Source organism: Dysidea avara, chromosome 4 (genome assembly GCF_963678975.1).
Source record: "Dysidea avara chromosome 4, odDysAvar1.4, whole genome shotgun sequence".
In the NCBI taxonomy this organism is placed as follows: domain Eukaryota; kingdom Metazoa; phylum Porifera; class Demospongiae; order Dictyoceratida; family Dysideidae; genus Dysidea; species Dysidea avara.
Window position 1 is genome coordinate 46,148,518 of NC_089275.1, and position 144,179 is coordinate 46,292,696.

Below are 144,179 nucleotides of genomic sequence, written 5' to 3' on the forward strand. Positions count from 1 at the left end.
GTAAAAGAAGCATGCTCAACCTCACGAATTCTCTGACCATAAGCTTGACGCTTGATATTCTCATGCTTCTTAAAGGTAGAAGAAAGTGATGAAGAACTGTTAGATGGGGCAAGTGGATTAAAAACACGAACATCAATAAAACATCTCTCAGAACGACTACCCCAAAAACCATTCATGGCAATGTCCAAGCGAGCCCCTTCTTGAGTATTTGAGGTGGAAAGATGGAACTCATCAGGATTGTGGACGGGCTGCAGTTCTGGTTCAGTACACACCTGGGAGCACACCTCTGTCAAAAGGGTAGCAGTGAGGTCCCTTATCTCATTGTGGCGAAGAGAAGGTAGTCCCCCCTTCGGACAAGAGAGCACATGATCCACAGAGAATGAAGCCCCACAAGCACAAAGAGTTGGAGTACGGAGGGGAGGCCAACTGTAACGCAAAGCCAGGGCATCCTGAAAGGCGGACTTATGTAGAGCAAAACCATGCTCATTCAAGGGGAGAGTTGTAAGCCAATTTGAAGCCCCCTTCACAGATGCTAGCTTCACTGCACGCTGCATAGATAATATCTATGGAGTACGTAATATAGCTAGCTCTGAGCGTATATCTTATTTAGTCTGGCGCGGCCGCCCCTTCGCAAATAGGAAGGGTCTGGAGGCTCTAGCATAGTGTACTTGTGCGAATGGAATGTAATTAGTGGGAGAGACCGTCGGCGTGGTTTTCCGTAATTAGATTGCACCATTATCGTTGGTCATTGTGATATTCATATCCAGTGGAACGCTAAAAAAAACTCACCGCTTCTAACTTACAAGACTACTTAACGTACTCTTTGTACTTTTTTAATATGCCATCCTTATCCTTCACGATAAGTTCTAATTGAACAAGACTCTAGGTAAGCAAAACAGAAGCCATAGTTTGCCGCCTATCAAGTTAGCCAAAACGGATATCCACGTCACTAAATGAACATGCAAGCGATTTGATTGGACGCACCAGTTTTCAGTAAGTTCGCACAAGTACACAATGCTAGAGTCCCCAGACCCTTCCTATTTGCGAAGGGGCGGCCGCGTCAGACTAAGTATATCCGTAGTGTGCAACAACCGACATCGACACCCTTGAAAAGGTTCAGAGACGTGCAACTAAACACCTTCGCGGATTAGCCCACTTGACTTATGAAAGTCGTCTTGAAATTCTGGATCTCTATTCTCTGTATTGCAGACGTCAAAGGGGTGATATGATTGAAACATGTAAGATACTTAAACGACATTATGACTTGGACCCATCTACATTTTTTACTTTAAATACTGCTACCACCAGGGGCCACTCTCTTAAGCTTTTTAAAGAAAGATCAAGATTACTTGTTAGGCAGAACTTTTTTTACAAATAGAATAGTCAATCTATGGAACTCCTTACCTGACTTTATCATTTCAGCACCAACAGTTGCAACCTTCATGCTGCGCTTGGATAATTTTTGGAAGCAATCTAGATATGGGCACCTTCAAAGGCCTGCGGCCTAGCCTGGCAAGTTAGCTTGCCTTGGCATCTACAAGCCCATTAAATAATAATAATAAAGTCTATTACATTTTTTATGTTTTGTACTTGTACTGTTCACTTGGGTCTACAAGATGAATCTTTGATACATACACTTTAAATTATAGCTAGAAATCAAAACTAAGTCACTGATGTGGGTGGGAGGTGATTATCGACTATTAATTATACATGCACATGACTCTAGTTATTTCAGTCTCTGCATGACTGTTCTATTATAGACTATGTTGATCTTGAAGGCTGTCAGGATGCACCCTGCATGTTGAACAAGAGTGGTATAGACTTTCAACCTTCTGTTATGTTTATATACACAGCTAATGCATTTACCTTTAAACTTGGTCACTCTGTGCCTCCTTCTATCAGTGCATTCACATGATCTATAATCAAATAATTAAAATTTGTTGTGACTACCTAAAAAATGATGTGGGGAGTGACAGGAAACAAGGAATTTAATAATGATGACCCAATTGTGTTAACTTTTCCTGTATGTGTACTTCGTATAATATTATTGTTAACCATATGTTATTGTTGTACTGTAGTAATGCTGTGTAATTTGTTTTCATATAGGGCACTGCCCTATTACCTAACCCTATTATTCAACTATACCCTATTAGAATAGTTACTATACTCAAACAGAGCAGCCATTTCGATAAGTATGGTCTGTATATAACTGAGATTCCACTGTATTTTTAAGATAAATTCATTCAACTCAGTTGTATTACCACTGTAGACAGTTTCTTTCAAAAATGCACTATTGACCTTCTATAACTACGTATAAGTGTAGTGAGGATGTGTCTTGTACACCCAAGTGTATGATAATAAACTAGTGTCCATTTGGTTCTACTTTGGGTACTTAGAGATAATGAGTTACTCTCTAGAATTCCTATGGATATAATTACATGAAAATAACAAGGAGAAAACATCCTGACCACCTGGTAGACTCCTGTAAGCATTTGAGCGTAAATCGGATGGCTGCAGGTTCGAGGCCACCTAGGTCCAGTCATGGATTTTTTCTCCCTTCTCCAACTTTTCAAACACACCTAATGTAGCTAAAGTCTTTGAGCAGGCTGTAGGACCAGGTGTCCTACAGACCTTCAGCACTTGTGCTGTAAAGCATTAATAAAAATAAATGTATATACGAGGTCTATCTATTCCCATGCATGCATGACTAAAAAGCTGCAGACTATATAGCACTAGAAGTGCTTATAGTCAGCTGCATCACCCACTGTTGTAGAAATGTACAAAACACTAGCACTTTACCGTAAGTTCCTTCTCACAATCTGATTAATACTTTCATATTTGCAAGAATGTTCTATTAGAGTATACTTGATTTATTAGAGATCTCAATATATAAAATTATCAAGAGGATTAAAATACCCTCTGTAGATCCTTTCCTGGATTTACAATTTCCCCAGGATCTGGATCCTTCTCTAGCTTTCCAAGAACTACAATGGTAGTGGTCTGATGTCCTGCCATTTCCTTTACAGAAAACATTGCGGTAATTATAATATTGCAATAATATCATTTCCAAGAATTTTTGAAGATTTATCACAGTAGTCTTTATTTGGGGGAAGGGCAGACAACAAAGTTAATTTCAAGTTATAAGTGCTGTGCAATCAAGTCTGAAAATGTAGCTAAAGTGTTCAGTTCAATTAATTGTGGTGGCAGTGAATTCCATTCCCATGCAGATGGTTCTTGGAAAGTAACTTGTCATGTAGGTGGTGTTTGTTGGTGTCAAGTTAAATGGATATATGATGATGTCTAGTGTGTCTGGTGGAGTGGTGGTGAAATGAACATATTTTCAGGTAAAGTAGAACAAATTAAGCCTCTGTTGCTTCCTTCTCTTCACTAGGGATAACCAGTTGAGCTGTTCCAGCATAGCACTAACACTGACCACTTAATTATAACTTACCAAGCGAGACTCCAGGCTTTAGACCTCTCATCAATGCATAGTATATCTTTCTTTACCATATTACTCACTAGCTATAGTGATGCCATGATATGAAAATTTTAATATCACAATATCATGGGACTTATATCACGATAGTCATGATATATTGAATATGTTAATGTTTCACAGGACAAGGTAATCTATTATACTTATAACAATGATGTGACAAAGTTGACACTGGTTTTTCATGCTTCACCACATGTTGCCAGAAAATATCCTCATATTTTAAGCCACTTTTCACTAAATAATTTGTGAACGATATAGCTTTTTTCTCTATCACAATTATCATGATATATCGTGGCATCACTTTTACTCACTAGTATACTCTGTTCAAACTGTTTATTCCATCACCTGTTAGTAATACTATAAAGGACATAATTTCAAGTTTTTCCACATCATAGCTCTCAATTGCAACATCTAGAATTTTTTTTTCTCTCGCTATCAGTGTGAAATTGCAGCTTACCTCTTACAGGTCTAACATCATCAATTAGCACCTTCAAATATTTATTATACAATCACCAGTGTTGGGCAAGTTACTTTTTAAATGTAACTGGTTACATATTACATATTACTTGCAGCTGAACTATTCAGTTACAGTTACATATTACCCATAAAAATAAAGTAACTGTAATAATATTACATATTATATTACTTTGTGTCCCCAGCCTTAAGCTGTCACGTGTGAAACTACCACCTTATCACGTGACAGGATTGTGTCGTTGGACAATGTGTAGAGTAGTGGTGGTAGTTATGAGACACTTAACTTCAAAGCATTGAAGTCACCTAAAACTGTAACCCTGGTATTTCACACTAATACTATGGAAAAGTGTACCCATAAACTACATTAACCTAAAAATTCAAAAAATTTCCTGCTTTGTGGTGGTCTGTATGATAATTTTTCTGGAACACTGTAGATGTGTGTATTATGAGACATATGGGGGTATTATGAGACACTGTGCTTGAAAGTTGAATAGTTCATATTTAATTACGGTAGATTTCATATGTAAAGGGTAGCAGGGACACTGTAGACAGTCGAAAAAGATTAGTTGACTTCATATGTCTACTTTACATCTTTGTACTCTTCACTACATAGTGAGTGGTACAAAGAGAATCATCAACAGTATGCCAATATGATGTAGTAAATTTAAGGAGCTATATCATCCCATAATTAGCTTTGTGGTTGACTTCTAATCACTATCTGTGATGATCTGAATAGGTACTATCTCTTTACTCCTAAATCTGCAGGATTTAACCTGCTCAACTGGTTTTAAGCTATGCGACCCATATTACCCCCTATCCCACAATACCAGCCTCTACTCTAAATCTTGATTATAAGTAAGAAGCTGGTGAATAAGCCTCATTCAGTAGGCTTCATTACTTCGTTGTGGCTAGGCGTTACTCAGTGGATTACAAACGAGATTAGTAACTTCGTTACTTGTAGTAATAATATTACGTAATATTAGATTCGTTACAGTAACTATATTACTTAGGTAACGCGTTACATTTGTAAGTGAAGTAACTTGAGTTATATTACAGTCGATTGCAGAATTGTTGAAATTCCTCTTCCCGTGCCGTAAACATTCCGTGGGCTGGAAAACTAGCTATTTGTAGTGACGCCGGATCGAGGAAAAAGATTAATGTGGTTCAGTTGCTGTTGAATCCGTGGCAAGAACAATAAAATTTACTCACAGGGAGCCTTACGGAAGCACTCACGGTACGGCATACTTTTTTCAAGAATTCTGCAATTGACTGTACTTGTTTTTATAGCATATTTCGTTATATTACTTAGTCACCACAAAAGTAATAATATTACGTAACGCGTTACTCCCAACACTTACAATCACTTAACTGTACCTTATATTATGTGATACATGTTGTAGATCAGGCATGTACAGGCTTCTATTCCATATTTTAATTAATACTAATTTAGTGATCATGTGATCGATTGGTTGTTGCATGCATCTCCCAATTAATTACCCTTAGCAACAACTGAATGATTAACCAATTATTCCATAACCAATTCACAGCCCTAGTATATTGACGGGTTGGGCAAAGAACATTAGCAACACCTGTAGTAATTTCAATTTGAGATGTCCAAATGTTTAGTGAGGTACATTAGATAATCTGCTGAATTCATCGTAGCACTGGAATACATAGCATTTCGAACCCTGGATATGAATTGTGGTACTGTGACCGCAGTGCTCAAAAGGTATGCACTGCAGTGACTACAGATCAAAACAAAATTTGCCCTGCAGTCGTTGACTATTGATCTACAGTGCTAAATTTTCAACTGTGTGTATTGAGGGATGTAGCCAGGGATGGCATACAACCAGTGTGCGTAGATACCAAACTACACAATCTTGAGACATGCCGCCATGACCCTTTGAAATTGAATCTGAGAGTGATTTCAGCAGAATACTGTGAATAATGTTCGATTGACACTTTTATGATATATAAACACACTGCTAAGTTATTATTTCACATGTTAGGCAGTAACTGCCTACCATAGCAAATATTGCTTGGTTGTAGGAGGGATTTGAACGGAAAACTGCAGACTGCCAACTGTTATTATGAGCTCTGTGACCATATGTTGATTTGGTGCCAGGTAACATTACGCATTTATTATGGTGTTTAAAATATGCAAAGAAAGGTGTTAAACACATTACAGAGCACCATTACATGATACAAAAGTTACAAATAGTCTACGTAAATCTGTAGATGTTAAACTTCCTTAGGTAAGAAATCATTTTCATTTTACTTAAGAGCTGCCCTATCCTGTAGTGAAGAAAAGTAATGTTACTGAACTAATGTAGCTATTTTTATAACAATAATACATACAATGTTTACACTGCAAACAAGACATTTTACTATTGCTATTGATCATTTTAACCCTTAAACCACATAGGCCAGAAAACTGGCCCAAACACGTGTGCCTTGCACAAAATACTATAACTTTCAAAGCAGCCATCCTATGGCAACACAATTCATGTCATTCTACTTGTGATGTAACAAGGATGAAAATGATACCAAGGGTTTTTCCCTAATGCTAAACAGTGAGGCCAAAACTGGCCAAGTAAATCACTCTTTGGCAAAGAAACACACAAACCCTTTACGTATCTTTATAAAATGATCCATAACTTAATGGTGGTTGTGCTCCTATCAACTTGCAACAAGTTCCGTTCACTTCGCTGTTAAATTTTCTATCAGGCCATATATGACTCACATGAGTAAACCCACCATTGAAACTAAAGACATGGCAGGAATTTTGAAACACAGAGATGCAACTCGCTGTTGTTCATTGCTTCATAATAAGTAAGCCACTGTAGTTACAGTGTTCATTTAACCTTCTCCAAGTAGCCCAGTGAAGAGACTTCTAGTCAATGTGTTGTTGTACATAAGCTATAAGAATTAAGCCCCACCTAGTGTTGCCGTGCTGCCCATACTGTGTAAACACACATTCCCCAAAAGTTCTTTGCGGGTGTAAGGGCTTTGGAGACATTATCATGAATCATAAGTATAACAGGTTTAGAAAAAAATTAAAAAATTTAAGGAGTCATAAAAAAATGGAAACAAAGGAGGTCACCTACACCTGCAGATATACTAGTAGACACATTTAATCACTGATTGTATAGGGTTTAAATGTCCACTAGTATATCTGCAGACGTATAGGCAACCTCCCTTGTTTCCCTAAGTTTTTTTCTATGATCTTTTATACTTATTTGTTTACCGTTTTGTAACATTATTATGACTGGTGAGCCCAGAGGTGATATTTTCAACTGAGCACATGCCCCAACTAACTCAAAAGTGACGTGGCCATTGTGCTGTGTTTTCAGTTATGTTCAGCCTGTTTCACAGCCAATCATCACAGAAAATATGAGCGATTTTCATCTACAAACATAGGGAAGCCATTGCACTAGCACAAATTGACACCTTGAGCTGTCAGCAAAAAGAAATTGGACATAAAGGAGGACAAAGGTAAGTCCATGATACTTGCATTGTATGTGTTGTGCTACGACAAAAGGCACCTGTTGGTCTGAAGCAATGAACAGTGAAAAACCAAGCCTGTAGCCTTTGTTATTATTGAGTTACACTTGTCTGAAGGTAAGCAGGTAGTTAGTCAATCAGTAGAAAATTGCATTGAATAATTTTTATTTTTATTTCGCAGCAGCATTTAGGGTCATACTGAAGGTACTTTTGGGCTTTGTTATACGTAACCAATACTGTCAAGGCACCAGGATTATATTGTGAAGCTGACTTTTGGGTGATATTTTTGGCCAAAAAAACCCAAACCTCTATGATGCCTAATATATAGTACTACCATACTGTAAAATTGTTAAGTATGTTACTAACTAAAATGTGGCCTAGTCTGGGAAAACTGGTTTTATTGCCTATTTAGAAATTCTGGCTTTAAGTATTTAGTGTGTTGAAGTTCACGAATGGTTGAAGCTACATGTGTATACCAAAGTTTTACAACTTTTACACCAATTCCTTACCTTCCAGAGCATCCACTGTACAAGTAGCCAACAACTATTATGCTATGTACAAGTTGAGCTGAACCCTGAGAAAACAACTGAAAAAGAAAGTGTCTCAAGAGAAATAACATTTCAACCAGCTATATGATTAGTGATGACAGTAAAACCTCCAATACAAGCTCAGAAATGGAGCGCAATAATTGATGCACTTAAATGGCTTTCCATTTAAAAATGTAGGCTTTGATTGGATAATTATTCAAATTGTGCCAGACATTTGAATGAAAAAATTTTTAATGGGTTAAATAGTACTAAAATGAGGCAAATTTCAAAAAAGAAGAGTTTTTGAGGGTTCAGCTCGGTGCATACATACTATAGTTTAAATAGTTTTTAACTTGATGTTGACTGTATCAGGTGAACTCCAATAGCTAGGAACGGTGGAAGGGGAGGGCAAGTGGTTGTTTATAGAAACGAATTATAGACCAAATTATGGATCATAAACTGGCTAAAATAAAACGAATGTTACAGCACAAGTCTTTATTCAATACCATGCACAGAACTGTACAACCACAATGCAGTTATCTCCAGGCTGGCCAGAGCTCTATTAAAGCCCTAGATTGCTTATATGGATTGCTTGGGAAAAAGCAGACCACTCAAATATATTTATTGTGAAATTTGATAGTTTATTTGTGTAGCTTTGTGTTCTTGGTGAAAAATCCAGTCATGGGTGATAAGACCAGTTTTCCCAAATCCAGTCACAAATAAGTCAAATAATATACATTGGTTTTTGTATATACAGCTTCTTGTACTGTGTTCATGAAATCATTAAATAATCCCATTTACAAAAATTTACAAGAATTAAATATAACGTTGGTATTCAGAATAGGCTAACCAATACTAAGGTATGCAGATTTTCTAGGTCAGTTATACATATACACTATTAGATACTTTGAGAAAAAAAAGTCTAGATTCTATGGTTTTCCTCACTTAAAAGAATATTTGTAAAAACGTATGCAAACATATGCCCTATCCTAATTTTTCACTTACATTTTCATTATCGTCATCTTGCTTCCAACAAGGTGTACTTATCTGGTTTTGGGACAAAGTTGTGTCTGTTCTCCCATTTGTTATTTGTCTTCTCTGAGAACCTCTTCTTGAATTCCTTAGTAGGATCATCCAAACATGGCCAGGGGCCCTTCATGTGGTTTGTACCTGGCACCCCCTGTAGGGGTAGAACTCATAGTGGTACATACATGTGTCAAGTTAGCTACATAGGATTAAGGACGCTTACATGTACACCAATTTTGCCAACATGTCAGTCTCTTCAGATGACTACTACTACTGTGATGTATTGGAAATTAATTGTAAGTTTACACTTTTTTTTCCAAAACTTTTTGAACCGGGACAATTGTTACATGCTCAGTAAAAGTGGAGTGGAATATATTAGCCTATGGGAATGGTAGACCAAATTACGTATTAAGCACAAACTCTTTAAAACATATGTATTTTACAGTATGCATATGTACGTATTGGTGATAACTGGTCAGAGAGACTACCTTAAACTAGAAGATGTAGTGTTATGTAGGCCACTGCCAAATAGTATGAACATTATACAGTGTATATATGTACTTATACCACTGATGTGTACCACTTACCTTACTACCCCACCTACTCCTGGACCAGAGATAGTAGTCACTTTTACGAGACTTTAATATCTGCATAATACAGAACTTATCCTTATTATCAGTACTAGTTTGGTTGAGTATGCAGTTCCAGTCATCAACAACTTTGTATAAGTGAGCAAAAGGAACATGCTCATCAACCTGTAAGCAATTGCAAGGTCACTGTGACATTCCATACATACATACATACATACAGACAGCTAATTTTGACAATCCATGAAATTAAAACTCATTGCATTTATTATATTGAATAACTTTTTCTAACCACATTCCCAAAGGTTAATTAGTAGTTACTGTTTGTGAATGAGTAGTCCATGACATCCCATAATAATTTTACTATAATATCATGTTTCTGCGTGAAAGATACATGGCCTAAACAAAATTATACGCATAGCAAAAATTAAAATCGGTAAAATTTAAACATGGCTTTCACGAAGGTTATTCATAGTTACTTATTGTCTGTCAAAAGTAATGTCCATGTTTCCAGCTGGTACACAGAACACCACATGCATTTTCCTGGATACCTGATGAGGTTGGAAACAGGTTCAACCTTATACGTACATAACTACAGCCACAATGTTACTATAGCTACATGTAGCTATACATTTGCACAGTTCTATTTGCTAATATTGTGATAGATGATATACAAATATTTTATATCGCACAACACTAGCATTTAGTGATACCGAGGTATTTTTTCCTATTACCGTATATACCATTAGAATGTGATGTTGCATTAAATCTTACATGTTTATAATGATCAACTCTTAACTTTCAAGATTCAACATATTGTAATTAATTGTTGTAGCTATACCTTGTGTTTCTTTCCCTTTCCTTTATTCTTCTGAGCAGTCACAGCTTTCCCTAAATCAGACAGCCCGGTAGCCTTGCTGTCCGCAGCCTTCTTGCCTTTACCCTTCCCACTGGCAGCAGCTGTAAAAGCATGTAGTTCTAGCACTGTCAGTGCTTGCATGGTACATAGTTACTACACACATCCAGAAAAATTTTATTCCATTTTGAGTTTATAGATATAGGTTCTCCTAGACTACTGATAGAAACTAGTTAGCTTTGGAGAACTTTAACATACCAGGCCAGACTTTAATAAACAGGGGTTCCACCCTGGAACATGGTAATTGTCGGTAACTTCAGTCTAGCTAGCTATAGCTACCTCAGTACCGTAAGACAGGAGAATAAAAATTTGATGAATTGGCTGCATAGCAGTCAAATTTTAATTTGTAATAAGCATCTCAAAAGTCAGATCTGTGATTTCTTGCTTTTTGTAAAATCTTACTTTGTCAAAGCCAATTAATTGTGAATTCTGGCATCAAATTTTCCTTTTGTCAATATTAATTTTTCTGTTGTACAGTAGTAGCTAGCTAGCTAGTAATATTTCATACCAAAAAATACGTAATCACTCTCCAGCACTGTTCTTACCATAATCATACTAAGCCTTTAGAAAATACGAGTGAAAATACGTATTACCAGCAATCAGCTTTAAACCATTAAAACGATAATTATTATAGAGGTGCTTATTGCGTATGAAGGGCCTGCCTTCTGACCCCTGATAGCGGGATGGCATCAAATGATTAACCAGGTCATTAGCTATTATTCTAGTGATAGTGAATTGTGCACTTGGCTGCTGGTCGACAAACTAGGTAGTTTCACCCACCTGTGCCCACTCCGTAAACTGATTTCGGGCATGCGCCTTATTTTTGGAGGGTATTTCAGATGAAACCATTGCAAACCCTCCTGTATCCGCTACTGATGTGAGTAGCACAAAAAGAAAATTCACAGCTACATGCATGAATTACTGTATGCAATTTACAAGGGGGTGGATCCACCCTACAAAATTTTGAAATATTATGGCTTAAACTACTCTACACGCAGATACATTTACTGTAACATTGCAATAAAGATATTGAAACACGATAAAATATGTCTGCAAGACAAGAGAAATTAAATAGTACAACTGCACATGTTTCAAATTAAATATGGCCTATTAAAACAACAGTTGTCATGTGGAAAATATTACTTATGCAGCCTTTAGTTCTATAACTATTGTGTTTCTCAAGGGTTGCTATGCAAAATAGAGATAGGTCATGCATTGCAGTCAAGTTGGTAAGGTAGATATGTATGTAGTGTTCTATTAAAGTCCTGTATGATCTACTAGAGTATCTCAATCAGGAAGTACAGTGCTAAGGATATTTATATATACTGTACATTGTTAATGGGAATTCATACTGTAAAATGTCATACATAATACATACTGTACCTGGACTGGAATTTTGTTTAAGAGGATTAGGAGATTCACCACCATCAAGGTTACCTTTTGAACTTGCAGCTCCTACCAAACGAACCACTTGTTTCATCTTCATTACACTTGCATTTAATCCTTGGTCCTGTAAGACTTTATTTGCTATCATTTTTGTTGAACCTTTACTCGTCACACTTTGTGTAGCAACAGCATTAGTGCCACCTTCCTTTTCTCTCGTTTTTATTACTGGTATTTTCTCTGCACTCACTAGATGATAAAAGTTTCTTTATACTATACCATTTCTCTTTAACCACATTCTACATACAAATGTTTAGGTAATTGCATGCATATGGCTGGTAAAAGGTTAGCTATCTATACATTAGCAGAGCAAGTACAGTAGCATATGCCAATCTACATAGAAAGAGTGTGGCTGTATTGATGCTAAGATGCCAATCTCGATCTACTCTCCACATAAGTAGAAACTTTAGTATTAGTTAAGTTATAAGTACATAGTTGTAATCAATTTTTGATTGTATGTGTAGCTAAGTACTGTAGTGGTTGTATGTGTACCCAGGCTGTGGACAGCTTGCCCAAAAACAGTCTTGCTGCATTAAAAAGCCTTAATTTACAATAAATAAATAAATAAATAAATACCTGAACTAGATTTTTGCTTCTTAGCACTTGGGGGTCCGTCAGTAGCATCAGTATTCTTCATGACACCTTTTTTTTTCAAATTCACCTTTGGATCTTTTGCATGCTCTCTTTGCGCAGCACAATCATCAGAGCTGCTTTCCTGTTTTCTCTTTTGTCCTGTGTGGTGGTGACATGGTGAATTAGCCTTCTGTTCTTTTTAAGTTAATATATTAATGTATTATGCTAGTACCATACTTATATTCATTATTACAACAAACAGTAAACCTCCACTTGTACACATACACACATACATACATTACAACTCTTAAACAAGACATCAGTCTACGTACATATGTTTGTTATTGAGCTGAGGCAAGTTATAAAAGTGTATTTTCTGCATTGCTCCACACTTCAAAAGGATACAGAGGGTTACTGCATTCATGATTTTATTACCAATGAAACACTCGCGTAGTTAGGGCTAATGTGCCAGTTTTAAAAGTACAAGCATTAAGCCTATGGGGGTAGAAACTCAGTAAAATTATTTTGCAAGGGAAAAGATACACGCGCACGCTTATGCCACAAAACCAGTTGTCAGTGTAATGAAAGCAAGTGACTGCATTGATTTCTATATCCCATTTTATGTTAACTTTTCCCTCCTCTCACTGCACATTTTCATCCAGTCATTATCTCCACAACATTTCCACCCCCAATGTTTACCCTTCCAGTCATTACCACTAGACAATAGATGTCACCATTCTAAGGATACCATCATGCAGGTAGGAGTAATGCATGCCCTGTGGCAGTTATCATAGTGTATACGCTTCCCCTCACTCTATATGAATTAGCATACAAACATCGCTGATATACCTGTGATGAACTTTAGCTTCTCATCACCTGAATGTCCAGTGATACCAATACTGTCTGTGCTGTTATTTGAGCTGTCGGCCTGTTTCAAACGTTCTATTAGCTCTGGTTTTGTCCCACTTATTTTCAAGTGTCGCTCCTTCAGCTTCTTTTGTAATTCTTCCACTGTTATCTTTGTGATATCTTTGTTTGGTGCACTTCGTGTAACATCAGCATGAATGGTGTCTTCCTGTTTCCTCTTTTTTCCTGGTACACTTGCATCCTTAGTTGAGCTCTCACCAGTCACATTAGGTTTTACTTTATTTTTTGGACCCTTATCTGTATGATACATAACATTTTATACGGCTAGAATTAAAACATAAACTACAGGAAAATGGTGTAACTATAATTTATAATTTACACTGTACTAGTTTTAATTTTAAAATGAAGTAGGGTTCCAGTGATAAAAAGTAGTGAAACAAGAGATGACGGATTGATGGTAGCTATGAGGGAAAATCTCTACTTAGCAGTGTAACAATGTGGGAAATCCCTACTTTGGCATTGAAGCAAATGCCAAAGTAGGGATTTTCCCACACTGCTACTATGCCAAGTAGAAATTTTCCCTCATATGTAGCTACCACCATTAAGCTTGTGGTTATCTAAATTTTCTCCAAAAAAGTTATCATTATGTTTTATTATTCCCAAAACGCATTATTCTTAAAATTATTCCCAATTTTATTGTACTTTAATAATTAAATTTTGCAGCAGACTCTGAAGCAGTAAAAACTGCTAAATCTAGCTGTATCAATCAATGTCAGAAAACCATTTTTGCTAGCAAGATGTTTAGTGATTAGTACAATATAGTAATGAACTATTCTGTGCCAACAAGAGTATATAATAGTAACCAAGAGTATCTAACGGGTGTATTAGCCCGTGATTAATGATTGCGTAAAGAAACACAGAAATTTCAGTAATTGTTCATTTATATTGCCATTAAGGGTTGCCGTATTAACCCTTATGGAAATTTTTTGTGCAACTTGTATGCAGTTTGCAATTACACGCATGCAGTGCTCTTAAGATGGTCGCAAAACAATAACACAACTTTGCATATTCTCTACATGCATACAGTTCAGTAGCAAAAAACTAGTCCAGTGAGTTCTTTTGCTATCATATTGCACATATGTAATTTGCTTTCATACAATAGCATATTCATGCTATCCTTTTACTTGTATATTGCAAGTGTGCATTTTGTTCTCATACAATAGCAATGCATTGTGCTCTTTTTGCTTGCATACTGCATGCTTGCAGTTTGCTTTCATAAGTTTAGCTGTATTAGGGGGTTGGTTTGATCACAAATTACACATGTGTAGTCCACTCTCTTTTTAATAGCCAATCAGATGAAAACAAACAAATGTTTAAAAATTGCACCCAAACTGTTTGCTACTATTGACAACCTGTACAAAGAAAACAAGAAGTACTCTCTATTAGTGGGATGTGGTGTTCTACAAGAAAACTTGTTGTAGCAGTATATGGCATTACAAGTACAGCTGAGGTTGGCATCTTGAGTTGCTGAGGTTGGCGTCTTGAGTCTCCTTGAAAGTTGTGCATCACAGGTGGAGAAACATTTCTAAACATAAATATAATACTACCTCTACTGTTCATTATGGCTTCTTTGTTCTCTGTAACAAGGTGAGGGAGTGTGATTTTTAACCTTTGATTTAAATACTATAGAAATGTACAATTGAAAGCAGACAAGAAGCAGGAGAGTATTTGGACCTGTATCAATTTCTACATTTTGCTTTTGGACAAAGCTCAACTAAAGATCATCTTTGTGAAAAAATTGTGTGTAGTGAGGCCAAACAGTCTGTGGCTTGTAACTGACTTGTAGTTTTGAATTGCATGCATTTCTTGTAGATGTGAATTACAAATTTAAAAGAAATACAAATATGAAATAAATAACCTGAGTTTGCAAGCTGCATGCATGCAGTCGCTCAGCCGCTAAACTGCTCACAATTTGCACACATGCGATGGCACAAATGCAAGTGTTTACATGTAAAAGCTATGAAAATGCACATGTGCAATTGGGCCAAATACTAACATGCACACACATGCATTTGATTACATGCAAATATATGTGTGTTTATGTGTGCAAATCTTCATAAGGGAAGCCAAATTCAGCCACTAAACCAAGTGAAAATATGATAGCCTATGGCTAATGTGTAAGTTCTGGCACTGCCAAGCAGATCCCTGAAGGCGTGGCAACACGCTCATTTGTGCAACCGTTGTTTTAGCAAGCTGGGATTATCTTAGGTCCTTACCGGGGGTTAATCTTGGGGGGAATGGGGGGCACAGCCCCCCCCCCAAGTTTATACCTAAAGCCTTGAGAAATGGGTATATTTACGCCTAAATTTTCAAAAATTTCCTGGGGAAGCATTCCCCCAGACCCCCCTAGAATCCAAAGCAGCTTACTTTGCCCCCCCCCAAGCTTAATATTCTGAGTTTAGCCCTGCTTACTACACTTTGTACAATATTAACTGTTGATACTTGGTTGAATAACACAGAAAACTGGCCAACAAAGACCCATTACTATGTACGCATTTCAAATTACCATTTCGCATAAATGAACAATTACTGAAATATCTGTGTTATTTTATATGCAATCATTAATCATGGGCTAATACACTGCTCAACATTCTCACTGTTTTTATTATATACTCTTGGTGCCGATCATTCTATTGAAGTAAATGACTGCTCTATTAGAGTACCTTGATCTTGATATAATTTTATGCTCTAAAACTGCACCAAAATGCTTTCATCCCATCATTATTCCCAAAATTATTCAGGCATAATTTTTACATCTCTAACCATCATCTCTTGTTTCACTAGTTTGAATCACTTCGTTTTAAAATTTTTATTACACTAGTACTAGTTTATTAACTTTATGTTACAGCATATGTAGCTATCAAATGGTACGGTAGTACTGTTTAAGTAGGGATTCCCTCAAAAATCTCATACGCTGCCCAAAACTTCGCCTTCAAAAATCACCCTAGAGACATTTTACGTGACGAAAATTACCTTTATGGAATAGTACTAGTCCATATATGTAATACATAATACAGCATTAAATATAACAAACCACTTACAGGTGGCTGGATGTGTCTTGTCTTTTCTTTTATCTTCAATCAGGTTGCTTGTCTTCTTCATCCAATGAAACCATATCGAGGCATTAATTTTCTGTAACAACGCTTTCTTTCAGCACCATATGATGCCACAGAATTATTTCAGAGCTGAATTCCAGAAGCACTTCAATTCTGATACTGCTATAAGAGGTACACTTGCTAGATATCTGCAACTTCACGATTGGGATTCGGTTCGCGATAAGTTTACGACCACGCCCACAAAATAAAGATCTTGGTGGACTAATAACGAAAGAGTATGGAAACTCCACCTCTTAACAATCTAGCTATTTATTTAACAGTAAACAAGATCACCTTACTCCTTATTGGTCTAGCTAGCTGAACACCCCTTGGCTGGTCAACTTGAGATATACTCTAATACAACAGTCATGTATGATAGAACAGTTACAAGTTACATTGGTCTGGTAGACATAGCTATTTTTATAAGAAAAAGAAGCAAGCACAATATAAAATCAGTATATTACATTATTGTTCTAAAGGAGACAGGTACCCCTCAAGGTTGATGGCTGGAGGCACACAGAGACACTTGGATCTAGAATGCGATCCCCTGATACACATGAAGAGCGCAGCAAGGAGAACCCACATGGTACAATACCTTATTGTCAATGAAGCTCAGCTAGATCATTGAGGGGCATGGCCACAGCACTGATTATAGAGGCAGGCAGGCAGATAGTCAGTAGAAAATTCCATTGAATATATATATAATTATTTTAAAAATTTCATAACAATTTATTGGAAGCCTTTAGAATCATACTGAAGGCACTTTTGGGCTTGGTTATACCTAACCAATACTGCCAAGGTGCCAGGATGGAGTTGTGAAGCTGGTTTTTGGGTGAATTCTTTGGCTGGGAAAGCCAAAATCTCTATGATCTCTAATATACGGTTCTACCGTACTGTATGAAACAGTTTCATAAGTAACAGCTTCAGTTGTGAAACTTCATTGCTTTCGTCGTGCCATACAACATGTCGTGACATAAACCTCTATGGCATGTGGCATAAAAATTTCAATGTCATGGCATCCCTAATTTAGGAGAGGATATACTATGTTTACTTAGTGTGGCATTTATTATAGTTGATAGTTAATAAAAATCAATGTGGGTATTATTCAAACTCAACCATTATAGCTACTTGTTGTTTGAAAACAATGTTTAAACCATTGATGGTGACACTACTCAAGTGCAGCTATATATTATTGAAGGTGTAACATTTAACCAAGGAAACATATATGTACAATAATAGTGTGTATACTGTGTATATTCCTTCCCCTTATCCTCCCAATTATACCACCACACAATACAAGATGATAAAACTACACCTGGATCATTCTTTGGTTTCTTGACATTTGGAGGTCTGGTGGTATCAGTACTCTCTGTGTAGCTATTTGAGCTGTCGGCCTGTTTCAAACGTTCTATTAGCTCTGGTTTTGTCCCACTTATTTTCAAGTGTCGCTCCTTCAGTTTCTTTTGTAATTCTTCCACTGTTATCTTAGTGCTACCTTTCTTTGGTGCACTTCGTGTAACATCAGCATGAATGGTGTCTTCCTGTTTCCTCTTTTTTCCTGGTACACTTGCCTTCTTAGTTGAACTCTCAGGTTGATGGCCAGTTGCATTAGCCTGTCTTGTGCCTACATGTAAACATTCAGTAAGTAGTTACATGTATACACAGTGACAAAATATTGGGTTGCCAAATGAACAATTTTTTTTACAATCACTTTTTTAGCATTTCTCGACATTATATAAGCTTTGTGAGATTTCAGTGCCAATACCTGTGGAATTTCCAACCAATTTAACCAAAACTAAAAGCCACTATATTGGCAATCATTTGACAATCTATAATAAAGTCAACACATATGACTAATGGATATAACCAAACCTACGTATACTTGGCATAATATTTACACACCAAATATTAAAACACGTATATTTCTGAGATATAACATGTACAAGATTTCACCATTCAAAAATCTATTGATGCCAACGGACAACCAACTATCTCGCAGTACACACTCACCTTGTTGTAACAGTTGTTTGACATTGTTAGCCAGACTGTTCAGTCCAATAACTGTAAGAGCTTCTATCACTTTATCCCAACTAGCTAGCTTATCAGTGTTCAGCCATTTACTAAACATTTTCCTACAACATGTTTTGACATCATTCTTTGCGTCTCCTTCAATGATGTTCAGTTCATTTTCATATTTTGGTTCCAGTAACTGTAGTCCCAGGTAATACCATTGGTCAGTGACTACATTATTTACTAAATCTCTCAACACAGGACGATCATGACCTACACAACACATAGACAAAGTTAATTCACTATCATTTTATTATATCAACATCAGCATGGCATTTTAAGGTTATAATAAAACTAGTACCGTCATATTAACAACTTCTTACACTTTTACTCATCCAGACAAATTTGCAGGCTACTATAGTCTCATATTGTCAGACCAATACATGCCAGGAATTTGAGCATTTGTATTTGATAAGTGTTTGGTGCTTATATTGTACTGGCAGCGTGACTCTATAACTGACTCTGATAAATACAAACGTTCTGTTTGTTTCTACATGTGTGTGATCCAGATTGATTGTTGAGTGGCATTTTTACTATGAAGGCTGGGCTCACTCCAATCAGCAAAAAACTTGAACTCACAATAATAATTTTCATCAAAGTAGAGGTTGTTGATGGAGTTAAGGATTTCTGCTGTCTATTATCATCAGGTTAGTAGGCATGGTAAAGTCTTAAGTGCTGACGACAACCTCTTGCCATTATGTTGTTCTTGAGGCTTTCCTTCTCTAAATACTTTATTGTTGCTTCATTTCATCCTTACAGTTACCATTTTAGCTGTAGTTCTCCGAACGTTTATTCTGTTTATTAAAGCCAAATCGAACTGCAGGATTGTAATTATTTATATGGGGTAAGTGGAGCGGACCAGACTCACATCCCTAGCAGGTCCATTTCAGAGTGGTTTGATATGGTTGAGTTCGATATGGTACGTGTTTACACTAACTTGGAAATCGCTCTGATTTGAGATGGTTCAAACTAGGGCTGTAGGTCAATTATTGCTAACTGGCACCATGACAAGATGAAACATAACTATATATGTTTCATCTTGTCACAGAGTACATGCATTAAGTGAACAAACTTATTTAGATCAGGATCTCCTGTATAGCTACTAGCTAAATTGTAGCCACATAAGTAGGCTATTCAGTATCTGAGATTTAGTGATTTAGTTACAATATATGTAACTTCTAAGTTTAAAGTTGGAGCTTCAAAATTATTTTCTGAAGAAGCTGGAAACAAACTGTCAGATAAAGGTACTTTTATGTGAAGGTAATAAACACCACAGCATAACGGCAGTATGTTTTGGAACCACTTTTGGCAACTTTCAATATGTCTAAAAATTGCTACTTTGTTTGGCAAATATGGAATCAAATGATTACCATGATTGGTAACTAAGTTACTGCAACCATCAGAAGTCATCAGATCAACTCAATACCTGAAATACGGTATGTAACATTTTGTTTACTATGTACGTAGGTATACAATATTCAACAAATCTCAAAAACAATTTGCCGATATACAGTATGCGATCCTTTAACCTTTTTCCCCTTGTAGCTAGTGGTTCATTAATTTCTTTGTAACATAGTTTATGACTGCTAAACCACAACAATAGGGAAAGAAAGGCAACAGACATACGTATCACAAATCTGAATTGCCTTAACAATCAATAAAACCAACACAGCAATTCACTTCATTTTTCAATATTCTGAATAGCAGTACAAGAAGTCCCTCTACATGAATTATTTCAAATGCAATGGATGAGGTACTAACATTACCATTGATAGATTTTTCAGTCAACTAAGGCCATTAAGTGTTTGCAGGATACATTACAATAAATAAACATCCATTCAACATAACTACAAAACACACTGTAGAAAGTACAATACGTACATGACAACAAATACTAGCTACTAGCAAGTTCACCAATCAGAAGATGTTTATAACCAGGCAGGCAGCCATACAGGCTGAAGACTGGCCGTGGGTGTGCCTGTTTTACTAAAATTGTTTTCTGAAAAGTGTAGGTGTGTGTGTGTGTGTGTGTGTGTATGTGTGTGTGTGTGTGTGTGTGTGTGTGTGTGTGTGTGTGTGTACTACGGTACCTATGTTTTTGTCCATACGCACCCATGTGAGCAAAACCACTAAATTGCAAAAGCAGCCTGCATGCAATAATTAAGTGAAGTCTATAGTAAACTTCCGCACAAGTACACTTTGCTTTGAGGTGGTTTCTTTTTGGCAGTCTGAAATATGGATGGGTGTGGCTACTCTGCTCAGACTTGTAAACTATCTTCACTTTGGGTTAGAACTGTACGGATTATCGGATCGGTTAAAATATCAGCCATTGACATGGAAATTTTTACCCAAACATACAGGGTTGTACTATAACTGCCTCATTTTGATATACTGTTCAGCAAAAGAACACTAGAACACAGGTATCAATATGGCATCTCATAGTACAGCAATTGTTCAAAGAGAACAATGAGCCACTGGCGCCAAACAGCTGCACAGATAACATACAATACTGATGTATAATCTGTTTATGTACAAACTATTGCTACTGTATAAATATCGGTCATGATGTCAGTCCTCGTACTGATTTGTACCAATTCCAATAATGAAGATCCACCATAGTCACACACGACCTGTGGTGTTTATTGATATAAGTGTCCCTTAGTTTGCTTGAAGTGTTTCTGCAATCAGTCCAGTCACTAGGGCTGGAATGAATATTGAAATTGAACATTCACTAATAAAGTGTTCGAACATTCAAAGCTTCAGTGTTAGCTTTCAAGTCACAGATTTTCTTGTATTTATGCACATCCTTCATAAGTTTTATCTTACTAATCCTATTTAATAAGTTTATAAGTACTAAATAATGTGATTGATTATTGCAAATGGGCATGTCCGCTATACTGCACTCATGCATAGGTAAACACCAACTAATGGCTAAAAGTACAATTGCCATGCATTATCATCTATCATTTTATAAGGTGTTTTAGGCTACAACTATGGTAGCAAGCTATGGTTTAAAAGTGGGCATGAAACACGAAGATCGATTACAAAGAGACGAACATTGATCACACAAGATGAATAAGCAGCTGCAATAAAAATAATGACGCTTATTTGTAATTCTTTTGTAGACTATGCATGAGTGCATTACGAAGCTTCAAAGAATCCTTTATAATTACTTAACGTTTGAATCCACGAAACATTAGAAACTTCGTCCCAGCCCTCGGAAGATTTGTGCACCCCAATTATCAATTACTGACTCAAAAGTGAAGTGGCCTTTATGCTTTGTTTTCAGCTATGTCCAGCCCGTTACACAGCAATATAAAGAATAAGAGAAACACTTCTTCAATTAATCCAGTCTCCACAGAAAACATGGACCAATTCCCATTTAATTTAGGGAAACTATAGTCTGGCAGCATCCCTTCGCATAGAGTAGGGGCAGGTGCTGCCCTTTGCATAGTCTGGCAGCGCCCGCCCCTTACTCTGAAAGCAATGGACGGTTGCAGCCAGACTAAGGAAGTTATTGTGCTAGATACCGCGAATTGACACCTTGAGTTGAAGAACTGGGACACAAAGGAGGATATAGGTAAGTCCATGATGTGTGCAGTGGCAGGCAGGCAGTAGAAAATTCCATTGAATAATAAGTTTTGTAGCAATCTATTGGAAGCATTTAGGGTTGTACTGAAGGTACTTTTGAGCTTGGAACTAACCAATACTACCAAGGCATCAGGATGGTATTGTAAATCTGGTTTTTGGGTGATATTTTTGGACAAACCTCCATGATCCCTAATATACAGTACTATCATACTGCATAATAATTAGGCCACTCCAAATAAATTCTGTTTCTTGTCCACCACCCACACCTGTTTACAGTCAGCACTAAACATTCCATTGTATTTGTCTGCTTGTTTTTCTTGCATATATACTCAGTACAATAATTGATCTTGTAGGGGTGACATGTGGTTACAGCCAGGCAAGATGAAAATGAATATAACTTTTCTGGGGCTTGCTGTTCATCAAATGGAGCTGCACCTTTGTAACTAATGCATTGGAGTATAATGATATGTGTCACACAACATACCTGATTCCATGCAAACACTATATGTTTGCACTAATAACTGTATCACACAGAGGTGGCATTATGTAACCGCATGTTGTGTTACATCTGCACGCATGGGATAATGTGAGAGTGAAACTATAAGTACATGTACCATTTGGACTGGACATGATGTTGGACACGAGTTACAATGCACCAAACCTTATGTGCTGATACACGTTTCATTACTGGTGCAGCATATGCGCTGTGTTGGTATGTGCTGGACAACTGCTAGAAAAAGTATAGCGACAGGCTGGACTCGGTAGTCCCTGTGCCCATGAAAGCTAACCCACATGGAGAGATATCAGCAGATGAACCTGCTATCACAAGTAGTACGCAGAGGGCAGCAGAGAGAAAGACAGTGTGCACCTTATCCAGGTCAGCTGCAGAGTCCCCTGGGCACAATCAGCCTGCCCAGTATAATAATAATACGCAAGGGAGAGATACCCAAAATAGAAAACGGAGCTAGTGCGTCACGGCGATCTTGACCCATGCATGTTCCTTGTAGTAAAACCTCGAGTAAACATAGCTATTAAGGGGCTTATTATACCTCCCTAAGAGCAGCCATGATAGCTACGCACTTGAATCGGCCAAGAACGTAACGGCAGTAAACTGAATGGACCAGAATCCAGGGAGTTCACAAAATGCGCAGCTCTTACGATAGTTCACAAATTGCACAACAATTTATAAATTGTTGCGCATTTTATGAATTCACAAAATGCGCAGCGCAATTTATAAACTGCGCAAATTCACAACTTAGGGAGCAAGGCATTCCATCTGACCGATCTCGTCCTGGCGACATATACCACCCTGACTTTCATCTTGGTCGTCCTGCCTATTTTGATCTCTCCGTCAGGAGTACCACTCAGTCTGCTGTCATATCTTCTGCTTCTTCTCAGGCTGGGGTGGCCGCTGCTGTTGGTGAGATAGCTAAGGACAACCAATACCAGGACATTGTAAATGATAATGGAGGAGATTTTATCCCTCTTGTATGTGAGACCTTTGGTGTTTGGTCACCATATGCCCTATCAATTTTAGGATCCATAGCTGACAGAACAACTGTTAGAAACGGTTTACCACGAAAGTTTGCTAGGCGCCAACTTCTCCAGCAACTGTCGGTGACTTTGTGGAGGTACAATGCAAAAATGATACTCCACCAGTATTCGCTTACTGCTGAGGACGAACTGATTTCCTGACTTTGACATTGGTTAAGTTAAGTACATATAGGTAGTAATAAGTATATAGTTAGGTAATAAGTAGTAGTATGTTGTAGTTTCCAGTATGTAATATTATGGCTTTTAAGATATGAGCTCAAACATACCGGAATTCACAGAGCCTAACAATGGCAACGGCAACGGTTATGCACCTATCAATGTTAATCCCCACCCCCCCCTCCCGGGAATCATAGGGGATTTAGTGGGGATTTAGTGCACATTTGATTCAGAACAATGCCCCAAAGGTGGGGGATTTGATCGCAACAGACATGCTTCAGTGTACCTTTAAAAAGTGCACGTGAGTAACTTCCGCAATAGATGACTGCATGTGAAAAATTAGTTTTATCTTGTCTCAATCGTCGTTGGTGCTTTTAAGCGATTCTTCTTAATGGAAACGAAAAGGGAGAGAACAGTATTAGTTTTGATGGGAGACCACACAAGAACAGTGAAGTATTTCGTGTATGACCGTGAACAGCCGGCTGAAACAGACGTGGAAGCAGAAGTTCAACTATTAATTGACGCTATCAAGGAGCAGTTTAATGATGTGCTGTTAGGCTACGACTTTTTCATCCAAGTGAAGAGGGAGACTAAGGATTGGGGAAGCGTGTTTATTGATTATGATGGTAGCGAAATAAGCGACAAATCTGTGATAAGAATAGTCCACAAGGCCAAACCTGTGGCACAAGTAAGGTTTCATGTAGCCACTGATGTGTGTAGGTATGATAGCCTGTGCTATACATGAGGCAGCTACAGCTATGAAAATGCATTTAAGGTTGTGCGTGGCTGTGTTGTGAAGTAGTTGTGCATTTAAACACTTGGAAAATAAACTTACCTGACTGGGGACCAGTTTGGCAAGGGTTATGCAGCTGAGAGCTGTTTATACATGAAGTTAGCTTTCATATTGGCAGACAGGTGGGACATGAATTATAGCTAATGCTTTGTTTTGGTTGAGATGCAGGCTTTGCTGCTCACTATTAATGTTTGCCATCATGTGCTTAAGGGGGATATTGCTCTTCTGTATGTTGTCCTGTAACTGCTAGCATTGATCTGGCTTGTTCAGAGCAAGGGCATCTCATCTGTATTCCAGGGGAAAAATCACAAGGGGGGTTGTTGTGTAGTCTGGCAGTTTCATTGTTCAGTTTCCAAGAATTTCAGAACCCACCCATGAACCACACCTACAAAGTCTTTGTGGACCACATGTAATAAGCTCATGACAAATACATTTTGTTTGTTGTAGTTCCCATGGCTTGTTTTTGAGGTAACACATATAGCTGTGTCTGCATGATCTCCTGTATTATTGAACTCCAGTGTTTCAATTGCTGTACATGTTCTTGTTGGAACATTTGTAGACTGTTCCAGTGCAGGACCCATCCCTCATGCAAGGAAGTGAACAGGGTTGTACACAGACTACTCAACAGGGTAGATCCATGGTTCGATTATGCTTATCAAGGAATATGCAACTTAGTTCACCAATGGTATGCATAGTTTGTAACTTTATGTTTTGTATTCATGTGTTATACTTTGAATATAGGAATTTCGTAGTGCTGTGAGTGAGGAGTACATTAAAGAAAACTCTAAAATATATGGCCGCCTGGGAAATAGAAGATTATCTAAATATGAAAATGAAATTAATCGCTGTAGTATGAATCTTTGTCTTGAAACTCCTAGCCTTTTATCAGACCGCAAAACTCTGCTGGAAAAAGCTAAGCAAGCAATTGATGCTAATGGATATGTGTACAAAAAAGGAAAATCTCGCTCACATAAATTAAATCCAAGCCCAGATTCAGATGCCAAACGTATTAAACTTAACAAAGAGGTCCGTCTGTCAAGAATTGAAGAAATCAATGAAAAAGTTAAAGACATAACAGACCAGATTGGATTCAAAGAAAAACATAGAGAATCAGCTAACAACCTGCATCATTATAAAGAGTGTGATAAACTTACTGAACAAATATCTTCCTTGAAATCAGAAAAACGAAAATTAGATCTTGAACTTAAATGTCTACATAAAAAGCAACAACAGTCTAGGTGGTATCATAGCCATAAGAAAAAAAGTACATCATCATTATCGTCATCTGGCTATGAATGTAGTGTCTCCAGCAGCCAAGGTTCAATAGAATGCTCTGAAGCTGAAAATCAGAGCTCAAAAACCATGCATCTTGATTCTGATTCTACTGCAACTTGTTCTGAAGGGGCACATGAAAACAGATTGGTGAGTTCTGAATCCATTATAATAAATTCTGATGAGGATATAGGTGATGGAAAGGAGCAAACAGAGAATACACCAGATAATATTGAATCCCCACAGAGTACAGATGATGACACGGAAAGCAGTCAGTATTTTTAGTAGGGCCTCCCCATCGTGATATGGGGAGGCCGTTAAATGAATTGTTACTCTGTTACTCATCTGAGAAAAAAAAGAGTCTTTCTACTTCCATACAGGAATTTAAAAATGTATATGTATCTGGAATATGTGGTCTTAGTTTGTGCGAGTATGTTTCTGCTTGTACTGCTAATTGTGTTCGGTTTCATATGACCCCTTGTAAGAAATGTAATGGAATGCTAACAGTGGCACAAATTGTACTTGATAATGGATATTGTATGCTTTCAGAGGCATTTAAGACAGTATCTCCTGGAGTTAAATATACAGCTGAACATGCAAGACGAAAACTGCTCCAAATGCCACTGGTTTCCATTAATATAGGTGAGCAGAACTCAGGAAAGTCTTTTGCCATACTTATGGAAAAATATCCAGACACTGACTACTTAAAAATTAGCAGGATTTTTAATGGGCTTGTTCTTCAGCAGTCCTCTGACAACAGCACTCCACTTGAAAAATCTGTTGTTAAATTGTTGCTTAATATTGCAAAATCTGATAGTGAGCGTAAATGTTTACGGTTTGCAATTTATCGGGCTTCTGGTATGAGTGCCACTCAAGCCCGTAAAAGATATGGATTTGAAAATATGTCAGAAATAGAAGAAGCAATAAAAAACACCCAAACCGTTCATGAAGCTATTACAGACTTAGCAAACATTGAAGAAAAGGCATTACTTCTTTCATGTGGAGTTGAAGTAATAAATTCTTCCTCATCTGAGTCGGAAACAAGTAGTGATGAACTGCAAACAGTTGAAGAGAATTTAGATATCTTAAAATCTATTGATGATGTGCCAAAATTATTGCAGTCCTGCCAATATAATTGGTTCAAAATAATACAAAAAATTGAAGACTCCACAGGAACTGAGATAAATTACTCATTATCAGAATCACCATATGAAGTTTATTCCAAAAAAAATCACATTTCTGAAGATAACAATAAATTGTTAAGGCAGTCATTTTTTGCATATTGCTCAACAGAAATAGATTTTCATGAGAGTGATCGTATTGCTAGATCTATTAATGGAGAAGTAATCTCAGAATCAGAAGCTGACAATGCAGAAGATATTGTAACTGTATCAGAACCTTTAAGTGCTGAAGGGAAGGTTTTAATCCAGAAAAAAAGGAGGGCAATTCAAAGGACCAAAAAACGAAAAATAGAAAAGGCTATAGCAGAGAAAAGATTATTGTGTCGACGTGAATCAAAAAGAGCCAGTAAGATATTAGAGCAATGTCCAGATATTGGAGATAAAATTGAAACTTTTGTTCAGCAGCACAATGTTGGTGCTGATGCTTGGAGACGCACTGGCGTACTCACTTTTGATGGCAATGTCAAACTTAAAGAAAACGTGACATATGAAAAAATTCGTCAGTATTTACAAAATGTTTATAAAAGAAAATTTTCATATGGAACAGTGATACAACTTTGTGTACCCAGAAATAAGAGAAGACGTTCAGCTACATGATACAAAGGAATAGCAAAGGTGACAAACAGGAGAGCTAGAAAGGGATTTAATCTAAAGTTTAATCCTGATGAGCATTGGAGCTGTGCATTTTACAAAGGATTAAATAAATTACAATACACTGATGGAAGAAATATAGTGAACATTAATCGGGACGATGCAGCAGGATTTCGGTTAGACACTTTAACTACCTGTAAACAGTATTCCACACCAACTGTGGAAAATCAACCTATTCTTACTACTAGAACAGACTTCGTTAACAAGCACCCTTCCGTGTTGCAGACTACATCATACAACTTTACGCACACTTCTACGACTGATGAAATTTGTGTTGGGGTAGTGAAAGCGGCCAGGCTTCACCAAAAGAACCCTACTCAGCACATGGCAGATTTATGCATGTTGGAGTCTAAGCCTGAACTGTCTTTGGCTTTTATCAATCCCTTGAGTGGTGCACACAAACAAATTGAATGTATAAGGGTTGATGGAGCAACAGATGAAGGCCCAAACCATGAAGAGGTCCAGTTCCTTTGGACACAGCATCATATTGCTAAAGAAAAAATAGTTACTTTAGTGACAACTAGGAGTAGTGGATCATCCTTTCTTAACAGAGTGGAATTGCAAAATGGCTGTCTTAGTTTGGGTCACGCCAATACATTTATTCCTTCCACTATAGGTGGAAGCTGCATGGATGAGACTACAGGAGAAATTGATCCGGAAAAGTTGAAAAGAAATTTGAATTTGGCTATTGATGCATATATTAATAGGGTCAATGGATGTCCGTGTGGTGCAACTACTATACAATTGTACAAAGGTGAGTGCAGTTCTGAGTACACAGTAGACCGGAAAACATTAATCATTTTCCTGAAAGGCTCTAAAAAAGAAAAATTAGCTTTACAAAAAACATATCCAGACATTTATAAAGAGTTTCAGACCATTTGGAATATTCATAATAGCCATATGATTGGTCATTTACCATCACAATACATATTTATGTTAACATGTTGCTATAAGCCAGGGTGTACGCATCCAGTGTGCAAAAAAGGAGAGCCCACTGAGCCTGTGAATTGGTATGTAGGCGGACCACCAATTGCAACACTTCCTTTTCCTGCTAAGGATGACGAGAGACCAGGGCATTACAAGACTTCATATATCAATGTTAATAATTCTGAATGTGTTAAATCGATAATGCAGCCACCTTCTACAATCATCAAGCAAGAATTTTCTAAGCTGATTAACTACCCTCCTTCAGATACATTTATACAACGACTGTCAAAGAAAGTCATGCTTACATCAGATAGTGTAATGTTTTGGTTAGACCATCTTCATACAGTGTTGTTAAATCGCAAGCGAGGAGCTGCAAAGGCAGCTGTTACAAGGCGAGCTAAAAAATTGAATTCTGTAGCTGTTACCTTACCGTCTGACCCATCATCACCAGTTAGTTTACCATCTGACCAGACTGACAATGAAAATATGGTGAATGTTGACACATGCTGTGGACAGTGTGAAAAGAAGTATGACGATGTTACAGAAGAAGAGTTATGGATTATGTGTGATATGTGTGATTCCTGGTATTGTGGAGATTGTGAAGGTGTTCTTGAACCTCCTAGTACTGATCTTTATATTTGTTTAAAATGTAGGGACAGTAAGTAATTGTTGTTGTTTTGACTATTACATATTGTAACAAAGTGCTTTCAAGTTGTAAAAAAAAAAATCAATAGCTATGTTATAAACGATTTGCACGTTACTGATTGGTTGTATAGCTTGGTTTTTCAAGCACTACGTTTACTTTTGAAATCTACCTTGGAATCAGTCATCAGTCTTGTGAGCTGCAGTCTAAAAATTGTAGCAAGTCAAATCCCCATATGATCCCCTATGTGGAGCCCGTGTGTGTAGTTGGGGATTTGATCATAAATCATGCCCCATGGGAAGGGAATTTGATTTTTTAAAAGGTCAAATCCCCTACTAATCCCTTGTAATTCCCGGGAGGGGGTGGGTGGGGATTAACATTGATAGGTGCATTAGCGAAACGCGTCATTCGCACCCACAAACAATCCGGAAACTTCGTAGTAGAATCCCCACAATCTCGGGATAGGCCAACGACGATGCTATACTATGTTCACCAGAGCCCCGCCCTCACACAAAAGAAAGAAAAGGGCCTGGCTACGCGAGAATAAACCAAAAATGATCAGGCCGGACAAATATTTTGCCCTGGACCAAATTATAGTTTCTCGTTAAAAGCCATGGCCATCATATAAATTGTCTAAAGGCAACAGTCACTCAGCACCCCTCAGTAAATTTATAGGTGGTTGATATTTTTGGCGGGAAATTCAAACCTTACGGTATTTTTCCATTGTGTATATCAATTAGTAACCTTACGGTACTACCTCATTTGTCTATGACCCGGTCTGATGGCTGGTGTCACACTTACTTACCACTGGCATTGATCCTCACTTCGGACATTCTAGTAGTAGTAGCACGGTTAGTCTCGTCCTCGCCTGCGTCCTCTCCGGGATGGCGCTTATCGATTAGAGATTAAAAGCGCCCCCTCCGAGTGGCGCTTATAATGGATGAATTTCATAATAACAAAAGTTGCCCCTAGCAACCTGAATTTTGCAATATCTGTATAGGTAAATGTCTATATAGTGCAGTACATAATCGTTCACTTTTTGATAAAAGCACCAATTTTTTTACAAGGTATATGGAGCGTGCACTAAGTGTTTTAAGAAGGGGAGGCACGTGAAAAGTCCTCAGGAACACCCCTATTTGCACCCTGACAAGAAAACCATTTGTTACTATTAAAAATCAATCATGTTTCTATCAAGTTAACTGCTGGGCCTAGTATCATAGTAGTACAAAGCATACAGCTGGAGCATAATAGCCTATTAGTAATCTATAAAAAAACAAATAGTTTTCCCACCTAGGCAGTAAACAAAATCACTAAAATTTCCATTTGCAGGGATTCTGTTAAAGTTTTGGACCTTCAATGCTGACGATTGTGTAGTACTATGTACAAGGATCATCCTGATGTGTATCATTTCTTTATTAAAGGGGTATAACAAAAGTTATTTAATGCTAAAGTCACAGGTGGATAGCTCAACAAAAAACCATGAACTACAGCAGTTCAATTATCAAGCACAGAGCTTGAACAAAAGGTCTCTTGTCCTTATACTGGGCACCATATGAAAGGTAATTAAATTTATAATTTAATGAAGGCAGTTGCAAGTTGTTTCAACATCTTGTTCTCAAGTTACAGCGCTTTCAATTCAGTGTAATATAGTATAAGCAAGAAAAGCACACAGATGAGTATTAAGGTATTTCTTAGTGCTGTGATAATGCTCAAAATAAGCATAAAGGAGCTAGGTTCCAATGAAGTGAGATTTTGAGCACTAAGAAGTACCTTATGACACATCCATGTATTTTTCTTGCTTATACTATATTACACTGAATTGAAACCGCTGTAACTTGAGAACAAGATGTTGAAACAACTTGCAACTGCCTTCATTAAACTATAAATTTAATTACCTTTCATATGGTGCACAGTATAAGGACAAGGGACCTTTTGTTCAAGCTCTGTACTTGATAATTGAACTGCTGCAGTTCATGGTTTTTTGTGTGAGCTATCCACCTGTGACTTTAGCATTAAATAACTTCTGTTATACCCCTTTAATAAAGAAATGATACACATCAGGATGATCCTTGTACATAGTACTACACAATTGTCAGCATTGAAGGTCCAAAACTTTAACAGAATCCCTGCAAATGGAAATTTTAGTGATTTTGTTTACTGCCTAGGTGAGAAAACTATTTGTTTTTTTATAGATTACTAATAGGCTATTATGTTCCAGCTGTATGCTTTGTACTACTATGATACTAGGCCCAGCAGTTAACTTGATAGAAACATGATTGATTTTTAATAGTAACAAATAGTTTTCTTGTCAGGGTGCAAAAAGGGGTGTTCCTGAGGACTTTTTACGTGCCTCCCCTTCTTAAAACACTTAGTGCACGCTCCATATACTCTGTAAAAAAAATTGGTGCTTTTATCAAAAAGTGAACGAATATTTGGCTTAGGCGCTGGACTAATAGTAACATCTCCAAATTTTAAAAGGATAACATATATAGATCATGAGATATAACATTTTAAAGTTTGTCATTTTACCCGCATACCCATTATCTATGAGAGGGGGCAACAGTTGCCCCTTCTGGGCAATCACATAAATAATGTGTGGGAAAACAACAAATTCAATTAATATCATTTCTCAATTTACATTATTTGTAGGTGTGAATCCAACAATTAACCTCTCCAAATTTTAAAACGATAGAGTAGAGCTATATATAGATCATGAGATATGACATTTTGAAATTTGTGGTTTTCCCATACATTATCTATGTGATTGCCCAGAAGGGGCAACTGTTACCCCCTACCATAGATAATGTATGGGAAAATTGCAAACTCTAAAATGTCATTTCTCACTCATGATGACCTGTAATTATATTCTATCCTTTTAAAGATTGGAGACGTTACTTTTGACATTCAAACCTACAAAATAATGTAAAATTCAGGTTGATAGGGGCAGCAGTTTAAAATTCCTCATTATGAAATTCATCTATCGATAAGCAGATAGGACCTCGGATATAGGACCAGGACTACTGTATAGCCAAAATATTTCAAGGGGAAAATGTTTTGAGGTTGAACAATGTGCCTTTCGTGATCGTGGTGCCTTTCGTGATGCCTTGTGCCTTTGATATGGCTGGCGACCACCATGCACTGTTTCCCTTGTTGTTCCCTCCAATGGATAAATTTCATAATAACAAAAGTTGTCCCTAGCAACCTGAATTTTACAATATTTGTAGGGGTAAATGTCTATAGTAACATCTCCAAATTCTAAAAGGATAGCATTAGCTATAGGTCATGAGATATAACATTTTAAAGTTTGTCGTTTTTCCATACATTGTCTATGAGAGGGGGAAACAGTTGCCCCTTCTGGGCAAACACATAAATAATGTGTGGGAAAACAACAAATTCAATTAATGTCATTTCTCAATTTAACTTTATTTGTAGGTGTGGATCTCACAATTAACCTCCCCAAATTTTAAATTGATAGAGTATAAATAGATCATGAGATATAAAATGGTAGAGTATAGAATAACTTTAGTTTTGAAAATGAGAACACTGTAAAAACAAGCATCATATACTAGCCAGCTGGCTGCCTCAGTGAAGAGAAATGAACCATCTGTACATGTAGGCCTGCAAAATGATTGGCCTTGCTTGTTAAATAATCATTATTTGTGTGTTTAGATATGCTAACTTCATAGACAAATCCTGGAGGCACACAAATTACAAACAATTTCCATATTTCAGTTTAATTATTTATAAATGCCAATTACAATAATAATAATAATAATAATTACCAATGCGGGTAACAAAACTAGATGAAGGCGGGTGACAGGAAACAAGGTATTAATTGTTGGCCGTGTCATAGTGTTGAAGTTGAACCATCTCTACAAACCTTTATCAGGGGAATCTTTTTCAGCATAGATCGGCTAATGTTAAAAGATGGGGCCTGTCTTGATGTTGTTGCCAATGGTTTTTGGGAACGTGGTGTCGTGGTCAGAATTTTATGTCAAAGTGTTTAATCCTTTTGCTCCCACACACTGTTCAGTATCTTTACCCTAGTGTTACAGGTGTGCGGAGCCAGAGAAGAAGAGAAAATATGAAGATGAAGAGACAATCCATGAAATAGAACATGGGACATTTTCTCCTTCAGTCTTTTCATGCACTGGAGGCATGGGTCCTTTGGCCGCATTAGTGGTGTACAAGAGAATAGCCGCTCTACTAGCGTCAGAAAAAAATGGACAGTCTTACAGCCAGACCCTGTACTGGCTCAGATGTAAACTAAGTCTTTTCCCTAATCTGTGCAGCCATCACTAGCTTGTTTGAGAGATTCTAGATCTACCTACCACTGCTTTGGCCTCAGAGTCTGCAGCTATTGACCTTGTGTGTGCAGAGGGTAGAATTAGTTCATTTAACTGAATCACTTCATTGTTATGTACATTCTCTTGTGTGTGTTGTTATTAGTGATTTTACTCATGCATATCTTCCCTACATTAAAGGCAATGTAATTTTTTGATGATTTGCAAACACTTCCAAAATGTATTAGGCTATATGGAGATCTAGGACAAAGGTTTTGTTGGTACCTCCACAACTGCAAATTAAAATCAGCAGAAAATTTTCCCCTTTGAAATATTTTGGCTATACAGTAGAATAGGCTTCCACTTTACTATAATTATCGTGGCGTGGTCACACCCTTCTTTGATTTGATTATTTGATTTATTGTTTTAACTCCTGCAATCGGCTAAACCGTGCTTCCTTGCAGGAGTGATAACAACTCATAGCTAGTCACAAAATAGAAAAAAAAAACTAAGTAAGTAAAATTAATGCAAAAACAAAATTAATAACTATTACAACCCAAATCATCAATCATTAAGTCAATAAGAATGGTAATCATGATGGAATTGTTGGTAGCTATTGGATGATCAGATGAAAAGTGGATGGTATAGCATTCCACCAATGGGAAACTCTTGCACAGAAGTATTTTTGAGAGAAAGTGAGGTGAATCTTTCAGGGTTAATGAAATAATCTTTGACTCTAGATCTTATTGAGAATGACAATGACCAAATTTAATTGGAGATGACAATGGTGGGAATGCATTTACAGTGGTGGTATTGACAATACATAGCTTCCTAAATGGCAACCAATTGAGTTCAGAAAAATACGGTGACAAATTATCTAACTTTCATAGCTGTTCCGTACAGCCCTTTTCTGCATATATTCCAGCCAATTTTTAAATTCCAATTAAAGGCACATAGATACGTGCATGCACTTAAACGCACGTGCAACTGCATACACTGTGCACACAGCCTGGCTGGCCTTGCTTACAATGGAGGATTCTATTAGGTTATTCCTTTGTAGAATTAATGCTGGATTCAATGGATACACTGTGGTAACTATGCCAGAAGCTAGTAAATACTTTATTGTTATTAGCGTTCAATTAATCTTTACAAAGCAAGTAAATGGCCTAATAATAATTATTGTACAATCATGTGTATTATTCTACTGCAAGTGCTGTGACATGCAGGGAAAAAACGAGATCTACCAATATATTTTGTGCAATATTCAGCCTATATATAAATGAATGGTTGGCAGATTTCAACCCAACTGTGACTCTTTATGTATTTATGAATAAGACAAATCGTAAGACTGTGGACACCATAAGCCAAACTAGAGGCTTGTTCACCAACAATCATTATGTCTTACAGTGACTGTTTATCATTCACTTTTAGGATGGTTCTACTGATGAAATTTCATACCACATTCCTATACAAAAGTCAGAGTAATAGCTAGTCAGTTACTTAATTATAATGATAGCTATATAAACTATAATTCTAACCATGATTACAACTTTCTTTCTGCCTTGCAAGCTTTCACAAATTAATAATACACTATATTTTTCTCATGTTTACAATGTGAGAGCTACTGTCTTGAATACCATAGCCAGCTGTCCTAATCTGACAACACTTAATCATTGCCTAACCAGATTTTGTTACGCCGAAGCATATCACTATGGCTGCCAAATCAGATGCACTGGTATATGCTTCCAATAGAATCACACCATACCATTTTAGCCAATAAAATTAGTATTACAGATCTGAGGGGCCTTGACATACAAGAGTGATACTAATTCTGTTGGCTTATTGCATTACATCAAAGTGCTATATTGTAACACATTCATTTGTCAGATTAATTGTATATACTCTATAACTGCATAAAACTAAACACACTTTATATTTCAAAATAAAATGGTCAATATAATATTGCTAAAAATTTCCTAAGGCAGTGGATAAATCTGAAAAAAGAAAAACAAAATGTCAAATACTCTAATAGAACACACATACCTGTTGTTAGTTAGTAACCAAACTTCAACTTCAACATGTAGCGTATCCTACACTGACTCTCCTTGTATACCAGGTACTCGCTCTGAGAGAAGCTGCTGTTGCTATGTGATGTACTGATTGGTTTACCCTGAGGAACAGCCACCGTCTTCTTGTCCAGGGTAATAGAGGTATCATGTTTGGGATCTGCACATACAAAATTGTAATAAAGAGAGTCGGAAGATACTTATGTGATACAAACACAATTTATTCTACTATACTGGCTAAAGTAAAGGTTTGTGTACAGTGTAACCACTACCTTCAAAAAAATGTTACTGTATATATTCAGACTAAAAAGTAATTGAACACTGATAGTGCTGGGCGATATTGAGAGATATGTATCATGTTACACTAGCTGAAAATTTTAACAGCTCATTGGTTCTCCCCTCTAGACAGCAAGAGGTCATAAAAAGTAATTCAAGAAAAATGCAAACTAGTCTGGTTTTGATTAGCGGGTCACATATTAGACTGTTTGACCACTCTATTAGAGTATCTCGATGCTTTCAGTTCTTTAGTACTTGATCCACAACCTGTTAAACAGAACAATACATTACTCACCTGGCTCAGTCCTGCCCCTAGCAACAACGGAGTCATATCCACCAGGTGGTTTTGTCAGCCTACTATCATCTCGGTCAATGCCATGTTCTTTACCTAAAGCTACTTCAGCTAGAAACATTATCCCAATGGCGTCGTTGGTAGTTCGTACTACACAAGAAATGGATTTATTTGGTGACAGATAATATAACATCACGTACTCACCATAACCAGCTGATTTACTATTCTCAGATGCAAAGTAAATTCCTTTGCCCACACGACCCCCAGAATGTGGCATGATGCGTAGACCACTCTTCAAAATGGCCGCCACCACAGCAACATTGGTGCCATGCCACAACAACCGTCGGTTATCCAAACTATCATGTGCTGAGAATCTCTTGTCCTATTAGAATAACATGAGGGAGATGCTCTAATATAATAGGATACAGCTAACTTCTCCACTCCTGTCCACCTCCCATACATCTATGAGCTGTGTCTTCCTCCAAGTGCTCTCTGTGGCCTTGACGTAGTTATCAATGATCTAAATGATGTAAGTACATTAACAAGACCTGCCTAGATCACTGTGCAAAAGGTCCTCTGACTAAGCCAGCCAACTTGAAAATCTGCTTCATCGAGACCACACCGTACCCATACTTATACGTTGACGGTTTATTACCTACCCAATTTTCATCTATGAAACAACTAATCAAGTTAAAGTAGAGTTAATGATTGTCACCTTCACATTAATGGGTACTTGTGTGGCACTTGCTGGTGTGCAGCCATTGCATGCATTTTACCTTAAGTTACATTAATTTTTCAATCTACAGAAAAAAGTGGGCCGGTTGGATCTAATCAAGTTGACATGGCCTATTACTCATACCTACAGAAGATGTATACAAATACTAATGCTTTCATGTTTATGTCAACAAGCAAACGTAATACATAGATCAAGTCTCAATCACCATTCCAGTGGCTCTAGTGTTACTGGCTCACCTTATGAGTGCTTTCAGATGGCTTGATATGAGCTAGTTTAGTCTGTAACATCTGGTAATGGTTGTCCAATGGGTGAGGAATCTCCTCCAGCTACAGTAGTGAGGGATAGGAAAGTGATAACATTGTATGCATTCAGTAGAGATGGGACAATTAATATATAGATACAGTACCGCTCAATCGCAACGTCGTCTTGTGAGAGTGTAAGTGATTAAAAAACTCGCTAATTAAAGGGCATGGCACCCATTTCACTTGTGAGTATTCATCCCAACTGAAACGGGATGAATACTCATAAGCGAAACAGGTGTCATGCCCTTTAATTAGCAAGTTTTTAAATTGCTCACACTCTCGCAAGATGATGTTACGTTTGAGCGGTACGTACTGTACATTACCATATCACAACTACTCAAGAGACAGCAATCTATTGATATATTGTGTATCACAATAATACAAGTACACAAAAAAATGGAATTCAACTAGAGTAGGAACCGTAGCACATCAATAAAAAGTACTGAAACAAGTTGGAGTAGTGAACGATATTAAATCACAGTAAAACAATAAGAAGTGTTATATCCCTACTGTGCATTTCCATTATGGTATTTTGAGCACAGTAGGGATATAACACTTCTTATTGTATTACTGTGATTTAATATCGTGCACTACTCCAACTTGTTCAGTACTTTTTATCGATGTGTTATGGTCCCTACTCTAGTTGAAAATTCCAATTTTTTGTGTACTTGTTTGTAAAATAAAAAATTATTATGACTGAACCCACGCACACCGCATCAAAAGAAAGAAATGGCGCTACGCACCCCAATTACCAATTATTGTCTGAAAAGTGAAGTATCCATTACGCTTCATTGTCAGCTATGTTCAACCCGTTACACAGCATAACAAATCAAGAACTGTTCGAAAAGCACTTTTGCAATCAAAGTAGCCACTATGAAAATACGGACGATTTCTGTTATGAAGGGAAGCCATCATGTGCTAGCTACCGCCAAATCGACACCTTTTGCTGTCAGCCAAGATGAATGGGACACAAAGGAGAACACTGGTAAGTCCATGAAAATGCATTGTACATACTGTGGTATGCCAAAAGGCACTTCTCTGGCCGAAGTGACATCAAACAGTGAAAAAATCAAGCCCATACGTAGCCTTAGCCGTTATTGAGTTACGCTTGCCTGAAGGCATCAGTCAGTCAGTAGTAAGTTCTTTTTAATTTCTTTCGTAAAAAAATCCATAGCAACTTGTTAAAAGCATTTCAGGTTGATCTGAAAGCTTGTTTGGGCTTAGTTTTACCTAACCAATACTACTATCTCATCATTGTCAGGGAAAATTGAGGCTGGTTTTTGGGTGATGTTTATTCGTGGGCCACGCTTACTCCTTTGTGGTCCCTACTATACAGCACTATCGTACTGTATGATTGGGTGTATGGTACATAGCTGTACTTGATATATAAAATATTAAAATGCAGATGGCAGCTTAAATTACTGAGTTAGCATAGTGACTATTTGCCATACAAAAAGAGAACATCTGTCTGTCTCTGACATACACTATGTATTTAGGGCTGGGTGGTGCAGAAAAAATAACTATAGTGTATTGTGAAAAAACAGTGTGACCGGGCCTACGAAAATAGGGCATGTGGGCATAAAGTACATCCCATTATTCTTCTACAGTCACACCTCAGTACTGAAACAGAATATTTGAATTCTGAATCTTGTATCATAAAGCCAAGTAAATAGCTACTAAGAGCTAAAAATTGCATTGCTATAGCATAATGGTACAAAAAGTTATGAGTGATGGAAGTTTGGCAAACATCATGTGTTCACATGCCCTATTTTCGCAGGCCCAGTCATCAATATTATTGAATAATACGATACTCTATAATCGGACTTAATGTTTCAAAAATTTAAGTACAAAATAAACTATTTGACTGCTCCATTGGAGCATGTTCGATCATAATAGTGTTAAAGTGCTGGTGCTGCACCTGACTATTAAACTATACAGGTAAAATGACTGATTTAGGACCTTAACCCTTTGGCCCCGAACGCCACAATAGTGGCTTTGATTCTTAAACACGAAAGTTATTTAACGAAAAATTTGCGTTTTGACATACAAACTTGGACTCCAGTTACTCCATGTAGGGACCACCTATTCCTTCGTGGTTTGCATTAAACTACTCACGAAGGATAGATCTACATCATATAACTTTTACTACCCTTATATATTCCGTCTCTCCTTTGTGACAGGTAGTATCATCATGACTATCATCTTAAAAATGGCTGAAAATTCTTTCAAATGTAGATTTGCCTTTACCCTTTGGCCCCCAAGTTAATAAAAAAAAGTGTTCCGTTAAACGTGAAAGCCACTATAGTGGCTCTTGTTACACGCATGCATTCAAACGTATATATCTCATAAACGAAATATCCTATGAATATACAGTTTGGACCATGCTACTCTGCGGTTAACGGATATTATTCTAGGCTTTATCCAAGCACTGTAGCACGATCGAGCGTGTTGTAAGGCAAATCTACATTTGAAAGAATTTTCAGCCATTTTTAAGATGATAGTTAACTATCAGGATTTTATAAATTGGTGCTAACTTTTAAGTATCCAAGGTTCAGTCACAGCATATATTGCGTACATACCATCATAGGAAATATACCACGTTCTCAGGATAGACACTGTGAGGTCATTTTTAGTAACTATATTGTATGTAATACAATGTAACTATAGCAACACACCTTCTGTGATTGACTGGCTTCTTGCTGGTCCTTCTGCATTGACTGAGCTATTTCAATATCTCCCAATACCTGTGGTGGGGTAATCCCCTTATTATGTAATTAAAGATGACATCACTGACCAATAACATGTCAAATTTCTTCCTTAATGTTTCCTCATTATCGATCACTGGGGGAACTTTACGACCAAAGTCATGAGGTATGATGGTATAGAAACGGGAGCTCAGCTCTGAAAGTTTTGCTCTGTTGGCTGATTTCTTAGCAAACAATTCCTCAATCTCCTCTAGCACCTAATAACATTATCAACATCATGTGTACACCACATGTCATCACCTCAAATCCTTTAGCAATTTGTGACTTGCTTAACTTGCCCAGGGGCATCTTCTTTGTGTCTATGAGTAGAAAATAACTATCAGAATCTTTTCATATAGTATGTAGCATTAAGTAGTGATGTCATAATATGAAACTTTTAATATCACAACATAGATACTAGAATACATAATGGATTGGAAACGCAATACATTTTACGGTTACGGGCTCGATACAGTCACGTGATTTATGGCAACGTTACCAATGTACAAACTGCAGTTGTTCTTAACACTGAGACTACTATTACAGGTTTTATAAAGCGTTAAATCATTGCTAAAGGATTCAGCTATTTATTGGTTTGTGACTGAAGGTTAGTCGTTTCATACAACCGAAGGTGTGAAGAAAGGAATGCGAAATTTGTGTTCAAAAACTAGTGTGGGGGTTTTAGTGCATAGGGGGTATTACATACAAAGTTTTAGAAGTGCTGAACAGTTTCGCCACATCGTAATGAGTGCAAAATAATTATTTTTAGCACTGTACAGCAGTTACTTTCCGTAAGCGAAGCGAAAGAATGGCTACATGACAGTAGTGGCTGTGGGGGTTTTCCTGGCTTTGTGAAAAGGAGTCTAGCGATACATGCTACACTAAAGAGAAGTTCATACCTTCGAGAGTGCTAAAAAAAGTATGAACGAATTGAACAAGATACCTGTTTTCGAGAAAACTCTGGGCAAATTCGACAAAAATGTATTGTGCCTATTTAAAATGCTGCTGTGCCCCGTAAATGTCATCACGTGACCGTATCGAGCCCGTAACCGTAAAATGTATTGTGTTTCCAATCCATTATGTATTCTAGTATCTATGATCACAATAATCACGATATCATGGGACTTAGTCAGGACATAATAAATGAATTGAGTATGTTAATGTTTTCATAGGACAAGTTTTATTTAATCGTAATGATTTGACGAAGTTGACACTTGTTGTTTATGCATCACCACATGTTGCTGGAAAAATATCCTCATATTTTGCAAATATCAGTCACTTTTCACTAAATAATTTGTGTTTATTATATCATGATATAGCTTTTTTTCTCTATCACGATTATCATAAAATGCTTCTATCATGATATACGATATATCGTGGCATCACTAGTAGCATGTATATACAGTGTGTATGTGTGTATGTGCAAGATGAAGTGGTTAGAACAGTGGACAATAATTGACAACCAAAAAGGCATTGTTTGAGGAGCTCGTAAAGGCTAGACCTTAAAGCAACTATGGAGATATGCTGTGAATGCTGACCTGAAGTTACTCAACATACCACTGAATGGTTGGCATGATGTGACACTGGACAGAAGAGACTAGTATACCAGATGTGTTTTACAAGTTACCATCCAGTGTTTCAGCTGGAGGTTTTAATAATTGCGACTGTTCCTTTCGTCATCAAGGAGATCTGTCTCGTTTAAAAATTCTGTACTGGTCAACCCAAAGTTGTGAGAACAAATTTTGAATGCTCTTGTGGATGAATATTTTATTGTCAAACTTATCTCAAATGGTATTCAAAGTTTTGGTTTTGTAAGTAGCACACCAAGTCAAGGACTCTACACAGGAAAAGCTATAGTGCATCATTGTGAGATGGCCTTGACAGGTACAGTGTATGGATGCTGCACACACTTGTTGCACTCACAGAAAACTCACCCAGTTCCAGTTTCTGCATGGCATTATTAAACATGTCATTATCAAAGATCATTTTGACTAGATTCTGTGTTGGCTTGTCCAGTGAGCACGCCTTCACCTTCTTGGGCCGAGAATCTGTTTCATCTTTCTTAACTACTGTCCCGGCCTCCTGTGATGTAAAATCACATCACTAATCAACTAGATTCAACATTAACTATTGGTAAACTTTTGTTAGTCACTTTTATACCCCACACTGTACATGTCCACATAGCTACAACACATAATATTGCAGTGAAACTTGTATATGGGACCAACCAATAGTGTCCTGATTATCAAGGTGTCCTGATTATCAAGGTGTCCTTAATGTACTAAGGGATACTTTAGGACCTTAGCTAAGTGTCTGGATTATGTAGGTGTCCTCAAGTGACCACATTAATCAGCTACAACACTTGTACTACATACACACATTTTCTTATACAAATTACATAGTTACCAAGGGCAACAAAATCTAGCCAATCAACTCACATCGTCATCATCATCATCCATTTCTAACAAGGTGTACTTGCCAGGTGCTGGAACAAAATTGTCTCTGTTTTCCCATTTGTTCTTTGTCTTGTCTGTGAATTTCTTTTGAAATTCTTTGGTAGCAGCATCGACAGATCCAAATGGACCCTTCATGGCAGTCTGGCCTGGTTCACCCTGTAAAAGTACTGGTCATATACCACCGTAGAATAAATTATTGGAAACATGGCAGACTCGAGCCACTGCAAGCAAAACTTTTTACCCAACACACAATCTGCTCCAAGTACTTAGCCAACATTTTACCTACAGACTATACATACATATTTACAACATATCTCTCCCTATAGCACATTTTATTCTCTACTGATCAGAAAGTATGTTGAAGCTTGTAGGTCTACATGACTACTCTTCTCCCCAGCAAAATAAAGTACAGCAGTAAAACTGTCAACATCAAAATCATTTTATTTATTTTTTATTTTTTACCACATCAAAGGAACCTTGAACAAAGTAGAGTAGTGCTGCACCACTCTTTAGAGAACTATCTCAAAACAAGGACCAGAGAGAAACTGTAAATACAGGAAATCGTAATCTTGGCACTAAATACTCAGATGTATGAAAACCAAGGAGCCACAATAGCTAGGATCTGTAGAGTTTCATTTACAACAACAACATTGACACATTGACTCTGAAGCAAAAAAGGACTTCTCATAGTACCAATATACATACATCACTTACCACACGTCCCCACCTATTCCAGACATTGTAGGTACCATTACGAGACTTCAACATTTGGATCACATAGTATTTGTTGTTGTTATGTCCGATGTTAGTTTGGTTGAGCATACAGTCCCAGTCATCAACCACTTCATAGAAATGAGCAGCAGACACATACTGGTCCACCTGTGGGTAACCATTATACTGTAAACGTTAATCTTCAGATGTGAATTAGGATGTCAGTGTGCATATGTGTGTAGTGAAGTCTCAAGTCCCCAAGAGCTTCTACTTGTTCTCAAGAGTTAAGACCTTCTTCTGTGTAGCAATGTTACATCAATTGTAATGACCATCCCACTTTTGACCTTCCTCTCTATTAGGAAACTATTGACCAACATGATTAATAGTTGACATTCCTACCATATATCATATTACAAGTGTGATCCAGCCTGTACTAACATGCACAACAAATGCTGCCAATCAGAGACTTGGGCTACCAGCTACCATGTTAGCAGAGTTATGCCTCACCTGTGCACTACTCAGATGCTGAGAGGTAGTGCCAGGAGTAACTCACAGGAGGCTGTGCCATGTCTCGCAGGTAAAGGTGTGGGTACCCGAATTTGGACCTTCACCCGTCACGTGAGATACGGACACTGTGGCATTTGCTTCCCTGGCCAACACCAGGTACCTGTTGATGGTACAACTGGTACTCTGCAGAGTTGGGTCTCCATTTAAACAACTAGGTGGACCGAAACCATGTGAGTAAAGTTTCTTGCTCAAAAAAAAAACAAAAAAAAACTGGGGATAGTTAAGAGCATATGTATGTACTCAAATCTAGGCCTCCCCCCCATGGTAGCACTAAGTAAAATCTGTCTGGTACTCTTTGCAAGTATTTTGTTGGCAAGAGGAATATAATTTTATTACCAAACAGAAGGGCAGCTCTATGTGTTGGGTCATTATATGATTGCTCTGCAAGAATATAGCAGCACCAACAATATACAGATAAAGGTTACCAGATGTTGTTTTTTTTTGTCTGTCTTTTCATGTCCACACAAAACTGACTGGCTTGCAAGACTAGCTCATTGGATACCTTGGGGCTGCGTTTCTTCTTCTTTCCTCCTTCACTTTTAAGAGCAGCTACAGCTTTCCCAAAATCAGAGACATCCTCAGTAGCTTTGCTATCTGCAGCAGCAGCAGCTGCCTTCTTGCCTTTACCCTTTCCACTGGCAGCAGCTGTGAAGACATTAAAAGTATTAAGGGATTACTAATAGCACACAGTAGCAAGGGTTGTCTCAAAAAGAACAGTTTTGTACAAACCTAGCCTCTGTACTATGTATGATCTACGACTACAGTCAAAGCCAGTCAAGATCGATTTTCAATTTTGATCATTGTCAAAATTTGACCATTAACCTGATGGATATTTTCATTTGACTGCAGTCACAGATCATACACCCCCTTGTTGTACACATGCACACCAATGTTGGCATACCTAGCCATGTTGGAAAGATGCTTTAACATTTCTTCATAGAAATAATATCCACTTCCCCTCCCCCAAACTACCCCCGGGGTTGGTATTCAAGTGTGAATAACATATATGAAGCCACACACACAACGTACCTGAGCTAGTCTTCTGTTTCTTAGCACTTGGTGGTTTACCAGCGTCAGTGCTGTCCGTGCCGCTCTTCGAGCTACTTGTGGCGCCTTCCAATCGTGCCACTAGCTCCGCCTTCTTCCCACTGGTATCCAATCCGCGATCTTGAAGCTCTTTCTTCAGTTCCGCCACTGTCATCTTCCCTGGTTCTTTAGCTGGCGCTGATGCAGCAGCAGCAGCACCAGCATCTGTGGTGTCTTCTTGCTTCCTCTTGCGACCCGGCATCGTGATGTGAGCACTATGAAGTACACGTGATGATAGCAACCCGCCTTTTTTGCCCTGTGTGAATTAATTAGAGTTAAACCTTTTTGTACAGTTGTACGAGGTCGTGTTAGATTTAATTTGCTACAATGCCGGCTAGGAAGAGAAAACAAGTCGCTGATGAGGAATCTACAGATGATGCTAGTAAACAAGGCGCTAAGGAACCGGCCAAGATGACTGTGGCGGAATTACGGAAAGAGCTGCTGGCACGAAACTTAGACACGACGGGCAGAAAGGCTGAGTTGGTATCAAGACTAGAAGGTGCATTGAAGGGCTCCGATGAAACAGACTCAGAACAACCTCCATCAGCTAAAAAGGCGAAAGTGGATTCAAGTATGTTGAACGTGTAAACCACGTGTAGTGTGTAAGGGTGCTAATTGTACATCACCAAGTGATCAGGTCGATACTTGGTTATGACCTGACAATTCAACAACACATATAAACTACAGCAAGATGTAGAATATTTGATATGAATGCTTGTGTTGATTGTGTTTGGTAACTGCAGAATTCATTTAAAATTTTAAGTTTATCACTTTCCAGGTACCCAGCATGTGACGTGCAGTTAAACATAAAATTATTCACTCTTATAGTGTGAAGGAATTCTGTGAAGTGTGTGGTGTTCAGCAAGATGCCGTGCAGTTTAAGGGTTTTCTTTTCTTAGTTCACTAAAAGGTTGTAGCACAAGTTGGTACCAGAACTTCATAAGTCTTCAATTTCCAGTTCTCCATTCTATTGTACTGTAAAGCTGTGAACGCACAAACTTGTTTATTAGTTTATCATCCCAATATTAGTGGACAGGCAGATTTTAAAAATTAATTAACTAGGTATTAGGTAGCTCATGTGACTCAAAAATGCAACATTCTTAGCTAGTTTCTAGCTTAAAATGTGTAACATCTGCTTTCAGCCAATATGTTACAAAAAAAATTGATATATCTGTTGGAAGGAATGGCCGACTTGGGTGGAGATAAAAGCTAATAACACAAGTAGCGTAAGTCGCCATTTATCGAACACATTTCAATAATCATTATAATTCCTCACCACAACAACGCAGCTTCCAATTTGGACTATTCAACTTAGCAGCCTTTGGTCTCTCTGAATACCAAGTTGTAAGTAAATCACACCAACACATTGCGAGTTATGTACGAAACAGTAGAGCTTATCATTTACCACTCCTCAAACACCGGTACGTATTATCAAACAGCCGTACTTACTCAATGACCAATTTTCGAACAATTCGCACATTCCAATGAATAACATACTAGGGAATTACCCTGTCACTTTGAGGTTTCTATGGGATAGCCAACTACCGGATAAAAATCTGTGACAGAAATTTTACGGAGATTGAATATGTCGTTCACGAGTTATTCAAGTTACACTGAAACCATGGTTGTTATAGGCGCTACCGTTTTGCTCATAACTTGAGGCCTGCTGGTTCGATTTACTTAAAACTTGGTACTCAGGGAGAACAAAAGACTCCTCTATTGAATGACCCAAACTGAAAGTACGTGCGTTGTTGTGGTGAGAAGTTATAGACGTTTGTTAAAATAATTGTAATTTTGCTCACTTTGTGCCACTGCATATCCACTAGAGCCTCTGAAGCCCTTTACCAATAGAAACCACTGAAGAAAACTGTTGTAAATGTTGTATTGGTGGTCCATACAGCTCAAAAAGTCTTTATAATTAGTTAGTGTTTATTGGTTTTGGTATGTTGAGTAGCTTGTCTAGTGTGTTAAGTTCGATAATACGTACCATTTGATAATAGGCGATTTACGCTATAAGGAAAAGTTTAAAATTAGGGATTATAGAAAAAAGTAGGGAAACAAGGGAGGTTGCTTACACCTGCAGATATACGTACTAGTGGAGGTCGCCATAGTATATCTGCAGTTGTAGGTGACCTCCCTTGTTTTCCTACCTTTTTCTATGATCCCTAACCAAACTTAAATTCAAAATTTTTTTCTTATACATGTTTGTTTACTTATAATTATGACTGGTGAACCTGTACATACCTCATCAAAAGAAAGAATGGTGCCTGCAGAGTTACTGTTTTCGTCTGAACGTGTGCTCTAGCTATCAGTTACTGAAATAGCGAAGTGGCCATATGCACTATGCTTCATTTTCACCTGTTTTCAGCCCATTACACAGTGTTACAACCGAAGGACCTCTGCAATCAATCCAGTCACTACGTAAAACTCGGGTGATTCCCCTTACAAACATACTTAGGGAAGTCATCATGTGGTACTACCACAAATTGACACCTTGTATTGTCAGCAAAGATGAATGGGACACAAAGAAGTAGAGGTGTTCGGCTGTATCGGCTTTGTTTTTGCATATCGGTATTGGATCGGTAAGACGTGTAAACAAGCAGCAGATACAGGTAATAGTTATACCAAGGCTGTGAGGAATTTTACTGATATATACACCCGAATACCGAGGGGCCACAGGCCTGAGGGGTAACTTAGGTGTATATATCAGCAAAATCCCGACACAGTTGTGGTATAAGTGATATATACTACTCAGGGCACACTCACCTGATAGGTGAAAGAACTACAGATCATTCACCCCATTTATTTTATACACTAGCATCTGATGATCGATTGTTGTTTCAATTACATGGACAAATAGCTCTCAGAACATTATTCCTATGTCATTATGTTTCAGAAACTTTCGATTGTGTGATATCGATTTTTGGAGTGTAAAGTTTTAATACTACATTAAACCTTTGCTATTGTGGCAGTAAGACATAAGTTAAGTACTTAGGACTATAAGCTACTCACCTAGTTGTCATATTCTTCTTGTTTCGTGGTCTGCTCAATGGCTGACATGTCCCCCACGCAATGGGTAGAAATAGGCATTCATGCATCGTCCAAGCAATTGTTTTACAGATCAGTTGTCTTAGAATGTAATTTAGTTATTGTCAAATCATATAAACTTCGCAACTACACTGAGCCTTACCTATAATGTGTAAACTAAAACTCACAATGAAATACTCTGTGTTGCTCAATAAAATGAGTCAAAGCATTTCGTACAGGTATCTTTGAACTGGTTGGGCATCAAAGCCACGAGCAAACTGCATTCCCATGATATTGCCCGGGTAATATCTAGATATTGCCCGGTGGATATGTGAGTTTAACCCTGAGTGGCGCCTTTGAATGCCCACGCTAAAGTGGTATATGTTAGGGCTGAGTGATATTATCTTTTTAGCAATATATCGCGATATTTTGAAATTTCGATATCGCAATATTTCATTATTAACTATCGTGGTACCTTGCCTGTGCATTACTGTCATTAAAATCCATTTGTTATGCAGTACTCCTTGTAAGTGATAACCTTGTTACCCCTGCAGAGAAGTATGAACGCCATAACATAACCGTGGTGCAATAACTGTTACTGTAAACAGGCTAGTTTCCTATCACCTATAAGGACTTCCTGAAGGAATGCTGAGCAATCCACTATGGTGCACCAGACTTATTTGTAAGTATCGTGAATAGTGGCATTAGTATCGATCATGATACTAAAATGGCAGTATCGCTCAGCCCTAATATATATATGCATAAACATCTCTTTATGGGCACTCGTGCTCTAGTAATATCCTAGCAATGCCTGTTTATGTAATGTCACAGTCCCATGCTGTCACTTATTTAGAGTGCAAATTGTTAGAGAAAATGTCCATGCTGCATATCAGATCGGCTTTGTTTATTGGCTTGATAATATTATTTTGTATCGGTTATCGGAATATCAGCTAAAACTTGTATCGGTGCACTTGAGGACACTGGTAAGTCCATGAAGCATGCATTGTACATACTATGGTATGCCAAAAGGCACCAGTTGGACTGAAGCGATGTTGAACAGTGAAAAAATCAAGCTCGTAGTCTTAGCCGTTATCAAGTTACGCTTGTCTGAATACATCAGTACTTAGGTCATGTTCAGTCAGTCAGCAGAAAATTCCAGTAAATAAAATAAAGTTTTAGAATTTTTATCAGCTTATTCATTTTGGGTCATACTGAAGACACTTTCAGGCTTGGTTATGCCTAACCAATACTGCCAAGGTACTAGGAAGGTATTGTTTTTGAGTGATATTTTTGGCCAGAAAAACACTAACCTCCATGTTCCTTAATATACAGTACGGTAGTACTGTATAATTTTTTATTGTATTTGTTAATCGGTTGAAGCTTCAAAATGGACACCATGACACTTGTCCAAATCCCATTTGTATTAGTGTACACATTTAGACCCCTGAAATAAGGGCACCTTGATAATAAGGACACTTGTCCATGATCCTATTTGTAATAGTGTAGACCCCTGAAATAAGGACACCTCACTAATAGCCATGATTCTAAGGTCAGGGGTTAATCTAGGGGGGGGTGGGGGGCGGACGCAGGCCCCCTCTGGGTTAGCTATTGCCCCCCCTAGGTTTATACCTAAAGCCTTGAGAAATGGAAAGGTTTAATTGATCCCAAAGTTGTATAATCCAATGGTCAATATTCAATGGCATCACAGTAAAATTTCACCAAAATTGAGTATATTTACACCTAAATTTTCAAAATTTTCCTGGGGGAGCATGCCCCCAGACCCCCCTAGAATCCAAAGCGACTTACTTCGCCCCCTCTAGGTTAATATTCTGGGTTGAGCCCTGAAGGTGTCTGAAATACAGTGCTATATCATTTTGTTATTGTGTGAACAGCTGATGATGGCAAGACTGCAGCTGCTCAACCTAATAAGGAAGAAGAGGCAGCTGGTAGTAGTAGTGAATATGATAAAGCTGTGGCCAAGTTGAAGAGTGGAGAACAGAAGAAACGAACACCAAAAGTTAGTATAATTGTGTGAGTATGTAAAATAATTGAATGTGACTGTCTAAGCCAAAACCCACCTTGTTCGCATTTTTTAAAGCTTTATCTACAGTGTCCAAGGAATGGATCACCAAAGTTTCAGTGTATTGTGGTGAGTAGTATTTGAAATATAGTGCTAGACAGTAGAAGAGCAAGGAAATCGATCTGTACAGCAACCCTAGTGAAAATAAACTATAAGCGCTGACATTCCCAGCCATAACTTCCATTTGCGTTAGTCTACAATGTTGGAATTTGGTTTAAAATGTTCACCATGGTATAGTTTTAGCCCTGTAGTCACTTACGCATGTGGGTATGAACACGGTTTAGTTGAAGAATTGATGACAATCTTGTTTACGTTTTACTGCATCATAAACAAATGCATGTGGCACGCATACTGTTGTGGCTACAGAAACGAAATGAAGATTTTCAGACTCTTCATGAGCAGGCAAATAAGATGGTGTATAGTTTTAATCAGTTTGAGTATTCCTTCTCTGAGTAAAGGCCCAATCAAAACTTATGTATTTTTCTTTGTAGGGTACACATTTTTTTTCTAAATTTCATTTTCTCAATACACATGTCTCATGCTTGTACAAACTGGTCAGGTTTTTTTGCTGAGACGGTCACGAATAGCAGCCATACTTCCTGAAACTGCAACAATAATAGCTAGCTAGCACAGCTGATTATATATATATATATAAATTGGGAAGACCAGGCCAACGTTTCAACGTCCTGTTCCAGGATCTGCTTATTCTAGATTGCTAGAACCTGAGTAGTGTGTTAGTGTCTTCTGATATCTCTCTACAGGGTAATTGTTTCAAGCTGATCTCTCGACAGGGTGACTTGTTTTTAACTGATTGATAAGGCTATGTTTTGTGGTGCATACATGTGTATGTGTGTGCTTGTATGTGTTATGTAAGTTAATAGTATTTGACATACAATATTATAATCCACTACAGGTTGACCAGATGGTACCTGGTGCCCATGGTTACACTGTGGTTGATGACTGGGACTGTATGCTCAACCAAACTAACATCGGACAGAACAACAACAAATACTACCTGATCCAAATGTTACAGGGAGCATTCCAGATGTATTATGTGTGGAACAGATGGGGCCGAGTGGTAAGTGTGTGTTGTGTTAGGGGTGTGTAAAGGGCTTTGGTACATCCCTAGATTGGAGGATCAAGTTGCCACAGTGTCTGGGATTTCTTCTGCATTTATCAGAGTTTTAATTACCTCTATAGGCTGTAGTGGTAGACCCTTTCCTAGTGGGATTGAGCACTTATGATGTGTCTAATTTACTGTGTAAATAGTAATGATTTTATTTTGTTAAAATTTTAAAGATTGATGCACATTGTAGTAGTTTGTTGTCAAATTTTAAAATTCTCAATTGTTGCCATTTGTGTAATTATATTGTAGAATTAAAGTATGACCCCAGACCTGTTAGACTGAAGTCTTTATTCTTATTATGGAGGTGTCTACTATTGTGTCCTTGTTTTATAAGAGATTTCTTATATGTTCAGTTTACAATTATTGTTTTAGTCTATTTTAGAGGTGTATCGATAATTGGATAAGCTATCAGTTATCGGCTATATTGGCCTTGTTTTTGCATATCGGTATCGGATTGGTAACATGTGTGAACAATCAGCAGATACAGGTGTATATTTATGGTTACTTGTGCTGTAGTAATATCCTAGTAGCATCTGTTAATGTAATGTCAGCTGTTGAATAGATTCCAGCACTGTCACTTTATACCTGAATTTAGAGTGTAACTTGTTAGAGAAAAGGTCTATGCACCATATCGGATTGATAATATATCGGCTTTTTGGAATATCAACTAAAATTCATATTGATGCACCCCTAGTCTGTTTCTAATTAAAGAGCATAAATTATCTTTTGTTATCTAAAGGGAGAAACAGGTCAGAACGCCATGAAGGGTCCTTTCCGTAGTGTGGACGATGCAGCTAAGGAATTCAAGAAGAAATTCACGGACAAGACAAAGAACAAATGGGAGAACAGAGACAATTTTGTTCCAGCACCTGGCAAGTACACCTTGTTAGAAATGGATGATGATGATGATGATGATGTGAGTTGATTGGCTAGATTGTGTAACCCCTGGTAACTGAAATACAAGTACGAAATTCACTATTCACGTTTCCAACTAGTAATTCACCCAATTAATAAGCAGCACTGAGCTTGTTGTTATTTTGTTTCTTTTGCTGTGTCATTCTGCCATCATCATGGCTAATCTGTTGAGTCACACTGAAGGGTTTGTGTTTTTGCTCCAAATCATTACTATAATAAGGACATTATAAATTTAGTACACAAATCACTAGAACATATGTATTTCCTGATGGTGTCTGCATCCAGCTTATATAGATTCCTGTGTGTTTACCCCATGATGATGTCATGTTACATCACAGGAAGCAGGAGCTGTTGTCAAGGGAGATGAGCCTGATGCTCCTCCTAAGAAGGTGAAGGCATGTTCACTAGATAAGCCAACACAAGAATTAGTTAGGATGATCTTTGATAATGACATGTTCAATAATGCCATGCAGAAACTGGAGCTGGGTAAGCACTGCACTCACGCTACACACACACAGACGCACGCACGTATGCACGCATGCATACACGTGCATTCACACACTGCACACGCATACGTGCTACACATACACACACTCTCACTACGCAGTACACACATGTGCACGCACATGCACACAAACACACGAGACACACACACACACGCATATGCGCTACACATACACACACGTACTTACTACATATGCTCACTGCAATTTCTTTGTGTAACCATGAACAGTTCCTCAGTCCCTAATAACTGTTGTTAATGACTGCTCCTTTGTTGTTGTTTTCTACTCACAGACACAAAGAAGATGCCCCTGGGCAAGTTGAGCAAGTCACAAATTGCTAAAGGATTTGAGGTGGTGACATGTGGTGTACACATGATGTTGATAACGTTATTAGGTGCTGGAGGAGATTGAAGCATTGTTAGCAAATAAATCAACCAACAGAGCGAAGCTTTCAGAGCTGAGCTCCCGTTTCTATACCATCATACCTCATGACTTTGGTCGTAAAGTTCCCCCAGTGATCGATGATGAGGAAACATTAAGGAAGAAATTTGACATGTTATTGGTCAGTGATGTCATCATTAATTACATAATAAGAGGATTACCCCACCACAGGTGTTGGGAGATATTGAAATAGCTCAATCAATGCAAAAGGATCAACAAGAAGCAAGTCAGAAAGAAGAGGTATAAACCATGGTTTATTTTGTGAAGTGATTTTCTTTGCATTTTGAGTTACTGTTTCTCATGTTTATTTACTACGTGACCAGTTAAGTGTTGTATTGCTGTTTATTATAGCTTGAGGAGGTGCCACACCCCCTGGATATTAACTATGAACTACTACAAACTAGATTGAGTCATGTTGACACAAAGGATGAGAATTATAAGGTGTGTAGTGTGTGTGTGCGCGTGCGCGTGCGAGTACATGTGTACTGTATGTGTGTGCGCACGAACATGTGTGTATGTGCGTGTGTGGTGTTGCACCAACAAGACATTTTGTCAATATTTTATAGCTGATATTCAATAATCTTTTAAATTAACAACTTGTTAGTTTATTTTCCTCCACTTGTTGATATGCTTAAATTCAGCGGGTAGCCTAGCCTGATCTGAGGTCCAGATTGGCAAAGTACGACCTGATCACGGCTGGCACAATCCACACACACAAGCATGGCAGGACAACACTGTGCACCGTTGTCATCGACCAACTCGTACGGTAGGTAATGTAGCTAATCTGATGATAAAGTCCACTTTTCTATTCAATGAGAATTATTAGAATTTGATTATCAAAGGAACTATATTTATCAAAGGAACATGTTTAATATAGTATGTTCACATTGAGCTAATACCTCAGAGAACAAGATAATGCTTTTCAGTTTATTAGAGAAATGACAATTAAGGTGTGAAGCTTGTAGTTTAGCTCCATTACAAGTTTAAAAAAGAAGTGTATCTTTTACTGTTTTGCCCATTGGAATATTATGTACAAAAGCAGCAGCTGATAGATAGGGTTATACTGATCTGATTATCAATGTAACAGTAACTTGTGTTTATGTTATATGTATCAGAGGAGAACATGAACAGCAATTGTGTGCTCCAGGTAGCACACATCACAGTATAAAGTGTCTATCATTTTCCTCTCAACAGATCATAGAGAACTATATCAAGGCCACGGAGGACAAAACATGGCGGAAGGTACAACTGTTGGATGCATGGGAAGTGGACAGAAATGGAGCGGTATGATATTCCAATTACTGCACACCATTGACAATACGGATAATTCTGTGTAGAACACAAGGTTTGCATCTCATGATCATCTGGTGAACCGACGGTTGTTGTGGCATGGCACCAATGTTGCTGTGGTGGCAGCCATTTTGAAGAGTGGTCTACGCATCATGCCACATTCTGGGGGTCGTGTTGGCAAAGGAATTTACTTTGCATCTGAGAACAGTAAATCAGCTGGTTATGGTAAGTAGCTATGTGATGTTAAGTGTGTCAAATTAAATTTCTAATAATTTACTGTGCAAGAGTCACCAACTTGTAAGGAATCTCTTAGTTTGATAAGATATACATTCACACTTGTGTATAGTGTTGTAGTATGATGTAATTACAGTTGGTACGACTAATGACTCAATTGGGGTGATGTTTCTGGCGGAGGTTGCCCTAGGCAGAGAAAAACACATTGACAGGGATAACCACACCCTCACCAAACCTCCTGATGGACACGACTCTATTGTAGCCCGGGGGCAAACTGAACCAGGTAAGCTGTGTGAGCCACAAAGTTATTTTTATGACCAAAAATTGTTTCTATTCTGTTTAGTATTGTATGTGTATTGTAGCTATCTATTGTCTCTTGTTTATTTTTGAAAACAAACACTCTGAAGGTATGCAAGGATTTATTTCAGTGTCTGCTTGCCTACAGATCCTAAGGACGATAAAACCATCTTATTGGAGAACAAACAAGTCACTGTGCCTCAGGGCAAACCCATCCCCATGGCAACCTACAGTCACAGCTCTTTCTCACAGAGCGAGTACCTAATTTACAAGGAGAGTCAGTGTAGGCTACGCTACTTGTTGAAGATGAAGTTTAGCTACTAAATTAATAGGTAAGACTCGTTGATAGTTGACCATTGTGTGTAGTGGCATAAGGCTTTGTAATTTGTAACCCGCTGAGCAAAACCCGGCCATTTTCACACATTCCTCGAATTCCATTTTATTACTTCTCTGTTATCTGTGGTAACAAAGGGAGTGGACAGCCAAAGTTTCAGCCTTTTGTGAAGAATAATCTTGGAGTTATAGCGATAAACAGTTGGAACAGGAATAAACTCGATTTATAAAGCAACAATACAGCAAATAAATTACAGGCACTTACTTAATCAACCATAACGCACGACTGAAACAAGCTACGAAGATGGGATTTGGCTCAGTCTGTTCACCATGAACTGGCACATCAATCAAGTTATAGTGTTTTCCGTGTACGCCTCCATGTGGACAAATAAGATGGCCATTTCAGCATCTAAATGACGATGGTAAACTTTATTTTTACCACATAGTGAATAAGTGCCCACAACTCGCATACTGTATACTATACAAACATGAAACAAAGATTTTCATATTCCCAATGAACAGGAGAATCTGATGGTATATATGATTTATTGATTTGAGCTTTGTTTTGGTACATAACAAAGCAATTGAAATGTGTGTAAAATTTTTCTGTAGCGCTTGTACTTTTACCCAGTTTTTCAATACAATTTTATAGTAAAATAGAATTTTGCAAAAACAGCCAGGTTTCACTCAGCGGGTCAACTTTATCATACAGTACTATATTCCAGGTCAGTATGACATACTCAGGGTACTCACCCCCTTTGATAAACTCTTGTCCATCTCTCCCTATAATAGTTTTGAGAATAATAGAAAATGATTGAGTTTCAAGCATGAGCCGGCAACTATATCTTCCTTCTTTAAAACACATCGTGAATTAGTTGTACCATCGTGTTTAAACAACACACCATACATAAGGGAAGAAACAATGATCAGTAAATATTGTTCATTGTTTGTTGCTTATGATGCCAGCTTTATGTGAATGTAAATTGCTAGCCACCATGACCTTCAGTGAACAAGTTATGGTTTGATGAACACCACTAGCCATTTAGTGGCCTATGTGGACAAGGTGCATGTGTTTGGTGAAGTTTTGTAGGTTTACATGTTAAGTACCGTATAGCGGAAAATATTGGCGGGAGAAATTTTTGGCTAATTGATCATTGGTAGAAATTGGCGAATAATATTTTGGCGAATGTATGACATTACTTTTTCCTACGCAATTTTAATCTGACTGCGTAGGCGACGAAGCTTACTACAGTTCAATGCCTCTCATTCGAATCGACGCGCTCTTAAGCAAATAGCTAGCTGTAATTAAAACAGCATGCACTAGCTTGCTAAGTCACTGGGACGCGCGTGGCAAGCGAGGCGAGGGCACTGAGCTGAATCGCTTGAGCTGAATTGCCCATCTGCCTGAGCTATTAGTAGTCTAAAACCATACTGTATTCAATGGGATAGGAAGACTAACCACTCACCGCTGTAACAATATTCACCCACTAATGAACAGCGTCTACTACACTTTCAGTGTTTAGGAAAATGGCGAGTAAAATTTTGGCGAATCAATGCACGCTCGCCAAATTCGCCAAAATTTTCCGCTATACGGTAATACAGTTCTAATTACTACATGTGGCTATTTAAAATTAATCTTGTGATAAAATAATAGTGAAACAGGAAGCATGATGCTATTACAATGCTATGTGGGAAAACCCCTACTTTGGCATTGGTAATAATATGTCCAATGTAGGGGTTTTCCCACATAGCTTTTAGTGACTCATGAGTAGTATAGAGTATGTATAATCATGAGTGTGTCTAGTGTCCAAACTTTTAGTGACTTAAGTGTTTAGTAACTAACTTTTCTAGAATGTTTCTCTTCACAGTAATAACTTTTCTATTTATCCATACAGGAACACATTTTATGGAATCCCCACCTACTCCTCCTCTCCATCTATCATCATCATCACAGACTAGGATATGTTGTTGTGTGTACATCACATATTGTTTGTATATGCTGTATGTGTGTGTGTGTGTGTGTGCTCAAGAGTTTTATATATACTTTATATTTATATTCAAACTGTTGACATTTTGTAAGTGTCATCCCTACACACTGCTGATGTGATTTGCAGTGGAACTTCTCTCAACAAATTAGGGACACTTCAGAAAATCCTCCATAATGAGGACAAAGAACAGGTCTGACTCATACACCAAGCCCACTATGGTTCCTGAAGTGTCTGTTATTAATTTGCACGTTCATCAACACCATCACTTGTAAGGATGCTATAGCTACCTGTATATTCTCTTGAGAAGTTATTGCCTGTGAGCTGAGCTCGCTGTCAACACTACTCTGCTAAACTGTACGTATCATGTTGTTCTCCTTATAGCTTTCTGTAGGCCTGTAGCCTCCTTGCAGGATGGTTATGTACTAATAAATTAATAGCTGTATGCATGGTCACTAGACTCAGTAATGAGTGCATATCACAATGCCGGGCTCCAATAACTCAAGGAAGACGGAAAAGTAGGGATAAACTTTCAACATGGTCACAGTTTCTAACTTCCTGCTTCACAACCTTAGTATTATTTGGTAATTTATGGTACTATATAAGTTGTTACTGCATGGTCAAATAAAAATGTGTAGAGTTTAGATAAAGCAGCTTCCATCCACCTGCAGTAATGATCACAATTAGCTATGTACATGCAAAGTGTATGGAAAAGTAGATGTTCAGAAACTTAAGAAAATATTATAATCTGATGTTTTCACAAGTAATGCTTGAATTTGCATTAGCACATTTTACCAGCTACCCAATCAGGCCATGACTTTTTTCAGAAATATATGCAATGATATAATACTATATGGTGAATAATACATTAAAATGTGTACTGAAAATTAAGTGTGTATAGATAATTCTTACTATGGTGATGTATTGATTGTAGAGTAGTGGGTGACTAGAAGTAATCTACTTCTAATTCTTGTATATTACATTTCCTCCTTGTAATATTGATGTGTTCAACTTCTCTCTTCACATTATCTTTATTCTTTGGTGTATGAGGAAGGTACAGTTTAGTGATAGAGTTGTTATGGTGTAGGCTCCTCATTATTATCATGGCTGACTGTTCATCTATTGTATCACTACCATACAGTGACAGTTTCTTTAGTGTCTTGTTATTAGTAATGGCTTGAGCAATTGCTGTGGCTCCATCTTTACCCGTAGCATTGAAACTCATGTCTAGTTCCTCCAGTGAGGTGTTGTGTTGTAAACTGTTTGCAATTGCTGTAGCTCCTGTGGATGTGATTTCACAATTATTAATGATCAGTTCCTTTAGTGTCTTGTTATTAGTAATGGCTTGAGCAATTGCTGTGGCTCCATCTTTACCTATAGCATTGGAACTCATGACTAGGTCCTCCAGTGAGGTGTTGTGTTGTAAACTGTTTGCAATTGCTGTAGCTCCTGTGGATGTGATTTCACAATTATTAATGATCAGTTCCTTTAGTGTCTTGTTATTAGTAATGGCTTGAGCAATTGCTGTGGCTCCATCTTTACCTATAGCATTGAAACTCATGTGTAGTTCCTCCAGTGAGGTGTTGTGTTGTAAACTGTTTGCAATTGCTGTAGCTCCTGTGGATGTGATTTCACAATTATTAATGATCAGTTCCTTTAGTGTCTTGTTATTAGTAATGGCTTGAGCAATTGCTGTGGCTCCATCTTTACCTATAGCATTGGAACTCATGACTAGGTCCTCCAGTGAGGTGTTGTGTTGTAAACTGTTTGCAATTGCTGTAGCTCCTATGGATGTGATTTCACAATTATTAATGATCAGTTCCTTTAGTGTCTTGTTATTAGTAATGGCTTGAGCAATTGCTGTGGCTCCATCTTTACCTATAGCATTGTAACTCATGTCTAGTACCTCCAGTGAGGTGTTGTGTTGTAAACTGTTTGCAATTGCTGTAGCTCCTGTGGATGTAATTTCACAATTATTAATGATCAGTTCCTTTAGTGTCTTGTTATTAGTAATGGCTTGAGCAATTGCTGTGGCTCCATCCTCACCTATAGCATTGGAATTACTAATCATTCCACCTACCTTAAAAGTATGTGGCTGAAGTTGAATGATGATGTCACCAATGAGAGATGATGATGCTGCAGTGAGGTGATTGCCACTAAGATTAATTATCATTATTTCTTGTTTGTTAGTTTTGTCCCCACAGAGGTAGTGGTGAAGTAGGTTGATGCCATGATCTCCAATGTCACACTCATCCAGGTTTAGTTCCTTCCATTCCCTGTATAATCTTGATAGGAAGAATCCCAGGGACACCACCTGGTGTGAGAGGAGACTGTTGCAACTGAGGTTAATCTCACCATTATCAAATGATTTGGACAATATTTCACATAACTTGTCATCTTGAGCCTCTTGGAAACACTGGAACAAGTAGAGAACCTTCACTGGGTTCTCCAAGATGTCTTGTGAGATAGTTAGAATGTTGGATATTTCCTGATCAGAAGCTGATCCTTGTTGGGATGGAGCAGTCACCTTTCCTGAGGTCACTTGTGTGTTAATATTAGTAGTAACATGTTCACTGTTGTTAAGATCATGATGACTGGATACAGGATGATACCCCAGTTGTTGTTGTTGGTAAGGATGATACACATTGTGGTGTTCCATTAATGGTTGAGAGAAAGATGTGAAGTTTTGACTTCTTGATTGTGTTAGCGGGTAGCTGACTGGTTGGGTTGGAGTAGTTGGTAATGAGGAACAACTAGCTGATAAGAACCCATGTGTAATAGAGGGTGATAAGTGATCATGATTTGTTGTAAAAGCACGAGAACTATGTGAATGAGAAGGTTTAGAATATGATAGATACCTTCTTAAAGACTTACACCGTCCACTGGTTATACCACAATACATGATCCACATGTTGGAGAGGCGGACACTCTTACTATCAGCATGGCGCCTATCAGTAACAAGAAATGACTCCTTCATTAGTGTGTACACCTCATCTTCTGGTAAGGTTGCTACATATTTGGCAGCAAAATATTCTTGTATTCCCAAGTGTAGGAAGTTGAAGGATTTGGTTGGAGGACCAATTTCATCTGAACAATAACATTCAACAGATTGTAATAGTCCATAACAAGTGGGATCATCCCTGCACATGACAGGTAGGTTACCAACTGTGAATACTATTTTGTCCTCTACAAGACCATCAAATGCAATTTTCTGTAGTTGTAGTAGTACTTGTTGGACTGGCTGTGGTAAGTGTTCCATTTTGTTGATGTGTTCATCCTCAGCAATCTTCCCTGTCCTCTTAAGATGACGACAGACTGTGTGCAGGATAAAACTTGCAAACATTTTGGTAGCAGTTGGTGGCAGTGATCCTAGTAGACACAGGTAAACTATGATTGTCATGTTTAATGGTATGTAGCACATTGCATCAATGTTGGGATACTGTTGAAAATGTCTCTTTAATGTTTGTAGTTTAGAAGGAGAAGTCTTCAAAGCACCATCAATGTATTGTTCCCTACTAGATTTCTCAAATCCAAGAACTTCTATTCTTCTGTCAACACATTGATGTAGACAAGCTGAAGCAGATGGTCTTGATGTCACCACTACTCGTGCATTATGTAAAGTGTCTCCTTCAATGAGTATCCTAAAGAAAGATGTGTGGCGTAGTTCATTACTGAGTTCATCAAATCCATCAATGATGAAGGTTACTCCAGCTCCATTAGTGGTGTGTAAGTAGCTCAAAACAGGTTGTACCTGATCTGCAGGTATTGTATATTTCACCAGCTCTTCTGTGCTGGTGATCTTCTGCACATTGGGATCCCTTAACATCAGTAATAGTAGCAGTTTATCTGATGTGAGCAGTTCATTGTTAGCCCACTGTAAACAGATCTCCTTAGCCAGTGTTGTCTTACCAATTCCAGGGTGACCCTCTATTAGGATACTAATGGGACATTGATCATCTGAAGTGACAGGAGTGAATATTTGATGGACATTGTCCAGTTTAATTGATGATGTTAGTTCAGGTATTTTGTGTATGTCTCCCTTACTGCGTATCCTAGCTGCCATTGTTGTGTCTTCTTTAGACTGTATCTGTTTAATTTTTTGATGTACTAGGGCTACGTTGGTGAAGGTGTTAGCATGAAATGGAGGCCATGGATCTTTTCCTGCTGACAATATCACTAATCCTTTACGTCGATACCTTGCCTTGATATTGTCAGTAGTGGCCTGCTGTAATTGACCACCTCCTATAGGACCTACATGCATACAGATATTATCTAGAAATAATATTGTAGCAAATGTAACATATATGCAGTATGTGTTATTCAGTGTAGAATGAACATTTAATGTTGTACTTACATTGTAGACTATTGTAACTTAGGTAACACCTGTATGTGCTATTACAAATATAAAAAAATGAGGAATTTCATTCAATCAGGGATCATCATACAGTACGTACAATAGCACTGTATATTAGGGATCATTGAGGTTTGGGTTTTTCCGGCCAAAAATATCACCAAAAACCAGCTTCACAATGCCATCCTGGTGCCTTGGCAATGTTGGTTAGGCATAACTCTGCCAAAAGTGTCTTCAGTACAACCCTAAATGCTTCCGATAGATTGCTACAAATTTATTTAAAAAAATACTTTTCTACTGCTGCATGCCTGATCTCTTCAGACAAGCGTAACTTGATAATGGCTAAGGCTATGGGCTTGATTTTTCACTGTTCGACGTCACTTTGTCCTGAGATGTGCCTTTTGGCATACCGCAGTATGTACAGTGAGCGCATCATGGGCTTACCTTTGTCCTCCTTTGTGTCCCATTGCTTTTCACCGATGGCTAAAGGTGTTGATTTGCGGTAGCTTGATGGTTTCCCTACAGAAACCATCTGTACTTCCGTGATGACTGGATTGATTGCAGAGGCTAGTGTATGTAGCGCTGTGTGTCGGGCTGAACATAGCTGAAAGCGAAGCATAATGGACACTTCATTTTCGAGTCAGCGATTGATATATGGGGCGCGTGTTCTGTCAAAAATAATAAAAAGGTATAATAATAATGTTACAAAAAAGTAAACAAACAAATATAAGGAAAAATTTGCATTTGAAGTTAGGTAGCTTCATGGTACTTCTTTGAATGTAAACAGTTAAAGTTTTAAGCAAGTAGGTCAATAATAAGCCCTGACTCAATACAGTAGATTTAATTGATGTGCGTACATAGTTGTAGGCATAAATGCTAATTGATGGAATACAAAATGATGCACATTGTCATCATCAAGGATGCCAGAGAAGATGCAACAACTGAGATGTGGACGGGCCTTACTATTTTTAGAGAAATACTAAAACTTGATAAAGCCATAACTAAGTCATAGCAACTATAAAAACAGCATTGCAGAAATGATATTACGGCAATTCAGGTGAATTTGCGTTGCCTCCTCCACAAGGATTCGGCACCAAATTCACCTGAATTGTCGTAACTAAAATTTTGCCATTAACCTACCATCACAGCCATTTCTTGGCCGCCACCTTGGATTTCACATCTTTTTTCATCCTGGCCTTTTTGGGGGCCGCACTCTTTTTTTACAGCTTGGCTGTTTTGGTTTAGATAACACTTCTTTTTGTATTGCAAGCCACAAAGCCGGCCATTAACTGGTTTTGGTACTTACTTTTAACTTGTTTTTTTTTCTTTTCTGCAGAGATTGGAAGAAATATTGTGTACAGTTTTTTGTCTGATTAAAAATATTTGTATATTTAACAATGAATGATAATCATATACTGTAGGTCATAAGGTGACTTCTTATACATAACTGAACTGTAGCTGAAACCCTCATTGTTTGTAGCTGAACTCTTTTCAGAGTGACTTGTCTCTAGCTGAACTCACTACATGGTGATTTGTTTCCAACACATATTTCTACAGGGTGATTTGTTTGTAGCTGATCCCTATAGGGTAACTTGTATTTAGCTGATATCTCTACAGGGGACTTCTTCTACCTGATCTCTCTACAGGGTGGTCTGTTCGTAGCTGAACTCTCTACAGGGTGAATTGTTTGCAGCTGAACTCTCTACATGATGGTTTCTTCGTAGCTGAACTCTCTACAAGGTAACTTCTTCTAGCTGATCTCTCTACAGGGTGACTTGTTTGTAGCTGAACTATTTGCAGGGTGGTTTTTAGTAGCTGAACTCTCTACATATAAAGGGACTTCTTCTAGCTGGTCTCTCTACAGGATGACTTGTTTCTAGCTGATCTCTCTGCAGGGTAATTGTTCATAGCTGAACTTTCTACAGGGTGATTTTTTTACAGCTGAACTCTCTACATGATAGTTTCTTTTAACTTCTTCTAGCTGATCTCTCTATAGGGCAATTTGTTTTTAGCTGAACTCTCTACAAGATGGTTTCTTTGTAGCTGATCTCTCTACAAGGTGACTTCTTCTAGCCAATCTCTCTACAGAGTGAATTGTTTGTAGCTGAACTTTCTACAGGGTGATCTGTTTGTAGCTGATCTCTCTACAGGGTGAGTTGTTTGTAGCTGAACTATCTGCAGGGTGATTTGTTTGCAGCTGAACTCTCTACAAGGTGATCCTTCTAGCTGACCTCTATACAGGGTGATCTGTTCATAGCTGAACTTTCTACAAGGTGATTTGTTTGCAACTGAACTCTCTACCTGATGGTTTCTTTGTAGCTGAACTCTCTACAAGGTAACTTCTTCTAACTGATCTCTCTACAGGGTGAATTGTTTCTAGCTGAACTCTCCATAGGGTTGTCTGTTTGTAATTGAACTCTCTACAGGATGGTTTCTTTGTAGCTGATCTCTCTACAGGGTGATTTGTTTCTATCTGATCTCTACAGGGTGACCTGTTTCTGGCCGAACTCTCTACAAGTGATTTGTTTGTAGCTGAACTCTCTACATGGTGGTTTCTTTGTAGCTGAACTCTCTACAAGGTGACTTTTTCTAGCTGACCTCTTTACAGGGTGAATTTTTGTAGTTGAACTTTCTACAAACAAAGTGACTTGTTCTAGCTGGTCTCTCTACAGGATGACTTGTTTCTAGCTGATCTCTCTGCAGGGTGACTTGTTTCTAGCTGAACTCTACCGGGTGATCTGTTCGTAGCTGAACTCTCTACAGGATGATTTGTTTACAGCTGAACTATCTACGTGGTAGTTTCTTTGCAGCTGAATTCTTTACAAGGTGACTTCTTCTAGCTGAACTCTCTATAGGGCGATCTTTTTGTAGCTGAACTCTCTGCAGGGTGATTCGTTTGCAGCTGAACTTTTTACATGATGGTTTGTTTGTAGCTGAACACTCTACAAGGTAACTTCTTCTAGCTTATCTCTCTACAGGATACCTTGTTTATAGCTGAACTCTCTAGAGGGTGATTTGTTTGTAGCTAAACTCTCTGCAATTTGATTTGTTGCAGCTGAACTCTCTACATGGTGGTTTCTTTGTAGCTGAACTCTCTACAAGGTATAGCTTCTTCTAGCTGATCTCTCTATACAGGGTGACTTGTTTCTAGCTGAACTCTCTACAGGGTGATCTTTTCGTAGCTGAACTCACTACAGGATGATTTGTTTGCAGCTGAACTCTCTACATGATGGTTTGTTTGTAGCTGAACTCTCTACAAGGTAACTTCTTCTAGTTGATCTCTCTACAGGATGACTTGTTTCTAACTGAACTCTCTACAGGATGATCTGTTCATAGCTGAATTCTCTACATGGTGGTTTCTTTGTAGCTGAACTCTTTACAAGGTGACTTCTTCTAGCTGATCTCTCTACAGGGTGACTTGTTTCTAGCTGAACTCTCTACAGGATGATCTGTTCATAGCTGAATTCTCTACATGGTGGTTTCTTTGTAGCTGAACTCTTTACAAGGTGACTTCTTCTAGCTGATCTCTCTACAGGGTGATTTGTTTGTAGCTGAATTCTCTACAGAGTGACTTGTTGTAGCTGAACTCTTTACAAGGTGACTTGTTTATAGTTGAATTCTCTTCAGTGTGACTTATAACGTTCTGAATCTCTACAGCAACATATTTGTAGCTGAACTCTCTACAGGGTGACTTGCTTGTAGCTGAATTGTCCATAAGATTAACTGTTTGTAGCTGAATTCTCTACAGAATAACTTGCAATGTCATATAATTCTATAATGGAGTAAGTTATAAACGTAGCTGAATGCTTTATTAGGGTGACTGTTCTATTAGAGTATCTCGATCTCGCATATGCTACATGTAGTTGGCTTTGGAATCATAACTCAGTGGTTTGTAATCCGATTCTTCTGTGCTACAGCAAGGACTTTTTATGATACTTATTCCAGCTACACACCAATTTTCAGCTCACTGCTCTAAGCGGTTTGCCTGGTAGACGTGAAAACTAAGTTTTTTTATTCATAAAAATCGATCATGTAATTGTGACATAAATTGGGTTTTGTGTCATATCTCGATGGCCTTTAACTGGATTCCTTTCAAACCACAAAAAGGCACTCCTACGATAGTTACTCCATCTACATAGCAATTTTCAGTTCATTCCTTCAAGCGGTTTACCCTGTGGGCATGACAGACCTTCGACCTTATTTTATGCAAATAATTGTCATAACTCCATGAATGTTCATTGGATTCCTACCAAACTTGGTACTGAGATTCGCCTTAACGAGCCCTTTAAGTGTGCCAAAGTTCAGCCCGATTGGAGCACGAATTCGTGTTTTATGGCGGATTTTGCAAAGTGTGCGAAAAGAAGTAGAAGAAAAAAACGAAGAAAAAAAACTCAAACTTTGGCCGCTCGTATCTCGGAAATGGCTGGAGCGATTTTCTTCAAATTTGGAATGTGGACTCCCCTATCTAGCCGGCACGTCTGTAGCAACTTTGGTTTCAATCGGATAAGGAATCACGGAGCTACAATGGTGTGAAAATCGCGTTTACTTTCTTCCTGTAAATATACTCACGGTGTGGCACGCCGGCTTCTTGGGCCGCACGACACATGATACTTCTGTGCATTACTAGTGGGTTAAAGTGATTTGTTCGAGGTATGTTTCCTTAGCAGTGCATAGCAACGTAATTACAGAATTATATCAATTACATTATTATAATTCAGTTGATAATTTTGTATATAGCAACAAAGCTAAACCCAAAATAAATATTAGTTTAGTACATTATTAATTAATTCCAGTTAGGTTTGTTTGCTGCATGATGCCTGGTTTTTAGAAGTAGAAAACATCAATTTGTTTGTAACATAAACATGACTGCAAACTTGTGCATACCATATCAAGACAGAATACAGTAGCTTAATCCTTTTGTCTGAACGTACATCCCAGCTAAGTGAAGTGGCTACTACACTTCTCAGTTACACACAGCATTAAAAATAAAGAACAGTACAAGAAACATCTCTGCAATCAATCCAGTCACTACAAAAATACAGACGATTCCCATTAGGGAAGCCATTACGTGCTACCACAAATCGGCACCTTGAACTGTCAGCAAAGAGAAATGGGACACAAAGGAGAACAAAGGTAAGTCTATGATGAGTGCATTATACGTACTGCGGTATGCCAAAAGGCACCTGTCAGGCTGTAGCAACATCACACAGTGAAAAAATCAAGCCTGTAGTCAGTCAGTCAGTTTGTTCGTCCATCTGTCAGTCAGTCAGCAGTAATGAATAAAAATTCCATAGCAGCATTTTGGCTATTCTGGAGACACTTTTGGGTTTGATTCTACCTAACCGATACTGCTAAGGTGTCATTAAGCTATTATGAGACTAATGATATATTTTTTGCTAACAGTACATCCAGGTATACCATATATGTACATACCTAACTGATGTGAACCACAGCTGGTGACTATTCCATGTCTTCCTTGATCATCACTGCTGCTATTTATGGCAACGCCTATAAAATATACATATGGCACAACTCACTACAGAGTTGGAGGTATCTAGTTACTTTTGTAACCAAGTTATGCAATATATTACTAATGAAAATATCATTTCACTACATTTATACAATGCAAGTTATCATTTCATTTCATAATAATAATAATTGTACTTTGCGTGGAAGCAACAACGCATACTGTATTTTCCACATACAATATTATGTCAATTATCCACATAATTGTACTGTGTGAGATATACTGTACAATTTTGCACAAAATTGGGCACGTACAGTTATGCAGAACAGTTATGTAAGGAATGTTATGAAGCAACCTCACTCAGATAGCACGAATAATCATGTGTATGACATACGTACTGTAATTTGCTAAAACTAGCCAGACTAAACCTACTAGTTGGTTCTATGACTAGAAATAGATTAATTACATGGACACTTACTGATAGTCTGTGTGATCAGTAAAAATTGAAGCGGTTTGGGCATGCAAGATGAATGCTCTGAGCAAGAAAACCAGGAAGTACAATATAGCACTTAAAGCATCGCCTATGCTTGTGTATACGAAAAATATAGCATCAGGTGGGGTCTAGGGACCCGTCGATTTCGACGGCAAAATTTTTGGCATAATGGGTGGGTAAAAGCAATGAGCAAAATGCTGGCATAATAGGAGCAATGTTTGTGAAGTGGACATAAAAATTGCACAAAAGATCGAGATACTCTAATAGAACAGTCAGACATGCTAAAATATCGACAATGCATAGCTAATTGTTACAGGAACAACAAGTGACAATCGAGATACCCTAATAAACAGTCACACATGTTAAGCAATATTAGCTAGCTTCTTGCTTTACATGTTAAAAGTAATTGCTGATCGAGATACTCTAATAGAACAGTCACTTTAAGGCGAAACTGTAGCTTTGCACTTAGAAATATTCAATTACCAAAGATCACTGCTGAGCAAAATTTATAATTCTTGAGCAAAATATGGAGCATAATAGGTGAAAAATAAAAGAATTGCTGGAAAGAAAAATAGGTAGAAAAAAAAGCAAAATAGACTGGTCCCTAGTGGGGTCTTGTAGCAAATACAGCATACAGCTTTGCCTCGTGCTGTATTGTCCTCTCAACATGCCCCCTCGTGCTGTATTTTCTGTACTCACATGCAGCGGTGCTTTAACTATAACACGTGACAGCCACATTACATACCTGTGCCAAAAACTATGCAACATATTGACAGGCAACAGTACACAGCAACCTCGTTTGTTACAGTACATCAACTCTACAACCGGCATAAATATAGGGGTTTGTTGTCATTCAAGTCTCACCATCATCTACAGAGTAACCAGATGTGGTTACACACATTAATTGCATTTCATTTGCACAAGTGTTTAATGCGGCGCCAGATCTGCACGTCAGATAGACTATACCCACACACAAAAAATAAATAACATGCAGTGGTTATACCACAAGCACAAGTGCTTTGCCTGATATTATTGTGTATCAAGGCATAAACTTCTAAACAACCTTTCCCTCTAAAGTGACACCTTCACTGAGAATCAATTGGTAACAGCTTTAGTGTGGGTGCACTCACCATCATCTGCTATGAGGAGGATTCACACCAAAAACAAGCTGAGAGTTATTCAACCAATAGGGCAAAGGATGCATATATGTTTACATGTAGAAACTATATTTCTACTAAGTAACTGTGTAAAGGAGTTCAATCAAGATGAAGATGCTCTAATAAAACAGTCACTATTCTAGTAAAATATTCACCTGATCATAAAGAATGATACCACATCATCAATGAATTCTCTATTATACATGTATATGTACTTACTGAGCATTCCAGATTGGTCTACAAAATCACAGCTGGTCAAATGTATGCACAAACAATGATAGCTGACAACACAAAGATAATGACAACAGCTACAAACATTCACATACATGCACACAGCTACATAGGATAAGTATAATCTCTTTAAATTCCAATTCTTAGGTAATCCAAAGGCTGCAGCACATGTTGCTGTCCGACCTTCAGTGCTGGATACTATAAAGTTGTAACATAATGTAACACACGCACTCACACAAAGCTGTTGGCTACCGTGCTAGCACAGTCATGCTTACCGAGTAAACCAACACTGGGATACCTGTGCATTACTCAGGTGCTGTGAGCCAGTGCAGGCAAATCCTTTTGGGGCAGGACTAATAACCCACAGGATATCTCACAGGTGAAGGGGTGGGCACCTAAACCCCACCTACAATCCCGAGCATGCATACACACCCACGCACGCACACTCATGCATGCACGCTACTTGTAATAACAGATACAACTATGCATAAATGTATGGTGATGTAAAATGTACCCCACAACTATGCAGCTTGTAGCTGCTGTGGATTTAGAATTTACCAGGAAAGTTTGGCAAATTTGGCGAGTGAGTGGTGTTTCACCAAAATAAAATCCGCCAAATCATTAGTCTGTATCAGCTACTTACAAATTCACCCTAAACTTTTTCTCACCAAAATCCCATAACAGCAAGTTCACCAAGTTTCTTAATATACAGAACATAATCATACTTGATAAATGCATGAAGACAAACACAAAGCTCCAACACGAGGTGCAGCTACAAGAGAAGTTTCTCAACTGTTAAGTGGTATAGTCAAGAGTTCATGTATAGTAACTCTCTCTTCTTAATACTATGAACTCTTGGTATAATGGAAATGGATTACTTGCTTGTATGCAAATATTCATGAGTGGAGTACAGGAAGTGGAAAATTTACTTGGGGTGGCCTTTAATCATCTCTAACCAGAGTTGGGGGTAAACGCGTGACAGGGCAGTAAAGAGTGAAGTAGCGAGTAATATATAATGGATATTACATCCAAAAAGTATAACGAATGCAATGCTTTACTTCTTTTTAAGGCACATTGTAGTCAGCCTCGTGATTGGTTGCATTTTGGGCCCAGACAGCACTAGAGACAGAGTTGCAGGCATGAACAAAGAGTGGTAGTGTATGGGGAGTGCTTTAGAGGCCAAGATACTACAACAAAGTATTTTTGTGGCTGAATTATACCAGAGAAATCCGTGACTTACTCATGTCACTTGTAGTTGTAAGCTGATAGCCTTTACTTAGAAGGTTGAGCTTACTTTATAGCTGGTAATGAATATCTGTAATGTGTAATATATTACTAGTTACAGCTCTCAAAGTAACAAGTAATACGTAACTCGTTACTTTTTTCTGTGAGTAATATGTAACAGTAGCACATTACATGGTGAGTAATACCGTATGGCTCCAAAATTTCGTAGTATAAAATTTTCGTAAAATCTTCAATTTCTGACAAAAGAAAATTTTCGTAAAAAATATTTTCGTAATTCTTAAGAAACGAAATTCGCGGGAAAAGCTCAATCACGGCGCCGGCGATCGATTTTTGTAACTTCTTATTGAAGCACAACCAGCATGACTCGTGAACACATTTTTTACCAGAACAGCATGGCAGCTATTGGAGGACTCTTTGAAACAGTTTTTCACACTTGTGTCAGAGGATACCATGTCTACCAAGATGTATAGATGAAATGCTCGCGTGCTGTCGCGAGGTAGGAAATCTTCATGACCCTTTTGCAGTTAAGGTCACGAAAGTAGGCGTAACAGTTGGACATTAACCGAAAAAGATCAGCTCTACTTGTTCTCTGTTTATTTTGAATGGTGGATCAATATCTTGCAAAGTTACAGATCCTCACAGAAGATACTCAAGCGACTTGGTGCAAGGTGGCCTTGAAATACCATGCATGATTATACTCCAAGGGCCCAAGGAGCTGATAGACAAGACCAGGAAATTGCTAGCTATAAGCAGCAAAAGCATTGCTTCAGCAGATGAGAATAAGCCAATATCTAAGAAGGAAACTGACTTGATGATAGATGCTTCAGTAACTCCAGTTGCTCCTGATGCAAAAAGGATCGAGTTGGAGAGTGAAGCAGATCAAAGTGTGTGGGTAACATTTACTGGTACAAGGATACAAGGATACAGCTCTTAGCTGAGGATAAGCGTATAATAGTGGGACAAGAGAGGCTGAGCGACCGTCACATTAACTTTGCACAAGCTTTGCTGAGGGCCCAGTTTCCATCTAGTGATGGATTACAGAACACACTTTTGCAGGGTCGATTGAGGTTTTCTGTATCCAGCAAGATTGTTCAAATATTGCACATCCGTAGTAACCATTGGGTGGTGATTTCCAATGTCCAGTGCAATGGTAACAATCTGAATGTGTATGACACTGTTTATAATGACATAGACAGCTCAACTCTGGATTTGATCAACTCCATGTTTGAAGAAAATGTAACTTTCAGCATTGTGGAACAAAGTAGGGAAACAACAAGAAGACGTTGATTGCGGTGTGTTTAGTATAGCCATTGCCACTTCCTTGCTACATGGATTAACACTGATTAACATGGATTTGATCATGGATTAACATGGATTTTGTAAGTGGTGACACAATACAACCAGTCACTATTGCGTCACCACTTGGTCCATTGTTTGGAGGCTAAATGCATGCAACCATTCCCATAGTTTATAATTACAGTGTATGCATTAGTGTAATTGACATTTTTATTATTATTGCAATTGTAATAGACAAATAAATTGGATACACAATTTACTATACAATCACAGTGTATTAAATCAACTTCAAAATTCATTTAGCAAGAAAATCAGTAATGCCAACATGCTTGAATCCATTTCTGATTATATCTGGATGAGCTACAAGATAATCATACAGACTGATCATCCACTTGGCAGCAATAGGTTTGACAATTGTAAGTCGCATAAGCTCTTTGCTGGTATCTTTTTGAGCTACAATGTTATCAGCGTACCAATTCTCAAATTTCTTGCGAAGGAACTGCTTTGCCGTTCTATTTACACTAACATCCAGTGGCTGCAGGCGGTCAGTGCAGTTTGGTGGAACAATGACATAAAATAAGTGATGGCTTTATAACAAATTCAGCACTCGGCTAGTTGTTTGTCCTTTAAATTCATCCAAGATGACTAGTCCACTGTGCTTTGAGTCCAGTCCCAATTGCCTTCTCTTTTCAGCCATGTAGGGAACAATCACTGCCTCAATATAAGAAATCATAGTTTCCTCGTTACACCAATGATTTGCTGTATGGGTAACATGAAAGCCATCTGGGAATCAACAGATGGATGGCACCTGGTTGTTTTGCCCTCATACACTAGTTGCACAGGTAAGAAATTTCCACTCAGTGATGCAGCAAATGTGGCCGTAATTTGACGTTTGTCATCAATACCTGCCACCTCCACCCGTTTCGACCCCTCTTGCCATCGTCCAGTTGGACACAGGGATATATTTAATGGCTGTTTGGTCCCAGTTAACAATCATCTCATCTGGGACATCCTCCAGTCACCACTGCCATTATGTCCATCAAATATTGTGACTTCAATTCTTCGAAGTTTGAAGGAGTGAACTGAGGTTTCTTTGTTGTTGCCTTTCTCTTCACAAAATTCAATGAAGACAAAAAATACTTAGCCCAGCTTTTTTTTAAGCACAACATAGCCTCCATTACATTCTAGTAATGCTGGATTTACCTTCTTAACAATACCCAGACCGGCTGCAATAACAATTGCTGTATTGATTATTCCTCCTGTGTCCCGTATGGCATGGATATACTTGGTAAGGTGTGAAGTGATGTCTTTTGGAAGCATTGATGGCCTTCCTCTTTTCTTTTCTTCCATCGTCGTGACCGTTTCGTGGGATTTTCGAGTTAAGGCAGCTACAGCATTCTTCCACTCGCACACAGTTGTGTACTTTAAATCGGGAAATTCTTTTTCAAAATGGTGAATTGCTGCACTCATTCCATTCACTGCTGCATAATTTCCTATCCTTGCCTTGTCCTTTCCGCTGTATTTCTGGTAGATTCCTCTCTTCTTCACTCCCTTTTCGTCTTCAGAATGTTTTAGGCACTCCATAACCTCTTTATTAGTAGCGACCTCAGACTGGCCAAAATTTCCACTACCTGCAATGTTTTCTTCGTATCTTTAAAACAGGGAAGCCTTATTCTCTCGCTCATTCAGCAAACAATCTATAATAACGATGCATTATAGCGCTAAAGTTTGGTGTACCGGGATTAAGCATTTCTGGAGAAACAGCACGGAACATTTTTAGGTCCGCATACCTTCTGTAGAAAAAAAAGTTCGTACGGATATTTGTATTGCAATTATGGCACCGACCTTGTTTGAGTGCGGGTGAATTTGCTGATGGTTTTCAGAGTCGTTTGAGACTTCCCTGGGCAAAGTGAAGGTACTGAGTTCGATTCTGGACACATTTTAGGTGAAACACACTCTTTTACGTTGATTTTGGTGAGCTAAATATGGCGTAGTGTAGAGTTCGTCTAGGTAACACTTTGTCTCGTGAAGTAGCTTCAATATTGATTGTTTTAGGTCAGTTTTTGGTAGCTTATTTTTAGCGGAATGCCGCGGAATGCCAGTATTGTAGTTGTGGGGTCATATTATTATGATTATGTGTCTATTGTGTAGAATTGAGTGTTAATTGTTGGTTGGAGATAGCCTTGTCACTGCCTTACCTTGGTGAATACTGTGAGCAAGTTGGAATCTCTGCTCAAGGCATTGTTAACCACATTTTACCAGTCTTACTAATATCTTCGATTACTAAAGGAGTGGTTTTTGAATTAAATGCATTTTGAGTTAACTGTAATTTTTCATAGAATTGTGGCTCACATTGATGGTTGATGATGTATTGCCATTAACACTGACGGCTATTAAATCACTTGTATTCAGACTGAACAAGAAACGCTGGAAATATGATACTACAAATGTATCTTTGGTTGCAGAAACAAAGTCTGTTCCGAAGACCAACACTATCAGTGAGAGGGATTTTGCTCAGCTGGATCGCTTCCTCAGGGAAAAACCAAATGCATCCATTTTATCACTTGAAGCTTTGATCTTGTTCTGCAACAACAAAACTGCTAGTTGGTTGAATGATAAATCTCCTGCTGAGCGCTGTGAGTTGCTACACAAAGCAAGAAGTAGTTCATCCGGGTTAAAGCAACAGTATCAAGTTCGGAGAAAGAAGCTGATTGAAGACCGTGCTAAACTTCTACAGGCAATACAGGCTTCTTTGCTTCGTTTGCGAGAAAAGAAGGTACGAGAGAAAGAAAACCTTACTAAGGCAGTCATGAAGTTTGGGTTATGGCAGAATGAACAACATGTAGTGGATGGTCTTGCAAAACAAAATCGAAAACTAGCAAGTTGCATGCTTTGAAAGTTCAATTGGATTTCAGACAGAAAGTTTTGGAGCAATGCTCTGCAGATAAAAGTATATTCCACCTCTCGAAGAATTTTAAAAAGCTGTCTGTAGAAGAAGTTTGCAGCAACCTGCACAAACTTTTTTTGCCACCTAGTAAAGACCAAGAAGGACTAATCAGCCAAAGAATTAAGCACAGATGGATGGTTGATGGAGAAGAGCAATGGTACTCTGGAATGATTCTAGATGTTGTCCCTGACTGGTATAATGTCCAATATGACAATGAAAACCAAGTTCTATCATTAAACTTGCTTTTGGACATTAAACAAGGTGACTTGGAATTTGTGGATTAAGCTTTTTATCTTTGTTTTTGTATATAGTGTATGTGATTTTAGTGTGTTCTAGTTATGAATTTGACGAATTCCTGTGAAACCAAACATGGGTGTGGCTAGTTAAGTGTGCAATTTGTTTCTATACATGTTTACATTATTGGGTCCAAATTTGGTGGAAAAATTCTCACGTTTACTGAAGTTATGAGTTGTAGAAAATTTGGTGCCAGTAGTGGTGCCATTTTCCCTATGGAGAAACTGTGTACAAAAAAACCCTTACACTGTCAGACATTACTAGCCATAAAAAGACAATGGAATAAGATATTGATATTTCTGTTTTCAGATCTGGTACCCTCAATAATTTTTTTACACACCTGTAATGTAAAAAATTCAAAATATGCAATAATTAAAATTGGTCCGAGGTCGCTATTATTAGCTGCAGTAATGGCAGTAGCTGGCACTTCTTTCGACAATGGTCCAGTCGGAGAAGGTAACACTGAATCACGCTTAAAATAATGGTAAAGGCTCTTCATTCTGCTCACGTGTCGCCTCGTGTGGCTACCGAAATATCTTAAAATTTTGTAAAAAATATTTTCGTAATGTTGCAATGATTACGAAAATTTTATTCTATGAAAATTAGGAGCCATACGGTAGGTAACGAGTTACATTATTAGAGTAACAATCCCAACTCTGTCTCTAACTCACTTTGTCCTAGCAAAGTCTTGATTTTACTGGCCACATTGTTTAGTCCAATAAGTGTAAGAGCTTCTATCACTTTATCCCAACTAGCTAGCAAATCAGTGTTTAGCCATTTACTGAACATTTTCCTACAACATGTTTTGGTGTCATTCTTCATATCAGCTGCTTCAATGATGTTCAGTTCATTTTCATATTTTGGGTCCAGTAACTGTAGTCCTAGGTCATACCAGTGGTTAGCTACTGATGGTACCACGTGATTTACTAGATGTCTCAATTCAGGACGATCACACCCTAAAAAGATAACAGAGATAATGTTTAAATGTCAGCGTTACGCAGCGTTAACTATGGTTGCCCTTACTGACCACTTGCATTGATCCTCACTTGAGCCATTCTAGTACGTGTTAACCATAATGACCTCTATCCGAAATGACGTCACGGAATAAAAACCGGAAGAGAAAACAAGGAAGAGAAAACAAGTCGCTGATGAGGAATCTACAGATGATGCTAGTAAACAAGACGCTAAGGAACCGGCCAAGATGACTGTGGCGGAACACGGAAAGAGCTGCTGGCACGAAACTTAGACACGACGGGCAGAAAGGCTGAGTTGATATCAAGACTAGAAGGTGCGTTGAAGGGCTCCGATGAAACAGACTCAGGACAACCTCCATCAGCTAAAAAGGCGAAAGTGGATTCAAGTATGTTGAACGTGTAAACCACGTGTAGTGTGTAAGGGTGCTAATTGTACATCACCAAGTGATCAGGTCGATACTTGGTTATGACCTGACAATTCAACAACACATATAAACTACAGCAAGATGTAGAATATTTGATATGAATGCTTGTGTTGATTGTGTTTGGTAACTGCAGAATTCATTTAAAATTTTAAGTTTATCACTTTCCAGGTACCCAGCCTGTGACGTGCAGTTAAACATAAAATTATTCACTCTTATAGCATGAAGGAATTCTGTGAAGTGTGTATGGTGTTCAACAAGATGCCGTGCAGTTTAAGGGTTTTCTTTTCTCCTTAGTTCACTAAAAGGTTGTAGCACAAGTTGGTACCAGAACTTCATAAGTCTTCAATTTCCAGTTCTCCATTCTATTGTACTGTAATGCTGTGAACGCACAAACTTGTTTATTAGTTTATCATCCCAATATTAGTGGACAGGCAGATTTTTAAAATTAATTAACTAGGTATTAGGTAGCTCATGTGACTCAAAAATGCAACATTCTTAGCTAGTTTCTAGCTTAAAATGTGTAACATCTGCTTTCAGCCAATATGTTACAAAAAAAATTGATATATCTGTTGGAAAGGAATGGCCGACTTGGGTGGAGATAAAAGCTAATAACACAAGTAGCGTAAGTCACCATTTATCAAACACATTTCAATAATCACTTATAATTCCTCACCACAACAACACAGACTTCCAATTTGGACTATTCAACTTAGCAGCCTTTGGTCTCTCTGAATACCAAGTTGTAAGTAAATCACACCAACACATTGCGAGTTATGTACGAAACAGTAGAGCCTATCATTTACCACTCCTCAAACACTGGTATGTATTATCGAACAGCTGTACTTCACTCAATGACCAATTTTCGAACAATTCGCACATTTTAATGAATAACATACTAGGGAATTACCCTGTCACTTTGAGGTTTCTATGGGATATCCAACTACCGGATAACAATCTGTGACAGAAATTTTACGGAGATTGAATACGCCGTTCACGAGTTATTCAAGTTACACTGAAACCATGGTTGTTATAGGCGCTACCGTTTTGCTCATACCTTGAGGCCTGCTGGTTTGATTTACTTAAAACTTGGTACTCAGGGAGAACAAAAGACTCCTCTATTGAATGACCCAAACTGAAAGTACGTGCGTTGTTGTGGTGAGAAGTTATAGACGTTTGTTAAAATAATTGTAATTTTGCTCGCTTTGTGCTACCGCATATCCATCAGAGCCTCTGGGGCCCTTTACCAATAGAAACCACTGAAGAAAACTGTTGTAAATGTTGTATTGGTGGTCCATACAGCTCAAAAAGTCTTTATAATTAGTTAGTGTTTATTGGTTTTGGTATGTTGAGTAGCTTGTCTAGTGTGTTAAGTTCGATAATATGTACCATTTAATAATAGGCGATTTACGCTATAAGGAAAAGTTTAAAATTAGGGATTATAGAAAAAAGTAGGGAAACAAGGGAGGTTGCTTACACCTGCAGATATACTAGTGGAGGTCGCCATAGTATATCTGCAGTTGTAGGTGACCTCCCTTGTTTCCCTACCTTTTTCTATGATCCCTAACCAAACTTAAATTCAGAATCTTTTTTCTTATACATGTTTGTTTACTTATAATTATGGCTGGTAAACCTGTACATACCTCATCAAAAGAAAGAATGGTGCCTGCAGAGTTACTGTTTTCGTCTGAACGTGTGCTCTAGCTATCAGTTACTGAATAGCGAAGTGGCCATATGCACTATGCTTCATTTTCACCTGTTTTCAGCCCATTACACAGTGTTACAACCGAAGGACACTACGAGAAGGACCTCTGCAATCAATCCAGTCACTACGTAAAACTCGGATGATTCCCCTTACAAACATACTTAGGGAAGTCATCATGTGGTACTACCACAAATTGACACCTTGTATTGTCAGCAAAGATGAATGGGACACAAAGAAGTAGAGGTGTTCGGCTGTATCGGCTTTGTTTTTGGATATCGGTATTGGATCGGTAAGACGTGTAAACAAGCAGCAGATACAGGTAATAGTTATACCAAGGCTGTGAGGAATTTTACTGATATATACACCCGAATACCGAGGGGCCACAGGCCTGAGGGGTAACTTAGGTGTATATATCAGCAAAATCCCGACACAGTTGTGGTATAAGTGATATATACTACTCAGGGCACACTCACCTGATAGGTGAAAGAACTACAGATCATTCACCCCATTTATTTTATACACTAGCATCTGATGATCGATTGTTGTTTCAATTACATGGACAAATAGCTCTCAGAACATTATTCCTATGTCATTATGTTTCAGAAACTTTCGATTGTGTGATATCGATTTTTGGAGTGTAAAGTTTTAATACTACATTAAACCTTTGCTATTGTGGCAGTAAGACATAAGTTAAGTACTTAGGACTATAAGCTACTCACCTAGTTGTCATATTCTTCTTGTTTCGTGGTCTGCTCAATGGCTGACATGTCCCCCACGCAGTGGGTAGAAATAGGCATTCACGCATTGTCCAAGCAATTGTTTTACAGATCATTTGTCTTAGAATGTAGTTTAGTTATTGTCAAATCATATAAACTTTGGAACTACACTGAGCCTTGCCTAATGTGTAAACTAAAACTCACAATGAAATACTCCGTGTTGCTCAATAAAATGAGTCAAAGCGTTTCGTACAGGTATCTTTGAACTGGTTGGGCATCAAAGCCATGAGCAAACTGCATTCCCATGATATTTCCCGGGTAATATCTAGATATTGCCCGGTGAATATGTGAGTTTAACCCTGAGTGGCACCTTTGAATGCCCACGCTAATGTGGTATATATTAGGGCTGAGTGATATTATCTTTTTAGCAATATATCACGATATTTTGAAATTTTGATATTGCAATATTTCATTATTAACTATCGTGGTACCTCGCCTGTGCATTACTGTCATTAAAATCCATTTGTTATGCAGTACTCCTTGTAAGTGATAACCTTGTTACCCCTGCAGAGAAGTATGAACACCATAACATAACCGTGGTGCAATAACTGTTACTGTAAACAGGCTAGTTTGCTATCACCTATAAGGACTTCCTGAAGGAATGCTGAGCAATCCACTATGGAGCACCAGACTTATTTGTAAGTATCGTGAATAGTGGCATTAGTATCGATCATGATACTAAAATGGCAGTATCGCTCAGCCCTAATATATATATGCATATACAGCTCTTTATGGGCACTCGTGCTCTAGTAATATCCTAGCAACGCCTGTTTATGTAATGTCACAGTCCCATGCTGTCACTTATTAACTAAATTTAGAGTGCAAATTGTTAGAGAAAATGTCCATGCTGCATATCAGATTGGCTTTGTTTATTGGCTTGATAATATTATTTTGTATCGGTTATCGGAATATCAGCTAAAACTTGTATCGGTGCACTTGAGGACACTGGTAAGTCCATGAAGCATGCATTGTACATACTATGGTATGCCAAATGGCACCAGTTGGACTGAAGCGATGTTGAACAGTGAAAAAATCAAGCTCATAGTCTTAGCCGTTATCAAGTTACGCTTGTCTGAAGGCATCAGTACGTAGGTCATGTTCAGTCAGTCAGCAGAAAATTCCAGTAAATAAAAAAAAAGTTTTAGAATTTTTACCAACTTATTGGAAGCATTTTGGGTCGTACTGAAGACACTTTCAGGCTTGGTTATGCCTAACCAATACTGCCAAGGTACTAGGAAGGTATTGTTTTTGAGTGATATTTTTGGCCAGAAAAACACAAACCTCCATGTTCCCTAATATACAGTACGGTAGTACTGTATAATTTTTTATTGTATTTGTTGAAGCTTCAAAATGGACACCATGACACTTGTCCATAATCCCATTTGTATTAGTGTACACCCTGAAATAAGGACACCTCACTAATAAGGACACCTTGATAATAAGGACACTTGTCCATGATCCTATTTGTAATAGTGTAGACCCCTGAAATAAGGACACCTCACTAATAGCCATGATTCTAAGGTGTCTGAAATACAGTGCTATATCATTTTGTTATTGTGTGAACAGCTGATGATGGCAAGACTGCAGCTGCTCAACCTAATAAGGAAGAAGAGGCAGCTGGTAGTAGTAGTGAATATGATAAAGCTGTGGCCAAGTTGAAGAGTGGAGAACAGAAGAAACGAACACCAAAAGTTAGTATAATTGTGTGAGTGTGTAAAATAATTGAATGTGACTGTCTAAGCCAAAACCCACCTTGTTCGCATTTTTTAAAGCTTTATCTACAGTGTCCAAGGAATGGATCACCAAAGTTTCAGTGTATTGTGGTGAGTAGTATTTGAAATATAGTGCTAGACAGTAGAAGAGCAAGGAAATCAATTTGTACAGCAACCCTAGTGAAAATAAACTACAGGCGCTGACATTCCCAGCCATAACTTCCATTTGCGTTAGTCTACAACGTTGGAATTTGGCTTAAAATGTTCACCATACATTTTCAATGTATAGTTTTAGCCCTGTAGTCACTTACGCATGTGGGTATGAACACGGTTTAGTTGAAGAATTGATGACGATCTTGTTTACGTTTTACTGCATCATAAACAAATGCATGTGGCTAGCATACTGTTGGGGCTACAGAAACGAAATGAAGATTTTCAGACACTTCATGAGCAGGCAAATAAGATGGTGTATAGTTTTAATCAGTTTGAGTATTCCTTCTCTGAGTAATGGCCCAATCAAAACTTATGTATTTTTCTTTGTAGGGTACACATTTTTTTTCTAAATTTCATTTTCTCAATACACATGTCACATGCTTGTGCAAACTGGTCAGGTTTTTGCTGAGACGGTCACGAATAGCAGCCATACTACCTGAAACTGCAACAATAATAGCTAGCTAGCACAGCTGATTATATATATATTATATAAATTGGGAAGACCAGGCCAACGTTTCAACATCCTGTTCCAGGATCTGCTTATTCTAGATTGCTAGAACCTGAGTAGTGTGTTAGTGCCTTCTGATATCTCTCTACAGGGTAATTGTTTCAAGCTGATCTCTCAACAGGGTGACTTGTTTTTTAACTGATTGATAAGGCTATGTTTCGTGGTGCATACATGTGTATGTGTGTGCTTGTATGTGTTATGTAAGTTAATAGTATTTGACATACAATATTATAATCCACTACAGGTTGACCAGATGGTACCTGGTGCCCATGGTTACACTGTGGTTGATGACTGGGACTGTATGCTCAACCAAACTAACATCGGACAGAACAACAACAAATACTACCTGATCCAAATGTTACAGGGAGCATTCCAGATGTATTATGTGTGGAACAGATGGGGCCGAGTGGTAAGTGTGTGTTGTGTTAGGGGTGTGTAAAGGGCTTTGGTACATCCCTAGATTGGAGGATCAAGTTGCCACAGTGTCTGGGATTTCTTCTGCATTTATCAGAGTTTTAATTACCTCTATAGGCTGTAGTGGTAGACCCTTTCCTAGTGGGATTGAGCACTTATGATGTGTCTAATTTACTGTGTAAATAGTAATGATTTTATTTTGTTAAAATTTTAAAGATTGATGCACATTGTGGTAGTTTGTTGTCAAATTTTAAAATTCTCAATTGTTGCCATTTGTGTAATTATATTGTAGAATTAAAGTATGACCCCAGACCTGTTAGACTGAAATCTTTGTTCTTATTATGGAAGTGTCTACTATTGTGTCCTTGTTTTATAAGAGATTTCTTATATGTTCAGTTTACATTTATTGATTTAGTCTATTTTAGAGGTGTACCGATAATCGGATAAGCTATCGGTTATCGGCTATATTGGCCTTGTTTTTGCATATCGGTATCGGATTGGTAACATGTGTGAACAATCAGCAGATACAGATATACATAGACATCTATTTATGGGCACTTGTGCTGTAGTAATATCCTAGTAACATTTGTTAATGTAATGTCGGCTGTTGAATAGATTCCAGCACTGTTACTTTATAACTAAATTTAGAGTGTAACTTGTTAGAGAAAAGGTCTATGCACCATATCGGATTGATAATATATCGGCTTTTTGGAATATCAACTAAAATTCATATTGATGCACCCCTAGTCTATTTCTAATTAAAGAGCATAAATTATCTTTTGTCTAAAGGGAGAAACAGGTCAGAACGCCATGAAGGGTCCTTTCCGTAGTGTGGACGATGCAGCTAAGGAATTCAAGAAGAAATTCACGGATAAGACAAAGAACAAATGGGAGAACAGAGACAATTTTGTTCCAGCACCTGGCAAGTACACCTTGTTAGAAATGGATGATGATGATGATGATGATGTGAGTTGATTGGCTAGATTGTGTAACCCCTGGTAACTGAAATACAAGTACGAAATTCACTATTCACGTTTCCAACTAGTAATTCACCTAATTAATAAGCAGCACTGAGCTTGTTGTTATTTTGTTTGTTTTGCTATGTCTTTCTGCCATCATCATGGCTAATCTGTTGAGTCACACTGAAGGGTTTGTGTTTTTGCTCCAAATCATTACTATAATAAGGACATTATAAATTTAGTACACGAATCACTAGAACATATGTATTTCCCGATGGTGTCTGTATCCAGCTTATATAGATTCCTGTGTGTTTACCTCATGATGATGTCATGTTACATCACAGGAAGCAGGAGCTGTTGTCAAGGGAGATGAGCCTGATGCTCCTCCTAAGAAGGTGAAGGCATGTTCACCAGATAAGCCAACACAAGAATTAGTTAGGATGATCTTTGATAATGACATGTTCAATAATGCCATGCAGAAACTGGAGCTGGGTAAGCACTGCACTCACACTACACAGACGCACGCACGTATGCACGCATGCATACACATGCATTCACACACTGCACACGCATACATGCTACACATACACACACACTCTCACTACGCAGTACACACACATGCGCGCACATGCACACAAACACACGACACACACACACACATGCATATGCGCTACACGTACACATACGTACTTACTACATATGCTCACTGCAATTTCTTTGTGTAACCATGAACAGTTCCTCAGTCCCTAATAACTGTTGTTAATGACTGGTCCTTTGTTGTTGTTTTCTACTCACAGACACAAAGAAGATGCCCCTGGGCAAGTTGAGCAAGTCACAAATTGCTAAAGGATTTGAGGTGGTGACATGTGGTGTACACATGATGTTGATAACGTTATTAGGTGCTGGAGGAGATTGAAGCATTGTTAGCAAATAAATCAACCAACAGAGCGAAGCTTTCAGAGCTGAGCTCCCGTTTCTATACCATCGTACCTCATGACTTTGGTCGTAAAGTTCCCCCAGTGATCGATGATGAGGAAACATTAAGGAAGAAATTTGACATGTTATTGGTCAGTGATGTCATCATTAATTACATAATAAGGGGATTACCCCACCACAGGTGTTGGGAGATATTGAAATAGCTCAATCAATGCAAAAGGATCAACAAGAAGCCAGTCAGAAAGAAGAGGTATAAACCATGGTTTATTTTGTGAAGCGATTTTCTTTGCTTTTTGAGTTGCTGTTTCTCATGTTTATTTACTACGTGACCAGTTAAGTGTTGTATTGCTGTTTATTATAGCTTGAGGAGGTGCCACACCCCCTGGATATTAACTATGAACTACTACAAACTAGATTGAGTCATGTTGACACAAAGGATGAGAATTATAAGGTGTGTAGTGTGTGTGTGCGCGTGCGCGTGCGAGTACATGTGTACTGTATGTGTGTGCGCACGAACATGTGTGTATGTGCGTGTGTGGTGTTGCACCAACAAGACATTTTGTCAATATTTTATAGCTGATATTCAATAATCTTTTAAATTAACAACTTGTTAGTTTATTTTCCTCCACTTGTTGATATGCTTAAATTCAGCGGGTAGCCTAGCCTGATCTGAGGTCCAGATTGGCAAAGTACGACCTGATCACGGCTGGCACAATCCACACACACAAGCATGGCAGGACAACACTGTGCACCGTTGTCATCGACCAACTCGTACGGTAGGTAATGTAGCTAATCTGATGATAAAGTCCACTTTTCTATTCAATGAGAATTATTAGAATTTGATTATCAAAGGAACTATATTTATCAAAGGAACATGTTTAATATAGTATGTTCACATTGAGCTAATACCTCAGAGAACAAGATAATGCTTTTCAGTTTATTAGAGAAATGACAATTAAGGTGTGAAGCTTGTGGTTTGGCTCCATTACAAGTTTAAAAAAGAAGTATATCTTTTACTGTTTTGCCCATTGGAATATTATGTACAAAAGCAGCAGCTGATAGATAGGGTTATACTGATCTGATTATCAATGTAACAGTAACTTGTGTTTGTTATATGTATCAGAGGAGAACATGAACAGCAATTGTGTGCTCCGGGTAGCACATATCACAGTACAAAGTGTCTATCATTTTCCTCTCAACAGATCATAGAGAACTATATCAAGGCCACGGAGGACAAAACATGGCGGAAGATACAACTGTTGGATGCATGGGAAGTGGACAGAAATGGAGCGATATGATATTCCAATTACTGCACACCATTGACAATACGGATAATTCTGTGTAGAACACAAGGTTTGCATCTCATGATCATCTGGTGAACCGACGGTTGTTGTGGCATGGCACCAATGTTGCTGTGGTGGCAGCCATTTTGAAGAGTGGTCTACGCATCATGCCACATTCTGGGGGTCGTGTTGGCAAAGGAATTTACTTTGCATCTGAGAACAGTAAATTAGCTGGTTATGGTAAGTAGCTATGTGATGTTAAGTGTGTCACATTAAATTTCTAATAATTTACTGTGCAAGAGTCACCAACTTGTAAGGAATCTCTTAGTTTGATAAGATATACATTCACACTTGTGTATTGTGTATAGTGTTGTAATATGATGTAATTACAGTTGGTACGACTAATGACTCAATTGGGGTGATGTTTCTGGCTGAGGTTGCCCTAGGCAGAGAAAAACACATTGACAGGGATAACCACACCCTCACCAAACCTCCTGATGGACACGACTCTATTGTAGCCCGTGGGCAAACTGAACCAGGTAAGCTGTGTGAGCCACAAAGTTATTTTTATGACCAAAAATTGTTTCTATTCTGTTTAGTATTGTATATGTATTGTAGCTATCTATTGTCTCTTGTTTATTTTTGAAAACAAACACTCTGAAGGTATGCAAGGATTTATTTCAGTGTCTGCTTGCCTACAGATCCTAAGGACGATAAAACCATCTTATTGGAGAACAAACAAGTCACTGTGCCTCAGGGCAAACCCATCCCCATGGCAACCTACAGTCACAGCTCTTTCTCACAGAGCGAGTACCTAATTTACAAGGAGAGTCAGTGTAGGCTACGCTATTTGTTGAAGATGAAGTTTAGCTACTAAATTAATAGGTAAGACTCATTGATAGTTGACCATTGTGTGTAGTGGCATAAGGCTTTGTAATTTGTAACCCGCTGAGCAAAACCCGGCCATTTTCACACATTCCTCGAATTCCATTTTATTACTTCTCTGTTATCTATGGTAACAAAGGAGTGGACAGCCAAAGTTTCAGCCTTTTGTGAAGAATAATCTTGGAGTTATAGCAATAAACAGTTGGAACAGGAATAAACTCGATTTATAAAGCAACAATACAGCAAATAAATTATAGGCACTTACTTAATCGACCATAACTCACGACTGAAACAAGCTACGAAGATGGAATTTGGCTCAGTCTGTTCACCATGAACTGGCACATCAATCAAGTTATAGTGTTTTTCGTGTACGCCTCCATGTGGACAAAGAAGATGGCCATTTCAGCATCTAAATGACGATGATAAACTTTATTTTTACCACATAGTGAATAAGTGCCCACAACTCGCATACTGTATACTATACAAACATGAAACAAAGATTTTCATATTCCCAATGAACAGGAGAATCTGATGGTATATATGATTTATTGATTTGAGCTTTGTTTTGGTACATAACAAAGCAATTGAAATGTGTGTAAAATTTTTCTGTAGCGCTTGTACTTTTACCCAGTTTTTCAATACAATTTTATAGTAAAATAGAATTTTGCAAAAACAGCCAGTTTTCACTCAGCGGGTCACATTTATCATACAGTACTATATCCCAGGTTAGCATGACATACTCAGGGTACTCACCCCCTTTGATAAACTATTGTCCATCTCTCCCTATAATAGTTTTGAGAATAATAGAAAATGATTGAGTTTCAAGCATGAGCCGGCAACTATATCTTCCTTCTTTAAAACACATCGTGAATTAGTTGTACCATCGTGTTTAAACAACACACCGTACATAAGGGAAGAAACAATGATCAGTAAATATTGTTCATTGTTTGTTGTTAATGATGCCAGCTTTCTGTGAATGTAAATTGCTAGCCATAATGACCTTCAGTGAACAAGTTACGGTTTGATAAACACCACTAGCCATTTAGTTGCCCTGTGTGGACAAGGTGCATGTGTTTTGTGAAGTTTTGTAGGTTTAAGTGTTAAGTAATACAGTTCTAATTACTACATGTGGCTATTTAAAATTAATCTTGTGATAAAATAATAGTGAAACAGGAAGCATGATGCTATTACAATGCTATGTGGGAAAACCCCTACTTTGGCATTGGTAATAATATGTCCAATGTAGGGGTTTTCCCACATAGCTTTTAGTGACTCATGAGTAGTATAGAGTATGTATAATCATGAGTGTGTCTAGTGTCCAAACTTTTAGTGACTAATAAGTGTTTAGTAACTAACTTTTCTAGAATGTTTCTCTTCACAGTAATAACTTTTCTATTTATCCATACAGGAACACATTTTATGGAATCCCCACCTACTCCTCCTCTCCATCTATCATCATCATCACAGACTAGGATATGTTGTTGTGTGTACATAACATATTGTTTGTATTTACTGTATATGTGTGTGTATGCTGAAGAGTTTTATACATATCTGAGTTTTATATATACTTTATATTTACATTCAAACTGTTGACATTTTGAAAGTGTCATCCCTGTACACTGCTGATTTGATTTACAGTGGAACTTCTCTCGACAAATTAGGGACACTTTAGAAAAATCCGGACAAAGAATTGGTCCCAACAAGTCTAACTCATACACCTTCCTCTGAAAGACCTACTATGGTTCCTGAAGTGTCTGTTATTAATTTGCACGTTATCTACACCATCACTTCTGTAAGGATGCTAGCCACCTGTATATTCTCCTGAGTAGTTATTGCCTGTGAGCTGAGCTTGTTGTCAACCCTACTCTGCTAGTTGCTAAACTGTATGTATCATGTTGTTCTCATAGCTTTTTGTAGGCCTGTAGCCTCCTCGTGGGATGATTATACTAATAAATTAATAGCTGTATGCATGGTCAGTATACACAGTAATTTCAAATTCATGTAAACAGTTTTATGAAAATTTTGTGTAAAAAATGATATATATATATACACACACTGAACAAAAATTATTTTACATGACCTCTATTAGAATGTACACGTTGAGCTGAATCCTCAAAAACATTTAATAACTCATGGATGGAATTACACACGGCCTTAAAATTTGGCTCATTTGTAGTACTGCTTGACCTGCTAAAAATCTTCCTTCAAATGTCTGACATAATATTTACGGCCAATCAAATTTTCACCATACATTTCCTATGGGGAAGCCATTAAGTGCAGTGTCCATTACAGCCCTTTCCTGAACTTTTTAGTGGAACCAAAGTGTATGTGTCTGTTGATGACACCTTTGTTGTCACCATTAATCATCTGGTTGACTGTCACCATTAATCATCAACTTTTAGCTGTTTTTCAGGATCTAGCTCAGCTTGTACATAGTATAGAGTGCACATCATTATGCCGGGCTGCAAGAGCTCGAGGAGGCAAGAAGACAGGGAAAAGTAGGGATAAGCATTCAACATAGTCCTTGCATGATCATAGTTTCTAACTTCCTGCTTCACAAACTTAGCAGAGCCCTAGTTGGACATACAGTGGGACAAGAAATTGGCTAATGAGTAATGAACTGAACTTGCTATATTATTTTAATGATAGCCAGTGCCATAATAAATAAACTAATGTCCATTTGGTTCCACAAGGGATACTTTGGATAATAGGTCACTCTAGAGTTCCTATGGATATATATACTTGAAATTGACAAGGAGAAAACAACTCCTGTAAGCGTTCGAGCGTTAATCGGATAGCTGCAGGTTCGAGGCTGCCCAGGTCCAGTCATGGATTTTTTCTCCACCTTTTCAAACACACTGTATGTAACAAGTCTGGATAGGCTGTAGGACCAAGTGTCCTACAGACCTTCAGCACTTGTGCTGTAAAGCCTTAATAATAAAAAAATATAAATGATACTTTAATTGCATTCATGCAGTCAGTGTTTTATTTCAGGCCATGTTATGTATATACACAGCTTTGTACCAGTACCAGCAGTATAAGTTACATCACTTGTACTGCTAGTATAGTGTACAGTTAGCTATACATGGTGGCAATAAAATAATGTACCAGTGTATCAGCACACGTACCATAACTTGCTTTATTTTTTTTGTCATAATTTTCGGGTTTTCCGTATGCAAAAATGTGACTGGAATTGCGAAAAGGGGTCTTCCACACGCATTGTGCAATTTACGAACTTTGATGATTCATATCTTCAGATTGAAAAACTCTACACTTGAAATTTGGTTAGTAGTGAGCACCATCCAATACAATTTAGTCTTTCTTTTGGCTAGCACTTCAACATCTAGTGCTAGGGGTGGTGGAAAGGGGTACTGGATACCCCGGGAAAAAAAAAGTGAGCACCAACATGGCTTAATGGATGAGGAATATTGCAGATTTATATGTTACTTGAACACAAAGTTATGGTCTCATTCATAGAACTGGATGTGTGGAAGACCCCTTTTCACAAATTATATGAATATTTAATTTCTCGCACAAAAAGGTTTTGCACAACACATCTTCACTTTCCTTTTAGAAAGAATAGCTAGCTACTTTGATAATGCCAGTTAAGCCAATATCAGTTTATTATTCAAGAAATAAATACTTTTTAGCCTAAAAGGTAGACATATTACCTCTCTTTACTACACATTTAACTTGAAATTAAACACAAATTGTCACCCAGCAACTTCGTGAGTATTAAGCGCCTCTAGAAATAATTATAGTGTGATAGGTGTTATAGCTTTTGTAGCACCATTTAAGATTTCACAACCTTCTGCAATGGCCTAAATGGCACAATTCAACAGTGAAACACTGCTGAGAGGTGATTATTTGCTGCTTTGTGTATATCAACTACAACAGATTGCAGCTAGTAGTTGATTCCCCTTTTTAATGGGAACTTGTTTGTGCCCCTCCCCTTGCCAGCTCCTGGATCCGCCCGTTATTGGTAAGTTATAGCCAACAGCTACAGTACAATTATTAACTAAAACCAGTAATTAAGCCACACAGTTAGCTAATACTTGGAATTTTCTATTGTTAAGTTGTAAAAATGTTTCGTGCAAGAAATTATATTCATATAATTTGCGACCAGATTTGCAAAAAGGATTCTATGAACTTGGGAGACCATAACTTAACATAATTATAAACCTGAAATGTTTCCCATCCATTAAGCCATGTTGGCACTAACCAAATTTCAAGACTATAGTATAGCACCCTAAGTTGTGAATCATCAAAGTTGGTAAATTGCATGATGTGTGTGGAAGACCTCATTTCTGCAAACCTGGTCACATTTTTGCACACAAAAATTACTTTACAACAAAAATAAAAGGTATTAGTTTCTGCTATACTGGTATATTATTTTATTGCCATCATGTATAGCTAGCTGTATACTAGTATTGCATGCAAGTGATGTAATATCATATATACTCTTATACTGGTACCAGTACAAGCTGTGTGTATACATAATATATATGGCCTGAAACAAAACACTGACTGTAAATTATTATCGCACTATAACTGTCATTAAAATAATAAATAATATATATATATTATAGTGAGTTCAGTACATTAGCCAATTTCTTGTCCCGCCACAATAGGTGAGTCACTGAGTCCCACTGTATGTCAAACTATGGCCCTGCAATAATACTAAGTTGTGAAGCAGAAAGTTAGATACTACGACTAAAGACTATGTTGAATATTTATCCCCATCCCTGGCTTACCCTTACTGTTTTAATTAAAACTTTTGTCTAAAATCTTGTTCAATAAGGAGTCTCACACTGAAGACTGGGCCAGACCCTCAGTGCAAAGACAGACACCTCATCTTTAAATAGTTTATTTATGAATTTAAAAGTGCATGAAACACGCCGCGTACCATTATTACAAAAATCAGCTTATCGTGTGAATAAGTGGCCACAAATTCAGTATCATCTGAAGTCAAGATTATATACCTGGTTCAGTATCACAAAATTCTCATTTATTAATTTTTAGTCTCAAGTAGCACAGTGTGATTTAGAAATACCATTGTAACTTGTTTCATGAAGTTGGGTAATGTATCAAAAAGCATTTGCAAATTGACACTGTTGCCGGGCCCAGGGTATAGGTAGCTATAATTATAGCTTAAACACAGGGGCAGAGAAATAGAGGGACAAATGGGGGACAGGTGCCCGCCACCAGAGTACTAGTGGAGGGACAGTGCTCCTCTCCCTAGAAGCTTAAAGTACAGCAACTATTACTCAGTAGCAATTTTTGTGCAAGCTATGTAGGAGAATACATGAAATTGAGAACAGTTACCTAACTACTCCAATAGAACATTTTGTGGAAACTTAAGCTATGCAATTTCCACAATATTGCCATTAACACATTAATTTATTAATAACCTTTGGTGTTCCACTAGATAGCGTTAATTTTCAGCTACAAATTAGAAAAGGATACTTAATGATGATGTTATGATGACAATAAGGTTATTTTCGCATGAAAAAAATCTTATCAACTTGTCCAAGCAAGATTCTTCTATGGTAGCTAATATGTTTATATCTTTAACTTACTATACCTGGTCCAATAAAAATGTGCAGCTTAGATAAAGCACTTCCATCCAACTGCAGTAAAGATTAGCTATGTGCATGCAAAATTTATGGGAAAGTAGATGTTCAGAAATTTTAAGAAATAATCTCATAATGGTCCATGTTTCACACTTTTAAGCAATGCTTGAATATTAGCACATTTTACCAGCTACCAAATCTAGCCATGACATTTCTAATCGTTATATAAATATATTAGGTCTATGATACAGTACTATACAGTGACGGGTTATTAGTGTAATAGCTGAAAATTATGTATGTACAGGTAATTCTTACTGTATTATGGTGACGTGTTGATGTTGTAGAGTATTGGGTGACTAGATGATCAGAAACGGCTAAATATATACTCTACTTTTAATTCTTGTATATTACATTTCCTCCTTGTACTATTGATGTGTTCAACTTCTCTCTCCACACTAGCATTGTCCTTCAGTGAGTAAGAAAGCCGCAATCTAGTAATGATGTTGTTGTAGTGTATGCTTCTTATTATAGTTATGGCTGACCCTTCTTTTATTGCACCATAACCCCACAAGTATAGTTTCTTTAGTGTCTTGTTACTAGTAATGGCTTGAGCAATTGCTGTGGCTCCATCTTTACCTATAGCATTGTAACTCATGTTTAGTTCCTCAAGTGAGGTGTTGTGTAGTAAACTGTTTGCAATTTCTGTGGCTCCTGTGGCTGTGATGTTATTCTTACTGATGTCCAATACTCTCAGTTTGTCAGTGTTTATTACTGCAGTGGAGATGTCCCTCACACTAGTAATATTGTTAAAACCTAACACCAGAGTATGTGGCTGAAGGTGAGTGATGATGTCACCAATGAGAGATGATGATGCTGCAGTGAGGTGATTGTGACTAAGATTAATTATTGATATTTCTTGTTTGTTAGTTTTGTCCCCACAGAGGTAGCAGTGAAGTAAGTTGATGCCATGATCTCCAATGTTACACCTATCCAGATTTAGTTCCTTCCATTTCCTGTGTGATCTTGATAGGAAGAATCCCAGGGACACCACCTGGTATGGGAGGAGCCTGTGGTATCTGAGGTTAATCTCACCACTATCAAATGATTTGGACAAGAGGTTACATAAATTGTCATTCTGAGCCTCTTGGAAACAATGGAACAAGTAGAGAACCTTCGTTGAGTCCTTTAAGAAGTCTTGTGAGATAGTTATAATGTTGAATATTGTCTGATCAGAAGTTGATCCCTGTTGGGATGGAGTATTCTCTCCTGAGGTCACTTGTGTGTTAATATGTTTACTGTTGCTAGGATCATGATGACTGGATACAGTGTGATATCCCAGTTGTTGTTGTTGTTGGTAAGGATGATACACATTGTGGTATTCCATTAATGGATGATGATCATATGTGAAGTGTTGACCTCTTGATGGCGTTCTGATTTGTTGGGTTGGAGCAGTTGATGATGGGGAGCAACTAGCTGGTAAGAACTCAGATGTAATAGAAGGTGATGAATGATCATGATTTGTAGTAAAACCCCGAGAACTATGTGAATAAGAAGTTTTGGAATATGACAGAAACTTCCTTAAAGAACGGCATTGTCCACTGGTTATACCACAATACATGATCCACATGTTGGAGAGGCGGACACTCTTACTATCAGGATGAAGATACTTATCAGATACACTAAACGACTCCTCCAGGAGTGTGTACACCTCATCCTCTGGTAAGGTTGCTACATATTTGGCAGCAAAATATTCTTGTATTCCCAAGTGTAGAAAGTTGAAGGATTTGGTTGGAGTACCAATTTCATCTGAACAATAACATTCAACAGATTGTAATAGTCCATAACAAGTGGGATCATCCCTGCACATGTCAGGTAAGTCATCCATTGTGAATACTATTTTGTCCTCTACAAGACCATCAAATGCAACTTTCTGTAGTTGTTGTAGTTCTTGTTGGACTGGCTGTGGTAAGTGTTCCATTTTATTAATGCGTTCATCCTCATCAATCTTTCCTGTCCTCTTAAGATGACGACAGATTGTGTGCAGGATAAAGCTTGCAAGCATTTTGGTAGCAGTTTGTGGCAGGGATCCTAGTAGACACAGGAATACTATGATTGCCATGTTTAATGGTATGTAGCATATTGCATCAATGTTGGGATATTGTTGAAAATGTCTCTTAAGTGCTTGTAGTTTAGAAGGAGAAGGCTTCAAAGCATCATCAATGTATTGTTCCCTACTAAATTTCTCAAATCCAAGAACTTCTATTCTTCTGTCTACATATTGATGTAGACAAGCTGAAGCAGATGGTCTTGACGTTACCACTACTTGTGCACTATGTAGAGTGTCCCCTTCAATGAGTTTTCTAAAGAAAGATGTGTGGCGTAGTTTATTACTGAGTTCATCAAATCCATCAATGATGAAAGTCACTCCAGCTCCATTAGTGGTGTGTAAGTAGCTCAAAACAGGTTGTACCTGATCTGCAGGTATTGTATATTTCACCAGCTCTTTTATGCTTGATATTGTCTGAACATTGGGGTCCCTTAACATCAGTAATAGTACCAGTTTATCTGATGTGAGCAGTTTATTGTTAGCCCACTGTAAACAGATCTCCTTAGCCAGTGTTGTCTTCCCAATTCCAGGTTGACCCTCTATTAGGATACTAATGGGACATTGATCATCTGAAGTGATGGGAGTGAATATTTGATGGATATTGTCCAGTTTAATTGATGATGTTAGTTCAGGTATTTTGTGTATGTCTCCCTTAATACGTATCCTAGCTGCCATTGTTGTGTCTTCTTTAGACTGCAGCTGTTTAATTTTCTGATGCACTAGGGCTACGTTGGTGAAGGTGTTAGCATGGAATGGAGGCCATGGCTCTTTCTCTGCTAACAATTTCACTAATCCTTTACGTCGATATCTTGCCTTGATATTGTCAGTAGTGGCCTGCTGTAATTGACCACCTCCTATAGGACCTACATGCATACAGATATTATCTAGAAATAATATTGTAGCAAATGTAACATATATGCAGTATGTGTTATTCAGTGTAGAATGAACATTTAATGTTGTACTTACATTGTAGACTATTGTAACTTAGGTAACACCTGTATGTGCTATTACAAATATAAAAAAATGAGGAATTTCGTTCAATCAGGGATAATCATACAGTACAATAGTACTGCATATTAGGGATCATGGAAGTTTGGGTTTTTCTGGCTGAAAATATCACCAAAAACCAGCTTCACAATGCCATCCTGGAGCCTTGGTAGTATTGGTTAGGTATAACTACACCAAAAAGTGTCTTCAGTACAACCCTAAATGCTTCCGATAGGTTGCTACAAATTAAAAAAAAATTTCTACTGCTGCATGCCTGATCTCTTCAGACAAGTGCAACTTGATAATGGCTAAGGCTACGGGCTTGATTTTTTCACTGTTCAACGTCGCTTCATCCCGAGATGTGCCTTTTGGCATACCGCAGTACATATAATACACGCATCATGGACTTACCTTTGTCCTCCTTTGTGTCCCATTTCTTTTTGCTGACAGCTAAAGGTGTTGATTTGCGGTAGCTTGATGGCTTCCCTACAGAAATCATCTGTATTTCTGTGGTGACTGGATTGATTGGCTAGTGTATGTAGTGCTGTGTATCAGACTGATATAGCTGAAAGTGAAGAGTAATGGACACTTCACTTTCGAGTTAGTAATTGATATATGGGGTGCGTGTTCAATTGAAAACATTACCTCTGGAGCCATCCTTTCCGATGTGGTAAAATAATAATGTTACAAGAAAAGTAAATAAACAAGTATAAGGAAAAATTAAGAATTTTAAGTTTGATTAGGGATCATAGAAAAAAAGTAGGTAAACAAGGGAGGTCGCCTACAGCGGCAAATATACTAGTGGACATTTAATCCCTAATTCAGTCCATACCCATGACTAAATTAGAGATTAAATGTCTGATGGGACACTGTATATCTTCAGGTATAGGCAAAATCCCTTGTTTCACTTCTATGATCCCTAATCAAGCTTAATTTTTTTCCAAGTGCAATACTTGTTTATCATGGCTGTGAACCTGTGCACACCACATCAAAAGAAAGATTGGTGTCAGACTTAAAGCTTTTGTTTGAACATACGATACACCCCAACTAAGTGAAGTGGCCACTATGCTTTGTTTTCAGTCATGTTCAGCTTGTTATACACAGCATTACAAATGAAGAACAGTATACAAGAAGGGCCTTTGCAATCGATCCAGTCATTACAGATATACAGACAATTCCTGTTATAAATGTAGGGAAGCCATTGCATGCTACCACAAATAGTCAGTCAGAAACTTCTTCTGAATTATTTTATATAAAAACTTCATAACAACCTTCATATTGGAAGCATTTCAGGGAACTTTTGTACTTGGTTGTACCTACACTCTGTAACCAACACTGCCAAGGCATAATAAAACACTATAAGGCTGGTTTCTGGTCAATTTTTTTTGTGAAAAAGTGTAAACCTCCATGATCCCACTATGATAAAATGCTGTATGCAAATGGGACATGTTGTGATGTAATCTACAAGTATCACTTTGATAGAGTGTTTAGTTGCTGTGTGTTCACCTAGCACTGATAAATATCAACATGGATGATTAGAGCAAACATGAAAATGGTAAGACTCAACTGTCACAATGAAAGATATGCTAATTGCTACTCTGAAGGCATCTATTGTCTAGGGTATTTCCCCAGAAAAAATTGACAATTTATGATGCTATCTGGAGGAATTTCTGGCCACTGATACTAACAAGGCACTAGCTACTGCATCAATGTCGAGAGATAAAATGCCATAATACCATTTCTGTAATGCTGTTTTTATAGTTGCTATGACTTAGTTATGGCTTTATCAAGTTTTAGTATTTCTCTTAAAGTTGTAAGGCCCGTCCACATCTCAGTTGTTGCATCTTCTCTGGCATCCTTGATGATGACAATGTACATCATTTTGTATTGCATCATCTTGTATTGCATCATCTTGTATTGCATCATCTTGTATTGCATCATCTTGTATTGCATCATTTTGTATGGCATCATTTTGTATTGCACTATCTTGTATTGCATCATTTTGTATTGCATCAATTAGCATTTATGCCTACAACTATGTACGTACATCAATTAAATCTACTGTATTGAGTCAGGGCTTATTGTTGACCTACTTGCTTAAAATTTGTAGCAGTTCACACTCAAAGAAGTATCATGAAGCCACCTAATTTCAAATGCAAATTTCAGGGTACACATCTTATAAATCCTGGCTGGCCATGGTACATTCAAGTTAAACTATGGCTGGTTACGGTATGTATATATTAAAAGTATAATGGCTTTGATGTGGGAAAAGTACCACTAATTTCTTTTTATAAAAACTCAAGCCGAAATTGATTGTGGGAATTTATTATTGGTCATGTGATGAAAGCCATGTGTCCAATTTTGCATCCTTTGACAGCTACGGCACTCAGATGGAAGTGATTTGTCATCTTGTGAGTAGAGAAACATTGGTTTAAGGGTGAGAACTTGTACTGTAGCATATTCAGAAGTGGTTTTCCGCACTTTCAAACCTGGACCACAGCCACTTTCTCTACAGTGAAACTTACCCTGGTAGATGTTTAATGAACATTGAAAATAGTCTGTAAAATGATGCAATGGCTTTAAAATACTTGTAAGTGTACTTTTCTGTGATACCTGTACGACTTGCCCGTTCATGTTAACAATAGTCACAACGTTAGTTGCTGCTGACCCATAATCGAGTTTTACAAGTTGGTCTTCATAATGAATTCAGTGGTTGGCTTGGGTGATGAATCACCCCCTGATATGTACATCCACCCCTTGGGCCTGCAGCCCTTGAGCTTGGGTGTTACATATCAGGCAAATCACTCGGGCCCATGATACAACTACTACATGACCTAAATATTCTCCATTTACAGTGTTGTAAACATGAAAGGTTGCTATCCAAACTCTCTTTATATACTCCCACAATGTTAATAATATTATTTGTAATGTTGATGTTGCTATAATGCTCAACAACCAGTGTTTATAATGGTGTGAGAGTGGTGGGTGATATATGCCCATGATATACTGTATGAAGGAAAATGATGCCAAGATTATTATCAGATTAGTACAATTGCACCCAGTTACTGAAATAGTATTTATGTATTTAATTTATGAATAGTGAACTCATAATACAACATATACACTTACATAATAAATGAAGCACTATTGTGCAAAACCTTCGTGGAATTGAATAAACATATGGATGTACTATTTTCAGATCTGTAGCTTTACCCATAAAATAAAGTAACTATCATATTACATATTATATTACCCTGTGTCCACAGCCTTAAGCTGTCACGTGTGCAACTACCACCTTATCACATGACATGATTGTGTTTGTTGAAAAAAGTGTAAATTTTGGTTATAATTGTATTTAACTGGTCAATAAGCTTCATTCATTAATTTTAGGTGGGCTTCGTTACTTCAGTGTGGCTAGGCATTACTCAGTGGATTAGTAACTTTGTTACTTGTAATGATAAAATTACTTAATACCGTACAACAACAAATATTGGCAAACCTAATATTTGGCGATTTGCTATAAAATTTCAGTTGGCAAAAATTTAATTTGGCGAAATGCTTTCACTGAAAAATTGGCAGTGCATGTGAGTGTTGAAGTGTGCATGCTGTAGTGTACAATCCTTTTTGTGCTGAAATTTTATGGACTCAGTCACTGCATGCATCTAGTCGCTTTCATGATTGAACCAGGTTAAGATCTGAGTCTGACCCACTTTAAAGAATATCTGGGTCTTGTTGTACAGCCCAATTTGTGTTGTGGGCCACGCCCACTTGTCAGGATCATTTGCTGTCTGTAGGCATACGAAGAGTTTCACCCATTTATCAATGGCTGCGCACGAATATATTTCTGTTGATAACTGCAAGCTTACGTGGAGCCACGCCCATTAATCGAGATCAGTGTACAAGTTCTAATCTAGTCCGTAAGCCACACCCATTTACATGCATGAAACCACACTAATTTACCAATAAGGTGTATTTAAGTAGTTGGTTTGTCGAACCCTGTTTCAAAAGCTTTATCACAAGTTATGAAAATAATATTGACGAAATTTAAACTTGACGGTTTAGTGACAAACTGCCAAAATTAGTTCACTGCCAAATTTAATTGATATACGGTATTAGACTCATTACAGTAACTTCATTACTTAGGTAACGCGTTACATTTGTAAGTAAAGCAACTTGAGTTATATTACCTGTTTTTATAGCGTATTTTGTTATATTACTTAGTTACCACAAAAGTAATATTACTATGTAACGCGTTACATAAGTAATGCGTCCCCCCCCCACAACACTGTAGTTGTCTTGTGAATTTGTTGACCTATAAATGAAGTACACAGCAGTTAAAGTGGTATCAACAAATTTGCAAGACAACTACAGTAACCCTCAGTGCCCCAAGGGTTATTAATTAAAAATGCACTAAGCAATGAAACTTATATACCATCTTATGTACATACCCAACTGATGTGAATCACAGCTGGAGACTATTCCATGTCTACCTTGATCATCACTGCTGCTATTTATGGCAACACCTATAAATTGCACATACGGCATAACTCACTTGTACACAGAGTTGGGGGTACCTAGTTACTTTTGCAACTAAGTTATGGGATATAATGTTACTATTACTTTAATGAAGTACAGTAAGCTGGTAATGAAAACATCACTTTATTACATTTGACAATGCAAGTGTCTTTTCTCACCAAATCCTATAGCAGCAAATTCACCAAGTTTCCTAACGAATTCACTAAGTTTCCTAGTTTCCCAAGTTTCAGTACATAATCATAATTGATAAGTGCATGAAGACAAATACAAAGCTCCAACACAAAGTGCAGCTATACAAGAGAAGAAGTTTCTCAACTGTTAAGCAGTGTAAGCAAGAGTTCATGTATAGTAACTCTCTCTTAATACAATGCACTCTTGGTATAATGGAAATGGATTACCAGTTTGTATTCAAATATTCATGAGTGGAGTACAGGAAGTGGAAAATTTACTTGTAGTGGCCTTTAATCATCTCTAACCACAGTTTGGGTAAATGTGTGACAGGGCAATAAAGAGTGAAGTAGCAAGTGTTATAGCAGATATTACATCCAAAAATTGTAACTAATGTAAGGCATTATTAGGCCACATAAACTTAATTATTAGTTTCTCATTCTCCTGCACTCAAAATACCATGCAGTGCAGGAGGGAAAATACCATGCAGTGCAGGAGGGGAATTTATTTTTTATTTTTACTGACTAGATAGCTGAATTAGCTAGCTAAAATGACTAAGAATGCAGTTTTCTTAGACTGGTCTAACAAGGTACCAACTTAAAAAGGTACTGGATGGCTGCACTAAGCCACCGGTGGTACAAAAAATCCTTGATGAGGTAAGAAAAACAGCGATGTGGGCGGGGATGAGAAACTAATAATTAAGTTTATGTGGCCTTAGCTACTTCTTTGTAAAGCACATTGTAGTCAGCCTCGTGATTGGTTGGATTTTGGGTCCAGACAGCAATAGAGACATAGTTGCAGGCATGAACAAAGAGTGGTAGTGTATGGGGAGTGCCTTTGAAACCAAGATACTACAACAAAGTATTTTGTGGCTGAATTATACCAGAGAAATCTGTGTGATACTTGTAGTTGTAAGCTGATAGCTTTTATTTAGAAGGTTGAGCTACTTTATAGCCCATAACGAATAAATGTAATATATTACTAGTTACAACCTAATGAATAATATGTAACTTGTTACTTCTTTCTGTGATTAATATGTAGCTGTAGCACATTACATGGCGAGTAATAGGTAACGAGTTAGTAATGCACCTATCAATGTAATCCCCGACTGCCACTAATACGGGCTGAGGTGGGGGAAGGTGGGGATTTGCATTTCTGAAAATTACAATTTCCCACCTACTGGAGGAGTACTGGTGATACAAACCCCGACCAAGTCTCAACCTGCAGACCCCGGGAATATTGGGGCTAGGCGGGGATTTGTATGGTCGTGTGGTGTTGGTCTAGTGATGAGTTAGTTTGAGTGGATTCTAGTATAAATGTAATAGCTAGCACCCGACTCTCTTTCCTAAACTCAAAGCACACATCTTCGCTGACTGAGTGAATTTCTTTAGCGAAGACAAATCCCCACTATGTCGGGGAAATTTAGCGATCAATTCCCCCACCATCCCCGACCTTTCCCCACCCTCAGCCCGTATCAGTGGTAGTCGGGCATTACATTGATAGGCGTATAATGACCCTAGCTTTGTCTCTAACTCACTTTGTCCTAGTAGAGTCTTGATTTTACTGGCCACATTGTTCAGTCCCATAAGTGTAAGAGCTTCTATCACTTTATCCCAACTAGCTAGCACATCAGTTATCAGCCATTTACTAAACATTTTCCTACAACATGTTCTGGTGTCATTCTTCATATCAGCTGCTTCAATGATGTCTAATTCATTTTCATATTTTGGGTCCAGTAACTGTAGTCCTAGGTGATACCAGTGGTTCGCTACTAATGGTACCACGTGATTTACTAGATCTCTCAATTTAGGACGATCACGCCCTAAAAAGATAACAGAGATAATGTTTAAATGACAGCGTTACGCAACGTTAACTATGGTTACCCTTACTGACCACTTGCATTGATCTTCACTTGAGCCATTCTAGTGGTTGGAGATCGCGGTAGTTGCAGAGAGTTTGATTCTGGGGCGGGACTAGATTCGGGGGTGAGACTAGATTCGAGGGTCTACTGGTAGCCGTACCACGCCTACAATCAAACGCCTTTAAAATAATTAATTTTCAGCTTTTAAAACCATGTGGGCGCGCGTCTGGTTTACTACTGAAATTGTTTTCGTAAAAGTGTGTAGCTCATGTATTTTCGACATCCATGAGTTTTCGGACGCAATATTTCCTAGAAGAGCAATGAGAGCCGATCATTTATGGCACTATTATGAATACCTATGACTATAATGGTGGGGACTATTCTACGGAACGGAACGGAACGGAACGGAATGATGGACTAAACTGCGGAACGGAATGCTTTCTCAGATTGAAGCTTGCAGCTTACCATTGCTGTACAAGTTATCAGTGGCACTTCCAGCAGGTAATCAAACGTACCCCAAGAAAGATAAAACGAATTTAAGGATCGATTGTGGGTTATTGTTGGTTGTCATTAGTAACGAAGTACTAATTGTGGGAATAGCTGACTCAGTGTGTTCATCTTCGGATATATCAAGTAGGGAACTTAATGCATGACTTTTTTTTACTAGTATGTGAGTTATTTTTACTTACTTGACTTTAGAATGTACAGTTTGAGGCCCAGCCTTTCTAATCGGCATAAATCAGTATGTGTATAGCTACACTACAAAGGAAACAAGTATGGTGACAAGCTGAATCAACTCAGTCTAAGCAGAATCTAAAGGAATTTTGTGCAGTGTGTGAGGAGCAAACATTCAGATACCTCAAGGAGGCTATATTGTGTGAACATCAATGATTCATTAACAGAGTAGTGGACTATTGTCAGATATCTCAGCCTGAGTACTGAGTTGAATTCTGGATGGGGTCTATTTTACAGAATGGAATGCTTTCTGAATCAACTTGCAGCTTGGCTAGCTACTATCATTGCTGAAATTGCATTTTATCAGTGGAACCTCCAGGAAAAATGGAATAGGATAATTATAAAACATTAATTAAGTGATTGTTTAGGTAATCATGACTTTATTCAGTCTAATAAACAGAATATATGGTTGATTGAGTGAGGTATCACTTTCAGAATGTTCAGACGACCAGTGATGAGATGCATGGATTCATCGAATTATTGTTGTGGTTGGAGGCATTAAATATCCAAAAGCAAACTGACTGTATAATATTAATATTAATTCACTTTCTTTATATTTTCTCAATTTTGAGCCTGTATACAAATAATTGAATTTTCCTTGTCAATAGAAATCCTAGAATAAGATGGGAGAGAAACTTATCTTTGTTTACCTATACTGTACAACCAAGAGTTCGTAATACTGATCGTATGGGGGAGAGTGTCTAACTCTCAGTATGGCCTGTACAAATACCCTGCGTAAAGTTCACCTTTCATCAAATCAACACCTTTACTGGGGGATAGAAAACTGTTGATTAGTGTTGCTGAAGAAGGTAAAGCCTTTGTTCTGAAATAAGGCCGAGGTGTTACTTTAAGCAGGGTGTTTGGTGAATGCGTTCAAGTTAGACACTCTCCACCTTATTATGAACTCTTGGTTCAACTTCAAAGGAAAATGAAAAAACCATACAGATGAATCAATAAAATCACTACAGTAAGGTGAATTACAGACTAGTGAGATCTTGGTTAATTAATGACAGTGGTTGGAGATTAAGTGTGGTAGCTTCTTGTTCTTGAATATGTTGCTAAGTGGAAGTACAAATCAAAATGGGATATCAATTTCATTATGAAAAACTTGTATACATAAATAATCTAGCATTACTATTTCATTTGTCCTCCACTTAAACATGCTACAACAGTACTAGTGTCAGTACATTGGCAGTGAGTCTACCTTGAAATCTCAACTCTAGAGTAGATCCAACACAGGACAGCCCGCACTGTAACAAATACATGTGATCCCATTGTAATTTCATGGACCAGCTGGACTGGGAATCACTTGAAAATAGACGAACAAATTTAACCTGTTTTGTTTGAAGTGAAGCATGTGAAATGTTACACTTAAGAAATCCTAGGATTCTTAGGTGGCATGTAATTAATGTGAGTGTTCCATTTCAGGTCTGACTAGATACATTGAAATTACACACACATCCTGGTCCAAATCACGTTTGCCTGGTGGCTACGGGCATGCTTTCACATGCGGCTTATAATAGAGATTTGGCTTATCTTGGAGTTTTGGCATTTAGCCTGATTCAAGGCTAGCAGTCAGACACATCCTTGAATTGTGCAACAGATAAAATCAGCTCACTATTGAATACGGCATTAGTCCATTGCACCAGCTGTTAATATATAAATAACTCCATGCATACACTTCAGTGATGTTTGCAGAATATACCCTCCTTGCGGTCTGCCAAAATATTTGCTCCTCACACACTGCACAAAATTCTTCAAGTTTTAATTCAGCTGGCTCTTTCCTGTTACCAGTATCTTCCTGCTTGCTTTATTTATACACTGACTTATGACTTGAAAGACCGGCCCAGACTGTTTTCTAAAGTCTGATAAGAAAAACAGCTCACATAAAGTTCCCTTCCGTATGGATGAACATCACTGATACAGCTCATCCCACAATAATACTTCGTTACTAATGACAACCAACAAAAACCCACAATCGATCCGTTATTTCTTTTTATCTTATGTTTAATCACCCACTGGAGATGCCACTGCTAACTTATAAGGGAAGTTTCAGCAATGGTAAGTTGCAAGCTTCAATTTGAGAAAGCGTTCCGTTCCGTGGTTTAGTCCATCATTCCGTTCCGTTCCGTTCCGTTCCGTTCCGTAGAATAGTCCCCACCGACTATAATCTCCATGTATAAAATTTGAAAGGATTTGGTTACATCGTGTGGCTGCAGTGACCTTCGAAAGCTTCAGTGCTGGTTACTGTAAAGCATTAATACAATACAATACAAAAGCCACTGTCCAAAAAAATGGACGCCGGGATGCTCGGACAAAGTAACATTCGTTCGGACTCCTCCATCTCTACCCGGCCTTCCCATATGCTATTGTGTGGTAGTGATTGGTAGAGCTATCCTTGAGCTATCCCGTGATATAAGTAGATTAGATTTTTATCAGTTACAGTCAGTGTTTATTCTAGGATTTCTCCTTTGGGGGGAATCAGGAATTTGGGGGGTGACCAGGTGAAAGTCTGCTATATAGTTAGGGTCCGCAACGTGAAAAATGAAGTTGCAAGAAACAAATCCCCGACTATCGTAGTATGTTACCCTTAGTGTCCCATCACTAATACTACCCTTAGTTTGGAACTGAGTTCCCTTGTTGGAACAACACGCGGATTTTAATATCTCACATGATTGATCTTTATTCCGTGCGCTCCAAAGAAGACGTCCAGAGCTCCCAGATTCTGAGTATGATATCAAGTGTTGTTGGCCTACCAAACCATGTATAGAAGTGAGTAAAACTTTGCCTGTGTTTTCCACGGACGCTGATTTTCTGCGAATGGGTCGAGAAAATTTTTCGTTCGAGGTGCTCTACCAGCCAAGAGAAGAGAAGCCAATCCTATCACATAAGATGGTAATGAAGTTGGATGTATAAGTATTCTACACACCAAGTTTAAAAGAGCTGCGACCTTTCTAACCATCTGGCTGGCAGAGATGAAATTTTCAGTGCAATGATCTTCAATGATTTTGGTGGATTGCCTCCTTCCTACTGTTACAAACTGTCTTCCTAGGAGCTTTAAATCAGAGGAAGATCCAGAAGAACATCTGAGGTTTCTAAGAAGTGGTGAAATCCTTGACTTTTAAAGTTTAAAGGTCATTGGAAGCTACTACTCTAATAGAACATTCAGTATCCTATAAGAAAAACCATGCATGTAGTTCAGTATACAATTACCATCTGCTTTTGGATTGTGTCAATTGAACAGCTGTATAGATTGCTTGGAAAGTGTGCATTTTATGGACATTTAAATCTTAAGATGCAGTTGCTGGAGAGTCTACTAGTATTGAATTTTGAAATCCATGCTGCTATGAAGTAATCATTTTGTATCAGTTGGAGCACTCTATTGCAGAACCAGCTCAGGTAATCTCACATTTTACATATACCTGGCTTTCTATACAAAAATTAACAATAATAATTTTGTATCTCGTGCAACTGCCTAAGCAAATAACAACTCAGTAATGTAGGTATAGCCATAACACCCTAATGCTGCTGTGTATATGGCCTATGAGTTTGTGAAATTATTGATTCATGACTGAGATAGAGGTAAAGCAGAGCTTCACAGTTTTATTTGTCAATGTGAGTAGTCTATTACTTTATAGGTGTAGTAGACCAGTATTTTACACATGTTTTTACAGTGTCCTTGTATCATGTTTTGCACAGGTAGTGAAATAGGGCAGGGAACCACAAGGCCATGGTCCCCCAGTTTTGGTGGTCAATTCTTGTAACAAAAGATTAATCACAACTGTTAGTAGCTGCTTAATTTTTAAAGTGAAAATGGCCACCCAAAGTACTGTCTCAGAGCCCTGGGGCATGCATCCAGATGGAATCTGTGTATGTATGGGCTAATTAAAGTGGAACTTTTTACATGCAATTGCAAGCACTTGATAGTTAAATGTAAGGAGATGTGCATGGTTGAATACTTTCTTGAACACGTTAGTGTACTTTATTGTCCAAAGAATACATTTAACCTGTTGTATTGATTTATGCTTGTCACAGGTCCATATACATTGGACTGCTCTGTATAACAACACCCGTTCAAAATAACAAACTTATCTTGAAAATACTCATCAATCTGCTTTAATGAAGCCAAATTTCTGTTCATCTAAATCTATTAATTTTGCATCTCTGCCTATAGCTATGTCATTGTTTCCTTTATCATATCAACGATTTTTTGTTCCATTGATTGTTGAGTGCAGCTGTAAGAAGCTGTCATCAAAGTTAATAAATGCACAGATAGAGCAGACTAAAAAGCATACAAATCATTTGGGTATCAATTCAGCTAACTAGTTTGTAAAGAATTAATTGGCGATTAAGCTTGCACAATATTTAGCGTATTGATGGATAAGAAACTGATGATAGTGTTTATTTATTTAAGCATATGGTCATACACATGTATGATTTGTTTATGGATATTGTACTGTAAAATACCTGTGTGTAATGTAATAGACTAATCACACAATTAATTTTGTTTTTGAAGTGACCTAGCATGCAGGTAGGTTAATGTACGGTACGCCTCACTGTATAGCTTTATAGGGTGTGGAAAATAGATGCAGGAGTTGGAATAAGGAATGAAAGACGTGGTAATTTGTCTACTTTTTGAGCACGATGCAACTACTGAATATAGATAATCATTATAGAGTTAATTATGAAGGAGTCTTTACAGTGATAAACGTGCTTACTTATGCTCATACTTACAAGCTTAGTATATGCTTATTGTGCTACACTTGAAAGTTGTTAACACAACTTTATGGTAAAACAGTCTATTCCAGTCAAGGGCAAAGGGGAGCTGTAGCCCCTGTAAACAAATTATGGGGGTTTTTCCTCCTAAAATTATCTGTAACTGTGATGGAGAGCTTAGCTATAATAGAGCAGTCAAGATTGAGATATTCTAATAGAGCAGTCATAATATTCTTAGAGCCATTAAAGGAGCAGTGTAGCAAGCTACGTATGTAGTTATAAATAAGGAGATATAGTCTAGTTGGTGAAGGGCAACTATTGCCAGCAGGTAGTGACCTTTTTTGGTCTTCAACTTACAGCTAGACCATGGCATCATCAATCTAGACCCCATCCCCCCTCACCTCCCTAAATAAAGGTGTCTCGTCCATCCTTACTATTCCTGCATTAAAATCATACTGCCAATCATTCCATGAACTATCATTAGATTCACAGCTATCATGGACGATTCAGTTTTGGTGACTGCTTTCCAAAGTAATGTGAGTGAGATGATGAGTGTACAACAGGGAAGTGCAACACTTAGAGTGTACTGGTCCTAGCATGAAATCAACTACATGGCAGGGGTCTGGAATTCCATCCTAGAAGACTTTTGTGATTTAACACCTTGATTGAGAGTGCTAATGACAAAATTGAAATTTAATTAACACTGTGTAACTTTTAAAAGTATATACCACATTGTTTCAAATGAAACTATAGCTAGATGCACTCCTACAATTATAACTAAGTGCGTATATAACTAACTACACATGTCAACAATTAGTGAAAACTAGCAGCGATTCTATCATCATGTACATTGCAGGATGTCTGGGATGCTATCTCTGGAAGTCTACTTGTAATCTCCCAATCACACTGCATGAGGATGTCAAAGTGCAATGTACCTCAAACATTGCAGATCATACATACAGTTGTGTTCTTCAGTGTGATTTAAAGCTATAGCCTTTGCCCTAAACATTCATTGAAGAAGTTGCTAGCTAGGTTAAGCAGGATTGTTGACATACATACATGCATACATATAGTCGCACATACACACACATCCCAGCTATAGACTAAAATGTTGTATGCTTTGTGCTTATGTATGCTTTCTTGTGTGTATCTGTGCTTTATTCTCCCTAATGGAGGTCGGCACAGTACCAATAATAAATACATACATACATACACAAGGCCTTTGATCTGTATCTATATTATTTATACAGTAATATTATAATGACTGTGCAACTTTTATTAACTTAAGCAACTTGTCTACAGCTGTTCAATTAACACAACCAATAGTAGATGGCAAATGTCATAGTTGTTCTAATAGAGTGAATGTTCTATTAGAGTAGTAGCTTGCAATGGCCTACTCGCCTTTTAACTTTAAAAGTCAAGGATTTGACCACTTCTTCGAAACCTCAGATGTTCTTCTGGATCTCCTTCTGATTTAAAGCTCCTAGGAAGACAGTTTGTAACAGTAGGAAGGAGGCAACCCGCCAAAATCATTGAAGATCATTGCACTGAAAATATCATGTCTGCCAGCCCGATGGTTAGAAAGGTCGCAGCTCTTTCAAACTTGGTGTGTAGAATACTTATACATCCAACTTCATTACCATCTTATGTGATAGGATTGGCTTCTTTTCTCTTGGCTGGTAGAGCACCTCGAACGAAAAATTTTCTCGACCCATTCGCAGAAAATCAGCCTCCGTGGAAAACACAGGAAAAGTTTTACTCACTTCTATGCATGGTTTGGTAGACCAACAACACTTGATATCATACTCAGAATCTGGGAGCTCTGGACGTCTTCTTTGGAGCGCACGGAATAAAGATCAATCACGTGAGATATTAAAATCCGCGTGTTGCTCCAACAAGGGAACTCAGTTCCAAACCAAGGGTGGTATTAGTGATGGGACACTAAGGGTAACATACTACGATAGTCGGGGATTTGTTTCTTGCAACTTCATTTTTCACGTTGCGGACCCTAATATAGTTATACAAGTTCACAACTATGTTAAACACTTGAAATAGTTGCTAAACACTGGTTAGTCATTTAATTAAGGCTGTGTCATGAGTGTTGATTTTGATATTTGTGATTGGGTGAAGCCAGTGTATGATCAGGCTTTCTGAGATTAAATCTGGGGGGTATTTGTGGTAACTGTGCATGCCATTTTGAAAGTAGAAATTTTTACAAATTAGCTACACTTTCTGAGATTGAATTTTTAAGGACAATTTTGAGAGTTAAGCATGCTAGTTGGAAAAAACTGGGTAGACTTGGGCTCTCAGATATTGAATAGCCATCACTATATTCATGAAATGTAGTTAGTTGTATATGTACCCTATAGCAGATTTTTTTAAATTAATTGAAATGATATTGAATCTGAGAGCATTTTAAGGTTGTCGGCACTTGTAATTTTTAACCTGGGAAAATTTTTCATATTAATCACTATGAGATTGAATCTGAGAGCATGTTTGGTGTGCCATTTTAAAAACAAGCTTAACCTATAAATATAGTGTAGTAGTTGCTGACAATTTTAGGGGGTGAGTCTGAGATTTTAGGGGGGAAAGTTCCCCCCTAACAGCCCTAGAATAAACACTGGCTAGCTACAGTTGCAGCTATCGCCTTTTTCCCAGACGTGGTAACTTCACGAATCGTCGGACACAAAATTGCAATTATAATTCCGGACACAGCAACCGGCTTATTGCGATTATTTTGGCATTTTTTGAGTTTAAGTATAGTACTAGGTAAGAAACATTTGAAAACAGCTATTTAGGCACCTATGTAGAGTGATTTTTTATCAATTCGAGATGGAAATAGTAACTACCTCATATAGTTACAATGTATTAAGTCTAGAATAACTAGAGTAAAGTATCAATTATCGGACAATATGATGTTCGGACAGCTGCCACTCACTTCCTGGAAATCCTGCAGCTTAGGTTATTGTACCAAAAGGTAGGCTACAATAAGCAATAATTATCCTCCAACAATCAGCTTTGTGTGATTAAAAGCTTAAGAGTTACAGCCAATAGTATGCTTAGTCCGATAAAATCTATGCTCGGATAAAACTATCAGTTGTCGGACTTTGATTTTTACTACCAGTAAACAATGTCCAATTTATTTCAAATTTGTATGCAATATACCTGTACTCATTCGCTATTAATGGCCAAAAAATGGTTTCGTTATCTTTAGCATAGAGGGAGTAAGAGCCTCCCAATTTTTAGCGGTATTGTCGGACGCCCTCCGCTTTAATTTAGCCATGCCCACCAACAGAGTTCATGTTTTTGCAACAAATGCACCAGTGCTAAACCACAGAAGAAGGTAAATAAATATCTTTCAAGAGTAGAGGTGTGTTTTAAAGTTGATATTCAGGATATTTCCATTGGAACGCAGTATTTTTGGCTCCTAAATGAAGGAGATGCACGCTAGATGGAAAAATGAAATTACGAGGCACAACTTTCTGACCAACCACATTTGTTAGTCTTGGTGTCTCAATCACGAATACCACCTAGAAATGAAAAGATGTTCCATTTTCTACCTTCTATGGATGCACAAAGCAACATTTTCGTCCTTTTTGTTTCACCCATATAAGGTAGAGAAAGAAGAGCGTTTCAATTTCCGTGACAGTATTTGTGATAGGACACCAAGACTAGCATATGTAGGTGGTCAGAAGGTGGTTTTGCATAACTTCATTTTTCCATCTTGCGCGCATCTCCTTCATTTAGGAGCCAAAAATACAGCGTTCCAATGGAAATATCCTGAATATCAACTTTAAAGCACACCTCTACTCTTGAGAGATATTTATTTACCTTCTTCTGTGGTTTAGCACTGGTGCATTTGTTGCAAAAGCATACAAACTCTGTTGGTGGGCATGGTTAAATTAAAGCGGAGGGCGTCCGACAATACCGCTAAAAATTGGGAGGTTCGTACTCCCTCTATGCTAAAGATAACGAAACCATTTTTTGGCCATTAATAGCTAATGAGTACAGGTATATTGCATACAAATTTGAAATAAATTGGACATTGTTTACTGGTAGTAAAAATCAAAGTCCGACAACTGATAGTTTTATCCGAGCATAGATTTTATCGGACTAAGCATACTATTGGCTGTAACTCTTAAGCTTTTAATCACAGAAAGCTGATTGTTGGAGGATAATTATTGCTTATTGTAACCTACCTTTTGGTACAATAACCTAAGCTGCAGGATTTCCAGGAAGTGAGTGGCAGCTGTCCGAACATCATATTGTCCGATAATTGATACTTTACTCTATATAAAATTGCTCAAGCTTAATAATTTTATATATTTAATTGAACTTACTTGAGACAAAGGAGGTAAGAAATAAACCACAACAATGCACAAGAGGTCGCCACTGCTTTATCACCTTAGTGACTGTTCTATTAGAGTATATTATTTTATTGCAGTGAACTGGTTTTCGCACTAATGCATCCTTAGATAGTCTGCATATGCATAAAATTATACTATGGATGCAATTAATGAAGTTTAATTAATATAACATTTAGTATACTCTAATAGAACAGTCACTAAGGCGATAAAGCAGTGGCGACCTTCTGTGCATTGTTGTGGTTTATTTCTTACCTCCTTTGTCTCAAGTAAGTTCAGATATATAAAATGTGACTGAATTTGACAAAACAAGGCTTCGACGCACAAAGCTTTGTTAGGAGATATGGCGATTTTAAGGAATCATTGTGTAATAACTTCCCAGTGCCTACACACTCGTGGCTTTGACAGGGTCGGAAGAAAGCTGCTACAGAAACCAGACTTGTCAGTGCTGAAGGAAGTACAGTGTGAAATATGATAGTGTATTAGACCAGCAATCCATTTCTGGTAAAATCGTAACTTCGTAAGTTTGATTTTGTGTGTGTGGAAGCCTTGTTATGTGAAATCCGGTCACAAATTATTAAGTTTGAGCAATTTTATGTAGCTATTCTAGACCTAATTTATTGTAGCTATATGAGGTACAGGGGCGGATCCAGGAATTGGCAAGGGGAGGGGCACAAACAGGCTAAGTTGTAAGTGGTTTGGGGACAGCCAGATTCTCTAGTTCAGTGCTGCATTTTTGGAGCAGCAAATAATCACCTCTTAGTAGTGTCTCACTGTTCATTTTTGCCATTTTTGCCTTTTCAGATCAGTGCTTGTGAAGTCTTAAAAGCTGTTTAAAAGGTTCTGAATGTCTTAAACAACTGCAACACAATAATTATTTTTAGAGGCGCTTAGTACGTACGAAGGTGCTGGGTGACAATTCCACAGCTAGTTTGAGTTTGGTTCGCTTTGGTTTCAGGTGAATTTGTAATAAATGCTAGTAAGGCCACTCCAAATATATTCTCTGTTTTCCGTCCTGGACTCAGGCATATTTGCATGCAGGCGGGTGGTCCATTTCCATTATTTCATTATAAGATTAGCTAGCTTTTCCAGCCATTATTTGCCTGGCACAGCCAAACGGCTGCATAAAAGCATGCTTAAGCTTGTTCCTTCTTTGTAAGTTGCAAAAATAACTCAAACATGAAGTTTGTGCTGACTTGATAGCACTGCTGACACTGTTTCAAGATAGCTTTTAATGAGCCTATCAGTATGCAAGAATAACCGGAAAATAATGGAAGAATATGGAATAATGGAATATTTAGAGTTGGCAGTAACCAGATGCGGGCGGTGGACGGGAAACAGAGAATTTATTTGGAGTGGCCTAAAATGTGCATATTATTTTCATGAGTTTTTGGCCTGACAAAGTTTAGCTAGTACAGTAGCTATTTTAATCAAAAGTATGATTGGCTCCTCCACAAGGTGAGGAATGGAGGGGGGGGGGGGGCATTTGCCCCAAATGCCCCATCCTGGATCCGCCATTGAGGTAGCTACTATTTCCATCTCGAATTGATAAAAAATCACTCTACATATAGGTGCCTAAATAGCTGTTTTCAAATGTTTCTTAGCTAGTACTATACTTAAACTCAAAAAATGCCAAATAATTACAATAAGTTGCTGTGTCCAGAATTATACTGAATTGCAATTTTATGTCCAACGATTCGTCAAGTTACCACGTCTGGGAAAAAGGCGATAACTGCAACTGTAGCTGATAAAAATCTAATCTGCTTATATCACGGGATAGCTTAAGGATAGTTCTACCAATCACTACCACAATAGCATATAAGTTGCATGGGAAGGGTAGAGATGGAGGAGTCCGAACGAACGTTACGTATACTTTGTCCGAGCATCCATTTTTTTGGACAGTGGCTTTCGAAGGTCACTGCAGCCACACGATGTAGCCAAATCCTTTCAAATTTTATACATGGAGGTTATCATGTACCACGGTAGTGGTACATAATAGGGATCAGGCAGAAATTTTTCAAAACACTCTAATAGAACGCACGCCAAAAGCAGCCTTCCGGGCTTTAGATTTTATTTCTAAAACATTCTAGACCTTTCTTTTGTGTTTACAACACTAGCCAACAAGTATTAAAAGTAAGGGAAATGGTTTTAGGTGTTTTTTAAAATTTTGAAAATGGTTAGATTCTCCATCTTCTTCTTTCTTTCTTCTTTCTTCTTTCTTTCTTGTTTCGCGCGCCTACAGCTCGTAGGAAGTAGATATCAGCCCTAAAAACGTATGGCGTATTTAAAAAACATTCGTACCCAGGTCTGTGTGGTATTAAAATCTTCCCTCTCTAATGCGATTGCGAGATATAGAGCAAGAATCACTCTTCGAGACGCCATTCGATCGAGAAGCCATACAGATGATAATATAGAATTGTTTAAAATTCCATTGCTTTAGCTCACAGGACTAAAATGCATCAAGTTGTATCACACTAAACATTAAACATAACTATTGTTCACTGAAACTCGGGTTTTAGACTTCCTTCATTACGAGACAGTGAAGGGGGTGTGGCCCGCACCTCGTCACTTAAACTATTACTGTACGCCTTTCGTGTATACTTTCTATTATATTCTTCAGCTGTTTACCAGCTAAGAGTCGACATAACAAGGCTTGTAAGCTATTGGAACACACTGGTAAATTTCGAATTGAAAAGGGGTGTGTCCCTTCCGTACGCGATTGAAAAATAAAAAGCGGGATACTCCGTATACTCAGCACTTTAATTGGAGTCGACCACGTTTTGTTAGTGATGGGCGATATCAGGATTTTCAGAACGATACGATATCGATACGATATTGACTAAAATTTACCGATATTGATACTTTTCGATACGATATTGTAACATTATTTGTTCATGTAAATTGCCAGTTTTCTTACATAATTTGATAGTAGGTAGCTATAGCTATACACAATGGAGATTCCCCGCCCACATACACAAGAGTAATAGTGATTTGAAAATTGCTGAAGGTAATGGAAAGCTACAATTAACAATTACATAAGCTAAAATGCATTTTAAAATTAAATTCAGATCACGTGATGTATCGTATCGAAATATCGGATTCTGTAAAATATATCGATACTTTTCGATATCAGCAAAAAATCTAACGATACGATATAATATCGATATATCGCCCAACACTACGTTTTGTCAAGCGTGTGTTTTACTCGTGTTGAGATTTCGCACCGCTTCGTTGCAGTAAACGGTCACACTAGTGGATTTATCTACTCGTCAAAGGAAAGTGGTATTGTTTACTGTATTGTTAACTGTATTGTTAACTAATTGTTTATTAAACTTATTTATGTAATTGTTTATTGCCAGTTGATATTACAATGGGTTTCTTTATTAAACAATCATGTACTGTTGAACGTATATTTAAGAAGTAGTCCATGTGCATGGACATGAAAAAAATCATGAAACTAGTGGGGCAAAAAAATTATTAATTTTCAACAAGTAGAATAGGGATCAAAGATTTGATTTTGAAAAAAACTGCGTAAACAAGAAGTAATAGGGATGATAATCCACAAAATTCTATGCATCATCAGTTCAAAGCAAGTTATTTGAATAGTGTACACTCAATTTGCGATTCCTATTTCAACTTGTGGTTAAATTTTGTTAAAATGTTGAAATAGGAATCGCAAATTGAGTGTACACTATTCAAATAACTTGCTTTGAACTGATGATGCATAGAATTTTGTGGATTATCATCCCTATTACTTCTTGTTTACGCAGTTTTTTTCAAAATCAAATCTTTGATCCCTATTCTACTTGTTGAAAATTAATAATTTTTTTGCCCCACTAGTATAGTCATAGGTCTTCATAATAGTACCATAAATGATCGGCTCTCATTGCTCTTCTAGGAAATATCGCGTCCGAAAACTTATGGTGGTCGAAAATACATGAGCTGCTCTACTTGTGACAATTAAGGTTGGCTGTTTGGGCCATTTCATGCCAGAGACCATCTCTAAACTAAGCGAAGTATTCCATCTACCGAAGAATACTATATTAGTTGTATTCTTCAGCAAGCAGCTCGTGTTGCAATCTCCTGTTCATACAGGATCTTTAGCTCCCGTGCTTCCACTACTTGGGATGTAGTTCGTCTGTTGATCTGTTTACCTGTTGAGAAGCCATGTATAATTGTTTAGTTTTGTATGTAGTTTTTTTTTTGGTCTTGCCAGGGCTCCATACTTTTTAGTAATAACTTGGTAACTGGACTCCTGACCACTTGTAATTATTTGTTCATGTAGCTAATTGTCAATTATTATGACATTTATCTCTCTCTTCTGTGCGTAATAGTTGGTAAAAGCAGTTTGTTTAACAAACACTTCCTTAGCAGTGCCATAGCAACGTAAGGCCTTTCCCGTCCTGGTGTTTTCGTTATTCGATGCGGGAGGGAGGGAGGCTTATTATCATTATTCATTATTAGAGGTGTGACTGCTCTTTTAGAGTATCTTGATCTTGAGAGGATTTCAAGGTCGTGAAAATGACTTCTTTGCAAGCTAGCTATCAACCACCAGAACCGTTCATTTTTAGGTTTCATTGTGCTTTTTAGCAATGTAAAATAAAAGGTTCCATGAGAAGTTTCCAGAAAGCAGCACAGGAAGTGGTTTTGGAAAAATAATGACAATATTGACATGCAATTCGGGTGCCTAGATGTGATGCGGGCGGAGGACGGGAACTACAGTCTTATTTGGAGTGGCCTAATAACGATTGAAGTATAGAATTAACACAAAAGAATACAAAGACTAGCTAATTACAAATTACCACACTAATTACAATAAACTAAACTCCTTACAAGCTACACTACATTATAAAACCTAAACAAAATCTATCGTGTCCTCCGAACAAAGTGTGATTGAACGAATTCCGAAAATTTCAAAATACTATAATTAGCTAATAATATTATTGCACGACCCAAAACTACCCTATTGTAAAATAGTAATACATAGTTGGTTAATTCATAGTAGCATATACCGTCTATGGTTAATTCCAGTTGAGTTAGCTAGCTGTATGGTATGGCGCCTGGTTTTAGAAGTAGCACAACATCAACTGGCTTTTTTGTACGGGTGGCTATTAGCCAATTAGGAAAGTTTGAAAACGCGTTTCATCATGAGTTGATTGTGTTGTGTGTGGCAGGGGCGGTGGAGCAGGCCAAAGAGTGAGGGGGCCAGGCCAGCTGTAAGTTGAAGTCCAAAAAAAAATAAAAGCAAAACAGCTGTGTCCCATGAAGTGAGGGGACATGGCCCCCCATCTCCACCGCCTATATGTGTGTGGAACTTAGAGTAGAAACCATGCAACTGTAAGATCTACTCGTCTCTCGTTCAGGGCTATGTTTTGCTCGATGTTTTGTGTGCACTGTCTGTGTACCTGTATATGTTATAGTATTTGACATACAGGTTGATCAGCTGGTACGTGATGCCCATGGTTACACAGTGGTTGATGACTGGGACTGTATGCTCAACCAAAGTAACATTGGACAGAACAAATATTACCTGGTCCAAATGTTACAGGAGCATTCCAGATGTAAATGTGTGGAACAGATGGGGCCGAGTGGTAAGTGTGTGTTGTGTTTGGGGTGTGTAAAGGGCTTTGGTACATCCCTAGACTGGAGGATTAAGTCTCCACAGTGTCTGGGATTTTTCTGCTTTCATCGGAGTTTTAATTCCCTTAAGGGCTTTAGTGGTAGGCCCTTTCCTAGTGGGATTGAGCACTTATGATGCTTTGCATCATAATGTTGGCAAGCGAAGACGATAGCTAAAAGTTCTTTTTCAATTTGGGCATAATGGGTCTCTGCTGATGTCAGGGCACGTGACGAATATGCTACCGGTTGTCCATTCTGTAATAGGGCTGCACCCAGGCCAGATTGTGATGCATTACACTGTATAGTGACCTCATCATGAAGTGAATAAAAGCACAATACTGGTGCATTTGTTACCATCTGCTTTAGTGTATCTAGGACATTTTGCTGGGGCTGTTCCCAGATCCAGACCACATCCTTCTGTGTTAGTTCTCACAGGGGCTTGGTAACGTCTGACAACCGAGGAAGGAACTTGCTCAAGTACTACGCAAAGCCCAATAGGCGCTGTATGCCAGCTACATCCTGTGGCGCAGGCATCTCTACTATTGCTTTTACCTTCTCTGGATCAATGCATAAACCATCTTTGGATGCTACATGGCCAATAAAGGGAACCTTTTCTCGCTTAAGGCGGGATTCAACTTAACATCATGCTGCTTACATCTAGATAAAAGTCCTCCTAGGTTCTTGTCATGATTTGCTGCTGCTTCTTCCATAGTGTCACCAAAGCCAATAACTACAAAATTGTCAGCCACCACTTCAACTCTCTCTAGTCCTTCAATCATTTCATGCATCCTTCTCTGGAATACCTCTGGTGCTGATGATATCCCAAAAGGGCATTCTGAGCCATCAGTATCGACCAAAAGGGGTATGAAAGGTGGTGAGCAGTGAGGAAGGAGTGTCTAGTTGAACATGCCAAAATCCTGACCGTACATCCAACACCGTGAACAGTTTTGCTTTGTCTAGATGAGTAGCAATGTCTTCTATTGTAGGTAGCTGATAATGCTCCCTTTGTATGTAGCGATTGAGGTCCTTTGGATCAAGACATATGTGACTGGATTTGCAAAAAGGGGTCTTCCACACACATCCAATTTACAAACTTTGGCTGTTCATAACTTGAGATTGGAAAAAGGTAGTGCCTTGAAATTTGGTCAGTAGTGAGTACTAACAAAGCTCCATGGATGTAGAAAATTTCAAGTTTGTACCTTTCTTGAACACTGAGTTATGGTCTTCCAAGTTCATAGAATTGGATGTGTGTGGAAGACTTCTTTTCGCAAATCTGGTCACATATTCTCAGTGTACCATTCTTTTTAGGGACTACTACCATTGAATTAATCCATGGTGTTGGCTCTGTAACTGGTGCAATTATCTGCTGTTTTACCAGATCATCAAGTGTGTCTCTTAATTGCTCTCTTAGTGCTGCAGGAACCCTTCTAGGACTGTGTTGAATAGGGATTGCATCATCACCCAATCGGATATGATACTCTCCTTTCAGCATTCCCACCCTTTCTTCAAAAACTTCTGGGTGTTGCTTGAGCAGATGTTCCTTCGAGGTGTAATGTATTACTTCAAGGGCAAAGACTGCTGCATCCTTTGTGTCTGGACTATTCATACTGTCATTATCAAGGTATGCAATGATTTTCATACCTACACATGCTTTTCTTCCAAGCAGTGGTTGGATCCTTTCACTATCTACTAGCTTGCAGTCCAACTTATATTGGTAATCTCCACACCACACTTTTAGCCGATCTGTACCTGCCACAGGTATTGACTGGCCTCCGTATGCTGTAATCGCTGTTTGTGACCATGAGATGTGTGCTAAACTGAAGTCTCTGGTTGCTTTCTTATACATTGTAAGAGGGATGACATTGCACTGAGTCCCAGTGTCTGCTTGGAATCGGATGTAGTTGCCAGACTCTAGCTTTAGTGTCACCAATTGCGAGTCATCTAGCTGGACTGCTGCAACTTCCATGGGAAATGCTTCATCATCCTCTTCGTTGTCTACAACTCGTATCCTTTGAGAACCTGGGATCTTACTCCAGCATCTTGATGCAAAATGATGTTTTTTTGTGGCACTTCTTGCATTCTTTCCCATTTGCTGGACGCATTCCTTATTTGTGACATCATGGGTTTGCCCACAACTCCAGCATTCGTGTTGTATTTTTAAGTTTTAAGCAAGTCTACCCATTTAGATTGCATTGTCTGTTTATAGGTACTACCCTGTCTACGTTGCCCTTGTGGTTTTATTGTATGCACTGCTGCATCTGTTGTATCACCAACTATTTTCATTTGAGCTGTCATACTCTCAGCTGCACGACATATTTCGCCTGTTTTTGCCAACGTCAGCTGACTTTCTCTAAGCAAATGCTCTCTTACTTTCTCTTCTTTAATACCGAATACTAAATGATCCCGAAGGATTTCGTCTGGCGCGATAGAACTGAAATCGCAACTTTCTGCCAGCAATCGCAATGCAGTCCGGTACTGGTCGTACGACTCCCCTGGCTCTTGTGATCAAAGGTTAAATCGGTAGCGCTCAAATGGTATGTTTTTCCGCGGTTGACAATATGCCTTAAACTTATCTACCACTTTACCAATTTTAGCTTGGTCTTCTTCGTCCTGCCACCTGAATGTAGTGAACACCTCTCGGGCTTCTTCGCCCATTACCGAGCCAATTACTGTCAGTAGTGTGGCCACTTGAACAGCCTCTGACTTCTTGTTTAATTCTGTAGCAATCACATAATTGCTCCAAGCGCGGTAAAACTTCTTCCACTTGTCGGATGCGTTGGCATCGTGTATCTCCAGTGGGGATGGCGGAGGTAGACTGTATCCTGTCGCCATGGTATCAACTCTAATTAATGCCTCTAAAAGAGTGACAGCCACAGACGGTTATAAGTATAGTCCTAACTGGCCTTAACAGGTACCATTGATGAATAACAGAATGCCACAGTACTACAACGTGAGCACTAGTACTCCTGTCACCATGTAACGTGAAGTGATGTCAACTGCGTGTCTCAATTGATTCTAATTCATTAACACTGAAATGCATGTGAGCCTACCATACAATAACTATACATGTTACATACAGTACACACACATGCGCTACACATACACATGACACACAGTTGCACACATATGCTTACTGCAATTTAAGTGAACTTCCTTGTGTAACACTAAACAGTTCCTCAGTCCCTAATAACTGTTGTTAATGACTGCTCCTTTGTTGTTGTTTACCTACTCACAGACACAAAGAAGATGCCCCTGGGCAAGTTAAGCAAGTTACAAATTGCTAAAGGATTTGAGGTGATGACATGTGGTGTTGTACACATGATGTTGATAATGTTATTAGGTGCTGGAGTAGATTGAGGCATTGTTAGCTAATAAATCAGCCAACAGATAGCTCCTGTTTCTACACCACTATACCTCATGACTTTGGTTGTAAAGTTCCCCTGGTGATCGATGATGAGGAAACATTTAAGAAGAAATTTGCCTTGTTTTTGGTCAGTGATGTCATCATATTAATTACATAATAAGGGGATTACCCCACCACAGGTGTTGGGAGACATTGAAATAGCTCAGTCAATGCAGAAGGATCAACAAGGAGCCAGTCTGAAGGAAGAGGTATAAACTATAGCTCTTTCGTGTTCGTTGCTTTTAAGTTACTGTTTTCATTTTTTTTTTATTAAATGTAATGTGACTTGTTAAACATTGTATTACTGTTTATTTTAGTTCGAGGAGGTGCCACAACCCTGGATATTAACTATGAACTACTCCAAACTACATGTTGACCCAAAGGATGAGAATTAAAGGTGTGTGTATGTGTGTGTGTGTGTGTGCGTGCGTGCGTGCGTGCGTGCGTGCGTGCGTGCGTGCGTGCGTGCGTGCGTGCGTGCGTGCGTGCGTGCGTGCGTGCGTGCGTGCGTGCGTGCGTGCGTGCGTGCGTGCGTGCGTGCGTGCATGCGTGCGTGCGTGCATGCGTGCGTGTGTGTGAGAACTGTTTGTCCAGTATAATGATTTAACCTATAATATCACACAGTACAGTACTGTTTAAGTAGGGATCGCCCCAAAAATGGCATGCACCACCAAAATACCGCTTTTAAAAATCAGCCTATAGATATCTTTCATGATAAAAATCACCTTTGTTGAATAATATTAGTCCATCTAACATGAAATACAGCATTAAAAACAAGAAAATACTCACTGGTGACCAGATATAGAACTTTTAAATAAAATTGCTAAAAACTCGAAAATTAATTTGGTCGCCTCACTGCACCACTGCCTGCCTCACTGCCTAACCACAGTCACTAGGCTAGAGGTTAAATAAAGCAGCACACGGCCACCATTTTACGTCACAACAACAAGCTCACCAGTGGGATGTGCCTTTTGGGGTTCCAACAAGTGTGCACCCTGTGCGCCTTGTCTTTCCTTTTATCTTCAATCTGGCCTTCCTTCTTCATTCAATGAAACCATATCGAGGTGTTAATTTTCCTTATCAACACTTTCCTTGAGCAGCATATTTAGATACCACAACATTATTAAAGTGCTTGCGCTACTATGTAGAGGTACTGGACACCTGGATACCTGTAACTTCACGATAGGCTATATATTAGCTACCTTTCGAGCACGTACACCACATGTTTATTTCGAACACATCATGATGGCCATACCACTTGTTGGTCTAGCTGTGTTATAGTGACCACACCCCTTAATAGCAGACTCAAGATACTCAACAGCAGTCATCCTAATAGAACAGCCACTGATACGTGTATACTGTATATAGCAGTAACTATGCTATAACAAAAGAACTAAACAAATGAGTATTTAAAAATGAAGTAGGGATCCAAGCAATAAAAGTACTGAAATGAGATAAATGATGGTATTGCAGCATGGCTTGGTGAGAAAATCCCTACTTTGGCATTGATCAAAATAATAATTGTTATAACATGCCAATGTATAGGGATTTTTACTGAGCTATGCTGTAATACCAGAGGAGGTCAACAGCAATTTAAGAGCTACTTTAAAATATTACCTTAATTGCATATTTTGGTTTGGAATTTCACGTGAGCATTAATAGTCGCAATGCAAAAACTAGCAAACGGTGGGGGTGACAGGGGGTTGTTCGATATACGTCGTATAAGCACTAAGGTAATGTAGTTTGTTTTGTAAAAGATCCTAAATTTTGTAGTGAAATTTATATAACTCTATTTGACATGTCTCTTCTAGCACTAACTGGGTTTGTATAATCTTATGAACACCACAATGATGCCACACTTTGTTATATTTTCCACGCATTTTATTTCATCCCAGAATATTGACTTTTGCGTAATTAATTTCTGAAGGCGCTTAACCGCTGCCGACTTCTTCTGCTGTAATACCATCATTTATCTCTTGTTCAGTGCTTTTTATTACTTGGATGCCTAATTCATTTTTAATTAACAATTTTTAAGATACTAGTAGTGTATTGACCAAAATTCATTAGGTGTTACAAAGATATGTACAAGGTATGCAGATACTACACTGCACCTTTAATGCACACAATGTTACTTAGAAAGGTTCTCCAGTTGTTTGATATATTCAAGAATGCTGTGGCCACCAACTGCAGGTAGAAACATAACTTGGTGTGGCTGAAAGAGTCCGTATGTTGCCATTAGGTTGATGAGCCTGCCAGTTTTAACAGGATTATTTTGAATGGTGATTATGTGGGAATGCATTTCCTTAAAATATTGTGATAAAGTGGTGTTACCAACCGGGGGACATCGATGAATCAGTTTTACATTCTCATATTTGTGAGAGATACATAATGCTAGGAGTGATGCCAGGGCTCCACCAAGGCTATGACCAGCAGTATATATCTTCTTTTTACCAATAAATGGCTTTACATGGGCTGAAATAGATTTGTAGACTTTCTTGAATGCATCTAAGAAACCAGTGTGAGCAAGATATGGTTGCCCCTCAAAGATTGGCTCCCTAATAAACTGAACATCTGTCAGTGCATTAGTAAATGAGTCAGTACCACAAAATACCATCACCACAGAATCATCATCATTCACTAGCAATAAAACCATGAGTATCAGTTTCAGCATCATATCAGCTATGAGGCCATAACTGGCAATTTGTTGCTGGACAGTCGAGTATGGTTCATAGGCAAGGTTGCTCAGTTTGGCATATCAAAGAGCTTCTTCTTTATCAAAATCTGGTATAAAACTAATTGGTGTTAGAGGAGGATCTACAGATATTAATTCCTGAATGGTAGTAGCAGCTAGTCCCAGTGGTGGAGGAAGTAGTTGATGAGAAATGCATTATTACTGCATTTCATATCAAAAACATTGCAGTCTTATTATTTTACTATTTCTTGACTTATTCATACTTTATGGAAATAAGATCGAGATACTCTAATAAAGCAGTCACTTCTAATTACTCTAATACAACAGTCAGGAAAAGCAGATATACTCTAATAAAACAGTCAGCTCTCGAGGATAATCTTGATGTTGAGAGCATAATTTTGAGCATAATAGGCTGGATGCTTTAGCACTGCTCAAAAGCATAATAGGCAATTTTCAAAGCATAATTGGCTCAAGCCTATACATGTCTCAAAGTTCACCAGAATGCACAATTTGAAGCATATCACCAACTTTTTAGAACAGGCTTTTGGCACAAAGTTGATTAGAGTTAATTTACATACAGTATTATAACAGTTCAAAATAGCCTTCATACACCTGGAAACATTTGGTACGGTGGAAATACACCAACTCTCTCAAATAAGAGGTCAGTGGTTCAATTTCTGCTGTAGGCGAAAAAATAATTTTTCATTTTTAGACTACCTGTTTGGAACACGTTTGTATGAAGCATTTTTGACTGCTCTGTTAGGGTATTTTAGCGTTCTATTAGAGTATATTGATCTTTTTCATGGTTTTCAGCCCCACTCTAGGAAGGATAATTTTGGAAAGATATCATTCCAAGGGGGGCTAAGCCCCACCTCAGCAGACCAAGGGAGGAGGGGGCCTCAGCCCCCTAGCCCCCCCCCCCCCCCCCCTTCTGCCATAGCTAGTCCAATTTGTTGTTCTTTCTTGTCAAAAATTGGTCCAACACATGTGCTGTTTGTTGGTCCAGCATTGTCCTCCTTTATGTTGTGTGATCCCTTCTGTCCTCTACCCATATATTGTCATTTGGGTATACTTTTGGGTCAAAATATAATGTGCTTTAGAAAGACAGCAACAATGTAATACTACACATTTCTAAGCTGTAGTAATGTCAAGACTTCTTAATTAATACTTATCATGAACTCTTGGTAATGTTTAGAAACTTGTTGAGGTTAAATATATTTATGAGGAGCTAATAAGTGCTAGGAGTATATCAATATTCAGATCAACTATCAGTTACTGGCCATATCAGCCTTCACTTTGTGTATCATTGGATTGGCAAATGTAACAGATGTAGATATATTCTGTTTATGGGCAGCTGTACTAGTAGTAACATTTATTCATGTTTTATTTTGTTTAAAAGTTATGAAAGCCATACTCTGTTACTTTATAGCCGAATGTAGTAGATTGTATCAGTTATCGGAATATCAGCTAAAAGTCACACCTCTAATTAACACCAAAAAACACCATCTGGACTGAGATTTTCAGACTTCATGTAGAACAAACACTCACTTGGTCCTTAGAGAACTTTAAGTAATTAATAAACAATAAACCTTCCATTTTTTGTGTGTGTGCTCCTGATGTTTCAGTCCTAGGTAAATATTTGTTAAACCAGGTAAGCACCCACAGCTGGTTGCAGGCTGCCTGGCAAGAATTGAGTGTATGCCATATTGTGTGAATGCATGTTACATGCGCAACTATGCGGCAGGAAGATTAATATTGAAAGCAGCTAATGTGAACACTCTATAGATCCTGTATTAAACTGACAGGCAGGTAAGACTACAGGCTTGATTTCTTTACTGTTCAATGTCACTTAGGTCCATGCAAGATGTGCCTTTTTGCCTACCTCACTTGCTACAATACATCCATCATTGACTGAATCACTCCTTTGTATCCCATTGTATCAAGTCATGGCTTCTTGCTGACATGCACATTTATATTATGTAGAAGTCCTACCTAATTTTGTAATGGCTGGATTGTGTGCATAGACACTGCTTGTACTATTCTTCTCTTTTGTAATGCTGTGTAATAGATGGAATATAGCTACATGGAAACAAAGCTGAAATGTCCACTAGATATTCCAGTAATATTGATATTGGAACAAATATGAAGAAGGACAAGCCGCACCAAGACCCACCTGAATTGTCGCTATTAAAATTTTTACCATTAACCTACCATCACAGCCATTTCTTGGCCGCCACCTTGGATTTCACATCTTTTTTCACCATAGCCTTTTTGAGGGCCGCACTCTTTTTTTACACCTTGGCGGTTTTGGATTAGATTTTACTTCTTTTTGTATCTGTATACCCCAAAGCTGGCCTATGGCCGGTTTTGGAGCTTCTTAACCTATCTATTTTTCTTTACCACCGGATTAAGAAAAAGATGAAGCATATTTTAAATACTTTAACTAATTCTGATTTCATCACTAAATGTACAAATTATATATATAACAAGTATAAGCAAAAATTAGTAATTTTACATCCAATTAGGGATCATAGTAATAAAAAGTAAAGAAACAAGGTGGTTGCCTATATGCCTGCAGATATACTATAGTGGACATTTAATCCGTAATTCAGTCTTCAGAACCTCTGTTGTACAGCTATAGACTGAATTAGGGATTAAATGTCCACTATAGTATATCTGCAGGCATATAGGCAACCACCTTGTTTCTTTACTTTTTATTACTATGATCCCTAATTGGATGTAAAATTACTAATTTTTGCTTATACTTGTTTGTTTACTTTTTTTGAAACATAATGATAATTAGTGAACAACCTCAGTTAACTGATATACATTACTATTGTACTGTATGATATCGTTTCTGTATACTTTCTCTTTCTACATGCAGTGTAGCCACACGGATCATTGTAGTGGAAATATTGCAGAACGCTGCACATATAAGGATAATGCTACTGGTCCCAGAAGCCTGATACAGCAAATTGTTGCGAAACATAATTATATGGTTCTATAAAATTAAACTTTTCATTTAATAGTGTTAACAAGTTTAGATAAATGTATTTCAGTATTATAATCATGTATGCATGTATATGGTTTTGCTGACTGTACAGAGAGCATTATAGCACTTGCAGTATTAAGGATATAACAGTCGATTACTGCATAGATATTATTAAAGCGCTTTTACGCGCCTCTAATATCTATGATTTTGTCAGTCAGTGTAACACTGTTTTTAGCTACCAGCGAGGCTATTGGTATGTTGAACACCTACATAACATTTCAAGCAAGGAATACTGTAAGAAACGCCTGAGCATTCTAGGTCTTGCACTGAAGCCATAACACTCGCAAATGAAGCCATTACGCGCGTACCGCAAATTGTCACCTACGTAGTGCTGGAGAAAGGAACTGGGCACAAAGGATCTTTAAGGAGGACAAAGGTAGCACCATGATGCATGCATTGTAGCTGCTGCGGTTGGCGAAAAGGCACGTCTCGGGATGAAGCGACGTCGAACAGTGAAGAAATCATACAGACCTGTAGCCTTAGCCGTTATCGAGTTACGCTTGTCTGAAGGCATTAGTAAGTAAGTAAGTTAGTTAGTAAGTTAGTCAGTCAGTAGAAAATTCGGTTAAATACGAAATTTTTAAAATTTCATAGCAACTTGATGGAACGTTTTAGAGTTGATCTAAAGACATTTTTGAGCTTGGTTATGCCTAACCAATACTGCTAAGCCGTCAGAAAGTTAATATTAGGCTGGTTTTGGGTGATATTTATAGGGCAAGAAACCCCAAACCTTGGTGATCCCTAATATACAGTTACTATCGTACTGTATGATACATATCAAGACACACGGTAGTGTGTCGTGCGGCCCAAGAAGCCGGCGCGCCACACCAGTGAGTATATTGACAGGAAGAACGAAAATGTCATTTTCACACCTTTGTATCTCGGTGATCACTTGTCTGATTGCAACCAAATTTGCTACACAGTTGCCCGCCAGCAAGGGGAGTCTACATTCCAAATTTGAAGGAAATCGCTCCAGCCATTTCCGAGATACGAGCTGCCAAAGTGTCGGTTTGTTTTTCTTCGTTTTTTTTTCTTCGTCTTTTCGCACACTTGCAAAAATTGCTATAACAAGTAAACGCGTATTCCGATCGCCTTGAAATTTGGCACACAGAAAGGGAGTCCAACGGCGAATCCTAGCATCAAATTTGGTGCTAAGATTAGCATTCGGGCATTTGGATGCTAAGATTAGCATTCGGAAATTTGGCACACAGAAAGGGAGTCCAACGGCGAATCCTAGCATCAAATTTGGTGCTTAGATTAGCATTTGGTGCTAATTAGCATCAAATTTGGTGCTAATTTAAGATTCCCCCAATTGTGGAGCTGATTCGGGCAGAGTCTCAGTTTGCCGTGGACTAAGAAAGCCCCGGTTTGTCCAGCACAGGCCATTTATGTGCTGGGGATGGTAGGCAAGGGCAGTCCATCAAGCCCGGGAAAAAAAAAAGCATCAAATTTGGTACAAATCCGATGAATGGTTCAGGAGTTATGACCGATTATGCGCGTAAAACAAGATCGATTTGTTGTCACGCCTACAGGGTAAACCGCTTCATGGAATGAGTTGAAAATTGCTATGTAGATGGAGTAACCATCGTAGGAGTGCCTTTTGGTGGTTTGAAAGGAATCGAGATAAAGACCATGGAGATATGACACAAAATCCAACCTGTGTCACAATTACGCGATCGATTTTTATGAATAAGAAAAGTATTAGTTTTCACGCCTACTAGGCAAACCCATTAGAGCAATGAGCTGAAAATCGGTGTATAGCTGGAATAATCGTAATAGAAAGTCCTTGCAGTAGTACAGAAGAATCGGATTACAAACCACTGAGTTATGATTCGAAAGCCAACTCCGTGTAGCAAATGCGAGATCGAGATACCCACCCTAATAGAGCATTCGGCTAATTTATTTACTGCATTATAGAATTTTATTACATCACAAGTTATTCTGTAGGGAGTTCAGCTGCAAACAGTTAATCTTATAGATAGTTCAGCAAGAAGCAAGTCACCATGTGGAGAGTTAAGCAAATATATCACTATAGAGATTCAGAACATTACAAGTCACACTGAGGAAAGTTCAGCTATAAACAAGTCATGCACCCTGTAGAGAATTCAGCTACAATCAAGTCACTCTCTAGAGAATTCAGCTACACAGAATTCAACTACACACAAGTCACTGTGGAGAGAGTTCAGCTGCAAACAAATTACCCTTTAGAGAGATCAGCTATACAAACAAAACACTTTGCAGAGTGTTCAGCTACAACAAATCAACCTTTAGAGCGATCAGCAATGAACAAATCAACACAAATCTACCTGTAGAGAGCAGGGGCGGATCCAGAGTTTGGAAAGAGGGGGGGGCACCTTGCTGAAAAACAGTTGAAGACCAAAAAAAAAAAAAAAAGGTCACAACAATAATACCTAGTTATCCTTTACCAAATATATCACGTCTGTTATGTAAAATATAATCCACACAAAAATAGTCAAGCTGTGAAAAAATGGTGCGGGCTTAAAAAGCCTGGGTGAAAAAGTTGTGAAATCAAAGGTGGCGGCCAAGAAATGGCTGAAATAATGTTAATGCTAATAAATTTTAACAATGCACACAGCCATTATTAAAATTTTTAGCATTAACATCATTGCAGCCATTTCTTGGCCGCCACCTTTGATTTCACAACTTTTTCACCCAGGCTTTTTAAGGCCGCACCATTTTTTCACAGCTTGGCTGTTTTTGTGTGGATTTCACTCCTTTTTGTACTTTACAAGGCCCCAAAACCAGCCTATGGCTGACTTTGAGGTTTGTCTTTACTCACATTTCTTCTTTTCTATGTAGATACAATGAAGATTATTGAAGACAGACTTATAAATGTATTTCATTGCATGATTTAATTCAATATTTGATAATATTATTGTAATACTCTAATAGAGTGCACATTTTTTTGAGGACTTCTAATAGAACATACATAGAATGTTCTAGAACAGTCTAGAACTTCTATTGGTAGATCTATGAAATTACAAACGTTTGACTATAAGCAGATTTCAACTAGAAATTTCATTTATAAAGCAGAAATTAAGTGAGGTGATCAGTCAAGGTAGCAGTGGTTCAGTGGTTAAGGATGCAGGTGTTAGGTATGGAGGTCCCTGGTTCGAACTCTGGTAAGTTTTTTTTTCGACATTTTTTGCACACTTTTTTACCCCGTGGTGACTGCTCTATTAGAGTATCTCGATCCGCGATTTTACACTTGCTTAGTTTTTGCTTTATAACTTTGTCGCTGTAACTCTATTGCTATTCAAACTATCAAAAGGCACTGCTACGATGATCAGCCTATCTACACACCAATTTTCAAGTTATTTCTATGCTTGGTTTACCCTGTAGCCGTGACAGAAGTTTGATCTGTTTTTACGTGAATAAACGTCCATAACTCCTTGAATACTACTCAGACTTACAACAAACTTCGTACGTGAATCCACCGTTACACGTTCTTAATTTGTGCCAAAGATCGAGGCAATCGAGTTACACGTTTGCATTTTATAGCAATTTTTGCAAAGTGTGCGAAAAGAAATCGAAGCCCCCGTAGCTCCCCGTACGGCATAAGAAGAAAAAAACGAAGAAATTAAAACGAAATTTTGGACGCCCATATCTCGCAAATGGCTGTTGCGAATTTAATCAAATTTGCTGTGTGGCGTACCCTACCTGGGGGACAGCTATAATGCAAAAATATTGTGCTTTGGAGAAGAGGCCATGGAGCTATGCATGCGTGAAAAAGCTGTTTTCTTTCTTCCTGTAAATATACTCACGGTGTGGTCGCCGGCTTTCTTGGCCGCACGACACACTACCGTGTGTCTTGATCCTATTTATAGCTTCATAGGTAAGCTACACTGCCTCATGAACATTGTGACTGCTTTATTAGAGTAATCGACTTCTCTATTAGAGTATCTCGATCTTGTATGCAATTTCTTGAAGGGGGGAGCATTTGCCCCAAATGCCCCATCCTGGATCCGCCATTGGAGAGATAAGCTAGAAACAAATCACCCTGTAGAGAGTTCAGTTACAAAAAATCACCCTGTAGAGACATCAGCTAGAAACTAGACACAATGTAAGGAGTTCAGCTACAAGCAATCACCCTGTAGAGAGTTCAGCTAAAACAAATCAACTTGCAGTGAGATCACCTACAAAAAAGCACCTTGTACAGAGTTCAGCTACAAACAAATTACCCTGTAGAGAGATCGGCTACAAACAAACCAACCTGCAGAGAGATCAGCTACACACAAATCAACTTGTAGAGAGATCAGCTACAAACAAATCACCCTGTAGAGAGATCAGCTAGAAACTACACACAATGTAAGGAGTTCAGCTACAAATAAATCACCCTGTAGAGAGTTCAGCTAAAACAAATCAACCTGCAGAGAGATCAGCTACAAACAAATCACCTTATAGACAGTTCAGCTACAAACAAATTACCTTGTAGAGAGATCGGCTACAAACAAATCAACCTGCAGAGAGATCAGCTACACACAATTCAACTTGTAGAGAGATCAGCTACAAACAAATCACCCTGTAGAGAGATCAGCTAGAAACTAGACACAATGTAAGGAGTTCAGCTACAAGCAAATCACCCTGTAGAGAGTTCAGCTACAAACAAACCAACCTGTAGAGCGATCAGCTAGAAACAAATCACCCTGTAGAGACATCAGCTAGAAACAAATCACCCTGAAGAGAGGTCAGCTACAAAAAATCACCTTGTAGAGAGATCAACTACAAACAAAACACTTTGCAGAGAGTTCAGCTACAAACAAATCAACCTTTAGAGCGATCAGCAACAAACAAATCAACCTGTAGAGAGATCATCTAGAAACAAATCAACCTGCAGAGAGATCAGCTATAAACAAATCAGCTTGTAGAGAGATCATTTACACACAAATCAACCTGTAGAGAGATAAGCTAGAAACAAATCACCCTGTAGAGAGTTCAGCTAAAACAAATCAATCTGTAGAGAGATCAGCTACAAACAAATCACCTTATAGATAGTTCAGCTACAAACAAATTACCTTGTAGAGAGATCGGCTACAAACAAATCACCCTGCAGAGAGATCAGCTACACACAAATCAACTTGTATAGAGATCAGTTACAAACAAATCACCCTGTAGAGAGATCAGCTACAAACTAGACACAATGTAAGGAGTTCAGCTACAAGCAAATTACCCTGTAGAGAGTTCATCTACAAACAAATCAACCTGTAGAGCAATCAGCTAGAAACAAATCACCCTGAAGAGAGGTCAGCTACAAAAAATCACCCTGTAGAGAGATCAGCTAGAAACAAATCACCCTTGAAGAGAGGTCAGCTACAAAAAAATCACCCTGTAGAGAGATCAGCTACAAACAAATCAACTTTTAGAGCGATCAGCAACAAACAAATCAACTTGTAGAGAGATCAGCTAGAAACAAATCAACCTGCAGAGAGATCAGCTAGAAACAAATCAGCTTGTAGAGAGATCAGTTACACACAAATCAACCTGTAGAGAGATAAGCTAGAAACAAATCACCCTGTAGAGAGTTCAGCTACAAGCAGAACACCCTGTAGAGAGATCAGCTAGAAACAAATCGAGGTCAGCTACAAAAAAATCACCCTGTAGAGAGATCAGCTACAAAAAAATCACCCTGAAGAGAGGTCAGCTACAAACAAAACACTTTGCAGAGAGTTCAGCTGCAAACAAATCAACTTTTAGAGCGATCAGCAACAAACAAATCAACTTGTAGAGAGATCAGCTACAACCTGCAGAGAGATCAGCTACAAACAAATCAGCTTGTAGAGAGATCAGTTACACACAAATCAACCTGTAGAGAGATAAGCTAGAAACAAATCACCCTGTAGAGAGTTCAGCTACAAGCAAAACACCCTGTAGAGAGTTCAGCAACAAAGAAACCACCATGTAGAGAGTTCAGCTGCAAACAAATCACCTTATAGAGAGTTCAGCTACAAACAAATTACCCTGTAGAGAGATCAGCTAGAAACTAGACACAATGTAAGGAGTTCAGCTACAAGTAAATCAGCCTGTACAGAGTTCAGCTAAAACAAATCAACCAGCAGAGAGATCAGCTACAAACAAATTACCTTATAGACAGTTCAGCTACAAACAAATTACCTTGTAGAGAGATCGGCTACAAATTAATCAACCTGCAGAGAGATCAGCTACACTCAAATCAACTTGTAGAGAGATTAGCTACAAAAAAATCACCCTGTAGAGAGATCAGCTAGAAACTAGAAACAATGTAAGGAGTTCAGCTACAAGCAAATCACCCTTTAGTGAGTTCAGCAACAAACAAATCAACCTGCAGTGAGATCACCTACAAAAAAGCACCTTGTACAGAGTTCAGCTACAAACAAATTACCCTGTAGAGAGATCGGCTACAAACAAATCAACCTGTAGAAAGATCAGCTACACACAAATCAACTTGTAGAGAGATCAGCTACAAACAAATCACCCTGTAGAGAGATCAGCTAGAAACTACACACAATGTAAGGAGTTCAGCTACAAGTAAATCACCCTGTAGAGAGTTCAGCTAAAGCAAATCAACCTGCAGAGAGATCAGCTACAAACAAATCACCATATAGACAGTTCAGCTACAAACAAATTACCTTGTAGAGAGATCGGCTAAAAATTAATCAACCTGCAGAGAGATCAGCTACACACAAATCAACTTGTAGAGAGATCAGCTACAAACAAATCACCCTGTAGAGAGATCAGCTAGAAACTAGACACAATGCAAGGAGTTCAGCTACAAGCAAATCACCCTTTAGTGAGTTCAGCTACAAACAAATCAACCTGCAGTGAGATCACCCACAAAAATGCACTTGTACAGAGTTCAGTTACAAACAAATTACCCTGTAGAGAGATCAGATAGAAGAATTCACCTTGTAGAGAGTTCATCAACAAAGAAACCACCATGTAGAGAGTTCAGCTGCAAACAAATCACCCAGTAGAAAGATCAGCTAGAAGAAGTTACCTTGTAGAGAGTTCAGTTACAAAGAAACCATCATATAGAGAGTTCAGCTACAAAGAAATTACCCCGTAGAGAGTTTAGCTAGAAGAAGTCACCTTGTAAAGAGTTCAGCTACAAAGAAACCATCATGTACAGAGTTCAGCTACAAAAAAACCACCATGTAGAGTGTTTAGCTGCAAAAAATCACCTGTAGAGAGTTCAGCTAGAAACAAATCACCCTGTAGAGAGATCAGCTAGAAGAAGTCACCTTGTAGAGAGCTCAGCTACAAAGAAACCACCACATAAAGAGTTCAGCTGCAAATAAATCACTTGTAGAGAGTTCAGCTACAAATAAATCTCCCTGTAGAGGGATCAGCTAGAAGAAATCACCTTGTAGAGAGTTCAGCTACAAAGAAACCATCATGTACAGAGTTCAGCTACAAAGAAACCACCATGTAGAGTGTTTAGCTCCAAAAAATCACCTGTAGAGAGTTCAGCTAGAAACAAATCACCCCATAGAGAGATCAGCTGGACGAAGTCACCTTGTAGAGAGTTCAGCTACAAAGAAACCATCATGTAGAGAGTTCAGCTGCAAACAAATCACCTTGTAGAGAGTTCAGCTACAAAGAAACCATCATGTAGAGAGTTCAGCTGCAAACAAATCACCCTGTAGAGAGTTCAGCTACAAAAAATCACCCTATAGAGAGTTCAGCTAGACGAAGTCACCTTATAGAGAGTTCAGCTACAAAGAAACCATCATGTAGAGAGTTCAGCTACAAAGAAACCACCATGTAGAGAGTTTAGCTTCAAACAAATCACCTGTAGAGAGTTCAGCTAGAAACAAATCACCCTGTAGAGAGACCAGCTAGAAGAGGTCACCTTGTAGAGAGTTCAGCTACAAAGAAACCATCCTGTATATAGTTCAGCTACATTTCAAGTCACCCAGTAGAGAGATCAGCTGCAAAAAAATATCCTGTGGGAATAATGGGCATGTAATAAATATATGTATATAATTTGTATAATTACTAATAAAATCAAAAATAATTGAAGTATTAAAAATCTTCTTTAAGTTCTTTTCTTCTTCCTGTGGTAAAGAAAAAAACACATGGGTTAAAAAAGCTCCAAAGCTAGCCATAGGCCGGTTTTGCAGTATACAAATACAAAAAGAAGTGATATCTAATCAAAAACAGCCAAGCTGTAAAAAAAGGTGTGGCCCCCAAAAAGGCCATGATGAAAAAAGATGTGAAATCCAAGGTGGCGGCCAAGAAATGGCTGTGATGGTAGGTTAATGGTTACATTTTAATAACGACAATTCAGGTGAATTTTGTGCCACTTGGTCTTGGCACCAAATTCACCTGAATTGTTGTTATAGGTTTAGTTGGTAAATCGTTTACTATTCCCCTGAGAATATTGCTTTGTACATCCAGGCATTGGTAACCATACCTAAAAATATGTACTTCATATTCCTCAAACCAATTGCTGCGATACTTATATGGAGTGTTTCCTAATTTACCAACCTTGTATGAGCCTTGAGCCTTGAGCTGCCTTTGTAGCCATTGGTATGCCAAATACTTCTTGTCATCCCTTTCATACAATCCAACCCAATAGTCATCAGTATCCAGGATCTTGTCAAGACCACATTGTATTGTAGGGTAATAGTAGGGATAGCTGAGGTAAGTTGGATGTTGGAATAGATACATGGAACTGTCACATTAATCAAATGCACGTGTGCTGCTCCCTTTTAAACTTATGGGATATCTCGGGGTTGAAATGGTGGATCATCTTGTAATGCTTTTAGGAGTTTAGTTTTGCTAGTATCATCAAGCTGCTTCCATCCAGCAAGAAATTCGCTTCCAGAATTTCCAAGTTGTAACTAGAAATCTAGTTGTTTGGTATGTACTTCAAAAAATGACTTGATTTTTGGAAGCTCTCAAAGAACTTGTATACTTAATTACTTGAGTTGTAATTTTATCAGTTGAACCGAAATTCATGTAATTTATAGCTGCAAGATCTGACCACATTACATATAGGTAAAAGCACTGAAGAAGTACCTACTACATTTCCTAATTTGGATGTACAAAGTAACTACTGTGGCATAAAGCAATCATAGTGTTGTTATAATATTGTCCAGACTGTCCACCTTTGGCCACACCTCATGATATGTACTGTAATTTGAGAAATGGTGTATCACCATCACCATTTCAGCAATCACCATTTCAGAAATCTCCAAATTTTATTGTCATAAACACCTTGTTTTTAAGACATTTTAATACTTGTAGAGAAGCCACAGCTCAAACAGCCAAAAATTCTTATAAATTTGCTATCTAGACTAGTTTAAATAAATTTGTGCATGGACCTTCATTAAATAAGGTTTAACCTATCAAAGGTTTATTGCCTGATTGGTATAGTATGGGCTAGGTAATATTCCTGCCATCTTGTAGCTCCAAGAATACCAGTCCTGTAGGTATGCATAAATCCAGCTTTCTTGCAGGATCTTGCAGGATCTTGCAGGATCTTGCAATAGTTGTGATTTTTTAAGCATCCTGCAAGTAGAGTAACCAGGCGGTACTGTTCATGCAAGAAACTTTTCAAGAATTTCACAGTGCTGTTTTTTTGGGGGTAGATTAGATCATCATTGTAAAACCTTGTAGTGTTATATAGGTATGCATACCAACTACAATTCTAATAGAATGCTTATCTTAAAAAGCAGTGCATGTCAACCTCAAAGAAGTCTTAGAAGTTACTTTACAAGAAGTATGGATGAGTATAAAGTAGTGTTCATTTGCGAGACTGGGTCGCATACAAGCAAAACAAATGGATAGGGCTCTGTGGTATTGCCACAAAACCTTTAAAGATTTGGTATATTTTCTTGGTATTACTATAGATATGGCCCTTGAATGGATACTATAAAAAATATTGATCACAAATAAGTGGCAAAGCAAAAAAACATTTGCACCATGTTTTCGATATATCAGTATCATGTTTTAGTACTAGGTCTCAGTATATAGCATTGTGGCTTTGTCAAAACCTCGGGTATGACTAAATATTGGTATATTGCAGAGCCCTACAAACAGGATAACCTACCAATAGAGCATACAAAGCCAGCCGTGTGTGTCAGTGGAAATGATGTACATACCCAGGCACATTGCTGGAAAGGGGTTGGTGTTGAAAGACATCTATAGAACCTAAAACGTGCAACAATTTTAAATAAAACTTTAACATATACTCTAATAGAATAGTTGTGCATTTTGGTAAGCACTAAACTACTCTATTAGAAACGAATTGGTTGCTCTAAAAATGACTCTGCTAGCAAGTGAAGCTATATATGACTAGGTGGTATCAGAGTAAATTGTTGGAGAGACTTACAACTTGTTTTCAATCTTGGCTAAGAAAGACTAAAGATGAATGTAACACTTTACAGTTACAATAGGTGGAATGCACTACACTCCTCAGTAACTAATAGTTGGTGGCAAATGTCATTCGCAATTTTTATAGTAACTGGATTGATTGTAGAGGTGCTTCACATACTGCTCTTTGTTTGTAATGTTGTATAATATGTGGAACATAGCTGAAAACATACACTTATTGGTTCACCAGTCAGTACAAACAAGTAAACAAACAAGTGTAAGGAAAAGTTAGACATTTTAGAAATAAAAACAATGAAACAAGGGTGGTCATCTACACCTGTGGCTGTACTGGTGGACATTTAATCCCTATTCCAGTCATACACAGCCATGAGTGGAGTAGGAATTAAATATCCACTAAGTACATATTGTGTAACTAATCATTTATTTTGTGTTCTATCATTGCAGCATTCTCAAATTTGGAGCTGAGGTTGCCCATGAGAGGATTCATAAGATGTGTCGATACCAAGTCAATCGTCATGTAGATTTGAAATATTTGTGAAGAATAAGTGGACTCCATATGCAAGCAACTTTCTGTGTAGTGTGTGTGTGTTGTGTGTAGCGTGCGTGTGAGTAAGTAACTGTGTAGCGTGTGTGTGTAAGAGTGTGTGTAGTACATTTGTATGTATAGTGTGTTCACATGCATGTGTGTGCAAGTAGGCAAGTTAGAGAGTGGGTGGGTGGGTGGAGAGTTGGATGTGTGAAATTTACCATGGGCATATTGTTTGATGCAGCAAGGTTATTATTGATCTATTCCGATATTATAACTAAAATCTCTTGTACAATTTTAACATTTCGATCAGTGTTACAAAAGTCCAAGAGATGCAGATACAATATGTATTGTTATAATACTATAGTTTGCTACACATGTTAAGTTACTAGGGAAGTTTCTCCAACTGTGCAATATAGTCAAGAATGCTGTGGCTACCGACTTCAGGGAGGAACATCAGTTGGTAGGGCTGAAAGAATCCCCATACTGCCAATACGTAGATGACTGGACCAGTTGCAACATGGTCATTCTGAATGGTGATTATGTGAGAACGCTTTTCTTTGAAATATTCTGATAAATTGATATCACCAATTGGCGGACACCCAAACACATAATGAATTGGTTTTGCATTCTCATATTTGTGAGAGATCTGAAATGCTAGGAGTGATGCCAGGGCTGCACCAAGGCTATGCCCAGTAGTGTAAATTTTCTTTTTACCAATAAAGGGCTTTATGTGGGCTTCAATATGATCGTAGACTTTCCTGAATGCATGTAAGAAACCAATGTGAGCAAAATATGGTTGGCCCTCAACAATCCTCTCCTTGAGATACTTAATATCTGTCCACTTGTTAGTATAGGAGTTAGTACCGCGAAATGCAATCACCACTGACTCATCATCACTAGCAATAAAGCCGTGTGTATCAGTTTTAGCATCATAGATATGCATGTCAACTGCAAGACCATAATTGGCAATTTGTTGTTGAATGATCCAGTATTCTTCATAAGCAAGGTTGCTTAGTTTGGCATACTTAAGGCTTTCGTCTTTATCAAAATCTGGTTTAAAGATAGCCGGTGGTAAAGGAGGGTCTACAGATATTACTGCACCAATGGTGGTAGCAGCTATTCCAAGTTGTTGGTTTTTCTTGTCAAAAATTGGTCCAATGTATGTGCTCTTTGTTGGTCCAGGATTGTCCTCCTTTATGTAAGACAGCTCGTGTGACCCCTTCTGACCTCTACCCACACATTGTGATTTAATGTATCCATCAGGACCAAAATCTGTTGTACTATAGAAACACAACAAGAATAATTGTTACAATGCTGCAGAACATGAAATGCAATTTATTCCATAAATATTTTGTTTATATTTTAAATACAGTGGACGAAAAAGCTTTGTTATGTTCCTCATGCTCTACAGCTCAAATTTTCTATGGAGCTAAGTGTTTGTAGTTCAATGCCTGCGTCGTACAATCACCTAAGTTAAAATGGTTGAATGATATAGTGAATGACTTACCGTTGAGTACGATACACTCCCAACCATGCCCCGTCACTGGGAACTTCATTTTCTACATCAACTTCAGGGTAAGTATATGTGGAGCTGTAATCTAGTGTTATTGTTAACACAATTTGACTAGGAGCTTCACTGGGGTCTGCAACTCCTTCTAGTTTACTGTGATCAGCAAAGTAAACATTTGGCTCTGGACGATCTGTCCCTCTGTCACCTGGCTTCTTTATTGTTTCTGGTAGTGAGTCTTGTTCTAGGATGGGAAACATCAGCTGCTTTTGAATTTGTGTAAAGGTGGCCCATTGTTTGAGGACATCTGCAGGTGAACTAAACTTAGATAATGCAGTGGTGTTGGCATCTCCTTGTATCCCAGCAAGAAATCTATCCAATTCTTCATCAGATTGTCTTCTATCTTGGCTAGAGATCAGCTTTCCGGCACCTGGTGAGAAAATGTTAGTTGGTAAATGGCTGACTACTCCCCTGAGAATATTGCTTTGCGCATCCAGGCGTTGGTAGCCTTGCTTGAAAATGCGGACCTCATATTCCTCTATTCGACTGCTACCATACTTGTATTCGGTGGTTTTTAATTTGCCAACCTTGTAGGAGCCTTGAGCTGTCTTGCGTATCCACTGGTACGCTAAATACTTCTTGTCATTCTTTTCATCTTTAGCATACAATCCTACCCAGTAGTTATCAGTGTCTGGGGTCTTGTCCAGACTCCATTGGATGGTGGGGTAATAGTAGAGATAGCTGAGGTAAGGACGCAGCTGAACGTCAGAATATAAGTTTGGAGTTGTTGCCTCAATTGACTCTATATCTGCTGCTCCTTTTGTATCCCATGAAGTGACTCTGGGCTGCTCAAATAGGGGATCATCTTGTATTGATTGTAACAGTTTATTTTTGCTAGCATCATCAAGTTGTTCCCATGCAGCAAGAAATTCCACTCCAGTTTTATCAGCCATCACAGGTTACAACTTCAGTGCCTCAAAAGTGACTTGAGACATAAAATGAAGCCAGTGCATTTATAGCTGTGCAGACTGACCACATTACATGCAGGTAAATACCCTGAAAAGAAGAACCTACTGTGACAGCTGCAGTGATGACAAAATCACTTTGTAATTTCATTCCTGTATGATGATATTATGGACTTACCTCATTACATGTAACTCGAGAAGTGAAGTCATTGTATATTTATAAAAAACTTTTGTCTATGTAGACTATATAGGTTTATTCCTGGTTTCTTGTTTTTTTTTGGTTTCCTGTCGTTGATAGTGGGTGTAGCTGATTACAACGTGGTAAGTATTCCAGTTACGTATAAGACTCTCATTGCATAAACAAAATCACAAAATTTAATGGAGCTGCCATTTTGGAACTGGAATCACAATGCTCATGTGGGAGCAGTGACTTTATGATATGTGAAGCTGCAGATATCATAATTGTGACCCAGTCTGGGAAAACCGGGCTAATCGCCTATTTAAAAGTATCGAGAAACGGCGGTTTTAAGTATTTAGTGTGTTGTAGCTCGCCAACGGTTGAAGCTATGTGTACCAAATTTTCATACGTTTTACACCAATTCCTTACCTTCCACAGCATCCACTGTGCAAGTAGCCAACAACTAAGTTTCCCCCCATTTTAGATAGTTTTTAAACCGAGGTTGACTGTATCAGGCAAGCTGCAAAATGGGTGGGAGGTGGGAGGCATGGAAGGTGGGCAAGATGGTGTTCAAAAATTGAAAAGGAAGGCGTAGGGATGAATTAGGCCACGTTTTGGGCCATCGAGGTCTCAAAATTGGCTAAAATGAAAGGAAATTCACAGCAGAGGTACTTATTCAACACCACAGACCTGTACAGCCACATACAGTCATTCCTGGGCTGACCAGAGCTCCATTAAGGCCCCACACCACACGTATGGATCACCACTGGGCTTGGGAAAAACAGCCAGCAAAACCAGACCACTCAAGTCTAGCTGATTTTGATTGTGGAATTAGATAGTTTATTCATGTAGCTTTGTGTCCTGGGGTGAAAAATCGAATCTGCTGACATGGGCGATAAGACCGGTTTTCTCAGACGGGTCACAATTTTTATACAAGTAGTTTACTAGATCAAGTGAAGTCTCATTGCTTAATATACGTAAGATTGTTTCTGGGCCCTAGGAAATTTTTTTTAATTACGTGCACGTGAAATTTTACTGTGATGCCACTAAATATTAACCATTTACAATTAGGTTTATATAACACATTACGAGGCTTTAGGTTAAACCTATAGAGGGGACAGTACCTAACCCAGGGGCCAGCCTGTCCCCCACTCCCCCAAATTAACCTGTGTGTCATATTTGGTACTTAGACTCTTCAGAACAATTTGCAGCAGAAAAGGAGTGGGTAAAAGAAACCATAAGGCTGCTGGAAGGGCGAGGAATTATGTATAGCTACTAATACACACTTTGCTTTCTTTGCAAGTGCTTCGCACCCTACAATTGAGTAACACTCCTTTGAAGTGTTGGACAATAATGGAGCAGGATGGTAAAGTTGGTTGTGCCCCCTGCAAATACAACTGCATGTCGGGGCTTGGGTGAAGTTGTGCACTCCTATGACTGCTGTACTTGGAAACACTTAAAGAGGGAGAACCTGTACTAATGCCCAGTCTGCTTGGATACACTGAAATCTGCATAGTATTGAATTTAGGATATTGATTTTATTTTCTGTGTGAGGTAAAAAGCAAAAGCTACTAGATAACATCATTGATGGGTGTGATGGTCCTAACAAGATCAACAAGTAATGGATTAGTGCATGTATGGTTTTAGCAACTCGAGTATTACTGGGCTAGCCTGTTGTGCTATCAGTTGTCCCAGAATATGACTGGCAAAATTACAGTACTGTACTTGCTCTATAGTGGCTGATATATGGTATACTCTATTGCACATTAAAACACAGTCAATGCAGATTTCACCATTGCATGTTCAGTACAGCATTCTGCAGGGCGTTTTATCCTACAAGAGCTTGTACACCGAGTGGTTGCTACAATGTACTTTCTATATGTAACCCATCCCAACAAAGATTGTAGCACCATCATGTCTACACTAAGAAGAAACCAAGAAACCAGGGAGAAATGATATCGGCTGTGGATAGCTAAAATTCTTTATCTAGAAGGAAACCAGGAAGAAACCATATCAATTACACCATCATGTCTACACTATGGAGAAACCAGGGCGAATCATATCCGCTGTGGATGAAATTCTTTATCTAGAAGGAAACCAGGAAGAAACCATATTAGTTATGCCCACTATATATTGTAGTGAAACACCCCAACAAGGATTATCAGCACCATCACGTCTAGGCTAGGAGGAAACAATATTATGGTGCTCAAGGTAGTACCAAAGTGACCAACATCATGGCTTACAATAACAGTTATTTATAATCACATATTAACACATGCTTTGAGGTTGTGTTATGATGTCAGCAGGCATAATAATGATTTATCGGCAAAAGTAGATAAATAAAGGCTTCTTAGCCAATACGGTATGGTTAAAATTGACCCATTTGGATTTACGTAAAAAATAAAAGTGTACAGAACACATTGGGTTTATGGTTTCATCATGCATGGAAACCAGGTACAAAATACATGGAAGTATGACAAGATCAATCGTATATAATGCACATATCCATTATTGTGATTGCTGGTTGAGATTACACTGCTTCAGTATGGCACCTTTAGTAAGTTACAGCTCACATGAACTCTATTACCCAACAGTGTTAGTGTAGTGTTGTCCTCAACTGCCCACACACTTGATAACAATAGATTTTTAAAATGTTGCATTGTATAACTGTAGTTAGGTATTTTATTAGTAGAGCTGATTTTCTGAGCTTAGCATGACTTAATGCATTCTGTAGTGTCAATATTGGAATATTACATAAGAACACAAACATTGTTTAGGATTACTGATTACCAAAAGAGGCGACAGTTATTGCTTTGCGTTTGTTTATAAAGTTGCTTCAGATAATCTTTGAAACCATCATATGTGATATAGCGCCAGAGATGAAATAGTCTTCTTCACCAACAAGAACATATGTCCATGCCTTCTTGGTGTTAGCTCTGGTAGACTTCCCCTGAACTCTGGATGGAGAAAAATACATCAATTTGAATAAAAAATTACAGCAACCACTTGACTGCCACCTTAAGTGCACAACTAATAGCTCTTAACAGATAAGCTTTCCATCAGATGTTCTTTGTTTATTATGTACACGCGTCAGTGAAATTTTTGTAGGCCTTGCTATACAAAAATATCATACAAGTGTTGATGATGATAGAACATATCAGTATGTTACTAGGAATAACTCTGCAACCAATTCATCCAAGCAAGAGTTCATATTTAGGAGAGTATCCAACACTGTATTGCCCCTTCAAAACACACTGTGTAATGATGTTATGCAATAGTCATCATCACCAAAGGTGTTAACTTGCTTCAAGAGCTATAAGGGCCTTGAAGTGCTTGCAGGTCTTCGCTTTGGTATATCAATGCCTATCAACAAGTCTTTCATGGAGAAGCCATGTGTTGGAGTTTACTGAAATTATACTAAAATATTCGGATATGTTACACAATGTTGCACAATTATTACGCAGTGTGTTTTGAAGGGGCAATACAAGCATTGGATACTCTCCTAAATATATATATATTATGAACTCTTGATCCAAGTTACAAGTTTGTTAAACCACATGCACAGAGGTCAAAGGCTTCACCACCAGAATCATGACTATTATAGGGATTGACCATGTGTTGTTTTTTTTTTAAATCCTAATAGAACACACACCAAAAAACCACCTTATAAAGCATCAATCAACTCATAATGACCCTCTGGTGGTTCTTGACAAGGAGTATAGGTCTACCAGTGAGTATCAAGTGAAAAGCGTATTTCAGACAAAACTGAAATTTTCCATTTTGTTCATATTCATAATTATTTTGTTTCAGTTATACAAGTAACAATGTATCATAATAGTGCACTCATGTAAATTAGTACACTAATAATGTAGTTAAGTATATAGTAATGCTCTGAATCTGTCATGAAGTACACCTTAGCTATGTTTGGGACCTACTTGACATGGTCACTATAATGAGGTGGTCTTATTAATGAGGTCATGAAGTACACCTTAGCTATGTTTGGGACCTACTTGACATGGTCACTATAATAAGGCGGTCTTATTAATGAGGTCATGAAGTACACCTTAGCTATGTTTGGGACCTACTTGACATGGTCACTATAATAAGACCACCTTATTATAGTGACCATGTCAAGGAGGTCCCAATCATAGCTAAGGTGTACTTTATTATCTTATTAATATTTATAGTAATTATGCCAAATGTAGCCAATTGTGCTGCCATAAACAGTTTTAGGTTTTTCATAATCATTGATTTCTTCTCTTAGAGATGGTGGATGATTATATAGTGATTAATTTGCAAGAGCTTAACCCATGTTTACAATAGTCTACAAAGACTGGATTTAGTTTGCAAGTGTGCCCTTTAGAGTACAGAAACAAAATAAAAAGTTAATCATTTAAAAGGAGCAAATGATAAAATAGTACATGCAAGCATAGCAAGTTTTCACTCAGCCAGTTACACTGCATGTATTGTGTGTGTGTGTGTGTGTGTGTGTGTGTGTGTGTGTGTGTGTGTGTGTGTGTGCGTGTGTTTCAGTGATGGCTTGGCGGATTCAGCTCAAATTTGAAATGGAAGGTGCCCCAAGGGCATACTGAGGGGGTTTTCAGGGGTTTCAGGAAACCCTTTGGATTTTATACACTACTTGAAACATTAAGAAATTGAAACTTCAGGTGTCAAGAATCTGGAATCTATTATGGAACAGGATACATTCTAAACTTTTATCTTAGTTAAATATAACAGTCACTTAGCTGTAGTGGAAACCCCTTGTCAAATTCCTGTGTACACCCCTGTGCCCCACCCCATGGAAATTACCACAGTAAAAATGGCTAATTTCTGCTCAGGCACTATTGAGCTACAGATGCGGGAAAACAGTTCTTTCTTGGTTCCTGTAAAATTCACATTTGTCTGTCGCGCGCCCGTACTTGGCCACAATCTATCATTATCTCAATCTCTGGCTCAACTCACTTCTTACTAGGAAGGGGCTATTTGTTTGGTTCCGTATGTAATTTAAAAAAAACTTGAACAAGAAAGTTGACAAAACAAAGAAGAAATAAGTCAAACTCCCAGTGATGAGCATAATGATGTCCTTTAAACTGATTCTGGCAGGACATTCAGGTATTACTAGCCTGTGAAGCTCTAAATTAGACCTATATACAGTGTAAGATGCATATTATTACAAATGGTGTGTTCTTCCATTACAGTTCTCCAGGTGATGCTTAGCCACATTCAGAACATACATTAACAAGAGTTGTATGCACGATTTTCATGGATGCACAGCTTCTTGCTGCTAAATGAGGTGCTTAGCAGCCCTTCACTCAGTAAAAAGAAGCCAAGAGTGACAAGCCAAGAAATGTCATGAAGACTGAATTGTTTTTAAGGGTGCTGGTTTAGAATCAAATAAGGAACCTCCAGTACACATTGATAATTC

The 144,179-nt window shown here is 38.1% G+C and overlaps 8 protein-coding genes and 1 pseudogene across 11 annotated transcripts in view; 2 read left to right on the forward strand and 7 right to left on the reverse strand.

Annotated features, from left to right (window-relative positions):
- Positions 1-554, reverse strand: part of LOC136253913 (uncharacterized) — an 840-nt gene extending 286 nt beyond the window's left edge. Inside the window, exon 1 of the mRNA XM_066046571.1 lies at positions 1-554. This exon is cut by the window's left edge and continues 286 nt beyond it. Within this exon, the coding sequence (XP_065902643.1) occupies positions 1-554 (554 nt within the window).
- Positions 555-6,096: 5,542 nt separating this feature from the next.
- LOC136252447 (uncharacterized) lies at positions 6,097-30,351 on the reverse strand. 3 transcript variants are annotated; one of them, XM_066044875.1, is made up of 10 exons: positions 30,212-30,351; positions 18,579-18,851; positions 17,884-18,192; positions 13,396-13,710; positions 12,550-12,705; positions 11,914-12,162; positions 10,456-10,574; positions 9,615-9,782; positions 9,007-9,181; positions 6,097-6,265 (listed from the first exon to the last, which is right to left on the reverse strand). In XM_066044875.1, the coding sequence occupies exons 1-9, from the start codon at positions 30,237-30,239 to the stop codon at positions 9,020-9,022; spliced, it is 1,779 nt and encodes a 592-aa protein (XP_065900947.1). In that variant the 5' UTR covers positions 30,240-30,351; the 3' UTR covers positions 6,097-6,265; positions 9,007-9,019. The 3 variants fall into 3 exon arrangements, with proteins under 3 accessions (XP_065900947.1, XP_065900949.1, XP_065900950.1); XM_066044877.1 differs by having other exon boundaries at positions 30,208-30,299; XM_066044878.1 differs by lacking the exon at positions 11,914-12,162.
- Positions 30,352-35,564: 5,213 nt separating this feature from the next.
- LOC136252445 (protein mono-ADP-ribosyltransferase PARP3-like) lies at positions 35,565-45,195 on the reverse strand. The gene is made up of 14 exons (XM_066044873.1): positions 44,869-45,195; positions 44,342-44,484; positions 43,276-43,440; positions 42,544-42,717; positions 42,040-42,187; positions 40,367-40,425; positions 40,156-40,323; positions 40,037-40,105; positions 37,296-37,385; positions 36,757-36,843; positions 36,528-36,705; positions 36,327-36,473; positions 35,733-35,915; positions 35,565-35,683 (listed from the first exon to the last, which is right to left on the reverse strand). Exons 1-13 carry the CDS (start codon positions 45,125-45,127, stop codon positions 35,743-35,745), a joined length of 1,860 nt encoding a protein of 619 aa, XP_065900945.1. The 5' UTR covers positions 45,128-45,195; the 3' UTR covers positions 35,565-35,683; positions 35,733-35,742.
- LOC136252446 (protein mono-ADP-ribosyltransferase PARP3-like) lies at positions 45,179-57,245 on the forward strand. The gene is made up of 14 exons (XM_066044874.1): positions 45,179-45,496; positions 49,845-49,969; positions 50,946-51,110; positions 51,898-52,074; positions 52,412-52,559; positions 52,869-52,927; positions 52,971-53,138; positions 53,189-53,257; positions 53,369-53,458; positions 54,212-54,301; positions 54,355-54,532; positions 54,678-54,824; positions 54,987-55,170; positions 57,067-57,245. The coding sequence occupies exons 1-13, from the start codon at positions 45,253-45,255 to the stop codon at positions 55,160-55,162; spliced, it is 1,836 nt and encodes a 611-aa protein (XP_065900946.1). The 5' UTR covers positions 45,179-45,252; the 3' UTR covers positions 55,163-55,170; positions 57,067-57,245.
- A 494-nt stretch (positions 57,246-57,739) lies between these two features.
- Positions 57,740-75,734, reverse strand: LOC136252443 (protein NLRC3-like). Its single transcript, XM_066044870.1, has 4 exons — positions 75,665-75,734; positions 75,309-75,593; positions 66,941-67,015; positions 57,740-61,407 (listed from the first exon to the last, which is right to left on the reverse strand). The coding sequence occupies exons 1-4, from the start codon at positions 75,690-75,692 to the stop codon at positions 58,103-58,105; spliced, it is 3,693 nt and encodes a 1,230-aa protein (XP_065900942.1). The 5' UTR covers positions 75,693-75,734; the 3' UTR covers positions 57,740-58,102.
- On the forward strand, positions 75,576-86,996 carry LOC136252448 (protein mono-ADP-ribosyltransferase PARP3-like; annotated as a pseudogene).
- On the reverse strand, positions 85,660-100,817 carry LOC136252444 (protein NLRC3-like). 2 transcript variants are annotated; one of them, XM_066044872.1, is made up of 5 exons: positions 100,689-100,817; positions 100,333-100,617; positions 98,540-98,614; positions 91,313-93,967; positions 85,660-85,833 (listed from the first exon to the last, which is right to left on the reverse strand). In XM_066044872.1, the coding sequence occupies exons 1-4, from the start codon at positions 100,714-100,716 to the stop codon at positions 91,362-91,364; spliced, it is 2,994 nt and encodes a 997-aa protein (XP_065900944.1). In that variant the 5' UTR covers positions 100,717-100,817; the 3' UTR covers positions 85,660-85,833; positions 91,313-91,361. The 2 variants fall into 2 exon arrangements, with proteins under 2 accessions (XP_065900944.1, XP_065900943.1); XM_066044871.1 differs by lacking the exon at positions 85,660-85,833 and having other exon boundaries at positions 91,207-93,967.
- A 20,804-nt stretch (positions 100,818-121,621) lies between these two features.
- On the reverse strand, positions 121,622-122,146 carry LOC136253914 (uncharacterized). The gene has a single exon (XM_066046572.1). It carries the CDS (start codon positions 122,144-122,146, stop codon positions 121,622-121,624), a length of 525 nt encoding a protein of 174 aa, XP_065902644.1.
- A 14,204-nt stretch (positions 122,147-136,350) lies between these two features.
- LOC136252452 (uncharacterized) lies at positions 136,351-138,609 on the reverse strand. Its single transcript, XM_066044881.1, has 2 exons — positions 137,612-138,609; positions 136,351-137,384 (listed from the first exon to the last, which is right to left on the reverse strand). The coding sequence occupies exons 1-2, from the start codon at positions 138,562-138,564 to the stop codon at positions 136,490-136,492; spliced, it is 1,848 nt and encodes a 615-aa protein (XP_065900953.1). The 5' UTR covers positions 138,565-138,609; the 3' UTR covers positions 136,351-136,489.
- Between the last annotated feature and the right edge of the window lie 5,570 nt (positions 138,610-144,179).

Excerpts from the sequence above, each read along its gene's own strand:
- LOC136252447 (XM_066044875.1), bottom strand. The coding sequence starts at position 30,239 with ATGTCCGAAGTGAGGATCAATGCCAGTG. Across the intron at positions 13,711-17,883 it reads GAAACCAAAGAATGATCCAG|ATAAGGGTCCAAAAAATAAA; the intron begins GTGTAGTTTTAT and ends TGTATCATACAG. Across the intron at positions 9,783-10,455 it reads GAAAGGGAAAGAAACACAAG|GTTGATGAGCATGTTCCTTT; the intron begins GTATAGCTACAA and ends AATTGCTTACAG.
- LOC136252452 (XM_066044881.1), bottom strand. The coding sequence starts at position 138,564 with ATGGCTGATAAAACTGGAGTGGAATTTCTTGCTGCATGGGAACAACTT. Across the intron at positions 137,385-137,611 it reads GGAGTGTATCGTACTCAACG|TACAACAGATTTTGGTCCTG; the intron begins GTAAGTCATTCA and ends GTGTTTCTATAG.
- LOC136252444 (XM_066044872.1), bottom strand. The coding sequence starts at position 100,716 with ATGGCTCAAGTGAAGATCAATGCAAGTG. Across the intron at positions 100,618-100,688 it reads AGTGAAGATCAATGCAAGTG|GGCGTGATCGTCCTAAATTG; the intron begins GTCAGTAAGGGT and ends TTATCTTTTTAG. Across the intron at positions 93,968-98,539 it reads CTGTGATTCACATCAGTTGG|GTCCTATAGGAGGTGGTCAA; the intron begins GTATGTACATAA and ends GTATGCATGTAG.
- LOC136252446 (XM_066044874.1), top strand. The coding sequence starts at position 45,253 with ATGCCGGCTAGGAAGAGAAAACAAGTCGCTGATGAGGAATCTACAGAT. Across the intron at positions 45,497-49,844 it reads AAAGGCGAAAGTGGATTCAA|CTGATGATGGCAAGACTGCA; the intron begins GTATGTTGAACG and ends TTGTGTGAACAG. Across the intron at positions 53,258-53,368 it reads AAGCAAGTCAGAAAGAAGAG|CTTGAGGAGGTGCCACACCC; the intron begins GTATAAACCATG and ends TGTTTATTATAG.
- LOC136253914 (XM_066046572.1), bottom strand. The coding sequence starts at position 122,146 with ATGGTTTTATTGCTAGTGAATGATGATGATTCTGTGGTGATGGTATTT.
- LOC136252445 (XM_066044873.1), bottom strand. The coding sequence starts at position 45,127 with ATGCCGGGTCGCAAGAGGAAGCAAGAAGACACCACAGATGCTGGTGCT. Across the intron at positions 42,718-43,275 it reads GGAATAGGTGGGGACGTGTG|GGTGAACCAGGCCAGACTGC; the intron begins GTAAGTGATGTA and ends GTACTTTTACAG. Across the intron at positions 36,706-36,756 it reads AGGTGGACAGGAGTGGAGAA|GACAAGAGATTCTCAGCACA; the intron begins GTTAGCTGTATC and ends TTATTCTAATAG.
- LOC136252443 (XM_066044870.1), bottom strand. The coding sequence starts at position 75,692 with ATGGCTCAAGTGAGGATCAATGCAAGTG. Across the intron at positions 75,594-75,664 it reads AGTGAGGATCAATGCAAGTG|GGTGTGATCGTCCTGAATTG; the intron begins GTCAGTAAGGGC and ends TTATCTTTTTAG. Across the intron at positions 61,408-66,940 it reads CTGTGGTTCACATCAGTTAG|GTCCTATAGGAGGTGGTCAA; the intron begins GTATGTACATAT and ends GTATGCATGTAG.